This window comes from Mauremys mutica, chromosome 1, assembly GCF_020497125.1.
Source record: "Mauremys mutica isolate MM-2020 ecotype Southern chromosome 1, ASM2049712v1, whole genome shotgun sequence".
Taxonomy (NCBI): Eukaryota; Metazoa; Chordata; order Testudines; family Geoemydidae; genus Mauremys; species Mauremys mutica.
The window spans coordinates 249,832,672-249,966,996 of record NC_059072.1 but is presented as its reverse complement, the minus strand read 5'-3'; the positions used below and the strand labels follow the sequence as shown (position 1 = coordinate 249,966,996).

Genomic DNA, 134,325 nt, shown 5'->3' with positions numbered 1-134,325 from the left:
TTTAACATCAACTACAGTTTGAGATAGTTGGTCAATTTAGAATCCATATGGCCTTATATAAAAATGCTGACCATGTCCAAAACATTGTGCGATTTTATGGGTAAAACACAGCAATTGGAGAGAAAAACTGTGTCTGATCACCAACTACTGGAGATATTTGCTACTAGCAGTCACAGATGGGCCACATGCCACTGTACGCAGTCTCATCAGATCATACCTTCCATAAACTTATCAAGCTCAGTCTTGACGTCAGTTAGGCTGTTCCACAACTTTACTCCTCTAATGGTTAGAAACCGTCATCTAGTTTCAAGACTAAACTTTTTGATGGCCAGTTTATATCCATTTGTTCGTGTGTCAACATTGGTGCTTAACTTAAATAACTCCTCCCCCTCCCTGGTATTTATCCCTCTGATGTATTTATAGAGAACAATCATATCTCCCCTCAGCCTTCTTTTGGTTAGGTTAAACAAGCCAAGCTCTTTGAGTCTCCTCTCATAAGGTTACTTTTCCATTTCCCTGATCATCCTAGTAGCCCTTCCCTATCCCGGTTCAGTTTTAATTCATCTTTCTAAAACAGTAGTTCTCAAACTTTTGTACTGGGGATCCCTTTCACATAGCAAGCCTCTGTGTGCGACCCTCCCTTATAAATTCAAAACACTTGTTTATATATTTAACACTATTATAAATGCTAGATGCAAAGCAGGGTTTGGGGTGGAAGCTGACAGCTCCCCCCCATGTAATAACCTTGCAACCCCGAGGGATCCCAACCCCGTTTGAGAATCCCTGTTCTAAAACATGGGAAACCAGAATTGCACACAGTAGGAGCCTAGTTAACACTGAAAAATATAATTTGTCCTTCCCTCTCCCCTCTCCATTTTTTTTTTAAAATATAGTTCTCACAGCTAAACGCAACCTCACCCAGAGCTGGATACAGTGTAATAGTTACTTGGCTTGTTTTACATATTACTTTTTAAGTACATCCTAATTTAAATTTTTTTTTGTGTGACAATGTACCATTGCTGACACTGTTTCCATTATTTTTTGCCTTCAGCCCCTTAGAGCCCTGCACGGATATAAAATTTGTATCTGCATCCAATCTGCAAACATGGTCCACAACTATAAAGCGGATTTGCAGGGCTCTACAGCTCCTTCTGTTAGATCTGAGAAATGGGGCCTTGTCTGAGCCTGTGCACGCAGCACTGGATAATTCAATTCATAGCTCCATTTCCCCACCTGTAACACTGAGATAATATTTACATCCCTGAAGTTTATACAATGCTCTAAAGCTATTTTTATCATCTACCTCTCTTTTTTCTATGCCATATTTGTTAATTTGATTATTCCTCAGAGATTAACCTCTTTATGTCTTTGTATTCAATCTTATTTCAATGATATCAGCCAGTTTCTCCAAATTATCAAGCTTGTATTTTATTCAGTCAGACCTTCCAAAGTCTTCATCTTACCTACAAATATTTCAGTTCAGTTACTGTGCTTGCTCAGTACAAGACAACTTCTGAACAGGCCACTCACTATGCTACAAGTGGTATGAATTTGTAATGAACATTAGTGCTAGAGACTAAATTAACATCTCAAAATGTATTTGTGAATGGACTTTAACTGTTGACAGGTATATGAATTTTTTGGGGTGGTTTAGCCTCACCAGGGAAGGCATGACTTTAATCCAGCCACATGTCGTTTATTTTTAATTTACATAGTTCGTTCTAGGTCTAAACTCAAAATTTAGCAAACAATTTAAGAGCTCAAGAGAACCCACTAGAAATTTATTTGTACAGAAGTCACAAAGTAACATACCTGTCAGGATAAATGTTAATTTTAACTTTGCATAGCTACTGTTGCAACATGTGTATTCATGTCCAACACCTTTTGGTGTGGTACCATTTCTAGTTCAGATTTGCTACAGAGAAAATTGTGGGTGATAGAATGTGCTGGCAGTGGAATAATATCATGAAAAACAATCCACTGAAGGAGACTCCTGGCACAAACTTCAAGAATAATGGCCATGTCAGACAGTGAATACTCTCTTTATGCACTTTCCAGATGGAAGTAATTTGTATTCAGCAGGAGCTGGAGGTCAGTTAATTATACCTGACACATTTTCAGAATAGAAGAATTTCCCTGTCATAGTTACCGATGCAAATCAGCTTTCAGAATAAAGAGAAAAAAAGCAACTCTGGAAATCTTTGTACACAACATGGGTTACTTATTACCTGCAATGAAGCTCCTTTAAAAACTAAAAGTAGTATAGCAGTGCAGTTTGTGCAGGTAACTCTCACATATACAATTAGTTCACAGTTCTATTTGCACAATCACATTATTTAATGAAGATAATAAAAACCATCCAGTCCCAAACAATTTTGATTTTTTTCCATCACTGACTTTCTATGTGAGCAAAAATGTACTTAACATATACAATACTACCCACCTAGGTTCTTATACTGCATCTACCACCATGGTATCTGATCATGGTACTGGTTGCATTCAGGATGGCTCTCCAAGCAGCATGCCAGAAAAGTGATATTCTAGGCACTGTAAATAAATTATTCCAAAATATAGTAGCAGTTGTCCTTGAACTGTATGCCTGAATGTATGGAAACCTTAAACTCAGATGATATACTTTTTCTACATACTTTCAGAGTAGGTCACTTGGTTTCTGTATCCATGTTTGCATCCGAGACATCTGTTGACAAGATTGTTCCCATATACGACAGGGTACTATCGGCTAGGCCAGGGGTAGGCAACCTATGGCTTGGGTGCCAAAGGTGGCACGCGAGCTGATTTCCAGTGGCACTCACACTGCCCAGGTCCTGGCCACTGGTCCGGGGGGGGCTCTGCATTTTAATTTAATTTTAAATGAAGCTTCTTAAACATTTTAAAAACCTTATTTACTTTACATACAACAATAGTTTAGTTATATATTATAGAAAGAGACCTTCTAAAAACATTAACATGTATTACTGGCAGGTGAAACCTTAAATCAGAGTGAATAAATGAAGACTCAGCACACCACTTCTGAAAGGTTGCCGACCCTTGGGCTAGTCTAAACCTTCCAAATGTTTCCATGTTGTTGGTCACCAGAAAAGTTCATTTTTATTTTAAGAAGCAATGTCAAGTTCCTGGTTATACTGGGAATAAAGATTAGAAAATAATCCACTATGTTTCAAGTTATATGCTGAAAACCCCAATGAGCAGGTTGTAGACAGGCCAAATTAATCTCTTCACTGCTGGTCCACCGAAGTTCTATGGGATTCCTAAGATATCAAGCCAGTTTCAAAGGGTACATGGGGTAGAGGCCAAATTCCACTAACTTAGGCATGAAACAGACTTCCAGACTTGTCATCCACAGAGAACTAAAGTCAGATTCACTTACCATGGTTGTCATGTTTGTTTTTTAAATCCATCAGTTTTAGATTAGTATGCTGGTTGGCCCAACAATGAGAAGCAGTGTATTTAGAATTTAATTTATTGTCTGCTAAAGCACACAGGTGGCCTCAGGTGTAAAGGGAAGTACTGTTTTCTAGTATCCTAGGTCTGTTTTACCTTTACATCATTCAGTGCAAGGTCAGAAAATTAAATTTTGAAAAACTGTACAATACACTGAAAAGTTTGACAGGCCAATTTCATGCTCCAGAAGAATTCATGTGATGTCACCAGCAGTGCAAGCTGGGGCACAACAAAGACAGAGAAAAACATGCTTGTCAGTTGTATGTTGAAAACCTCTCTCACTCTTCAGCTATTACTCTGAAACCAATGGATTTTTTGAAGTCCTAACGTAGTCCCTTTTTATTCTACTGTAATTGTTGCGCATGTCATTTGTTATGCTCTTGGAAAACTATTTGGGCACCATGTGACCCTCAAATGAACTGTAATTATGTTCTTCTACCTTCCACACAAAAGTAATTCCTTCATTTAAAACAAACACAGAAACAGAACTCAAAAACTAAACGTGGAAGCAAAAAATAAAGTGTCATTTTCTTACAAAATACTGTTATGTTAGGTTGAATTCTAGTTAAAAGTTGAATCCCAGTGAATAAATCCCTCTTATACTTCTGAAAAAAAAAAAAAGCATTGTCAAACCACACAAAGGCTTTCTTCCTCAGGATATTCCAAGTTGGGAGCCTCCTGTAGCTTTTCTTTCCTGAATGCCTCCTGCTCAATTGGTTATTTCCATTTGCTGAGCTTCTGACTGCAGGAATTAGCCCTCTATGGGTACATCTATACTACCCGCTGGATTGGCGGGTAGTGTTCGATGTATCGGGGATCGATTTATCACGTCTCATCTGGACGCGATAATCGATTCGCTGATCGACGCCCATACTCCACCTCAGCAGGAGTAAGCGCAGTCAACGGGGGCGCCGCAGCAGTTGACTTGCCGCCATGAGGCCGGCCAGGTAAGTTTAACTAAGATACTTCAACTTCAGCTATGCAAATAGTGTAGCTGAAGTTGCGTATCTTAGTTCGAACATCCTTGCTAATGTAGCCCAGGCTAACTAGCAATCTCTCCAAGACATCTACCAGGTGGGTTTGGGGAGACAGGCCAAAATTTCAAATTTAACTTTAAAAAAAATATATATATTCATCATAATTGTGCACCAATAACCTTCACAATGTCAGCACAACTCTGGAAACAGTGTTTGTTAAAAAAATAGCCAGGAGAACATAAAACACCATTTTATATGTAATGTCCTGTCAATGTTTTTCTAATTTCATGCTAAGTTGGCAATGTATCTGGGATCAAACAATAGTTTTACAGAGGTCATGCTTGGGACCTGAATTTCTTTACAGTGTTCTTTAAAATAATAATAAAAAAAATAGGTGAGGACCTGAAAAACCGATAAGTACACCAGGTATCTGTGTTGTGCACAATACAGAATAACCCAGAAGTCACTGTCACAGTTACCCGGCTAACCATACCTTTGACCCCCTCCTAGTCACTTCAAGTGCATCCCCTTCTCTCAGGTCTTAAGCCACCATCTGTCTCTTTGGGTAGAATCACATGATTCTCTCACTCTCAGACCAGGCCTTGGGCTGTAGTTACTGGTGCTAACTGCAATTAGCTCAGCAGGTATGACAGAGGCTCAGTTTCCTGCATACCTGTTCCCTACAGGAGTAATAGCAGTGGCAACCAGTGACCAACAGCATTCTTAAAGCAAAGTTGTGTTTATTTAGAACAGCATTTCAGAGAAAAGCCATCTTAAAAAAACAATAAACCAGCCTATATGCATATCTGCCTTTCCCTAAGACTTACCATTTCCTGGATCTGGGGAAAGACCCACATCTTTTGGAGTCTTCTACAGAGCCTCTTTTTGTGTCAACCTGTCCCCCTGCAAACTGACCCCCCCAGAAAGGGCTTTAACTGTTGTGTTCTTTTGATCTCTGGGTTCCCACCCTGGCAAAACAAGGCTTGCATTTTGGCTGGAGACAATGTTTTCTCCCACCAGCTTGTAACTGCCCCTCAAGGTTGGTTTGGAGGTTGCTTGTCAGGGGCCCGCATTGCTTCCTTGCTTGTTTTCCCACACAGCTCCCTATTAAGCTAGAACAATGCATTCATACAGGAAAGTCTTATAACCCAATATACATGAACTTCATCTCACTGACCAGCTCTCACATTTTTCATAAAGGGTGGAATTACTGTCTCACTTCCAATAATAATTATTTTTGCAGTTACTAAACTTTGCAAATTAGGTGTGCATCAGAAGCTACTGCTGCAAAAAGCAATCAACATCTGGATGAAAAATTCTGAAGGTGAACCAAGATACAGCAGTGAAACTCATTTCTACAGCAGAAAGCTGGACCAGGCATAACCGGATCAAATGAAAACCTGGAATACATGTCTAAATCTCCCCTGCCCTGTACAGAAGGGAAGAGAGCAGTGACTTCTGCAGCCCCCTTTGTGAGTTAGGATATATAGGTGTAGGAGAGGGCAAGCCCTAAAGAACCCATTTTTAAAAGGGTGATGGATGAAGCCTCTGTGAACAGCCACGGACAGAAACTGCCTTAGCAATATAGTTTCAAGAAAGCAGATGGGAATGTTGGTGTCCCAAAACAAGTATGGAGGCACTACCCTACCCTTCTATGAATCCCCTTGACTTATCCCTCAAGGAGCCAAAACTGAAGCCAAGACAGAATGGAAAATTTTACAAGGGGAATCTTGAAGAATTTTTCTTCCCAAAACTCCCTTCTCCAGATTTTGACATCAGCAGTGAAAAAGCTAGATCTGGCCTAGAGTTTTTCCATTATCTTGTATAGTTAAAAACAAAACAAAGCCCCTGATGTTCTTTGATTTACTTTTTAAATGAGCAGCATACAGACATGTGGCCATTTATTTTGTGGGGGAATTATCAGAAAATTCATCTGCGTAAAATTAAGCATTGAAAAATGCTGTTCAGATTATTTAAACATGCAGTGATCTATACTTACTTCTGGATACACAACCGGGGTGGAGGTGTGGGGGGGTGTCAACTTAAAATCTAGCATCACCCACGGTACACAAAGCCAGAGCATAGTTGAGGAGGTCAAACCAGATATAATGGTCCCCACTGGCCTTAACAAAAAACAATCTTTATATAAATATGGCTTCTTATCACAGAACCATAGAGACTGCAAAGAAGGGAAACTTGAACAAATAGCTCCGGTTATCTGTCATTGGTATAGTTCTTCTATAGAACTGGGTATTTGGTTAAAGATATTTGTCGATCACTTTCATTCTTTAAGCTTATTTTAAATATTGCGGTGGTTTGTAAGATGTCCATATACCTGATAATAAAATTGTTTACAATTTTGAAAAATGACAAAAGTTATCGTTTGAACGGTCTTGCCAATTTACTCCTTTTAATGTAATATCTTGTTTGAAAATATATGTATCTCAAATATTTGGAAAACATCTGCCTTTCAAATAATTTTCTAAACTGCATAATCTTTCTTCCAAGAGCAATCAAAAATGCTCAATATGAACAAAAGTTATCGTTTTAACGGTCTTGCCAATTTACTCCTTTTAATGTAATATCTTGTTTGAAAATATATGTGTCTCAAATATTTGGAAAACATCTGCCTTTCAAATAATTTTCTAAACTGCATAATCTTTCTTCCAAGAGCAATCAATTTATATTCAAGGAGCTCTAATTAGGGAATAGCTAGAAAGCGTGTCTTACTTGGACAAACTCACCATTATAATCTTATATAAAAGGAGTCACGCAGGTATTGTATGCAAACGGGTAACATACTGGTCATTAATATTATTGTATGATGCATGGATGGGTGGTGTATAAAGACTTATAGGTATGTGCTGGAAATATATTCTTAAAATGTATTTTGCAAGCAGTGCATAAGCCCAGCCTGTCCGAGACAAAGGAATATTGTTTTCCCTGCTTGACTATGATGTGTCTCCAATGTAAACTGAGCAAAGCCAGGGCAAAAACAATAGAAGTACATTTACATATAAGATAAATAAAGCCATCAAAATAGCATGTGAGGGAGAGGACCATTTAACCATCTCAGCTGGGGATGGAGGGTGTACACCTCCAGGCTCTTAAAACAGACAATGGACCTTGTGAAATATAAGCAGAAACAGAAAGCCATTTTGGCATCCATCACACAAGAAGCCAGAGCTCTTGAAATTTGAGAAAAGTAGATCCCTTCAGCCAGGGGAGCTGATGTCTCTGGGAACTGGCTATATGTGGGAAACCTGCTTAGACAAAGACTAACTTTCTGAAGTTATCTTAGTCACTAGAAAGTGTGTTTTGTTTGTAGCCTACCTTTCATATCTCTAACTCTTGCTTGAAATCATTCAAACCTATGCTCTTTGTTAATAAACTTATTGTTTTGTTACAAACTCTCAGTGCTGTTATACTGAACTGAAGTGTAAGTCTTCAGCTATTGCAAGACTGATGTGTGCTCGGTCTCTTTGAAGGCAACAAACAACTTCTGTGAGTGTCCATTGAGAGGGACTGAACACTGCAGAAGAACATCTCCAGCGAACTTGGGTTCACTAACGGTTACCTTCAATGCAAGGTTTGGACTGCCAGAATCCTGAAGCATTTGTTGGCAAGGCAGGTGTGTCAAGCTGGTACGTCAGGGAGCTGAAACATAGCTCAGCAGCAGCAAAGCTCACTCTTCCTGAGGCAGAGTGGTAACATGGTGGCTCACAATTCTGGTTGTCCTGAGTAAGATATCAATTGTTGTGACAGGTGTTCTAAAATTAAATTAGGTTTATGGGATGATTTAGTATAAGAGGTGTAACATTTACCAAAATTACAACTGCAATATTGCAAACACTTATGCATATACTTAACTTTAGGAAGTAGTCTCAGTGACTTTGAGTACACTTCAACATCACTATTTCAATTGAACAGGTTTAATTACATTACAAAATAGATCCACATTACTGAAAAGATTACTTTTAATTCAGTTTATTTAAATAGGATAAAACTGCTTAAAAGACCACTCTTTACATACAAAATGTACATTAACATGTGAAACTTTTCTGTACTGAAGTGTAAAACCTGCACACAGGTTTTAGTGTTTAGTAAAAGGAGACGAACACACAGTATTTAAAAAACACACATCATTCTGACTATTTTACAGCATTCAGAAGTGCCTTTGATTCCACAATAATGAATGGGGAACTCCTGTCTCAGCCATATCCAACGTAGACTACTGTTCATATTTTCAATACATATACATTTTAAAAAATTCTAAGAAAGCTTTCAGATCACTGCTGACAGCATTTTCAACTGGGTCAAAGCCAGAAAAAGGATTTTCTTCATGTTTAAATTAAGTGGTGAAAGGCTTTCATATGGGAGGAACACAGATTTCATATTAGTTTTTGCATATAGAAGCTTTACTACTTACCATATACACCCAAAGTAGGTGCAGGATCAGGTCCATTTAACCACCAAAATCAATAGTTTTGCCATTGATTTTAATAGACATAGGACCAGATCCAGTGTGTTATACCACACAAGTAATGATTCAAATGAAATCCACTGGGGATTCAAAGAAAAGCCAACCATCTTATTTTAAAACTGTCACAGGTCGGAAAGAGGCTAGACATTGTTAAGAATATACTATTCTAACTCAGTGCAGTGATTGTTGCCTCTTTACATATTGATGAGAGGAGAGAGTTGGCCCACATTCTAGGATTTCCCACTTTATTTTAACAAGCATTATTATAACTGGGATAACAATAGAAACTTGTTGCACGCACGCATACAGATGTGTGTATATAAGAGCATTGCACTAATCCATTCATTATTTTTCCTTAGATTCATACTGAAAATAGGTTCTAATGTGCTTCCATGTAAATTTTTTTATCTCAAATGACTATAGAAGCTTCAATTTGAAGCAAGGATGTTATATAGTTCATCTGCTATTACTAACTTAACCTGTATTATAATACAAATACAAGTCTGTAGTTTTGTTCTGTATAACAAAAATATTTTTTTCTCTAGAATAAAATCTGTCAATGGGATGATTTTATACTATATTGTTTAACTATCTTCTGAAACCCAAACAGGGTTTGGATGCAAAATCTTTCATACAACCTGGAACTACAAGAATTGTGTTGGGTATTTAGCCAGGACATGACCTACTGAACTGAATTTAGCTGTATAGCATAAAATATGAACATTTTTAAGCCCACAAAGGTGTTTTGTAGAGACATGTAGGAGATGAACTACAGTATACTTGAAAATTCAAAAGCAGGTTTTTTTTAGTATCTCGTATGACCACCACCTTTGGAAGGGTCTCAATGCACTCTCAATGCAAGAAGGTAGACACTTTTAAGGTGATTGGTGAGACTATGATTCCAGCTTTATATTAGGGAGCTTTCAAATTTAAGAACACTTCACAACAATGTGAATCCCTGTATAGTTTAAAGAGAAAAGTACTTCAGCTGTTCTGAACTACAGGAATGATATATTTACATTTCCAGGACCCCCACTAATTCATGGCCATGTTACATGCTGGATTTTCTTCTTTGCTTCTGTAGGTTTTAGATCATTCTGGAACAGAAGAAAGTATACAACTAATATTAGATGTGCTGCACTAGACAATATTTAGTAATTATTGTACAATATCCAGAGGGGGTTAGCTGAGCATTTTAGCACTATATGCCTCATTATAGTAACTTCCTGATGCCATCTTCTGGAGGAAGTTAAAATGTCAGGCTTACCCAGAAAGTAAAAAGGAAGCAGGAGAACTATAAAGGCTGATAAATCTAACCGCTTGCAAACTCATCCATTTTTTGTTTTGGTGAGCAGGTTTACCAAAAGCATCCCTCTCACTAGGAAAACATGAGTAATTTAGAAATACATCCACATAAGAACTTTCAGCTAAAAGTCTGTTTTAAAGCAAGTACAGGAATATATTCTACTCTTAAAAATTAAATATAATTAAATCTAATTTTTAAAAATTAAAGAATCTTAAAAATGCTGCTGTTCTAAAAACAAAATTAAAAGATTACCTGCGTAAAACTGCTGAAAAATTACAACTAGAGAAAAAAGGTATTTCTTCACACTCCCACGTATAAAATGAGGAACCCATTGCTTAGGCCACTGTGTGCACTTACAAATTTAAAAAATAAGTTCATAAGAATTGGCAGTAAACAGACAACCTCCAAATCAATCTCCAACAGTCATCAAAAATAAGAAGGAACTACGCAACAGTCTCCAGTTGGTTAGACAGGCTCTGGCAGACCAAATAGGGGAGCAGGATCCAGACTCAAGTACAATTCAACACAGATGCTGACACCAAACTTTGAGAGTGCAAATCTGGGTATTGTGAGCAGCAATTGAGCTAATCTCAGACACTGGGAGGTTGCAAAGAGAGATGGTCTTTAAGGTAATCAGGACACAGACCAGATACTTTACAAATTAACACCAACATCATGAGTGGTTCTTAAAGGCAAGTAGCAGCGTGCCTGAAATGGCAAGCGCCAATATGCAAGAAGTCTGCTGGGTTTCGTACTAGTGGAACAACGTGCCACTTTAAGTCTCAACAAGGACCAATGTTAAAACTGTTTTGCTAGTTTAATGCTGCACAGTAACAGTCCCAACAGCAGTGTGTCTCGTATGATGAAGATTCTTTACCACCTTATTCTGTACATCGGGGTCGGCAACCTATGGAACGCATGCCAAAGATGGCACGCGAGCTGATTATTGATGGCACGCGGTGCGGGCTGAGCCGCTCAGCCCGCCACTGCTCTGGGGTTTCCACTGCCGGCTCCTGCCAGCCGAGGTCCCACCGTCAGTCCTACTCAGTGCCCACTGCTGGCCTGGGTGAAGGAACCCCAAGCCGGCAGCGGGCTAAGACCCCAGCTGGCAGGAGCCGGCGGCCAAAACCCCAGAGCAGGGGCGGGCTGAGCCCCTCAGCCCGCGGCTGCTCTGGGGCTCCCACTGCTGGCCCCTTGCCAGCCGGGGTCCCACCGCCGGTCCTACTCACCTTGCTTCTGGTTGGAGTTCCACCACAGGCCCCCGGCCAGATAGGGTCCAGGCCTCCGGCCCTGCTCAGCCCTGTCAGCTGCCAGCTCCACTCACCTCAGCTGCCAATCTGGGGTTCCAGGAGCTGACCGCCTGCCAACAGGGGTCTGGATCTCCAGCCTTGTTCAGCCTGCTTTCCAGCCTGGAGTCCCAGCAAGCCACCTTGGGCTCTGCTCCTGGCCTTGGATCACTGCTCTGCAGCCTCTCAGCTGTGGCCCACTGTCCCCAGCCTGGTACAATGAGGGTTGCACATGAGGCAAGAGGGGGTGCAGCTCAGCACCCCCATCTTAAAATTGCTTATCTCAAACCACACTGCGTTTGACCTTGTGCCTGCCTTCTATCGCCATTTTTTCCCCCTACTGAGAGCTGAAGGGAACATTTAACAAAATGGCAGCTCCTAAGAAAGCGAAGCTAGATATCTGATCATTTCAGCCTGCCTGGACAGACGCATTTGGATTTATTGAAAAAAGAAGGACCGTGCTATTTGTGCTTTCCGTTATGAAAGTGTTGTTTGTCGCACATCAAGTGTCAAACAACATTTTGAAACGAAGCACGAGAAAGCCTCTCTTGACGAAGCAGACAAGACTGAATCAAAAAGGCAGTAGCAGCCTATGAGAAGCCAAGCAGTGTTTTTAAAAGCTTAAGTATAAGTAAAAATCAAGCTATAGAAGGAAGTTACAAGATTGCACAGTGCATTGCAAAAAACAGAAAGCCGTTTACAGATGGGGAATATATAAAAAGTTTCTCAGCAGTTCGGAGATTTTGTTCAATGATTTGCCAAATAAAGATATTATCATATCTAGAATAAAAGAACTGCCCATCTCTGCCAGAACAGTTGAGACACGAATAAGTGAAATGGCAGAAAACATTAAGGAAAAGCAGACAATTACATTGAAAGACACAGCAGTGTTTAGTGTTGCAGTTGATGAGAGCGTGGATATAAACAACAATCCACATTTGGCAGTTGTTGCAAGTTATTGTGCTTCCGATGAAATCCAAGAGGAACTTTGTTACCTAAAACTCCTGCATGGCACAAAGGGGGAAGATATACTAGAAAGTTCTATAAACCATTTTGAAGAACGAAGAGTTGACAATCAGAAAAATATTTTGTGTGACAATAGATGGTACTCCTGCCATGGAGGGAAAACAGAAGGGATTTGTAAAGTTACTTGAAGATCAAATTGGCCGTCTGACAGTCAAATTTCACTGCATCATCCATCAAGAAAACCTGTGTGCTAAAATTTCTAATTCAGAGCTTAATAATGTGATGAATACAGTCATGCGAATTGTGAATTTCCTTGTTGCTCAATCTGCTTTGACTCACAGACAATAAGCATTGCCCATCTCTTCTAGCAGTGCTTGAAATGACATCCCACTTCACAGCAATATTCGGTTGATAAGTCGTGGCAAGGTTTTGATGCGCTTTGTAAACTATTTTGATGTAATCAAGGCCTTTTTGTCAGAAAAAGAACAAAACTACCCCAGACTGGATGCTAACAAATGGCTGTGTAAGCTCACGTTTCTAACTGATATCACCGCTCACCTAAACGAACTCAACTTCTGTCTCCAAGGTGCAAGGCAAACAGTTCTGGATCTTTATGAAGCCTGGAAAGCATTTGTTGTGAAACTAGCAGTTTTTTCCAGGGATATTCAAACTTCTACTTCCTGCTACTTCCAACTCATAAAAGAGCTATCGACATGTTGCACTGTCAATGCTGATGAGATTGGAAAGTACATGCAAGAACTGAAATCAGAATTTTCTGACATATTTCAAGATTTCCAGCGATTTGGCCCAATGCTTTCTTTTCTAATTAAACCTAAAAGTTCAATGAAAGCAACTTGGATTTGTCTGTTTTTCAGTGGATGGATGTTGAAGATTTTGAAATGCAGCTTGTTGAGTTAAAAAGCTCAGAATTGTGGACATCCAAGTTTGTGGATCTGCATAGTGCACTTGAAGCTACCAAGAGAGATCATGGGGCCTCTATTCTGACCTGCTAGATGTCCCTGTCAGTGAAATTTAACTGTTTGAAGAAAATTGCGTTTACAATGCTTTCAGCATTTGGATCCACGTACCTGTGTGAACAGGTATTTTCACACGTGAAATCTGTCCTCTGTCCCTCTCGGAGCCGGTTAACAACTGATCACTCAGAAGCCTGTGGGCAGCTTAAAGTATCCAAATACGTGCCAGACATTGGAAAAAACTCAGCAAGGAAAAAGCAAGGGCAAGGATCACACTAAACTGATAAGATCTGTATTTTAATTTAATTTTAAATAAAGCTTCTGAAACATTTTGAAAACCTTGTTTACACTACATATAACAGTAGCTTGGTTATATATTATAGACTTATAGAGACCTTCTAAAAACCATTAAAATGTATTACTGGCATGCGAAGCCTTAAATTAGAGTGTATAAATGAAGACTTGGCACATCACTTCTGAAAGGTTGCCGACACCTGCTGTACATGGTTTTCTTTAATTATGGTAAAAGTCTGCTCATGACCAACAACCTGTGCACCAAATTTCAGCAAAATAGGAAGTCACTTATTCTAACAGAAAATACACCCCTCTTAAAATTATCAATTAAGATATCTTCCATTTATATACAATCCTTCAAATATGCACACAGGAATCACTTCCCGTACAACCAACACTACAAAAGAGTTTAGGACAGGAAGTAAACAACAGTATTACCAAATTAAAATTGGAAGAGGAATTTGGGCTGTATAGACAGAATGTGGTCATTCAGGGACCAAGCAACATTAACTCCTATTTTATACTTTTCTTCTAGGAACTCTGAAGCCATTGACTAATTAATAGTAATGTTCATTAAACCATTTGCTCATTCATTACAGCCTGATTCAGTAAGATACTTAAACGTATATCTAACTTTAAGCATGAGTACTCACACTGATGTCTCATGTTTAAATTTAAGCACATGCTTAACTACCTTGCTAAACTGGGGCCTAAATTATTTTTGTTAACAGACTACAAAATAATCTAAGCTGCAGTAAAGATTTTGATTTCAAGAATGTCAACGGTAATCAACTCTGAACATGAAGGTATTTAAATTAGGGCTGCCAAGTGATTTTAAAAAAATCATGATTAGTCACACTGTTTAATAGAATACCATTTAAATATTTTTGGATGTTTTCTACATTTTCAAATATATTGATTTCAACTACAACACAGAACACAGTGCACAATGCTCACTTCATATGTATTTTTTATTACAGATATTTGTGCTATAAAAACAAAAGAAATATTTTTCAATTCACCTCATACAAGCACTGTAATAAAATGTCTATCATGAAAGTTGAACTTACAAATGTAGAATTTATGTACAAAAATAACTGCATTCAAAAATAAAACAATGGAAAACTTCAGAGCCTACAAGTTCACTCCATCCTACTTGTTCAGTCACTCAGATAAACAAGTTTGTAAACAAGAAGCGGGCAGCATTATCTCCTGCAAAGGTAAACAATGTCACCTGAAAGTGAGAACTGGTGTTCAGATGGCACTGTTGTAGCCAACACTGCAAGATATTTACGTGCCAGATGCACTAAAGATTCATATGTCCCTTCATGCTTCAACCATTCTAGAGGACATGCATCCATGCTAACGAGGGGTTCTGCTCAGTAATGATTGAAAGCAGAGCAGACCGACACATGCTCACTTTCATCATCTGAGTCAGATGCCACCAGAAGAAGGTTGATTTTCTTTTTTGGTGGTTCGTTTCCTGCAGTTTCCACATCAGTGTTTTGGTCTTTTAAGACTTCTGAAAGCATGCTCCACACCTCCTCCCGCTCAGATTTTGGAAGGCACTTCAGATTCTTAAGCCTTGGTTTGAGTACTGTAGCTATCTTTAGAAATCTCATATTGGTACCCTCTTTATGTTCTGTCAAATCTGCAGTGAAAGTGTGTGTTGGGTCATCATCCAAGACTGCTGTAACATGAAATATATGGTAGAATGCAGGTAAATCAGAGCAAGAGACATACTATTCTCCCCCAAGCAGCTCAGTCATACATTTAATTAATGCTTATTTTAAAAAAAAAAAAAAAAAAGTGCCATCAGCATGGAAGCATGTCCTCTGGAATGGTGGCCGAAGCATGAAGAGGCACTCGAATGTTTAGCATATCTTGCAAGGCTGGCTACAAAAGTGCCATGTGAATGCCTGTTCTCACTTTCAGGTGACATTGTACATAAGAAGCTGGCAGCATTCTCTCCCTTGTTTGTCTTCGTGATTGGCTGAACAAGAAGTAGGACCGAGTGGACTTGCAGGCTCTGAAATTTTGATTCTGAATGCAGTTATGTAACCAAAAATAAAAATCTACATTTGTAAGTTGCACTTCCATGATAAAGAGATTACATTACCATATTATATAAGGTGAACTGAAAAATACTATTTTTTTGTTTATCATTTTTACAGGGCAAATATTTGTAATAAAAATATTATAAAGTGAGCACTGTACACTTTGTATTCTGTGTTGTAATTGAAATAATACATTTGAAAATGTAGAAAAACATCCAAAAATATTTAATACATTTCAATTAGTATTCTATTGTTTAACAGTGCAATTAAAACGGCAATTAATTTATTTGAGTTAATCATGTGAGTTAGCGGCAATTAATGGAAAGCTCTATTAAATAGGTCAACAAAACCATTACCACACAGCACCTCTGTGCTGTGAACCAAACAAATTCCAAAACCATTTAAGTTTGGACATGGGCAGTATCTAAAAGATCTCTAAAGAACACTGCAGTAGTTTAGTGATGTTTTCAGTAGGTGGTACTCTTCCTGCTGGGTCAGTATTGATCTAGTGCTTCAGCCTGGCTTTGAAGTGTTGCTGGAAGAGCTGCCTTTGAGATTAAAAACATACAAATGAGCACCTGAGCACTCAGAAATTCCATGGCATTTTCATCAGAAATCAACTTCCCCATTGGTAAAATGGAGATACCCTATTCTATTTGGCCTCCCTTGAGAAAGATATTTTAGATAAGTGGATGAAAATTGCTATAAGGCTAGGTCTATGTCTGAGTTGGAGGTGAGATTCTCAGCACAAGGAGACAGTCACGCTAACTCTGAATGACTTAACACACTAAAAATACAATGTAGCCACAGCAGCGTCAGAGACTACAGGCACGTACTTGGGGCAACTAGCCCCTCTCACTCAGCTACATTCTGTTTTTAGCGTGCTGGCTCAATCAGAGCTAATGTATGTCTCCTCGAGCTGGGACTCGCACCCAGGCTGAAAAGTAAACACATATCCCTAAGAGATAAGCATTATTTAAGAGTAGAAAAGTGGATTCCTGAGAACATTTTAATTCAGTAATTACAGTCTGCCTACCTAAATTCCTTCTGCAGTTCTAATCTGAGATTTTTTTTTTCCATTCCTTCCCTGAACTCCCATGAAACATTGCCATTTCACCCAAATGTAGCCACATTACAGTGGTAAGTCTTTGCTGTCAGCCAATATCCCTGTATGTTGGCCCTTATCTCAAAGGATTTAAATTAGGTTCTTTTGGGATAAAAGTTACATAAGCTATACCTACCTCACAGTAATGCTCTAAGAAATAGATGTAAAGTACACTTTTCATTCTAGCTTCTGCCCTTTGTGCTCCACTGCACCAGTTCTAAAAGATTCTAATGATCTCTTTTCGGTCAATGGTTAGAACCAGCACTCCATCCTCCTCTACCTGTTGGCTACCTTCAGCACTGTTTCCTATGCTTATCTTCTCAAGATCTTGCCCTCCCTCAGTTCTTGGGACTCAATCTCTCTCCTTCAGTGTGTCATTTGGAGGATCCTCCTTATCCACCCTCAAATTTTCTGTGGGGGTTTCACAGGGTCCCATCCGTGGTCCCTTCCTCTTCTACCTTTATACCTTGTCCTTGGGTAATCTTATTTGTATACAAATTCAACTAGCATCTATCTCTATGCTTACAACTCTCAAATCTGCCCCCCACCAAACGGTCCAAATTTAAGTTCTTGGTCTTTTCCTTCTCAAACCCTCCTGCCATCCTCCTCCTCAATCACTGTGGACAATACCACCCTCTTCCCCTGTCACTCAACCCTTGTAACCTGGGTATTATCTTGAGCATTCCCTTCTCTAGGTCCTCACATCTTGCCAATTCTTACTGCATAACATCTCTAAAAATATAGCCTCTTTTCCCTCCACACAGCTATAACTTTCATCCAGATCCTCAACATATGTGTCTTGATTCCTGCAACATCCTTTTCTCCAGCCTTGAGTGGCCTTTTCTCTTGCCCCACTCCTAGCCACTCAAAATGCTGCTTCAAAGATCACTTCCTCAGCTTGTCACTTAAAACCTCTCTTTGTACCACTGCACTGGGTCCTACTTCTCCAGTGCACCAAACATGAAAGTGAAGACATGTAGTTCAAGATCCTTCACACCCTGTTCCCCAACCTACCTATCATCTCTCATACGCTATCGCAATGCTAACTCCTGCCTCTGCTCTGCCAATGACACCAGCCTTGATTGCCCACTTGTTAAGTTTTCAAGCACCTTCGTGCTTTCTCCCATGCTGCTCCTCATGCATGAGGAGCTCATGATCATCATCCATAAAACCACCTCATTGTACTCCTTCAAATCCCTTCTTCTTTACTGTGATGCTGTTACCCCGGAATTGAGGGGTATGTTACGCCAGAATTTGATCAAACTAATTGCAGCCATACTGTGTGCATTCAGTCACCATGAATTAATAAACTAGAACACCACATAGTTAAGGGTTAATTTGGACAAGGAAGGCTTTTGAGAGAAGGTCAAATACTAGCTGCAGGCTTGCAGTTTCTGCTAATCAGAATAGGAGGAGGGGAGAAAAGATTCAACAAATTATAAGACTGAAAGAAAATAAGTGAATGGAGACTTTGAGCTTGGGTGCCTTTGATATACAAGTTTATTATGGCTAAGATTGCTAGGAATGTTTTGATGATAACTAGTTGACTGAAATTAGAAGAAGTAATGACCCATTGGGGGCCGATATGAGCTATGTGTTCTGAATTTAGTTATAAAAAGACTAGATAATAGAGAGTACTTTGGAGCAGTTAGCTGAAGCTATCCTGAGAGATTTTTTTCTGACACCATACTCCCCTGCAGGGAAGTGACCAGCCATTGCTGACCTGCTGCTAAATTACTCAATACCATCTCAGATTGTAGGTAATTATTTTGGATATCCTAAACCTATTGCTCGTGTGTGTGCACACATATCTAATAAACAGTAGTTTTAGATAAAAGCACACTTCCTTGTATCAATCTTTCATCAGACCGATGTATTCCTGAGACCACCTGGAGTGAAACAGTTAATCCACAACTTTGGATTCTGAAAACCTTGGGTAACAGTGCCTACAAAAGCTACTTGATAACGGTTAGACAGCTGATGTGCTCAGAGACCTACCTGCTCCTTCATATGCTCAAGGAAAAGATTTGCAAAAAAAAAACTATACAGTGGTGTGAACATACATACCGCTGATTCAGATTCTTCTTTTGGAGCTGCTCTCTTTAATTTCACAACAGCAGCTCCTGCTACAGGGGTCAAAGGTGGCAACTTCAGATTAGCCAATACACTATTAGTCACCGGAACACTGTTCTGTTTAGCCTCATTCTTCCTAGTTTCCAGTTTAGCCTCCTGTGATAAACTGGAGGCTGAAATGTATGTTGAGGCGTTTGAAGGAACAGATGATCTCCTAAAAGTATCGGCAGTGATTCCAGCTGTAGGAGGTTTTAGGCGATCAGTAGCGCCGTTTTCTGTCTTTTTCACTTTTATACTTGTACTTGTTGAACTGCCATCAAATACAATTAGTGGCCGTTTCCGTAAGCCTTCCACAGTTGTAAGACTGAAAATACAAAGTTTTAAAGTTCTCAGAAATACAAACTAGATTATCAAGAGTTCCGTTAGTAACTCAAGATATAAGCAATGTAAACAGACAATTCAAAAAATTCATCTAGTCCAACCTGGCAATATTTGTTAATGTAGTTTTCCTTAAACTGTTTTACTCATTACAATTTAAATTAAAGCCACTGCTTCAAAAATATCAAGCTAGCCAATTTAAACCCGTTCCAAACAATACGACTGTCAAATTTAGCAGAGCCTTAATATTGTTGTTTACAGTTATTTTAGGATTCGACTGTATCAAAGCAGATACAATTTATTCCAGATATAAGGCAAATATTTGAGGAGCTGTGAATTGCCTTCTTCATCTAAGATTCACTGGCAATTTGAAATTTTATAAAAATCACTGCTCCTAACATCTGCATTTGTTCATGATTCTTATGGTGAGAAAGCCCAAATGGGGGCTAGATAGACTAGTAGTGAAAATATTTCCTCCCCCCACCCCCAAAATTTTGTTTTTAAAAAAATTCCTATTTCCAAAATAAGTTGTTCCTGAGACAAAATAATGGGTCTAATTTTTTTTTTGTTTTAATTTCTCATGCTTTTCAGTCTACTTGCAATCAGGTCAGGCTAATTAAATATTTTATTTATAAACAGAGGAACACTAAAATTGTGTAGGTCCAAAAGATAATTCAAAAGGCAAACAAACAGCTTAAGTGGCAAAAAAGTTAACATATAATTTTAATATAACTATCCTTTTACCCATACTGAAGTAAGGACTAAAAGAATTCTAAACCTCAGGGACATGGATAAGACACAATCACCAGGAAATCTGAATAGCTATAAATTAATGAATAGATTGCAATGTCAACCATTCAGTTTGCTGATTTTTCATTTGTGACAATACTTTAGATTTGTGATGTATTTCATAGAAGTTGTTCAAATAAAGTGTTACTTTATAACATAAGTACCACTGAGGTGGCTATACATATGAGTGGTTCAGATATACATGGTTATTTAAATGTCAATAAATCAATATACTTTACATATTTAAGACTATACATGTTTAATAACCAGGTCATGACACCTATCTGATTCAATTACAACATCATTAGAACAGCTACTAAACATGGAGTTGCTGATAGCCTTTAAATGCAAAAATAAAAGAAATTCCAGAGATCTGCTGGATGATAATACTTACCAACGTTTCTTTAAAAATGAAAGGAACAATAGTTGGAGAGCACATGTATCCATGCTCACAGGACAACATTAACTGACAGTGCATCAAAGCTGGCGATCAGGTTTGCCTTTTATTATACAGCAACTGTATTTAATGAATCCATTAATTTAACACTTAAATGAGCAAAATACTTAGAGCCTAATAAAAGCAACCTACACACACACAAATCAAGTGAGTTAATCTCTACCACTCACTTTGGATTTTTCCTTACAACTTTTATTCCCCACAACAGCACCCTAATCTTGAATGCACTCCATAATACTTATCTTCAATGTCCACGCCCAATAAACCACTATATAAAGCTATATTATCTGTTTCAGTCTCTTTCCTAAAGATGTAGCAGATATTCCTTAGTTAAGGATTGCTCTTTAAATACTCGATGTTGTGGATACTGACACTCAGGAACTACATATATGTTTAGGTAGGATATTTGGTATTTACTATTGTGGGGATCACTCATATTGTATTTTTAAGGAGTAACAGCACCTTTGTTATCACAAGTGACAGAGTGATCTCTTATAAATAAGATATTCCTAAGGAAGCCACCAAAGCAGGAATTTCTTCTGGGCAATCAGGGAACTCTCTGTTTCTGCAGAATTTCAGTTTTCATTCAAAAACAATTCAATTTGTAATCTTTAAAGTTGTGAAGATTACCTGCTGAATGTGAACAAAATGCAAACCGATGTAGTGTTGTCTTCCTGAGCCTAAAGACAGATATCCTGAAACAGAGAGGTATAAACTGTCTAAGACTCCGAGCCGCAGCACGCAGTCTAGACAGTTGTGCTGTGCTGTGGGGATTTCTTCAAGGTCTGGCAGGATGAGGCAAGAATCCTTCACTCCAAGCTCCACAGCAGGCAAGCTACTCTTTGGCAGCAACTCAGCTTTATCACTGAAGCAGCTTCCATACTGTGTTACGGGGCATAGCTGGTAGATTCATCCCTCACACTCACAAAACCCTTCTTCCCAGCAACACTCAGGCAGTCTGGTGGAGTTGAACTCTACAGCACACAGAGGATGGTTATGAGGCTCCCCAAATTCTGCTCCCTCTCATAACCATATTGGATCTACTAAAAGGTCATCAACAGCCATGGAGGAGAGGACAGTATACACTCCTAAAAGGTGTGCGAACTACTTTGATTCATCTCACTAGGGTGTTACAATAACTGAAGTTTCTCTATGTCCATTTTAGTTTTACTTACCAAAACTGCTCTAAGTCTAAAACTTTCAAAAGCCTTCAGCAGCCTGTCTCCTACCCTCTCCACACTGTGTACATCATGAATGCTGGCAGTAAAAAGATAACCCAATAAAATACTAGCCAGACAAAATTATTTTTTTAAGCGTTGAACATGAACAGGAGATTGATTACTGAAAAGTTGCCTAATAGTGGCTAATCCAGGGGTTGGCAAACTTTTTGGGCCGAGGGCCACATCTGGATGGGGAAATTGTATGCCGGGCCAGGAGGGTGGGGTGCATAAGGGAGTGCAGGGTGTGGGTGCAGTGTGCAGGAAGGGGCTCAGGGCAAGGGATTGGGGCAGAGGAGGGGTGCAGGGTTTACGAAGGGGCTCAAGGCAGGGGGTTGGGGTACAGGAGTGCAAGAGGGGGCTCAGAGCAGGGGTACAGGAGGGGTGCGGAGTGTGGGAGGGGACTCAGGGCAGGGGGTTGTGGTGTAGGGTGCAGCAGGGAGCTCAGAGCAGGGGTTGGGGTGCAGGAGGGGTATGAGGTGCAGGCAGGGCGCTTAGGGCAGGGAGTAGGAGGGCGGGGTGCAGGAGGAGTTCGGGCTCCGGCTCCAGCCTGGTGCCACTTACCTAAAGCGTCTCTAGGGTAGCTATGGTGCGCACCGGGGCCAGGGCAGGCTCCCTGAATGCCTGCCCTTTCCTCAGCCCCGTTCTAGGAAGCGCAGCAGCCCCTGGGGGAGGTGGGTGGAGGATTCCGCGTGCGCTGCCCTTACCGCACCTCCAGGTACCTCCCCTGAAGCTCCCATTGGTTCCCCGTTCCCGGCCCATGGGAGCTGCGGGTGGCAGTGCCTGGAGGCATGAAGCCCTCTTCCCCCTTGCCCAAGGGCCGCAGGGAAGTGGTGCCAGATGCTTCTGCAGAGCAGCGTGGGGCCCATGGCACCACAGGGGTCAATCCCGCGGGCCAGATCCAAAGCCCTCAGGGGCTGGATCCGGCCCGTGGGCCATAGTTTGCCCACCCCTGGACTAATCAGTAGGAAGCACTTAAATAGTAAGTGGCACTTTCAACATACAATATATTAAACACCAATAAAATAATCTTAACAATGTAACCCTTACAAAAAACACAGAGTGGCTGTTTAAAAGGGCCTATTTCTATTCTTTGGTCTCCATATATTCATTACTTTTTATTATAAAATGTGTTTAACTATAAACAAGTTTTATTTGTACCATCATAATTATTTCTAATGTGCAAACTCAAACTCTGCTCAAGTATGAGAGCTATATGTAGTGGTAAAATTGGGTACAGGAATTCTTAAGAAACGTAGGTTTCTTGGCGTGCTCATCTGCATGCCTGTACCAAAAACTCAATTCCTGTTCAGCTATTTAAAAACACTGCTGATATACGAGATCAGTTATTGCATGCTTATGTCTGCTCACTGGCTGAAGTACTATGGAGTCCATAAATACAGTCAGACAGCTAGATAGTTTCTTTATGAATACATCTAATGCACTCACATAAAGCTGTCAGAAACTGAGGCTCTGAACCTTTAATGTGAAGCAGAGGGAAACCTGATAAAAATCAGAGATTTGGAATGGATATAGAGATCTTCCCATGAACATCACATTACAGAATTAGGACCATAGTGTGGAACTGAAATATAAATAAAATAAAGTTTTCAGACCACTTTATTTTCTGATCAAAGTTAAGTTTAAGGCCTTATAATGAGAGAAGAGCCATTTAACTCAAAAAGTGGTCTTGAATTACCGGTAGGTACAACAAACACACTTTTGTTGCAGACTGGTGCCCAAGCCCCTTACTCAATTCCTAGCACACGAGCAAGCATAAATTACTATGGCCTGGTCTACTGTTTAAAAATTTGGTCAACACAGCTACATTAATCAGACGGTATGAAAAATCCACACCCCTGACTGGTGTAACTATGTTGAACTAACCCCCAATGTAGTTGAAGCTACATCAATGAAAGAATGCTTCTGTCAACATAACTACCATTGTTTAGGGAAGTGGTATTCCTATGCTGATGGAAAGACCCCTTCCATCAACGCTGCACCAACACTACAGGGTTATGCCAGCATAGCTACGGCAAGGTATCTACACGAATATAGTCTCTGTAAAGTAGACATAACTGACTGAGTGTGAATGATATAGGGTAACTATATTATGCCTTGATGTTGATTTGAGACATGTTAATAGTAACTAACTACAATTAGTAATAGTAATGTTACTTTTAACAATTACAAGTAATAATAGTAACAGTTGTTACTATTAACAATGACAAGTGCTAAGCTTTTCATCTCTTGTCTTTCTCCGTCTGTAAAATGAGGATAATGTTGTTTACGTCCTTTGCAAGGTGGTTTGAGATCTACTGATGAAAAGCACTGTATAAGAACTAGGTATTATTATCATCAGCGTTCTATTGCTACAATTGAACTTCTTCCCCTTCTGGGTCACCATTATGGTAATACATTCTGATATCTCACACAGCATCCCCTGCAAGTACTAGCAACATGTACAAAAACTGTAATTTACACATTTTATGAAGTGAGTAGAAAAAGATCAACCTAATTATGTTTTCCAAAATGTGCCAATGGCTATCCAGGAGTTACAAGCACAATTTAATTACCTTTTACGATCATTTTTTGTTTCATTTAGCTCCCTTTTCTTTTCCATCATTTTCCCCCATCTACTTTTGGGTAAGTCCCGCTGAGGCAATGGTATGGCATGTTGAACATAGAGATTAGTGAGGCCATCTTTGTCGATCTTTGCATTATTTTCAACTAGTATGTTCTTCTGTGGGAAAAGGAACATAGCCACTATTAACAGGAGAAACTTTCAGACGCAAATAACTTTAATGGCACTTCATTTTTTCAACAGTTAATTTAGCATAACTAACATTTTAAACAAGTAATAAAATGGGTGATTTACAGAACATTGCAGATCATCAATACATACATGCGTGAAACTCCACGCAGGTTTAAGGATGTACCTGCATAGACCCAACAGAAGGATCACAGCCCTTGTTAGTTCATCTGAAAAAATGGGTTTAAATAATTCTCAGAGCACATTCTAGTTCAACTCAATGCAAAACATTTTAAATTATGAGGATTTCTCAAAAGGTATCAAGTCAACCTTGTAATGGGTTTGCAACCTTATCTGCAGAGAAGCTACTACCTCTTCATAAAAATCTCACACAGGTGGTCTTTTGAGTCCCTAGATCTGGAGTCCTGATTCCCCAGCTCCCAAAACACAAGCTTCTACCATCTGAGCAGAAGGCAGATCTTCATTAGCTATCTATAGTCAAATGCTGATTTTCTAAGATGCAACCAATCAAGGGCAGGTCTTCACTACCCGCCGCATCAGTGAGTAGAGATCGATCTATCGGGGATCGATTTATCGCGTCTCATCTAGACGGGGATAAATCAATGCCCAAACGCGCTCCTCGTCTACTCCTGAACTCCAGCTCACGAGAGGCAGAAGCGGAGTCCACGAGGGAGCAGCAGTGGTCGAATCACCACCTCACAGCCAGGTAAGTCAACCTAAGATACGATGACTTCAGCTACGCTATTTGCGTATCTTAGGTCAACCCCGCTCCTTCCCCCAGTGTAGACCAGGGCCAAGAAAAGGAAATATACCCTCCCACGCATATGGGCCTTGAACCTGTAAACCTTTATGTCTGTAACTCTATACGTGAGAGCACATTAAAATTCAAGGTAACTACTCACACGGGTAAGATTTAACGAGTTAAGGATAACAGTACTAAATTCTATTTCCAGTTAAACTGATGATGAATAAACCACTATGTTCTCAACTAGAGCAGGAGGTGAACTCAAACTGTCAGCAACAATGTATAATAATAAATGTATTTAAAGTTCTTTCGGATCAGAGCATTTTAAGTAATGTAGGTTTACAATAACCCAACAGTTTGACGAATTCCCTTTCAACTTCGTGCAAATGTTCTTTTACTTTCTGGCAAATCGGCCAGCTTTCAAGGGGAACAAGTTTTCCAGCCGAAGCGACAAGGCGTTGCTAAAATAAAGCGTTATAATGGAAGCTGACTCTCTCCAGCGCGGAGGAGGCCAGCGCCTCTCCGGACCCTGCCTGCTATTTGCACGGGCCGTTTCACAGGGAAGCATCGACCCGCCTGAAACGGGCTCTAACCGTCACGGGTACAACCCGAGCTGGGTTACAGCAGCGACCTCCCCGGCTGGCGCGCGGCGCGACCCGGGCCGCGCGGGGAGGACTCGTTGCGGGGCCCGGAGCGAGACTCACTGCCCGGGCAGGGCTCTTCCAACCCCGCTCTCCCGGCCCAGGGAGCCCAGGCGGTGCCGGGCGCCCCGCGGGCTCGCTGGGGCTTGGTGAGGGGGGTCCCCCCCCCGCCCCGGCCGCACCTGCTCCAGGGTGAGCCGCAGGAACTCCTGCGACAGCAGCTCCGGGTGCAGCAACAGGTCCGAGTCCATCCGCCCGCCTCCCCCCTGCGCCGCCATCTTCCCGCGCCGATCCCTTCCCACAATGCAGCGAGGGGGCGCGTGAGCAGGAAGTGACGCAATACGGACAGCGGGGAGGAACGTCAAGCCCCGCCCAGGCCGGCGCCGGGAGGCGCGTGAGTGAGCGTCACACGTTCCAAAAAAAAGGCGGCTTCAGCCGAGGGCGGGGCTGCGCGCTCAGCTCGCCGCGCCTGCCTCTCGCGAGCGTTGCCCTAGCGCGCGAAGCGCCAGACCTGCCGCCCCTCCTCTGCGCGCGGGGGGCTGTTAGAGCCGCGCTCCACTGAGCTCGACCTGGGTCCCCCGCGAGGCATCGGAGCAGTCGTGGCTCTGCTGCCTTGTGGGGTTTGCTGGGGTGTTGTGCTGTGTGTAGCTGCTCACAGCAGTAATGCCTTGCAGCAGCACATCCCCCCGTGGGACAGGAGCCTGCAAGGCGCTACCTACTTTAATTGCTAGCTAGTAGAGTATTTAAGCACATTCTGAATTTTAAGCAGAGAATCACAGACTCATAGAAATGCAGCGCTGAAAGGGACTTAGTGATCACATTCAGCCCCCTGAGCAGAGTCGGGACAAAGTAAATCGAAGTTTCAGAGGGGTAGCCGTGTTAGTCTGTATCCACAAAAACAACGATGAGTCGGGTGGCACCTTAAAGACTAGCAGATTTATTTGAGCATAGGCTTTCGTGGGTAAAAAACCCACTTCTTCAGTAAGTGGGTCTGAAGAAGTGGGGTTTTTTACCTACGAAAGCTTATGCCCAAATAAATCTGTTAGTCTTTAAGGTGCCAGTGGACTCCTTGAAGTAAATCTAGACCATCGTTGACAGGTGTTTGTACAATCTGTTCTTAAAATTGTCCAATGAAGGGGATTCCGCAACCTCCCTTCGAAGCCTATTTCAATGCTCAACTATCATTACAATCAGGGCTGTCTTTACCCAAACACAAATTTCCTGGTGCCCTGTGCAGTTGCTTGCTGCTCCAGCCCCTGCCTTGCCCCTTCCCCAGGCCCCCCACCTCTTTGCGCCCCTGCACCGCCCCAGCCCCACCTCTTCCCACCCCTGAGGAGTGCAACAGGGTGGCGGAAAGTGCAGGGACCCAGCCCCAGCCAGACCCCCCGCTAGCCCTGCCCAATGTAGCCCATGAAACTTATGCTCAATCTAATATAGTGAGGGGTTACTGAAAACCTGATTCATCATATGTGAGGTTCACCAATCCCAAAGGATCGTGCACTTAGCCCCAGGCCAATATGAGTCTCAGTTCTTACCCAATAATTATGCTGATGCCAATACTTTAGTAACTAAAATTAAAGGTTTAATAATAAAAGGAAAGAACGAGAGTTGTAAATGGTTAAAAAATCAATATACATACCAATATGTGTCAAGTCCTCAGGACAGTTTCATAGCAAAGATGGAGAGGCTACTGATTTATAAAAGTATTTCTGGATTCAGGTCCGAATCCAAAGGCAGCTTAGATGCAATGTCTGTTAAAGATTTTCCATGCATTTTCCAGGATATTCCAAATAATTATTTGGAAGAGCTCCATCTTATGACTTATACTTTCCCTGCTCAAAGCTTTAAGCAGACTAGAGATGGCAGGATCAGGCCCTTTATAGCTCTCTAGCAAACTGAGAAGCCTCTTTTCAAAGCAGGATCTTCTCCCCAGGAGGAATAGGCAGTGCAGATTGCCTGTGGACCGTTGCTTTCAAGAGAATCTTCTATTTCCTATGCACACACAGGTAAACTAGTTGCATTCATTCACATAAGGCAATCAGTCAGTACTTCATTATAGCATAGATAGTTAAGCTGAAGACAACATAGATAATATTATTAGTTTCCTGTAGTATCTTACATATTCGATCTTAAGGTTAACATAACCATGTGCATGCATAATATAATAGTATTAATATAAGGCAATTAAGACATGAAAGGGAATTAGCATCTACAAGCTAATCTGGTTACATTGTTAAACTTCTAACAAGATATAGGTAAACAGACAAATACACTTAGGGTACATCTATACTACCCGCCAGATCGGCGGGTAGTGTTCGATGTATCAAGGATCAATTAATCACGTCTCGTCTGGACTCGATAAATCGATCTGCTAATCGACGCCCGTACTCCACTTCTACAGGAGGAGTAAGCGGAGTTGACGGGGGAGCTGCGGCAGTCGACTCGCCACCATGAGGACAGCCAGGTAAGTCGAAGATACCTCAACTTCAGCTACGCGAATAGTGTAGCTGAAGTTACGTATCTCAGTTTGAACCTCCCCCCACTAGTGTAGCCCAGCCCTTAGCATCTACCCTTGATTTCTATTACTACAAATAAATGAGTTGACGATTGCTAGTCTAGTATATCTCTTCGAAATTCACACAAGTTGATTACATTTCAATGCCTTTTGTTAAATTGTTATGGATCATCCCCAGGTTGGCTGGTTTGTCAGTACACTAACCTAAATCTCCCTTGCTGCACATCACATTAATTCCTTCTTGTCCTACTTTCAGTGGACATGGACAACAGTTGATCACCAAACCTTTTATAATAGCCTTTAGCATATCTGAAGATTGATATCACATCTTCTCTCGGTCTTCTTTTTTCAAAACTAAACATGCCCAGTTTTTTTATCACCACCTCATAGGTCAGGTTTTCTAAACCGTTGATCATTTTTGTTACTCTCCTCTATACTTTCCATTTTGGCCATATTTTTCTTAAAGTGTGGAACCCAGAACTGGACTCAGTACTCTAGCTGAGGCCTCACCAGTGCAGAGCAGAGCAGAGCAGGACAGTTACCTCACATGTCTTATACACACCCCAGAATTATCTTAGCCTTTTTGGCAACTGCATCACATTGTTGGCTCATATTCAATTTGTGATCCATTATAACTCCTTGATCCTTTTCAGAGTCATTCCATTGAAGTCAATGGCATTAGGCACATGCTTTACAGGATTAGGGCCAGACTGCTCAGCACCTTGTAAAATCAAGCTGAAAAGACATATTCTGAGACAGGATGGAGGGACACTGTGTGATAAATGCTAGCCTACCATTCACCTTGGGTAACTATTTAATTTGAATTTAAAGTCATATTACAAACTACATAGGTACCACAGCAATAGGTATTTCTCTAATTCATTAAATTAAATAAGTACAACTCACACCTTCCCTTTTACAAAAGCATTCTATAAATGTGAAAATTCTCTCTGAGACAATGTGGGTGAGGTAATATCTTTTGTTGGACCAGTCATAGCAGCCAGTAGGGAAGAGGAAAAGCTACATTCCTCACAGCACCCTGCCCCTGGGGTCAGGTGAGGCACGGGATATTGTGGGGATGGGGGGAAGAGCAGGGCACACAGGGCTACTGGGAGGTCACATAGACTGGGGTTCAGAAGGGCTAGTTCGGGGGACAGACTGGGCCAGAGGCTGAATGGGAGTGGGGGTGCAGGGCCATATGCAGATGTGGGGGTAAGGGGTGCAGGGCCATGGGGGCAGAAGTGGCTGAGTGGGGGTACAGGGTCATGTAGGGATGGGGAGAACCATGGGGGATGGCTGAATGGGGGCGCAGGAACTCATGGGGACAGGGCAGCTGAGTGGAGGTGTAGGGACACATGGGGACGGAGCCAGATGTGCCTGACTGAATGGGAGGGGTAGGGGTCAGCCAGGGTCTGTATGGGGGAGGCTCCTCAACTCTCTCAATATCCCTTCCCACCCCCAAACAAACCTGTTCCATACCCAACAACCCTCCAGGTTCACACCCAGGCTGCTTCCCAGCACTTACTTTCCCCTCCCTCAGTTCCTCTATTACTCCCAACTCCCCCAAGCCTTTGCACTACTTCTGAGGGATATGGGAAATACGTTACTGTACTGTAGTTTAAATTAATTATTACTCAGAATTCTGTATTCCTATGCCTAATAAGTAATCTATTTGTCAAAAAACATTTCCTGAATTTTTTTGTTTCCTGTATTGTTACAGACATACTGTATATGCTCGATCATAAGGCAGTTCATTTATAAGCCGACCCCCCCCAAGATGGATAAGTAAAAATGGAAATTTTTTATGACTCATTCATAAGCTGACCCTATAATTCAGGGGTCGGCAAACTTTGGCTCCTGGGCCATCAGAATAAGCTGCTGGCGGGCCAGGACAGTTTGTTTACTTCGAGCGTCGGCAGGCACGGAGGTAAACCTAAGTAAACAAAATGTCCTGGCCTGCCAGCCGCTTACCCTGACAGGCCGGGGCAGCAACTGGTGGGGAAATTTGGGGGGAGGGAGAGAAGCTGGGGGTCAGGGGAGTAACCCCTGTGACCAACCTGCACATGACCCCACCCCTAGCCCGGGACCCCCACACTCTCCCCATCTCATCCCTTCCCACCTTCGCTGGGGTGGGCCAGGTGATGATGTCTCTGTCCTGGCCAGAGCTGCTCCAGCAGGCTGGGCAGCGCGGCGGGCCAGACTGGGTGGCACGGCCACAGCTTGCTCCGGTGGGTGGGGCCAGGCGGCATGGCCACAGCGTACTCCGGCTGCAGCTGCTTTGGAGGCTGGGGGGAGAGCAGCAGAGAGATTCTGGCCTTGCCTCTTTCCTTCTGGCTCTGCTGGCTGTGCTGCCTCTCCTTGCCCCCTCTGTTGGGGGGAGGGGCTGTGTCCCACCTCTCCCTCTCTATACCCCTTCATAAGCCGACCCCCTTCTCTGATGCTTCCCTTTTTTACTTAAAAAAATTGGCTTATGAATGGGTATATACGGTACTTGCTGATAGGTATTTTGAAATAAATTATCAACATAATTGAAACTGGTGTGATTCTATTGTATTATTTGACAAATAAAATATTGTGCAAAGAATTTTTAATTTTTTAGTGCAGAATTCTCCCAGGAGTAAACTACACTGCATATAAGATACTCTGTCTCTGTTGTCATTTACAGTAGAACCTCAGAGTTATGAACAACAGAGTTTCGAACTGACCGGTCAACCACGTAGCTCACTTGCAACTAGAAGTACGCGAACTGCAGAGGCCAAAAAAAAAGCAAATACTGTGCTGAACAGTACTGAGTTAAATGTAAACTAGTAAAAACAAGTTTAAAAAAAGATTTAACAAAGTAAAGAAACTGTTTCTGTGCTTGCTTTGAGGTTCTGCTGTACAAACCATTGAACAGGTCTGACACACTGTATCCAGCAGAGGGCAGTGGTGTACATAACACAAGAAAAAGAGTAAAAGACCAATTCTCATGCTACAGTGCTAACATCTAGACAAGATAATAATTATCCCAGGGCCTAGTTTTACTGGTTACTGGTGTCTGACCATTATGGATTCATCCAGTCATTTCTAAAACTTTCTAGCAGCCTATGATACCACTGTAGCTGAATGGAAATCTTGTGTATGTCCCTTAGGTCAGGGGTCCCCAACCTTTTCAGGACCAGGGACCGGTCATGCCTGCGGAGGGAGCGCTCGTCCCGCGGCTCGGGTAGACCTGAGCTGCCGCAGGCATGACTGCGGACGGTTCACTGGTCGCGCAGCTCAGCTGGACCGCCCGCAGGCATGCCTGCGGGAGCGCCACTGGTGCCGGTGGACCCCCCGCTGGCGTGCCGGCGGGCGGTCCCGCTGAGCCGCGCGACCAGCAAACCGTCCGCAGTCATGCCTGCGGGAGGTCCACCGGAGCCCCGGGAGCAGCGGACCTCCCGCAGGCATGACTGCGGAGGGAGCGCTTGTCCCGCAGCTCGGGTAGACCTCCCGCAGGCACGCCTGCGGGAGGTCCACTGGGTCGGTTCGCGGCCCGGTTTGTAAGAGGCCGCGGACCGGTACCTGGCCGCGGACCGGGGGTTGGGGACCCCTGCCTTAGGTCAACGAATCCATCTTTATATTGTAAACACCATGCTCATCTTTGGTATTATATAAACAATAATAAATGAGATAGGCACTTCTCAAATATTAGAAGTAATTCCTTCTTTGCAGTTGCATCCATGTACCATTTTAAGATCCTAATTTTAACACTTATGCATGTGGTTAACTTTATTACTGTGAGTAGTCTCATTTAAATCAGTGGAATTATAGTAGCAAAATGAAGCATGTGCATAAATGTTTGCAGAATCAGGGTCTAAGAAATGACACATACCATTTACTTATTAAGTAGTTGTTACTTATAAACTACTCAGAAAAAAAAATCAAATATCTTTCACTGTATTTGTAACCATTTTAAATAAGTTTGCCGTGTTTTATCAAACCTTAAGATAGATACCATATTCTTTTAAGTCACTGTTTGTATTTCTCCTACCTACACACTAAGTGAAATCAAACCAATCTTTCCATGCATTTGTCAAAGTACCTTCAGTTCCTAGTGTAAAAAAGTTTAAACTTCAGAGTATTTTAATATATTAAAAAAAAAGAAAAGAATAGTGTAGACCCATTAGTTCCTTTCAATTTATATTACCATTTATATCAATACTTCTCTTGAATCACAAATTATATCTTTATGTGTTTGATATTGTTGCATATGCAAATGACAATAGTGCATTGCAGCAGGGCTTTTCAACATATCGATCTCAACCATAGGTGCCGACTTCTAATGGCGCCAGTGGGTGCTCAATCCGCCTGTGGCCCTGGTCCCGCCCCGACTCCATCCCTGCTCTGCCCCCTCCAGCCCCCATTCCAACCCCTTCCCCAAAGTTCCTGCCCCAACTCCGCCCCCTCCCGCCCCATTCAACTCCTTCCCCAAATTCCCGCCCTGACCCCACCACCTCCCCTGAGCGTGACATGTTCCCGCTCCTCCCCACTCCCTCCCGGAGCTTGCTACAGCTGTTTGGCAGTGGCAAGAGCTGGGAGGTAGGCAGAGGAGCTGGGATGCGGTGCACTCAGGGGAGGAGGTGCAGGAGGAGGTGAGGTCAGGTGGCAGGGGGCGGGGTGGGGAGCTTGGCTGCTGGTGCGTGCAGAGCACTCACTAATTTTTCCCCATGGGTGCTCCAGCCCCGGAGCACCCACGGAGTCAGCGCCTATGATCTCAACCCCCTTTCCCTTTCCAAATTGCTAAATGGGAGAGGAGTTTCCTGGCTAGATCTCAACTAGTTGGGGATGTGGGGATAGAGGTCCTGATATGAAAAATGGATATTCGGTTATGGAGAAAGTAAAGGCATGTTTCTGAAAAGGAACTTATCTTCTCTAGCTGTGGAAGAACTAGTATGTCACACAAACATGCTCCAAAAATGTACAGATAGGGGGTGAATACAGTTTTCTGTCTTCTAACATTTGGGAAATAAAGTGGACTCAAGCTGAACTCTCAGACCTAATATATGTAGTGAATGAACATCTTAAGCACAAAGGTACAATGCACAACGGGGAAGAACATATACAGGAATACTTCATCATAATGTATTAAGTAGTCCATAGAGAGCAATAATACAGCCACTGCTATGCCTACTTGCATAGCAAAACCTACAAAAATAATAACGGTGTGGTGAAGAGTTATTTTTCAGTTTATACAACAATGTTAAATATTGCTATTTAGTATAATTGTATTCTGGCCAGGCTGACAGTCAAAACAGTGAAATGTTCTGCCTATTTTAAGTTTAGTTCTGACAGGGGCTGTACCTCACGTCATTTTCAAGCAGTCTTTTCTGGTTAATCCAGAAGTGGAGTTGACACACTCAGTAGGCAGGTGTAATTAGCTTTTAGTGTGACTGTCAGGAAGGGTGGTCCCTACACCATATATATCAATATGGAAAATACTAAAAATGGGTATGTGATGGGTGCCACCTAGAACTGGGGTACCCCTGAGCCCGCCTAACCTACCAGCTTAGGTTCCCTTTACATTGTACTGTTGTGACCAGCCTACCAAGCCCTCTTCCAGACTCCAGTCTGCACCTTCACTAGCACACATACAGGCAGGGACAGAACCCAGCTGCAGAAACATACAGATGATGTGATCAGCTCTGCGTGGGAAGGCTTCAGCTAAGGAACTTCCCAGCCACCTAGGCATGCACCCTCCTCTGGAGTGTAAAGCCAAAATTATACCGTCTTGTGCTGCACAGGGAACTGTACAGCATAAGCTCATAAAATTGCCCCCATCCCGCAATCTGGAGAGGAAATATACAACAGCTTTTTACCCCAAGTTATAACTTCCATGCACTGGTTTGTGATAAAGCAAAAATGAATTGATTAACTACAAAAGATAGATCTTAAGTGATTATAAGGGATACCAAACAGATCAAAGCAGGTTACCTAACAAATAAACAAAAATACAAACGAAAATTAATTAGTAAAGAGACTGGATATGAGTAGCAAATTCTCACCCTAAATGATGATTTAAGCTGGCTGCAGGCTCTTAAAGGGCAAGCTGCACTTGCTTGCATCTTAAAACCCTAGAAAACCCTCTAACCTGGCCTAGAAATCCCTCTAGCCTGGGTCCAGCCCTTCCCCTCAGTTCAGTCCTTGTTCCTCAGGTGTTTCCGGGAGTCTCTTTGGGCGGGGAGTCAGTGAAGAACCACGATGATGTAACTCTCCTGCCTTAAATAGCTTTTGCATATGATGGGAACCCCTTTTCTCCAAGCTTGGTTCCCATGCCTCTCAGTGGAAAAACACTGGTATTCCAAGATGGAGTCTAGTACCAAGTGATCTGGTCACATGCCCCTGTAGTGTCATAGCAGTCATGACTCTGAGGCTGTTTGTAGCATCCTCAGGAAGGCTCCCAGGTTGGGAAATAAACTTCTAAGGCCTATTGTTTTCTCTAATGGCCCTTCCCAGCCAACTATCTAGACTGACTGCATTCTGCCTAGTGGGCATTCCCCAGGTGTAAATACATTTGTAATAGATGCATAGACAGTATTCCTAACTTCAGATACCAAAATGATATATGCATACAAATAGGATAATCATATTCAGTAAATAATAACCTTTTCAATGATATCTCTCATGACCTATTTTGCATAAAATACATTATAGTTATGCCATAATCATATTACAGTAATATCTCTATGAAGAATATGGAACATAGTGTCACAGGGTACAACCAACAAAAACTAATTATAGTAAAATAGTTTAGTCAGGCATCAATAAACAAAAAATTTATATAGCTACACACAGGAGGTTTGTTATTGAAGTAAACAGGATGAGGATTTGGCTGATAAAAATGATAGCTCTGACTATTAACATTTGATGATCTGCAATAACCAAAGAGGTTTGGCTACTGTAAAGTAAAATAATTGTGCATTGCTTTGAGTTAGTAATCTACTTATCCATTTAAAAACAAAATAGAGAATTAAAAATACACCTCTACCCCGATATGACACAACCCGATATAACACGAATTCGGATATAACGCAGTAAAGCAGCACTCGGTGGGGGGGAGAGCTGCGCGCTCCGGCAGATCAAAGCAAGTTTGATATAACGCAGTTTCACCTATAACACAGTAAGATTTTTTGGCTCCCGAGGACAGCGTTATATCGGGGTAGAGGTGTAATTACGTTTGTAAATTAACCATGATGCCATTACAATATATGATTATAATGCCACAAGTACTTAATGCATTTTACAAAATTAAGAAAAAGCAAAGGGAAATAAACTATGCATATATATATCAGTACTAAATACCCTAAAAAGAAATTGAACTTGGACTTTGAATGACTCAACACAAATTAATTGTGCACAATCTATGTAACCACACAATTTTATCACCCTTCCCCATTCCCCAATTGTCTGTTATATCCACTTGTCTTTCTTGTTGTTTCCTTGTGTTCCCTTTGTCCGTGTTCACCTGTTGTCTCTTGAGTTCTTTGGGGGAAGGAACTGTCTTTTTTATTGTGTTTGTACAGTGCCTAGCACACTGGAGTTCTTGTCCATGGCTGGGACTTTTGAAGTACAAATAAAATAATAAATACATAAATAAATAATAATAAATCAAATAATAATAATTAATTGTTATATCTTGTCTTAAATTAGGCCCTGATTCTGAAAGTGGACCTTTCCGCCTGTATTGAGCTCCCATAATGTCACTTGTATTTCACGCCATTGCATTGACTTAAATAAGAACATAAGAACAGCCATACTGTGTCAGACCAAAGGTCCAGCTAGCCTAGTATCCTGTATTCCGACAGTGGCCAATGCCAGGTGCTCCAGACGGAATGAACAGAACAGGTAATCATCAAGTGATCCACCCCATCGCTCATTCTCAGCTTCAGGCAAACAGAGGCTCATCCTGGCTAATAGTCATTGATGGACCTATCCTCCATGAATTTATCTAGTTCTTTTTTGAACCCTGTTACACTCTTGGCCTCCTTCAAAACATCCTCTGACAAAGAGTTTCACCGGTTGACTGTGCAGTGTGTGAAGAAATACCTCCTTCTGTTTGTTTTAAACCTGCTGCCCATTTCATTTGGTGACCCCTAGTTCTTGTGTTATGAGAAGGAATAAATAACATTTCCTTATTTACTTTTTCCACACCAGTCATGATTTTATAGACCTCAATCATATCCCCCCTTAGTCGTCTCTCTTCCAAGCTGAAAAGTCCCAGTCTGATTAATCACTCCACATATGGAAGCTGTTCCATACCCCTGATCATTTTTGTTGCCCTTTTCTGTACCATTTCCAATTCTAATATATCTTTTTTGAGATGGGGCGACCACATCTGCACACAGTATTCAAGATATGGGCGTACCATGGATTTATACAGAAGCAATATGATATTTTCTGTCTTATTATCTATCCTTTCCCTAATGATTCCTAACATTCTGTTCACCTTTTTGACTGCTGCTGCACATTGAGTGAATATTTTCAGAGAACTGTCCACTATGACTCCAAGATCTCTATCTTGAGTGGTGACAGCTAATTTAGATTTTATATGTAAAGGCAGCAAAGAGTCTTGTGGCACCTTATAGACTAACAGACGTATTGGAGCATGAGATTTTGTGGGTGATCTCTGGGGGACACCACTATTTACCTCTCTTCATTCTGAAAACTGGCCATTTATTCCTCCTACCCTTTGTTTCCTGTCTTTTAACCAGTTACTGATCCATGAGAGGACCTTACCACTTATCCCATGACAGTTTACTTTGCTTAAGACCTTTTGGTGAGGGATCTTGTCAAAGGCTTTCTGAAAATCTAAGTACACTCTATCCTCTGGATCACACGGATCCACATGCTTGTTGACCCCCCTCAGAGAATTCTAGTAGATTGGTGAGGCATGATTTCCCTTTACAAAAACCATGTTGACTCTTCCCCAAGAAATCATGTTCATCTATGTGTCTGATAATTCTGTTCTTTACTATAGTTTCAACCAATTTGCCCAGTACTGAAGTTAGACTTACTGGCCTGCAATTGCCAGGATCGCCTCTGGAGCCTTTAAAAAAAACATTGTCACATTAGCTATCCTCTAGTCATCCAGTACAGAAGCTGATTTAAATGATAGATTACATACCACAGTTAGTAGCTCTGCAATTTCACATTTGAGTTCCTTCAGAACTCTTGGGTGAATCCCATCTGGTTCTGGTGATTTATTACTGTTTAGTTTATTAATTTGTTCCAAAACCTCATCTAATGACACCTCAATCTGAGACAGTTCCTCAGATTTGTCACCTAAAGAGTGGCTCAGGTTTGGGAATCTCCTTCACATGCTCAGCCATGAGGACCAATGCAAAGAATTCCATATAGTTTCTCTTCAATGGCCTTATCACCCTTGAGTGCTCCTTTAGCATCTGGATTGTCCAGTGGCTCCATTGGTTGTTTAGCAGGCTTCCTGGTTCTGATGTACTTACACTTTTTTTTTGCTGTTACTTTTTTGGTCTTTGGCTAGCTGTTCTAATTCTTTTTTGGCCTTCCTAATGATCCTTTTACACTTCACTTGCCAGAATTTATGCTCCTTTCTATTTTCCTCAATTGGATTTAACTTCCACCTTTTAAAGGATGCCTTTTTGCCTTTAATTGCTTTTTTTACTTTGTTGGTTAGCCATGGTGGCACTTTTTTAGTCCTCTTACTATGTTTTTTAATTTGGGGGTATATACTTAAATTGAGCATCTCTTATAGTGTCTTTAAAAAGTTTTCAAGCAGCTTGCAGAGATTTAACTTTTGACACTGTACCCTTTAACTTCTGTTTAACTAACTTCCTAATTTTTGTGTAATTCCCCTTTCTGAAATTAAATGCTACAGTGGTGGGCTGCTTTGGTATTCTCGCTTCATTCCCCCTCCCTCTGTCGCTCGCTCTCCCGCACTCTCACTCAATTTCACTGGGCTGGGACAGGGGGTTAGGGTGTGGGTGTGGGGTGAGGGCTCTGCTTGGGGCTGTGGGCTCTGGAGTGGGACCAGGGATGAGGGATTTGGGATGTGGGAGAGGGCTCCAGGCTGGGGCAGGGGGTTCATGAGTGTGGGGGGTATGGGTTTTGGGCGGGGGAAGCGGGATCTTAGTGGGACCAGAAATGAGGGGTTCAGGGTGCAGGAGGGGGCTCTGGGCTGTGGTGGGGGTTGGGCTGTGGTGGGGTGAGGGCTCCAGCTGGGAGTATGGGCTCTGGGGTGGGGCTGGGGGTTTGGAATGAAGGGGGGGGGGGCTCAGGCCTGGGGCAAGGCATTGGAGTGTGTGGGAGTGTGTGGGGTACGGGTTCCAAGAGGGAGTTTGGCTGCGGAAGGGAACTCTGAGCTGGGGCAGGTATTGGGGAGTATGGGGTGCAGGGTCCTGGCAGCACTTACTGTGGCACCCAGGAAGTGGCTGCCTGGTCCCTGTGGACCTTTGGCAGATGAGTGGCCAGGGAAGCTCCACGTGCTGCCTTTGCAACCGCAGGCGCCACCCCTGCAACTCCCATTGGTTGTGGTTCCTGGCCAATGGGAGCTGTGGAGCCAGCCCTCAGGGCGGGAGCAGCGCATGGCACCTCCCTGGTTGCCCATGTCTTAGGGCCACAAGGACCTAGCAGCTGCTTCCAGGAGCCAGGATAAGCAGGGAGCCTGCCTTAGCCTCAGGCCCCTTCTGCGCCGCTGACCGGACTTTTAATGGCCTGGTCAGCAGTGCCGACTGGAGCCGCCAGGGTCCCTTTTCGACCAGGGGTTCCAGTTGAAAACTGAATGCCAGGCAACCCTAGGTGCAGTATGAAAGAAATGAATGTCCACATGAGGGCATAAATGGAGGGAATGGTGTGAGGGTTGTTGGTTGGCAAGAAGTGCACAGGGGAAGCAAGCAGCTGTGCGTAGGGCATGGGAGGCGTGAATTGCAAGAGACAGGTGAGTAGAGTGCCCAGATGTCCCTATTTTATAGAGACAGTCCTGATTTTTGGGTCTTTTTCTCATATAGGCTCCTATTACCCCCCCATCCCCAACCCAATTTTTCACATTTGCTGTCTGGTCACCCTACAGGTGAGTGCGTGGGCGGGGGCCCTGCAGGGGGAGTTGGGTGGGGGTGGCAGGGAGCGTTGGTGTGGGGTGGGGGAGGGCGTACGGGGAGCAGAGGGTGTTGGGGATGAGATGTAAGTACAGGGGGTGGGGGGGAGAGCAGGTTGACTGGGGCGGGGCTGCCCTCACTCAGGCCACGCCCCCATGGAAGTCAATGGGGCGGCGCGTTTTTCTCCCCCGGCCTCACGCCCCGCCCTTCCCCTGTCCATCACCGGGCTCCGGGCCGGCGCCTCCCATGTGACCGGAAGGACCGGGGGAGCCGCCCCCGGAGGAGGCTGGGAGCCGGGGCGGGCCGCAGGCGGAGACCCGCCGGCAGCAGCGCGGCGCCGGTAGCGAAGCCGCCCCGGAGCGGAGCCAGGGGTCCCGGCGCCGACAGCCCGGGTAAGCGCCGCCCCCCCGGCAGGGCCGCGTTCAACGCCCCGGGGCGGAGCTGAGCCGCCAACCGCCGCCGCCCGGCCTGAGCGCGGGGCCCGAGCGGGGAAGGGGCCCGGCCGGGCCCGGGCGTGGGCTGCGCTCCCGGCGCTGCGGGGACACTTACTGGAGCCATTTTGTCCGGGCGGAGCCGTTGGCGAGCTGGCGCCCGAGCCGGCGGGTGTAACTGGTGCCCGGGCGCCGCGGGGAGCGGCTCTGCCCTGGGCTGGGCGGGTTTGCGCGGCCGCCCCGGCAGGGTGGGCTGGGCGCTACGTGGTCATGGCCGGAGAGCCGAGGTGGCTGCAGCGAGACCTGCTGCAGGCCAACATCTGCTGGTGAGAGCGAGCGGAGCCTTTGAGGCACCCGGCATCTTCCCTGGGTCTGGGGCAGGTGCTCCCAGCGCCACAGCTGTGTAGCCCCTATTGCAGGGGGGTCTCAAACTGGGGGTCGGGACCCCTCGGGGGGGGGGTCACGAGCTGTCAGCCTCCACCCCAAGCCCCACTTTGCCTCCAGCGTTTATAATGCTGTTAGACATTAAAAACACTTTTGTATATATTTAAGGGGGGTTGTTCTCAGAGGCTTGCTATGCGAAAGGGGTCATCAGTACAAAAGTTTGAGAACCATTGCCCTATTGTAAGGGACCACTCAAGGCATAGTGACCCCTTAACATCTCTGCAGTCATAGGAGAAAAAGGGGGCGTTAGCGGGTTGTAGATTGTTGTAATAAGCCATAAATCCTGTGTGTCAATTCAGTCCATGATTTTTAGTGTCTAGCAGAATTATGATTTTAAACTCTCAGACTCATCTGTTGAAAGGGTTCTGCAGGTTTCCTTTGAGGATAAGGACTGCTAGGTCAGTTATAGAGTGATCGCCTTGTGAAAAGTGTTCACTCAGGGAATAGGGTGTTTTTGTTTTATCACCATACCTGCCTTGTGTGCGTAATATCTTAGGACAGACATGGCTGCAACTACACTGCATGCTATATTGTACTGACTAATCAATGTGGCAAAGCCTTAAGAGGCTATCCAATGATATCTCCAGAATGTTCTTAATTTATATTTAAAAGTCAGAATATTGTATTTTTTTATGTATGTTGAATGTCCAGGTAATGGAAAGAATACTAATTACAATGGTTGCTACTATGTATCTTATTTAGGGAGCATGCTATTGATGTTCAGTATTGAACAACTTCCCTTGGTATTTCTGTGAGAGATGTAATCTGGCACTTACAAGGAACAGCATGTTCCAGGGTACATATTCCAGTACTATGTGCTTACCACACAACATGCTGCAAAACATTTAATCAGCTATACATTTAAAAGATGTAGCATACAGATTGTACTTAAGCTGAAAAAACTTTCTCTACAACCTTACTCCTGTATAGCCCAGTCACTTATTTTCTCTAGGCACTAGATCTATATTGTCAGAGAGCATTTGCCCCTGGACTTGCATGATTTGATTGTAGCATCTTAGGCTACAGGAAGATTGTAGTTCTCTTGGTTACTTGTATATCTGTTTTTTATCCCCTTCATTCTGAAGTTTTAAAAAACAATTGTCTTGGTCAGGACCAGAATTATATAGCTCTCCCACTGGCAATCCGCATTTTTACCCTGGTCTACAGGAACTTTGAGTGACTGTTGACAGCTTCAGGTAAGAAGGCCAGTCTAAAGTCTCAAGGGGCTGGCTTTTCATTCTAGGCTACAGGCTATTCTTCAGATTTTTGTTTTGGCAGCCAACCTGGATGCAATTCTTTTACTGTATACATTGTGCTCCTGTGATAATATGGTGGGACAATGTGATTACATTGCCCTAGCGATTCACATTGTAATTTTTTACCCTGGGCTATTTCATTCTGAGGGTCTATTTTCATTGCTTAAAGTAAGGGCTGGTCTACACTGGCAAAGCTAAGGCATTGCTGCAGCAGCGCTTTAATGTGCCTTGTGTGATCGCTTTAAAGACAAGACAAAACACTGCATCAAGGGGCGTAACTCTCAGCGCTGGGGCACTGTTTACACTGGTGCTTTACAGCGCTGCAGCTTGATGCACTCAGGGGTGTTTTTTCACACCCCTGAATGAGAGAGTTGCAGCACTGTTAACTGCCAGTGTAGACAAGCCCAAAGAAACATAATTTAAGCCCTATGTGAAGAGGCAATTCTAAAATAGCACAGATAAAACTTTTCAGTTATAGGATTTTCCAGGAATTGCCAATTAAATCCCAGTGTGTAAGATCATGGTCATGTTCAGTTAACTTTTCAGCCTCTATAGAGGAAAATTTGGCCAGGTTTATCTCATGGTGAGATTCTTAACCAATATAGTTGCTATTTTGAAATAGGTGTTCCTCTTTCATTCAAGTACACATTTATTTTGATCAATTTTAAATGATCTAGAACAGGGGTCTCAAACTCAAATGACCCCGAGGGCCGCATGAGGACTAGTGCATTGGCCCGAGGGCCGCATCACTGACACGCCCCCTTGCTGCCCCTGGCCCCACCCCCAATCCACCCCTTCCATGAGGCCCCGCCCCTGCCCTGTCTCTTCTCCACCTCCTCCCCTAAGTGCGCGGCTCCCCGCTCCTCCCCCCTCCCTCCTGGAAAGTGCTAAGCGCCACCAACAGCTGTTTGGCGGCTTGGCGGCAGGAAGCGCCTGGAGGTAGGCAGAAAAAAAAGAAGAGTAATATAGTAGTATAGTATTAAAATATAGTATGCTATTAAAAGTCAATTTATTAACTTTTTTATTAACTTCTTTAACTGTAATGTGAAACGTCAGTGCTAATTTTGACGTTTTGTCAAATTTTGTACTAATTTTGGTTATGTCATTGTGACAGTGTTGGTTGACACTTTAATGTAGAATCTACAGTTTTAATAAATATATACACTCAGTAATGCACCTCACTCAAAGGACAAAACACGCACTTAGATTTACTGCCTAAGGCTCTGGGAGGGAGTTTGGGTGGGGGTGGGGGAGGGGGTCTGGAGTGCAGGCTCTGTGCTCGGTGCAGGCTCCAGGCTGCGGCAGGGGGTGGGGGTGCAGGCTTTGGGACGGAGTTTGGGGATAGGAGGGGGTGCAGGGGTGAGGGCTGTGGGGCTGAGGGTGAGGGGTTTGAGGCATTGGAGAGGCTCGGGGCATTGGAGAGTCTCAGGACTAGGGCAGAAGGGCAGGGGAAGGGCAGCCTGCCCTGGCCCTAGTGCAGGGGGGCGCTAGGACCCTGCGGCAGCAGGTGATGCCGGAAAGCCGGCATAGCGGAGGAGTGGAGTCAGCCTGAGCTCCCGGGCAGGCTCCCGGGCGGTGAGGGGGCAGCAAGTGGGGGCCGGGAGACACTGGGGGGAGGCGCGTGGGGGCAGCAGGTGGGGCCAGGGGAGAGACCCGGCCCCAAACATTGGGGAGCAACGTGCGGGGAGCTTAGGCACAGAAAATAACTCGGGGAGGGGGGCGGGGTGAGGGGAGTTTGGCGGCGACAGGCAGTAAGTGGGGGACAGGGCGGGCTCTAGGCACCAGCGGGCCAAGCACCCGCTTGGGGCGGCATCCTGGGGAGGGCGGCAGATGGCCCCGGTGGACCTCCCTCAGGCATGCCTGCGGGAGGTCCACCGGAGCCGCCGACCCGCAACCGCCAGAGCGCCGCCCCCCGCCCCACCAAATCCTAGCCGCGGCTGGGAGTTAAAAGGCTCTGGGCTCCCTGCCCCGGCGGGCAGCTCGGAGCCCCCTCTGATTCCCGGCCGCGGCTGGGATTTAAAAGGCTCTGGGCTCCCTGCCGCGGCGGGCAGCTCGGAGCCCCCTCTGATTCCCGGCCGCGGCTGGGATTTAAAAGGCTCTGGGCTCCCTGCCGCGGCGGGCAGCTCGGAGCCTTCTGATTCCCAGCCGCGGCTGGGAGTTAAAAGGCTCTGGGCTCCCTGCCGCGGCGGGGAGCCCGGAGCCCCCTCTGACTCCCAGCCGCGGCTGGGAGTTAAAAGGCTCTGGGCTCCCCGCCGCGGCGGGCAGCACGGAGCCCCCTCTGATTCCCAGCCGCAGCTGGGAGTTAAAAGGCTCTGGGCTCCCCGCCGCGGCGGGCAGCGCGGAGCCTTCTGATTCCCAGCCGCGGCGGGGAGTTAAAAGGCTCTGGGCTCCCCGCCGCGGCGGGCAGCTCGGAGCCTTCTGATTCCCAGCCGCGGCTGGGAGTTAAAAGGCTCTGGGCTCCCCACCGCGGCTGGGAGCCCGGAGCCCCCTCTGATTCCCAGCCGCGGCTGGGAGTTAAAAGGCTCTGGGCTCCCCGCCGCGGCGGGCTGCTCGGAGCCTTCTGATTCCCAGCCGCGGCTGGGAGTTAAAAGGCTCTGGGCTCCCCACCGCGGCTGGGAGCCCGGAGCCCCCTGTGATTCCCAGCCACGGCTGGGAGTTAAAAGGCTCTGGGCTCCCCGCCGCGGCGGGCAGCTCGGAGCCTTCTGATTCCCAGCCGCGGCTGGGAGTTAAAAGGCTCTGGGCTCCCCGCCGCCGCGGGCAGCTCGGAGCCTTCTGATTCCCAGCCGCGGCTGGGAGTTAAAAGGCTCTGGGCTCCCTGCCGCGGCGGGCAGCTCGGAGCCTTCTGATTCCCAGCCGCGGCTGGGAGTTAAAAGGCTCTGGGCTCCCTGCGGCGGCGGGCAGCTCGGAGCCCCCTCTGATTCCCAGCCGCGGCTGGGAGTTAAAAGGCTCTGGGCTCCCCGCCGCGGCGGGCAGCTCGGAGCCTTCTGATTCCCAGCCGCGGCTGGGAGTTAAAAGGCTCTGGGCTCCCCGCCGCGGCGGGCAGCTCGGAGCCTTCTGTTTCCCAGCCGCGGCGGGGAGTTAAAAGGCTCTGGGCTCCCCACCGCGGCTGGGAGCCCGGAGCCCCCTCTGATTCCCAGCCGCGGCTGGGAGTTAAAAGGCTCTGGGCTCCCCGCCGCGGCGGGCAGCTCGGAGCCTTCTGATTCCCAGCCGCGGCTGGGAGTTAAAAGGCTCTGGGCTCCCCACCGCGGCTGGGCGCCCGGAGCCCCCTGTGATTCCCAGCCGCGGCTGGGAGTTAAAAGGCTCTGGGCTCCCCGCCGCGGCGGGCAGCTCGGAGCCTTCTGATTCCCAGCCGCGGCTGGGAGTTAAAAGGCTCTGGGCTCCCCGCCGCGGCGGGCAGCTCGGAGCCTTCTGATTCCCAGCCGCGGCTGGGAGTTAAAAGGCTCTGGGCTCCCCACTCTAGAGCTGGCCCTGGTGGGGGAGCTCCGCGGGCCGCAGGGAAGAGCTCCGCGGGCCGCATGCGGCCCACGGGCCGCATGTTTGAGACCCCTGATCTAGAAAGTATTGATTGTGAAGGCAGAGCAGCAAACAGCATAGTCAAAAACAGCTTGGTAATGCTTCTACTTAACAACATTCTGTGTTTGACTGTCACTGTTAGCTGACAAGCCCACTGAGTTTTGAATCAGTTTGTCCTTTTTAAATGAGACTTATATGGGTCTAGGTCTCAGGGTACATCTGCAAAGCAATTAAACATCTGTGGCCATGATCAGCTGGCATGGGTTTGCAGGGTTTGGGCTGTGGAGCTGTAAATTGATAGTGGGGAGGGTTCCCAGCTCCTACAGCCTGAGTGCCAGCCTGAACCCTAAGGTCTCCACAGCAAGTTTTAGCCCTACAGTCTCCCCTCCCCAAGCCTGAGTTGGCCATGGGGACAGGGTGTATTGTTGCAGTGTAGACAGACCCCTAGGCCCAGATTTTAAAACGTGAGTACCTTTAATTATGCCCCTAAAGCTATTTTTAAGCATCTGCATAGAAGTGACCTGATTTTTCAAAGGTTCTTAGTACTTGCAACTCACTGAAGTTGCTGCTGTTTATCTCCTCTTAATCAGGCCACTTCTATACAGATGATTAAAAATGGATTTTTGAGTTTAATGATCCAGGTTTGAAAACATTGGTCCAAAATAGTTTCTGGTGGTATCTTTCTGAGAAGGCTTACATTTTTCTGTGATCTAGATGTTCGAAAGTAGACTGTTTTGGGAATATTTATGGAAACGTTCATATTTAATGCTTTGATATTTATTCACTTAATGGTGAATAGTTGTGTTTTGGTGGTACTGGTTGTCTTGTACTTGTGTAGGCAGATGTTTAGGACACATGCATTTTATTTCACTTTTTTTTGTTTACCTGTAAGTATTTGTGGACTAATAATAATTACTTGTGACTTCCCCCACAGGCCTCTAACTCTAAAATATTTCAGATGATGTTCAGAGTAGCATCAGTCTGTACACTGACTAAAGACCAGTCAGAATTTTCAGGTTTTAGGGACATATTAGAGGGAAATTGCTCAATTTAGGGTTTGTCTCCATTACCCGCTGGATCGATGGTCAGTGATCGATCCAGTGGGGGTCAATTTATCGCGTCTAGTCTAGACATGATAAACCATAAATAAATAAAAATAAATAAAATAAATCGACTGCCAAGTGTGCTCCCCTCGACTCCAGTACTCCACCAGGGCGAGAGGCACAGGTGGAGTCGACGGGCGAGCGTTAGCCATCGACTTACCGCCATGAAGACACCATGGTAAGTAGATTTAAGTACATCAACTTCAGCTACGTTATTCACGTAGCTGAAGTTGCGTAGCTTAGATCGATCTCCTTTTCCCCCCCCCTCCCCCGGTGTAGATTAGGCCTAAGTTTGTCACCCACTCTACTTCCTCACCAACTCTGTCAGGGAGGGTTGTGAGAGAGCTGCTTTCTGGTGGTTCACACTTCTTAAGGACAGGGGCCTCTTTGAGTAGGAAAAGCTAGTCAGTACTCAGATTTCATCGATGACACATGCTTGTTTGCCTAATATTTGGTATGTTAAATGGGAAATTAACTTTAGTATTCCAAATTTAATTTGGATATAATGAAACTATAATTGATACCAGTGTAGATCAGGTGTCAAACACACACACTGTGAGTTGGATCCATCCCCTTGTAATAGTTATCCATATGTAGGATCCTGTGTAAATCATGATTTCATGGAAATCATGAAAATACCTCCAGATCATGATCTTTCCATTTTTTTATAAAAAGGAAAATGTCTACAATGAAGTCTTAAGTAATTTTGTGCTGATCTTAAAGTGCTGTGTGAAAATATCAACTGACAACATTTAGTTGTAAAATTAATTCCATGCAAACTTTGTGAATTCAGTACTTTGCAATTTACACTATAGTGAATTTTCTAAAAACCTGAAATAAAAACCTCTGATTGCACAAGGCCTGATCCATGAGATTCACATTTTGCAGAATATATCTGTCATATAGGGAAAAGTGCTCATAGATAATGGATACAAAGAGAACCTTCTAAGTGAATCAGTGTAGTAGTGTGATAAATAGCTCTGAGAATAGGGAACAGTACCCATTAATTTTTGTGGTGTTGACTTTTAAACCTCATGAGAACACCTTGTGGGCCACATTTTCAAATAAATTGGGTGTGCAGTTATGTGGGTAAATCTAGTAATTGCAAATCTAGTAATATGCAGCTAGTCAAATAGTGCAGAAATAGTAGTGTTCTTAATTTTTCCTCATAGAATGAAACTGACAATTTCCAGTTACAACTTAGTTACTATGTGAGGGTACCATATGGCTCTTTATTTTTGTGCAAAGCTCCCATTATCTGGGAGATTTGCTATGGATTCTGTGTAGTGTATTACTCTAGCTTTAACTTGAGCCCTCAGGTGACAATTAAAAATATAATTCGGCCTTCTCAAAATGAGTTTTGAAAGATGTGATGTAGACTAAAAGTACCAAACTGTTTCAGTATATTGGAATATGTAAATTGCAGTTTTGGTTATTGTGAACTGCTGTTTTGCAGCACCAACATTTAAGTTATTTAATCTTTTCTTTCTTCTGCTTTGAAATGGATTCTCTGAGACCAAATAAACTAGATCTAGACTTTTTATCTTGCAAATCACCTTTTTTAAATTCAGAAAAAGCAATAATTGTCTGCAGCATTTTGTGCCCCCAAGTTTCTTGTCTAGATTTTTTTGATTTTTAGCATGCTGTGAAAAATTACTTCTACAGTGCCCCAAATATGCTAGTGTCTTTACATGTAGACACAGAATAAGGTGCTTACTTGCTGTTGTATTACACTAGTGACTACTTGGGAGCTCCATTGGTTGAAGGGTAAAACTAGAAAGGAACAATATAGCAATTGGAAGAGGCCTGTTTGTTTATGCATGCAAAGCAACCAGCTATATTCTCAAATAAGCTATGCTTTTAATTAACCAAAATGCTTCCATTTTCTCTGCACCCTTTACACATACTTCTTCAATTTATTCAGTCCCCTAAAGGTTTTCCTTTCTTCCTTTGTAAGGTGACTTCTTTTGAATCAGGAGTCTGTTTTGAATATACACACCACAATCTATATTGCTTGAGGGTTATATGTTGTATACTCTTTGTGCACTGCCTTTTAACAGTAGAAGATGTCATGTGCATATTGAGGGTGGAATATGTCAATGATTAGAAGCATAAGATTTCTGAATGGCTTTATAAAGGCATTCTAGATTGTCATTAACTTAAATTTGGTCAAAGAGGGCATGAAGTGCTATGTGAGATGTTAACTTATCAACCAAAAGGCTATCCTTCGCTAGAAGTTTATTGATGGTAGCCAAGCCTTTTACATGTTAAAGACAGGGTAATGATTTCAGAATTGACTAAGGCCGTTGAAAGTCAGTGGGACTTAAATGCTCTTATTATTTGTATTGTAATAGCACCTAGGAGCCCCAGTCATTGTCAGGGCCCTATTGAGTTGGATGCTCTTGACAATTTTTGTCCAGTTTCTAACAAATTGCTTTGGGGTTTGGTGTTAGTGGTTTGCATTTGTTTACAATGAAGTACTGCGGTTTGTTTTTTATGTCTTTCATACTCACAACTGGGCTAACTTAGCCGGCTGTATTGTACTCAAACTAATGGTTGCTACTTGATTCAAGTATATATTTCTGAAAGCACTGATAATCTGATGTTCTGTGTTGATTAGATGATAACTTTTTTGTGTGATGATGTTTGGCCTTACTTTTGTGCGGATGTGAATAAAATGCTGTTTCTTTCTCCCTTCCAAAGCAGATCATCCAGAAGACACCATGAGTTTGAAGGCCTTCAAGCTCGTTCCTGCTGTTGAGCGGGAGATGCTAATGGGAGACAAAACTCGAATCAATGTTGAATGCATTGAGTGTTGTGGGAAAAACCTCTATATTGGAACCAATGACTGCTTTGTCTATCACTTCCTACTGGAAGAGAAGATATCAGCTGGAAAAATAACTTTTGCTGCCACCAAACAACTGCATAAATACTTGGGCTTCAAGAAAGCAGTCAGTGAGCTGAAAGCAGCTTCAGCACTCAACAGGCTACTGGTGCTTTGTGACAACACAATAACATTAGTTAACATGATGAACCTGGAACCTATCCCCACTGGAGCTAGAATAAAGGGAGCTGTGACATTCACATTAAATGAAAACCCTATGAGTGGGGACCCTTTTTGTATAGAAGTTTGCATTATCTCAGTGAAACGGCGGACCATCCAGATGTTCATGGTGTATGAGGATAGAGTCCAGATAGTGAAGGAAGTTTCCACTCCGGAGCAACCCTGTGCCGTGGCTGTAGACGGTCATTACTTGTGCCTTGCTCTCACTACACAATATATCATACTGAATTATAATACTGGCATCTCCCAGGATCTGTTCCCGTATTGCAGTGATGAGAAACGACCAATTGTGAAAAGGATAGGCAGACAGGAGTTTCTACTGGCTGGACCTGGAGGGTTAGGTGAGACTAAAAATGTTTTAACTTCCAATTTAGTTTCCCTCCATTTCACGATCAGCTTCCTGGATTGAGGTAACTTTAGTAATTGATGCCATAATGTAGAATAAATGCTGCATTTCCTTACAGGATGTACTTGCAATATTTTAAAATTGAAGGCTAAGTAATTCAGTAAGTAAAACTAGTTCTGGGTAACACTTTAAAAATGGTAAACTTGAATTGATGTAGATAAATTTGATTCTGGGGTGTCTATAGTGAAATAGAAAAATTCAGGTGGAATAAATTCTACTGTCTCATCACCCAGGGCAAAACAAAAGTATGAACCAAATGAAATTTTAAAAGCTGCTGGCATCAGATTCTGGCTATAGAGACTGATTGAAACTGGGACTCAGGCAACCCAAATTTTCTTGTGCCAGACTTGCTGCATGACTGGGGACAATCTATTTAAAATCAGTGCCTCTGCTTCTTCATCACTGAAAGACAGTTATACTCCCCCATCTTCATAAAGCCGTGTGCAAGCTACTAATACATCCACTTCACTATAATACAAACGTTAAGTGTTGTTTGAGGATACTCAGAACTGGCATTCTGCCTTGGTTCCTTATAAATGTTGCAATATAGCAGCAGAAATTACTTTTTTGGTTGCCTTACTCACTTGCCTAAATTTTCCCGATAGTGCTGTTCAATTAGTGGACTAATGGACTTCAGGAATAATAATAATAATTACATTAGAGAAATTTAAAAGTGACACCTTGGGGGAATTCTGCCATTAACTATGAAAACAAAACTAGATTGCATGCAGAACATCAAAGTCCCCTCTTCCTGGGAGGTCTGATTTCTGTCCCACTTCCTCTGTAGCTTGCATAAATAGCTGTCTTAGAGCGTGCTCTGAACTTGAACTTCTCCGATCACAGGAGCTGAAAGTCCCTCAGAGGGAATGCTCTACCACCAGCCCTTCTCTCTGATTGAAGGGGAGCCACCTGAGTGCCTCTCCAATTATAAGTGTAGCATGTAGCAATATGACATAAGGAGATAGTCAGTCTGTCTCAAGTATCAAGTTCCCAACTCAGGGCTGTATGCAGCTTTTACAAAATACATGAAGGGATCCAGTTGTTATGGGCATTTACAAGACCACTGTTACTAATCAGGTTTGTTTCAATTATATTGAATTTACTGGATTTGTTGGTCATGTGTCTGAAGTGTTAAGTACAGTCCATTACAAACCTTGCCAGTCTAGATTCCAAATACAAGCCACTTTTCTTTGACCTTCCCGTCTCTTACATAAACACATAGCAACAAGTACACTTGTTTTGGGAGGGTGTGTTTTAATATAAGACACTCCGGTTCATCTGCTTCTTCCTCTGAAGAGAGGATGAGAGAACAAACATTTGACATGCATTAAGCAACAAGACTAGGTACTACTGGAAGACACTCAGATACAACGGTGATGAGCATGGTATAAAAACCTATGTAGACCAGAACAGGCCAGACCACCATTTGCCCTGAAAGGAGTGAAGTGATGCATCAGTATATCAATTGAGTTATCAGACATTGAGAATCAACGGTCATATCCTGCTGTTGTCACTTGCAGGATGAACCTTTTTACCCATGTTGGACAACTATGCTTAATATCTAGATTATCTTTGCATGAGTAACCTCAAATAGTATGGCAAAAAGTTATTGTGATTTATCACTCTAGCTCAGGAGTGGGCAAACTTTTTGGCCCGAGGGCAACATCTGGGTGGGGAAATTGTATGCAGGGCTATAAATATAGGCTGGGGAGGGGGTTTGGGGTGCAGGAGGGATTGCAGGGTGTGGTGTGTAGGAAGGGGCTCAGGGGCAAGGGGTGCTGGTACAGGGGGTTGGGGTGCAGGAGGGGTGCAGGCAGGGGGTTGTGGGCTCAGGGCAGGGGCTTGGGGTGCAGGAAGGGGGTTGTGGGCTCAGGGCAGGGGCTTGGGGTGCAGGAAGGGGGTTGTGGGCTCAGGGCAGGGGCTTGGAGTGCAGGAAGGGTGCAGTGGGGGCTCAAGGCAGGAGGTTAGGGGGCTAGGGCAGGAGGGGATGCGGAGTTCAGGAGGGGGCTCAGGGTGGGGGGTTGGGGTGCAGGAGGGATGTGGCAGGGGGTTGAGTGCAGGAGGGATTTGGGGTGTGGGCTCCAGCCCGGCACCGCTTACTTCAAGCAGCTCCAGGGTGGCAGTGGGGCTCAGGCAGGCTCCCTGCCTGCCCTGGCTTTGCGCTACTCCTGAAAATGGCCAGCATGTCCGACAGTGGCTCCTGTGGGGGGGAGGGGTAGGCTGCTCCACTGTGTGCTGCCCTCACCTGTGGGTATCACCCCTGAAGCTCCCATAGGCCGTGGTTCCTCATTCCTGGCCAATGGGAGCTGCAGAGGGTGGTGCAGGCGAGGGCAGCCCCTGGGGCTGCAGGGATGTGGTGCAGGCCACTTCTGGGAGCGGCACGGGGCCAGGGCAGGCAGGGAGCCTGCCTTAGTCCTGCTGTGTCACAGGGCTGGCAATCCCGCGGGTCGAATTGAAAACCTTGATGGGCCGAATTCTGCCTGCAGGCCGTAGTTTGCCCTCCCCTGCTCTAGCTCTAAATGTAGACTGGCACTTATAGATTTGATGTGCTGCAGTGAAAATCAAGATGGCATTCATATATTTTGTTTTATCGAATCAATCTGTTCTTTAACACCCACTTCTGAATGAGTCTCTCTAAAGAATTTCATTCTTACCTTCCCTTTTTTATTTTTCATTTTTTTTATTTACTTCACACCAAAGACTTCCTGTCATCCACTTCAACCACTTCTTCACTGGATCATTCTTTTTAATTTTCTTGCCTTTTCTTCCCTGCCTTCCTCAACTAGCTAAATACTGTTCTCTTTTTAGTTTCTGTTCCTACATGAAAGTTCTAGAGACAATGACAGATTAGGCCCTCTTCCTGTCTCACCTAGCATAATACCTAGGACTCAGGTCTAGACTAGGAAAATATGTTGTGTTTAAAGGCTATTTATTAGTCAGTATCTTTTTGTGTGTTCAGACACATATTAGTGTAAAATTATAATTAGGCAGGCCAAAAAAGATTTCAAAGAGCAACTAGCAAAAAACACAAACAGCATTTTTTTAAAAATATAGTGCAGACCCGTTTACATGCGGATGTCAGGAGTCAAGCCGTCATGACCATGTGTTAACGGACTGCGGGTTAAGAGGGCCATGCTGAAATATCTTAAGATATTTCATACTGTATATACATGTATAATTATCTAGGATTACATATATATTCACAGTGTCCCAAATACTGCGGGCCTATCTGTTAACGGTGCTTTGCAAGAACATAAATTCAAATGTGTAATGTAATAAAAACATTATTACTACACAGGAGTGAAAGTAACTCAGAACACTTATCGGTACGGGGCGGGGGGGCCTCTGGCCCCTGGAAGGGGCGGGTCCGTGGGTGAAGGGGCGGGGCTAGGGGGTCAGCATCCCCCAGCCAGCCCTTCCAGGCTACCTGGTCGTGCTGCCTGGGGTTTCCGTGGTGATTTAAAGGGCTCGGTGCTCTGGATGCTGCTGCTGTGGTAGCGGCATCCGGAGCCCCGGGCCCTTTTAAATTCCCGGCCCCAGGCAGCTGCTCCCTTTTGCGCGCCCCCCCTTGTCGGCAGCCGAGGGGGGGCAAAAGGGGCAGGGACCTTAAAGCGCTGCAGGGTCCTTTGCTGTGGCAGCGCTTTAATGTTGCTGCCCCGCCCCCCAGCGGCGGCTGCCGCGGCAGCGCTTTAATGTCCCTGCCCTTTTTGCCTCCCCCGTTGGCAGCCCTGTTGGTAGGGTCCCTACTGGCAGGGCAGCAATGTTAAGGCGCTGCCGTGGCAGCAATTTAAGGACAGTCCTTTGCTGCAGCAGTGCTTGAGGATCCTTACAGCGCTACCGCAGCAAAGGACTGTCCTTAAACTTTAAAGTTGCTGCCCCTTTTCCGCCCATCCTTCCCCGTCGGCAGTAAAGACGTACAACACATTTCCACTCCGCACCTCCTGTTGATTTCTGTGTCAGTGAGTTAGTGAGCAAATCTGTAGCGCTACATAGCAAGTTCCTGTACTGCGTGTTAATGAGTCTCGTGTGTTAAATAGGTAGCACTGGGAGGCATGGCGCTACTGCGCATTAAGTGGATTCATGCGTAAACGGGTCTGTGCTGTACATCAGAAGTAGGAAACCTGCCATACTGTCAGTGAGGTATCTGGACCATTTTGGTGCTAAAGTGCACTCAAAGAAGACAAGGCGGTTGCGGAAAAGCTAAATGAATTCTTTACATTGATCTTTACTGCAGAGGATGTGAGGAAGATTCCCACACCTAAGCCATTCTTTTTTTAGATGCCAAATCTGAGGAACTGTCCCAGATTGAGATGTCATTAGAGGAGGTTTTGGAACAAATTGATAAATTTAACAATAATAAATCATTAGGACCAGATGGTATCCACCCAAGAATTCTGAAGGAACTCAAATATGAAATTTAGGACTACTGACTGTGATATATAACCTATCACTTAATCAACCATTGTATGACTGGCAGATAGCAGCTAATGTGAGGTCGATTTTTAAAAAAAGGTTCCAGAGGTGATCCTGGCAATTACAGGCTAGTAAGCCTGTCTTCAGTATCTGGCATATTGGTTGAAACTATAGTAAGGAACAGAATTATCAGACAGAGAGATGTTGGGGAAGCATCAACAGGGCTTTTGTAAAAGGAATTAGAATTCTTTGAGTGTGTCAACAAATGTTGACAAGCGTAGTCCAGTGGATATAGTGAACTTGAACTTTCAGAAAGCCTTTGATGGCATGGTCCTTCACCAGAGGCTCTTAAGCAAATCATGAGATAAGAGGGAAGGTCCTCTCATGGTTCAATAACTGGTTATGATAGAAAACAAAGGATAGGAATAAATGGTCAGCTTTCAGAAAGGGGAGAGGTAAATAGTGGGCTCCTGAAATGATCTGTACTGGGCTCTGCAGCTTGCCCGGCCACCCAGAGCATTGCACCGGAGGTGCAGTGAGCTCAGGCTGCAGGGGAGGGGGAACAACAGGGGAGGGGCCAGGGGGCTAGCCTCCTGGGCCAGGCAGGAGGGTCCTGCAGGCCGGATGTGGCCCACGGGCCATAGTTTGCCAGCACTATTCCTGGTATGTTATATGTGGTTTTGCAACCGCTTTGTAACATAGTTAGGTTCTATATATCTTGGCTTTTAAGTGTTACCATTCTTCTAACAATAACCATTTCAAACATGGTTCTAACTAATACTTGAGCCTTATTGTAGACAGGACTAGAGCAAATGTTGATGAGGGTTGTTTTTCTTCACACTGGCTATCATTTCCACGTATACTTGCTGGATAGAGGAGTAGGAAGGTTGTGGTGCATTTCCTCACAGTTGATCACCCTATGTAGTCATCAGTTACCAATACAGTTGTTTTGTGGTAGGCAAAAGTTCTATTACTTTACCTAATAGGGCATATCCCATTTTGACAAACAAAGGCAAAAGCAGACGAGAAGAAAAGTGAGGCTTAGTTTGCCCGACTTGTTTATGTGCATGCTCAGCAGCATGCTTCAAAAGAAAAATGCTGGTGTCTGGATGGCTGAAGATTGATAATTGGAAAAATCTCTTCATTTCCAGTTTTGAAACTAGTGTAGTTCAGTATTGGCTAACATTTGTTACTATCACATAGTTACTCAGTTTCTTGTGTGAAATGAGTTGATTTCATTCTAGTTCCCAGTAGCCACATGTTCACATCACAAAAACTACCAAAACCACTGTTGGCAATAATTGGCAGTGTTATTGACCGTCTCAGATGAGGATGGAGACAGACATACAATCTTGATACTTAGGCCTTTCAGATTCAGGGTTGAGGTAAACAGGCAGAAATTGGCTTGAGAAAGTATTATATTGTTGCTGTCCAGGCTTTACCTGTTCTAGAGGACTTAAATGTCTAGGGTACCTGTAGATTATCATTAAAATCACTAAAACTAAAATGTACCAGTACGATATTCCATTCTGAACTTTGCATATTGAATTATATTATGAAGCCTAATTTAAGTGATTTTTATTATCTCTAGATATTGAGTATTCTGTATTTAAAAAAAACCCAAAAAACCAAAAAAACCGTGGCTTGATTTGCCATAAGGAATTTACTGTACAATTTTTGGAAGTGCTAATGGATTTTTCTCTCAGAACAGAAGTACTGCATAAATCTCTGAGGAAAAAGTGGGGAGGGAGATATAGATCCTTAAAGTCTATAGTATGATTAGTGGCAAATGATCCAAAAGAGAGAGATGAGTCAAAGTTATTGAATGGTTACTTGAAAAAATCCAAAATACATAGCGTCTAGCAGAGAAAATAACCACAAATTAAGTGGAAAAGAGCCTTACTAAAAATTCAGTAAGGCTTTGGAGACTGTATCTTCATTTTTAATGTGTTTTTATTAACTCTTCAGTGTATTTTTTTGCCTTGTGTGGCAATTTGCCTTGCAAGAGCCTCTACCTTTCTTTCTGGACTTTTTTTCAAATTTTTGTAGACACGTGTCTTGTAAGGAGAAAAACCCTCTCTTCTGAAAGAATTGGGGCCCTCACTCTGCTATAGCAATTGGCTCAGGAAATGTGGGTGAATTGAATTAACTTGGATACTGAAATGTCTGCTGGCATTTGAGATGTTAAAGGGAGCAGACAGGCCGAATTCCAAGAGGAAGAGTGCTCAGGCAACCTGTAGGAATATTTCTTTTTTTTTAACTAAGATAGGGACAGGCTCATGGAATGCTGGCTTGAGTTTGGTGGGTTAAAGGGCGTACACCTTGTTTTTAAAAGAAATAGTTCACTAAGTTTCTTGGACTTGAATTATTTACATCTAGGAGGAATAAGCATTGAAATGAAGCTTGCATTACTTTCCTGTACGCAAGAAAATATTTTTTTGTGTACTAATTTGAACATAAATCAACAAATGTCTAATTGCAACAGGATCCTTGGAGATTCAGTGTTTTGTAAAAAGTTTAACAGTAATGCCCTTCCATTGTAAAGTCCTTCATTGCTTACACTTGTAAATTACTCATAATCCTGGGTTCATGGCAAGCAAGGTTCCAGTGCTTGACTCCTGGAAAACTGCAGGCTTTGGCTTAAGCTTCAGACTTTCTTCCCTTTCTTTGCAGGTATGTTTGCAACTGTGGATGGCATTTCCCAGCGTGCTCCTGTGCACTGGTCAGAGAATGTGATTGGAGCAGCCTTGTGTTTTCCTTATGTAGTTGCTCTTGATGATGAGTTTATTACAGTGCATAGCATGCTGGATCAACAACTAAAACAGACCCTACCTTTTAAGGAAGGCCACATCCTACAAGATTTTGAAGGTATTAGCTAGTACACCTATCTCTTTGCATGAATTTCTTGGGACATAAAAAAAAAATCAAACTTATGCTGACATAGTACTAAGTGTTTTTAAAAAAAACAAAAAAACCTGACTCCTTTGAAGAACAAGCTACCTCTCCTGAAACACACAATAATAGAACATCCTTAAATGTATCCTGCTGTTAATAGTATTTTCGCTAAAGAATATTATGTCCTGTATTCCTGCAAAACGTTGAAAATGTAATTTCTTGTTCTTGTTTGAGTAATGGTCCTTATTGGATTCCACTATGGGTTATGCATACTCATCCTATGCCCAGAGCTGGAAAATTTGAAAGTGGTTTTTGTTGGTCTGCGCATGCCCCCTGACTCACCTCATGCCTCCAACTGTGGCGATAAAGCATGGGGCAGACCGACTTCCTCTCCAGTTCCTTCTCACTACCACATGATCCAGGTCAGAACCTCTGTCTGTAGCTTCACCTTGGTCCCTTATGATAAGATTTTGCTTTGTAAATAGTTTTTAGTATCTTGTACTGTTAATAGTTTTAGTGTTTTCATAAAAACAATGAGGAGTCCGGTGGCACCTTAAAGACTAACAGATTTATTTTTGCAAGAAGTGGGTTTTTTACCCACAAAAGCGTATGCCCAAATAAATCTTAGACTTTAAGGTGCCACTGGACTCCTCATTTGTTTGTTAGTCTGTATCCACAAAAACAAACACGGCTACCCCTCTAGCGTTTTCATAGTTTTTAATGCTAGATTAATCTTTGGGGGAACACTTCTCTCCCCCCCCCCCTCCTTGTACCTTGTATGGGTACTCGACTATGCCCACGACTCCGTGCTTCAAACTCTGTGCTTCTTGCCAGCGATGATAATTGATCAGCTACAACCACCAACACTACTTGTACTGCCTCAGGGAAGTTCACCATCACAGTGAGGTGCAATATCTGCTGCTTGTTCCCCAGCCATACTGGAGAAGAGGGGGAATTCTACTTTCAAAAACACCTCATGGAAAAGGCCATGAGGCCTCAATCAGAGCAGGCCAGGGAACTCTTTGTCCGTCCTTCCCCCCGCCGCTGCCGCCCTACAGTGGCCTTACTCAAAGGTTTGAGCCTTCTGCTGCCAAACACAACATTGGTGCCAGAAATCTACCCTCACAGACCTCCTGGTGGGATCTTCTTGGGAACCCAGGAAGTACTCTCAAATACATGAGACTGCCTTTCTTGAAATCCACTTTGAAGAAGTTGGATTCTAGTCTGAGCAAGACTAGCATCTCAACCCAGTCTGAGCAAGACTAGCATCTCAAGCCAAGTGGATTTAGAATGTACTAAGTCCCAGAGGCTTGACAAGAAAGCTCTTAAACATTGGGCTCTGTTGCTAATAGAACGTGATCTGTTGGTATTGTCATCCTTGGCACCTCCAAAACCTCTGGATCCATCACCACTGATAAAGATGTTCACTGCCTGTTCATAGCAGTCTTCCACAGCATCCTCTCTGGCTCCAATGGTCTGGGCAAAGACGACCCTGCTTGCACTGGGGAGAACTGGGTCCCATGCTGCTCAACAGGACATCTTCACATTGCTGGATCCAGAATCGCCTCCATCGGGTCTGTTCCTTTCCAGAAATGTTGTAACATCACCTGGGGAGTCAACAACTTGAAGTTTATTTCCCGCTCTTTCCTTGAGATACAGCTTCTCTCTAGTGGCACCAATGGTACTACCTCTGGAATAGGAATCAATTTTCTCCTCATCAGGAAACTGCAAACCAACCAAGGAGCCATCATCAGCCTACCTTCCCAGAAAACAAAATATGCTCCGACTCCTTCAGCTGACATTTTTCAGTTGACTACAAGTGGGACTTCACAACTTGGTGCTGCTCAATCTTTGATCTATGGGGAACCCTAATCAGAGATCTGTTTGCCTTCATAGCGAACAGAAAATACAACACACTGCTGCAGGGGAGCCCCAAGTCACCACTCCCAAGGTGAGAGATTACTTCTTCCTTGGTCACATCACCTGAACTATGCATGCCTTCTGCTACAACCAGTGTCATGAATTTTGTGCAAAAGCTGACAGGACATGAGTTATCCTGATTGCCCCCTACTGGCTTAAACAATTTTGGTTCCTAAATCTCCTGTGCATGTAATCTTGATTAGCGATCATCCTCCCAACATTCCTTGAGCTCCTGGCCTCGTGAAATGGCAAGATCAAGCACCCCAATCCGTATTCGTTTTACCTCAGGGGTTGCTTTTTGGATGGGCATCATCCTTAGAATGCTCATGTTCCACAGTCATATGAGACATACGCTCTAACATTGGGAAGGATTCCACTAGGCAATGTTACCTGGCTAAGTAGAGATGTTTTTCTTCTCAGACACATCAAAGGAACGTTCTTCCAGAAGATGTGAGTATCCCTCTCATTTTAGACTATATCCTTTCTCTAAAGGCATCAGGGCTATCCATCAGCTCTTTACAAGCCCACTTGGTACTGATTAGTGCCTCCCATCCTCCTTCTGAATATTATTCAGTCTTCACTCACCCACTGACCATTAGATTTTGGAAAGGCCTGATCAGAACCTTTCCACCTATTCATAAGTTTACCCCTCTGTTGGACTTGAACCTTGTTCTGTCAGCACTCACAATGCCACCCTTTAAACCCTTAGCTTCCTGCTCCATTTTCCTTCTCTCAACAAAAGTTGTATTCCTTGTAGCCATCCCCTCAGCCAGAAGGATTGGCAAGCTTGGAGCAATGATGGTGGATCCTCCTTGTGCTGTATTCCATGAAGATAAAGTTCCACTACGTTTATCCCAAATTCACCCCCCAAGGTCGTTTTGAAATTTCACTTGAGCCAGTTTAACCAATCAATCCATTTAGCTATGTTCTTTCTTAAACTGTACACTTCCTCAGAGCAACAGAGTCCACACCTTCGATGTCCAGCAGTCCTTGGTGATGGTCTTTGTAGGTAAAAGACCAATTGGGAAGTCCCAGAGACTATTCATCACTATAACAGACTTGGGGGACAAGTGATCTCTACTCAGAGGATCTCCAAATTAATTCTACACTATCAACTATCAAACCTTCCCTCCCAGCCCCCACCCTGGATAAGAGCTCATTCCACGGGAGCACAAGCAATGACTTAGGGCTTGGCTACACTTACAAATTTGCAGCGCTGCAGCAGGGTGTGAAAACACACCCTCTCCAGCACTGCAAATTGCGGCGCTGCAAAGCGCCAGTGTGGTCAAAGCCCCAGCGCTGGGAGAGGAGTACGGACAGCGCTGGGAGAGCTTTCTCCCAGCGCTGGTGCTTTGACTACACTTAGCGCTTCAAAGCGCTGCCGCGGCAGCGCTTTGAAGTGCTAAGTGTAGCCACAGCCTAAGGCAGCGCTTCAGAAGGTATCCCTTCATGATATCTGTAAAGCAGCCACACAGGGCTCCGTTCACACCTTTGCGAGACACTATACCCTAGTCCAGGACTCCTGCTGATGCCTCGTTTAGAAGGGCTGTCCTTTGCTTAGCCCTACCATTTACATCTTTGCACCCTCCTCCTACTTAAGTACTGCTCGTTAATCACCTTCAGTGGAATACAATAGGGACCATCACTGGAAGAAGAGGAGGTTACTTACATGAGGAGTGTAGTCCCTATCTGTATTCCACTACCTGCCGCCATCTCCTCTGATTCACGATGGAGAAGGAACTGGAGAGGCAGTCGGTCTGCTCTGCTTTTTATGCCCTCAGTCGGAGGCACGAGATGAGCCAGAGCACATGTACATGGACCAATGGACGCAACTTTCAAATTTTCCGGCTACTGGCTCATGGTACGCATGTGTAACCTCCAGTGCAATACAGATAGGGACCACACATCTCGAAGAACCTCCAGTTATGAGATTCTTTACGAGATTGGTTTTGAACTGAGTAAAGTAAAACACTTGCAAACTTTATGCACGAGTCATCTGACTGATACCATTGTGCACAAAGTGGAGCATATGTGTCTGCCACTGGAGCCCTTGCTTGTAATTTTACACAATTTTTTCCTTCAAAGGAACACTGTCAACTTAAAATTTTGTAAGTGAGTTGCGTAGTTTGTGGTAATACATCTGCAGATGACGCCTCCTCCTCCTGCCAAACCCTTTTGTAGGTGTGGAATCACACTTTTTATAACACTTTCTGTCTCTTTGGTTGCTGTGTAAGATGATCAGAAACCAGGTAAATAAGCTATTTGAAAAAGCTGACAAATGCAGATAATAAATTGAAAATCCGATGTTTTTTCTTTAGTAAACATAGGTGGTATGCATAAAAACAGTGCCAAAAAAACTTTAGAAGTGATTTCAAGTTAGCTTTCCTTTAGCTATGGATTTCAGTTTCATATCTACATTGAATATAATTTAGCTTTGTATATTATGGTAGAACCTTGCTAAGTTGCACTGGAACCTGTTTTCAAGCCTACAGTTCACTAAAGCATGAATCATTTAAGCAATATCAACATAGGTAATGTTGCTCTCCCTGTGAGCCAGTGGAAAGCAAAACACTCTGACCAACCCTCAGAACTCATAATACACCAACAATCAACTGTATGTTGCTCTAGGTCTGGTTTAAGAGCTTGGTCACAGAACAAGGTGGCACTTGTGTTGAGAGTATGTTGTTTTCTGGTTTTGTCTCTGGCAATCATAAATTGAAATGTTTCCAGTTTAGTGAGGGGTGTGTGAGAGAGAGTCCGTGTATCTGTGTAATTACAGGGTATCCCGGCCTTGTATTATGAATTTTTACTACTTCTGCACAATGTACTCACCCACCCTTCTGTGATGACTGTGAAAATGACCATGAAAAATACTCTTCCCTGACAAATATGCAAATACAGGTTTGCAGGCAGGGGTGCACCTTTTTTCCCCTGGTTTGTGATACACTAAGATGTACAGAAAACTTTCTGTACTAGAACACACATTTATGCCTGTGAAAATGAACAAAAATTACTAGTTTGAGTGGACTTAAAAATTTATTTCTGCAGTTTTTTAAGGACAAACTTAAAGGTACAGTACAGGGATCGGCAACCTTTGGCACATGGCCCGTCAGGGTAAGCCCCCTGGCAGGTTGGGCCTGTTTGTTAACTTGCCACGTCCACAGGTTCAACCGATCACAGCTCCCACTGGCCGGAGTTCGCCACTCCAGGCCAGTGGGTGCTGCGGGAAGTGGCACAGGCTGAGGGATGTGCTGGCCGCTGTTCCCGCAGCTCCCATTGGCCTGGAACGGTGAACCGCGGCCAGTGGGAGCCGCAATCAGCCGATCCTGCGGACACAGCAGGTAAACAAACTGGCCCAGCCTGCCAGGGGCTTACCCTGATGAGCCACTTGCCAAAGGTTGCCGATCCCTGGTATAGTATAAAATCTGTTAAATATATTAATTGCAAAGATGAGCTTCAGAACTTGAAAACAAAGACAACTACATTTTTATATCATTCTGTTGTTCTATAGCAATGGTAACGTTTAATGAAGTCTCTAGAAATCAATTTGTACTGTTCAAAATGCCAATTGCCAATTTTTTTTGTCTTCTCTACTCAGGAAAGGTAATTGTAGCTACCAGTAAAGGTGTGTACATCTTGGTGCCTTTACCTTTAGAAAGACAGATTCAGGATCTTCTAACCAGCCACAGAGTGGAAGAAGCCCTAGTCTTAGCGAAGGCAGCCCGAAGGAACATTCCAAAAGAGAAATTTCAGGTTTGTCCTACCTTGAACATATGTGAAAATATGTGGAAGCTGATCCAATGGTAAAGAAGTAACTGAAGAGTGAGAGCTCTCTAGAGAGAAATCCAATATCTCCTATTCGTTGGCTCTGAGGCGTTAGGTATTCTGCTGTGTTGACTCTGGGTTGGAGTGATAATGAGTCGGCAGTGTTAAGTACTGCTGCCTGGTTGTCTTCTCTCTCTACAGTTGTTTCTCAAAGGTGTTAATGGCATCATTAAAAGATGGTACATGTTCTATCATGCTGGTAGAGATCATGTGCTATAAAGGTGAGATGGTGAGAGAATGGATGAAAAAGTGAATGATGGGTTGTGCTTTTTACCTAGGTTCTCCTTGTGCAGGACAGGTTGCCTCCTCATGGTGAAATCATCCCACTTTTTCAGTGTTGTGATTTCAAAGAAATCATGTTCTATAGAACATATAATCAAAAAACCAAACAAACCCCAAACCTGAGAATAAGTGAAGAGCTACATGGGCAAACTTTTTTGTAAAGTATCTGTCCAACTATTTAACACATTAAGATTATAGAACAAGACATTTTGGTTTTAAGGAGAAAAAACAATCGTTTGTGTGGATCAGTTTCTTTTGCAATCTTTATTATTTAGTTTATGAAATCTTATCACTTGGGTAACACTTTCTAGATTTTTAAGGCAGCCAGAAGGGACCATTGTGATGATCTAGCCTGACTGCTACATAACACAGGCCATAGGATTTGCCTGGATTATGGTCTGCTTCAAGTCTAATAGTTGTGATTGGATTAGAACATAACTCCTTTAGAAGAACATCCTTTCTAGATTAAAAAAATAAATTCCAGTGACAGAGAATTCACCACAACCCTTGGTAAGTTCCATTGTTAACTACACTCACTATTCAAAATAAACAAAAATTGCACTTTTTTTCTAGTCTGAATTTGTCTAGTTCCAACTTTCCCTCTAAGGATCTCAATGCTTTATGAATACTAATGCCTCACAAACAAGGGCGGATGGAAAACTAAAGCAAAGGTGACCTAACCAAGTGAGGTGATGGCAGTCAGGAATAGAACCCATGGGACTTGATTCAGGCACCTGTTGTAACTCCTGACAAATAAAATCTTAGTTACACATGTATGTGTGTGGTTTAGTTGTATATGGATGTGTTTTTAAAAAGTGAAATTCAGAGCTGACTTAATAACATAATACTTAGTCCTGCTATGAATGCAGGGGACTGGGCTAGATGAGCTCTCGAGGTCCCTTCTAGTCCTATGATTCCATTATGACTGTTGGTTGTCATCACAAGCGTTCATGAGGCAGAATCTCTGTTGGAAACTACTTTTGTTGAGCCATTGAGATGAGTGTATTTGTTTCCTTCCTTCTACATGTGCATGGGCTTCTAAGAGCAGGTCTACACTTAAAATGCTGAGCTGCAGGCTTTGGTGAAGACACTACTATGCCAATGAGAGACCTTCTGTGGATGTAGTTAATCCACTTCCATTAAAGTCAGTAGCTGTTGGTGGGAGAAGCCTTCCTATTGATATAGTGCTATCTTCACTGGAGATTAGCTCAGTATAACTGCTCAGGGGGTGTGGATTTTTCACACCCCTGAGCAATGTAGTTCATAGTGTAGATCTGTCCTAGATGACAAAGTGGAGTAAATATAGTACTAAACACTTTTGTAGTGGAACCCCAAATATACAGAGAAGTAGCATGAAGTCACCACAAATGTGTTAAAAGAACATAGTTCTTACAAAATAAGCTTCAAGTGCTCAAGAAATTAAAACGTTATAAAACATTGACCCAATAAATGAATCTGATCGAAATAAGATTTATTTTTATCCAAGTAAATGATATTTTTAAACTTGTAAAAATATATTGTTGTTCCAAAGTATCATTAATTGTCTTTCTCTGACTTCCTTCTTTTTGAGGCCTTCTTTGGTCACTGTAATGACATTCAACAATGGGTTTTTCTCAGTAGTTTGGGAGCATCTGTAATTCAGTGGGCAAGTTAATGACAGAAAGGCAAGGGAGGTGTCTTTTTGTTTTTGTTTTTTTTGTTTTTGTTTAAAAAATGCAGAATTATAATTTTAATGGTGTCACCCTCTGCAGCAAGGCAGTGGGGGAATTACTGCCCTTCCAGGTCCTCCGCTTGGTGGAAACTGATAATACAATGTTGTTGGAAATGGGTTGAGTTTGGTAGCATTTTGAAAGCCCTTTCTCCCAGGAACGTAATGGTAACAAACATGGCAAATCTCAAACAATTATGTAAATATAGTCAAGAAAATGTTTAAAATCAACTTTTTTTTAGTGTACTTTAACACAGACATGTCAAATATGCAGCCCTTGCAAAGTTAAATTGTGGCTTTCAACTAACAGTACTGTTATCAGTTAATGCTCAGAATGTGATACCTGATTATTTTTTTTAAAGTTACAGATTGTTGTAAATGGAAGGAGTGCTTCAAGTTGATTTGTATTCACTGGCAAAAAAAGAAGCAATTCAGTGGTATCGATTATATATTTGGGAGGAATTTTGGAAAGGAAATTGGGTTTTTAAAAGGTTGCCTGTTCCCTTCTGTGCACTTGGTTTAGATGAAGCCCTAGAACATGAAAACAGTGGTGAAAGCTGTTGAGAGATTGGTGGGGTATGACACAGCATCCAAATGCTCTTTTTCCTCTCCCTCCCTCCCAGAACTCAACTGAATTATGAACAAAACTTTAAGCATAGCAGAAGTAACCATTCACCATTTAAACCAGTGGTGGGCAGCTCGCAGGCCACAGGTCGCTCACCACTGATAAATGCCGGGAAGGGTACTTACTCTTACTGGCAACCCATTCGCATATAACTGACTGGAGCTCATTAATGTCAAGATGGAAGGCATCTTCAGTGATGAGATAGCTACAAGTTGTCAGTTGAATGGCTACTTTATGTCATAACTTTGATGGAGCCTTGGTAATTCTTTGGGGTTTGAGGACTTCAAATATCTATAGGCTCCAGGTAAGAACAGACTAAAGCTCAAATGCAAAGATGAAAGTCAGAGTGAAGGTGGTCAGGACTGTTACAGAGCTAAATGCAGACAGATCACTGTTTTGCTCATGTCCTGGTTGCATCCTAATCTCAGTGTGGTGCTGATCTGTATGAGACTTTGGGGAAATACAAGTTCTTCATGGTACCACAATATATGTCCTAATGTGATGGAACAAGGTGTGACGCTGTATAAAAGAGAGGTGACCATGTTTCCACTAGTGTATCGTCATTGATATATCACCACTGTTGCACAGTGGTGATAAATCGGGTAAGGTATCATTGGAAAAGTTAGTCTGCTAAGAATGATTATCCTGCTTATATGCATGTCGTCATTGTATATGAAGTTATGAAACTTTGCTATGTATTTATCTCAAACCTGTTGTGTTTTTGGGTAACACCCCCAAAGCAGATTTTTATCAAGGCTATCCTGCCTGCTTGGCCCATTAAGAACAATCAGCTCTTCCAGGGGCTCCTCCTGACACTTCTTCAGGCAGCACATAGGCAATGCTTGCCTCATGTCTCAGCAAGGCACATGTGACCCAGGACTCCATTAACTTTTCATGTACCTGGACTAAGAGTATAAATTGCAGACTGTGACACTCATTTGTCTCTTTCGTGCTTCACATCTTTGGATTATGTTGTCTAACAAAGAAGAGCTTAGAGCAATGGACTGAGGACCCCAATGTTTGGGATGAACCAGAGAGACTTATTACAAACTGGCAGATTTAACATCACTGCTATTATCTTGATCGACAAACTCTGAAATCAACTGTAATGTATACGATTCATTTTAACCTCTGAATAACTCTCTTCCTTTTTCTTTAATATTAATAAATCTTTAGTTTTTAGTTACTAAAGGTTTGGCTGCCAGTATGGTTTTTAGGTAAGAACTGCCGTATATTCTGACCAGGGGTGTATGTGTGGTTTTTGGATCTGGAATAACCTAATGTATGTGATTTTGGGGTTTTAATAATTATTTATTGCATAAGTCAGGTTTGACTGGGTGGCGCATGAGGGGCTAGAGTGCCTGAAAGGGATTGTCTTCGTAATAACTAGTATAGTATTTTGATTTGGTGAAATCTTATGATAGAATATACCACCAGTTTGGGGTACATGCCCTACTTTCTGGCAGCCTGACCTAAGACTGGCACTCTTAGCTGTTTCACCTACCAGGCAGCATGATAATGGGCATATGTGCAAGACAAAAGGCAATCCAGTGCATGCTGTGCATGGTATTCCCAAGCCAGCATCTCCTGACAATGTGACCCAGTGCCTTATGCCAGCAGAGGCCTTTCAGCATAGAAATCGTAGTTGGTATGGCTGAGGGACAAGCTCTCAGCAAACGAGAAACTTGTAACACCTGCCTGAATTTGGTTGAACACTGAATTATGAGGCTACAGAGAAAATACTGGACCTATGTTGAAGTCCACCTCATGTTTGACATGTATGCAGAAGAATCAATTCAAAATCTTACCAAAAAGAAGACTCCATAGCATTGCACCTGTCTAATACAAAATCGTTGATTCCACAAACATCCCCAGTGTTGCAGTGAAGAAGCTACTGTCTCATACTTGCACAAAGGATTAATCAACCATACATCTTGCAGGAAAAATGCTCCAGCATGTAAAGAATTGTGTGAGGGTTTTTGTTGTCGCATAGCATAATGAAGCTGCTGCCTCATGCTGTTCAGTGGAGTTTCTTAGTTTCCTAGTTTCCATGAGGAGGCTGCCATTAGCATTCTCTTGCATGCCATCAATGTCACAAAGAGAAGTGCTACTAAACTCAAATTTTGCACAAGACACAGATGTTCTAGTGCTCTCTGTGGGATGCTACGGAAGACATTCACAAGATTGTTTTTGTGCCTACTACTGGTGAACAGAATCGATGTATATCCCTCAGATGTTTCTATCACTTGAACCATTAAAAGTCACTGCGCTACCATGTTTCCACACCCTTTCAGGATGTGACATTACTGTAACGTTAGCTGAAAAGATCAAATTATCTTACTGGAAGGCATTTAATTCAGCCTCGAAAGAGTCTCTCTCCTAGCTCTGAATGACTGAGACAGTCACTGGTGAGGTCATAAATGCACTGGAAGCATTCATGTGTGGAGTTTACCATTTGAAGACAAACATGACAGTGGTGGATACTTTCCAAGAAGCAGACAAATAGAGAACTTGTCACCAACGACGGGTGTATTTACCTGCTATTAAAAAGGTAAATTTTAAATCAGTGCAATGGCTCCAGGATAATTGAGCACATCCCAAACTACCCTCCCCTCAGGCCTGGATAGGTCTTGGAAGTTGGATTGATCACAGCAGTTGTGTGAATTACCAGGCACTCCCAAATCAATCCTTCTGATAATCAAATACTTGTGTGCAAAGACCAGAGCCTCACCACCTTTCAAATGTTTGGCCAGCAGCCTGCCTTGTATGGAGATATGCGAATGTGGCATCTACGAGGATTCGGGTGACAGCATGTCTAGCAGTGTTGCTCTGGAATGATAGCCTTGGCATGGTAGGACTGAAAACATTTATTCATCAAAGTTAACTTCCCTAGGACTACCAAAGATCATTCTTTTTTATGTAAGCAATACATCTATAATACAAATTATAGATTTGATGTTTGTAACAGTTATGTTTGTGGGAGAAAGGGCTTTCTAACGATACCCACTTGACCCATTTCTGACAACATGGTTTTGTCAGAATTTCCACCAACAGGAGGACTGGGAGCTGGTGGGCAGGAGAAGGCAGCGATTCTTCCCTCCTCCCGCCGCTATGTTGCAGAGGGTAAAACCACTGAAATTATGATTCTACTGATTTTTGTGAATCCAGTGACACCTTCCTTGCCTTTCTATTACTAACTTGCCTAGGGAATAAGATTGTAATACAGTAAGTTCCCAAACTACAACTTAAGTGCTATGTCAGTGTTAAGTTTTGAAGGTGACTTGTGAAATTTTTTTAAAAAATGAAAAGATCACAATCTCATTTTAATGATGCATGAGCAAATCCTGGATGGCTCTTCCCCCTCCCCCCCCCTTTTTATTTTTACTTTAAAACATTTAGGTATTTTCTAGAAAATTCTGTGGCATATGATGTAAGAACTAATGATGTAATAACTTTACAAGCAAATGAAGTTTGGCAAACTGAAAGGGAATTTTAATCATGGATTTATACTTGGCTTTGATAAGTCTAGTACCCAATGAATAGATGGGAGAAAGATGTCTTAGATTCAACAGTCTAACTCCTTTATGGTGTGATAGTTTGCAAATATTTGAGATGGCTGAGAAGTATTGCAGGGAAGATCAGACTTCTAATTCCCAATATATCGGAGGTACAAAATAGGCAGGAAGAAAAAATCAAGCTCTTCTTAGAACATAAGAACGGCCATACCGGGTCAGACCAAAGGTCCATCTAGCCCGGTATCTGTCTACCGACAGTGGCCAATGCCAGGTGCCCCAGAGGGAGTGAATCTAACAGGCATTATCAAGGGATCTCTCTCCTGCCATCCATCTCCATCCTCTGACAAACAGAGGCTAGGGACATCATTCCTTACCCATCCTGGCTAATAGCCATTTATGGACTTAACCACCATGAATTTATCCAGTTCTCTATTAAATGCTGTTATAGTCCTAGCCTTCACAACCTCCTCAGGTAATCATAAAGAAGCAAACCAAGATTGGTACCCCAAGGACAACGTCACATTATATTTAACTTTTCCATGCCATGAAGCTAGATAATTTCCCCTGTACTACTTTCATTTAAGTTGTATGGATGAAGTATGGGAAAGACCATACCACACTCTGTTCATGCCACATATTTAACTGCAATCCATTATTTAAAAATAAAGATGATTCAGGTCTTCTAGAGCTGAAAGTTTTTCCAAGTTGTACATTTTCAGTTTTTAGAATAAATCTTCTGTTCCTACGTACTTTATGTAAGATGACGACAATCTTCTCCAAGGTTTACCAAATTACTCCACGAAGGCATCTCAAACACTTCAGTACATGCAAGCAAATGTGACTTTCACAGTTGTCCAGACATCTGAAGAAAGTGTTGGGATTTATCCACTGCTTTGTCTAGTACAGTTCAGTTCAAATTTTTAAAATTGCCCCAAAATTGCCATGAAAGTACATTAAATATGGGTAAAATCAAACGCTCAATAAACATCTATTTCCCCTAATTGTTAGCATGGAGACAACCAATTACCTTAAAGTTGTTGCTTAAATCTCTATGTACACTACGTAGAATAACTGTTACCATAAGGTATTAACACTGTGCATGTATAACTGATATCCTTGCCCAGACTTGACCTGTATCCCTTTAGTTTTTTCAGGGTGAGAGGAACTTTTTTATAGTTAATTCTTTCTTCATATTCTGGACCCTGGGTTTTGGGCTTTTTTATTGCAACATTGCTCACATGTGTTGTACCCTTCCATTTTAACAGAATTGTCTTCCAAAAATTCCTTCAGACTCAGGCTAGCTCTCTCAGCCTTGGCTTCTGGCCATGGGTTATCTAAAGATCAGACTCCAGCTTTTTAAAGGGATCACAAACCTGTTTTCCCAAAACCATTTGAAAGATTAACATCACAAAGAAAATAAAGAAATTTATTTATCCTATGTTCACCAATGGGATTCCAATTCTACGGCTGAACTAGAATCCCCAAATAAATGGGTTAGTCATGTCATGTATAGCTGACATGTGGTGTTTAGTGTATAAAGAAGGCTGCATCCGTCCCCTCATTAAGAAATGCTTTCTTAATCTGTTGCATTTTCTTTCAGTTCTGAGTAAGGGCATCAGGTCAAGAAATAAAGATTTTGCTTCCTATACAGAATATTTTTTGTAACCGCTTTTAAAGACCTTGTCCTTTTTTACTATTTATATAATTTAAATGTTCATTAAAATGTTAGATGTTTCCATGATGACAGAACAATATCCTAATATAAAAGCTTAAGTATATTTACGTAAAATTGTCTCACGTCATTGTAGACAAGTTTTTATGAAAAGGGAAAAGGAAGCAAGCAAATGTATGAAAAATTGCAATTGCATTTTTTTCTAAATTGTTTAAAAATCTTAACATATAGTCTAATAGGAATTAGTGTCATTTTGCGATAGGGAATATTACCAATTGGAATAACTTTACTGAAGCCAAAAAGGAGAAATTATTCCAAATTTAGCCCACCAGATTTAGTAAGATAAGAGGTAAATCATCAGTAGATTTTTCCTTTGGGCGTTTGAGACATAATTTTTCCAAACAATCCCTTCCCTCAAAACAACCAACCACCTACCTTTTGGCTTCATCCTACTTACCGGTAGATAATACAGCTGTCAAATCACCCAATGCTGGGTTATTGTGTGATAGCTCCTGTATAAGACCTTAAAATAGAGAGAACACACAGCAGCTTGTTCTAACTTTGGAAACTTCTACTTGACTAAGGAGCCATGATGATGAATTTGGGTTGATGTGTATACTATGCTGGGAGGTTTCTCCTTAGATTTTATAAGGAATGTGTTTCTCATTTATTTTTTGTGGGGGGGAAAGTTGACTTGACAGTTGATGTGGACCCAGTCTCTGCATAGCAATGACCAGAACCAATATCCACTTCCATTCTGTAACAGCATATAGAATTTTGCCTCAAGAATGATTTCAAGAAAAGTAAATTTTTGCCTACTCACTAATCTGATTGTACTAATCAACCACTCCTTTAATCCACAAATTTAGATTTCTAGCTTTAGTGTTACTCCTAAATTCTAATTTCAAATGTTTTTTTTCCTTTATTTGAATGTTTCTCCAAACTTCATTTCATTTTTAGGCTCATTATCTTTATAGTTCTTAATCTTCTGAAAAGACTAAAAGGGCTTCTATGTTTAACAAGTCTGAAAACAAACTTGATACATTGTTTTAATGCTTTTAATATGAATAAAGCCAACTATCCACAAGGAAAAACTTCTCTCCAGAACGGATTCCTCAGGAAAATGTTCATGGTGAGATGGGGCTGGGATAACTGAAGTGGTGATTTCTATTTGCAAGGTTAATTAGCATCACAATTTTATTTAAAAAAATAGTATAAACAAGCAAAGTATGATGAGGAAATTTTAGAAGAAAGGGACTCTCTCAAATGGCCTCATTCTAAATAGATACAAGCATCCACTTTTCCCAGGAAGAACACATCCCAACAAAGTCTAAAGATGAATTTAAAAATTAGTTGAAAACACTGATAGGGAAACAGGAAGTCAGTCTGTAAAGTTTCTACCCTCCTCATTCAGTAACATCAAAATAAAGTTTAAATGGAAGGTAAGTCATCTTGGAGTAACTTGGTTCTACAGTGTAGCCTTCTGAAAATGTTATCAAAGAGCTGATGTTTGGAAGCAGCAGCAACCTTTCCAATCTTTGATTATCTGTCATTGCCACAGTCAAAGTACCTGTTTAGTTTTGCACAAGAGGCCCTGCTGGGAAAGAAATCTGTAGGAAAATCCAGTTTAAAAGGAGTATTTTCCTCATCTCTTTATAAAACTTTTTACTAGCAATATTACCAAATTTTGCACCAAGTGTATTTTCTCTTCTCCCTCTAGAATACCCAGCACTTGCTTTCTTGGCATGTTTGATTTTTTTTTCCCCCAGCATTTTGATCTTCCTTTCCATTGTTTGAACTTTAAGCATGCAAACTGCAAATTCTTTTTTCTTTCAAAAGTGTTTTTTCCAACTTCTTGTTTTAGCCTTGCTGTCCATTTCCACCTTGCTCTCTCAAGAAAGAGGCTAATTTAATGTTGGTCATTTTATGATGGCAGAGATCAAGGGAATCTGTTAGTAGCATCTCCTACCTGCCATTGTGGTTGGACAGAGAAGAGGCAGACAAGGTCACTTGTTTCAAGGCCTACACACTAGGAGCTGGCACCCTCTGTTTAAAATGCTTTTCCTCTTTGTGGTCATTTTTTTTCCTGTGTTGATTTATCAATGATGATAGCCATATTGCCCAAAGACCGTATCTAAGCAAGTCTTGGGACAAGAAGTGACTGTTTCTACCATTGCTGAGAACAGGCTCTGTCCCTTGACATAAATGTGTCACCCAGTTTAAAAAAAAAATCAAGCAAATTGCACTTTATACATGACTATGAATATGTTTTGCTGGACCACTCAGATGCAAGCTTTGTTTTGGGAATGTTTCTGGTGCACATTCCTTTGCCTGAATAATTCTTCATTCTTTGTACAATATAATTTTACCAAATATTAAAATCACCTGTAGACTTATAAATATGAAATGTAGCTTCAATGGTCATTTTCCTGGAAGTTAGTAATTTCTTTGAAAATATACGGACTTAGCAGAGGTTGGGAAACACATTCTACTCTGTAGTGGTTACAGTATTTTGATTCTGTAGGACAGGTGAATTGTTGTTCAAACAATTGCAAGTACAGCAGCTTGTTCTCTTACTATTCTGCGCTGTCCTCTGGCTATTTTGTTTGACCTATTTAAAGTATAGCAGTCTATTTTTAATATCCAGTTTTTCACCTCATTTTTATTTAGTCTTAGTAAATTTGTCCTTGTCAGTTGTAGTTGCAAAGAGCAAGAGTGTCTGTTCCTTTAGGTTCATATAAGGAAAAATAATGTGGAATATTCTTTTAAGGTCCTTACAAAATACATCCACAAAACAAAGAAGGTAGGGGAAAAGAAGCATGTGGGGTAACTTATTCTGTAGCAGGTTGTATTTTGATGCCTCTTTACAAAAATAAGATGTACTATAATATGCAGTTTTCAGCAGCTGGAAAAAGGCTTGACGATAGAGAGAGAGCTGCTGCTTGCTTTTTGTATTTTTCCAGAGATAAATGGAGAGCCAATAGTGTTAAAGTAGCTGGCTAAATAAATAAAATTGCTGTGAAATTAACATTTATATTACGATGGGTTCTTCGAGTGACATGAATACACTTTTTGTTGGTGTTGATCTTCACTGGTACCACTAGTCAGTTGATAACCTTCATTGTGCCTTGGTATTCCAAGATTTATATTCTGGTTCATACATGCCCTCAGTTCTAGGGATACCTGAAATAGAGCACTATGGGGAGGCTCAATGGCATGGTGGAAAAATGACTTCTGAAACTGAGTCTTCTTGCCTTTGTTAGTCACTGTTAATTACAAACCTTTGTGTTTGTTCTAAATGGTCTTCCAGAATGAATAAACCCTCCCCTTTACTGGGCTCACTGAGTACATGAGCCTTGGCAAGTCAGTCAAATATTCCATTATAACCAAAGTAGATAAAAATTGTTCTTAAAAGTTTAATATAAATTAAATAGATTTTTCTTAATAATAAACATGTTTAAAATTGAACTTGAAATTGTTAGCCTGTGTTAAGGCCTAAATTTACTATAAGCTATTAAAATAATTTAAATAAAAATATGCTGCATAAATGAGCCCTCAAATTTTAATGAATTAAAGGCTGCTACTCTTTTAGTTATACAGAATCTGTGGGGAAAATATCTTTAACTTCTTAGGTCAACTCAAGCTTTATATATGTCACAATGTCTTGTATTAAGTATATATTTGCTGTTTTGGCAATGGAGTGAATGCTGTCTTTTTGCGGATATAGGAACTTTCTGTTGTGCAGAAAAGCTTTTGACGTAAATTACTGTATATACTCGATCATAAGCCGGTTCATTTATAAGCCGACCCCCCCAAGATGGATAAGTAAAAATGGAAAATTTTTATAACCCATTCATAAGCCGACCCTATAATTTAGAGGTCAGCAAACTTTGGCTCCCATTAGGATAAGCTGCTGGCGGGCTGAGATGGTTTGTTTACTTCGAGCGTCTGCAGGCATGGAGGTAAACCTAAGTAAACAAAGTGTCCCAGCCCACCAGGTACTTACCCTGACGGGCCGGGACAGCAACTGGTGGGGAAATCTTTTGGGGGGGAGAAGCTGGGAGTCAGGGAAATAACCCCTGTGACCACCCTCCACATGATCCCAGCCCGGGACCCCCACTCTCTTCTCTTCCCATCCCATCCCACCTTATCTGGGGAGGGCATAGGGAGGATGTCTCTGACCTGGCTGGAGCAGCTCCGGCTGGCCAGACCAGGCGGCATGGCCACAGCCTACCAGCCCCAGAGCTGCAGCTGCTTCGGAGGCTGGGGGAGAGCAGCGTGGCCAGAAGCAGAGAGACTCTGGCCCCGCCTCTTCCCTTCTGGCTGTGCTGCCTCTCCTTGCTAACTCTGTTTGGGAGAGGGGCTGTGTCCCACCTCTCCCTCTCTATACCTGTTGATAAGCCAACCCCCTTCTCTGGTGCTTCCCTTTTTTACTAAAAAAATTTGTCTTATGAATGAGTATATACAGTACTTTTGGTTTAACTTTTTCTAGCAGGTGTATAGAGAAAAAAATTTCTTTTGAACTAGGTAGCTTGAAGTTGAGACACAGGTTGGAAGAAGAAAACAAGTTTTCTTGCTTTTTCAACTCCCAATCTAAGAATAAAAAACAGGTTGGGGAGAAAATGAGATCTGCTAGTTCTCAGAGGACATGGGGGCCAGATTTTCAAAGGGTTTAAGCATCTACAGATGCAGGCAGGTCTCCAGTGGGGTTTTCAAACCTCCTTAGCAGGATAGATGCTTAACTACCATTGATTTCGATGGCAGTTGGGCACCTTGCCCTGCTTGGGCACTTTTTGAGAATCCCATTAGGCTCCTGTCTGCATCTTTAGGCACTTGAATACCTTTGAAAATCATGCCCATGGTGACCAGAAACAAGCTATCAATTCACTATTTACAGCCTTTGCTTAATAAAGCAATGTTAAATTGAAATTTGATACTTTATGTATCTAGTACACCTAATTTTAAAATGTTTATATATTTTAACTGAATTCCAGTTTCCGTTCAAATATCGCTTGACACAAATTGAGAGTAAAAAAAAAATGACCTAATAAATAAGAAATGCATCATCCACCATTGTCTATCATAAAAAATGTCAAAATTAAGACTTTGAATACATGTGTTTTAAGGATATAACTGTTTAAATGTGTAGGGATAGTATACCCTCTCAGTTAGCAAAAAAATACCAAATTTGGTTGTAAATCAACTGTTAATGGTTATATCAACCAATGAGAATGAATCTTGCTTTAGGAAAATAACTGAAAAGTTGCATATTCAAAATACAATTTATATCAATGTAAATCAAAGTTTCTTGTTTGCTGATTTAAATCATGATTAAAGTTGGTTACTTAAAATCACTTTGTAAATCAGTCCACCCTGCCGCAGGCCTCCGATTCTTGTGCAGTATCTTTCTGCATGCAATAGATTGTTGAGGAATACTACAATTTTCCTAGGTACTTCAGTTGAAAATTGGAGCTGTTAGCACTGTGTGTGTTGACAGCTTTCATAACACTGTTTAGAGCTTTGAGTAGTGTGTAAAAATCAATTTATATCAATGAAGCTGGCAGATTATCATAAGTGTAGATGCTCCTGGAAACAAGAGGAACCAGCATCATGTGACCACCAGCAGGTGTGCTGCAGACTGCAATTTGAGAAGTGTATTTGTCTCTGTATTTTCAGTAATACGGATACTTCTGTTAATACAGGGAATACCTAAAACATTGCATATACATTTATCATTATCTAGTGACCACTAACTCAACATTTAGCTTAAAATATACTGGTCAGTTTCACCTCTGCTTTTATAGGTGGAAATGGGTTAATTTAAATAAATGCTATTTCTATGTTGAAAGTGTATGCCAAGTATGTAAAAATCTTGAAAATAAAACTTCAGAAGGAAAGTTATAATACAAAACTAAGCGTCTTCTAGTGTTTCTAACACTTTCTAGTTGTTATAAGGTCTGGCTCTTCCTACCTGTCTGCATGCACTCTTCCTTTTTTTTTCTTTCCCCTTTTAAGTAGGGCTGTCAATTAATCGCATGAGTTAACAGTGATTAATTTAATTAATCACAATCGCGCTGTTAATAGAATACTAACTGAAATTTATTAAATTTTTGGATGTTTTTCTACATTTTCAAATATATTGATTTCTATTACAACACAATACAAAGTGTACAGTGCTCACTTTGTATTTTTATTACAAATTTTCACTGTAAAAATGATAAAAGAAATATTTTTCAATTCACCTCATACAAGTATTGTGCAATTTCGTGACAGTGTAATTTACAAATATAGGTTTTTTATTGTTTACATAGCTGCACTCAAAAACAAAAGAATGTCAAATTTTAGAGCCTACAAGTCCACTCAGTCCTACTTCTTGTTCAGCCAATCCTAAATCAAACTAGTTTGTTTACATTTATGGGAGATAATGCTGCCTGCTTCTTATTTACAGTGTCACCTGAAAGTGAGAACAGGCGTTCGCATGGCACTTCTGTGGCCGGCACTGCAAGCTAGTAATGTGCCAGATATGCTAAACATTCATATGCCACTTCATGGTTTGACCACCATTTCAGAGGACATGCTTCCATGCTAATGATGCTTGTTTTAAAAAAAAAATGCATTAATTTTGTGACTGAACTCCTTGGGGGAGAATTGCATGTCTCCTGTTCTGTTTTACCCGCGTTCTGCCATATATTTCATGTTGTTGCATTTTCAGATGATGACCCAGCACGTGTTCGTTTTAAGAATGTTTTCACATCAAATTTAACAAAACAAAGAAGGTACCAATGTGAGATTTCTAGAAATAGATATAGCACTCAACCCAAGGTTTAAGAATCTGAAGTGCCATCCAAAATCTGAGAGGGACGAGGTGTGGCACATGCTTTCAGAAGTCTTAAAAGAGCAACACTACAGATGCGGAAACTATAGAACTCAAACCACCAAAAGGAAAATCAACCTGCTGGTGGCATTTGACTCAGATGATTAAAGTGAACATGGGTTGATCCTCTCTGCTTTGGGTCATTATCGAGCAGAACCAGTCATCGCTATGGACGCGTGTCCTTCGGAATGGTGGTTGAAGCATGAAGGGACATATGAATCTTTAGCGCATGTGGCACATAAATATCCTGCAGTGCTGACTACAGTAGTGTTAACACCTGTTCTCACTTTCTGATGACATTGTAAACAAGAAGCAGGCAGTATTATCTCCTGCAAATTGTAACCAGACTTGTTTGTCTGATCCATAGGCTGAAGTAGGACTGAGTGGACTTGTAGGCTGTAAAGTTTTACATTGATTTGTTTTTTAACGCAGTTATTTTTGTTCATAATTCTACATTTGTAAGTTCAACTTTCATAATAAAGAGATTGCACCACCTAATACAAGTACTGTAAATTGAAAAAATACTACTTATTTATTTTTACAGTGCAAATATTTGTAATAAAAAATAAAGTGAACACTACACTTTGTATTCTGTGTTGTAATTGAAATAAATATATTTGAAAATGTAGAAAATATACAAAAATATTTAAATGGTATATTGTTTAACACCATGATTAATCACAATTTAATTTTTTTAATCGCTTGACAGCCCTATTTTAAATTTTCAGGACAAGTCAGGGTATATATGATATCTTAAGAGTCTGATGTCAAATGGTGCAGTGAACAGTTAAATTTGTCAATCTAGATTTGTGTTCAGGAGTCTTGACTAAAATATTCAGAAATTTCATGTAGGGAGTATTTTCAAAATTACCTTTGTTATTGAGTAAACCTGATTTAAAATGCATAAGCTGAGGATTTTGTATCATGTGCAATAATTCAGAAGCACAGTTCTAAATCATGCATTGAATGCTTTGTGAAGTAGTTAACTATTGCTGTATGGAGTCATTTACACTAACAAACCTTTTTCCCCATCTTTCAGGTAATGTACAAACGAATCTTGCAGCAAGCAGGTTTTATACACTTTGCACAGCTTCAGTTCCTAGAAGCAAAAGAACTCTTCAGGTAATTCAGTGTGTTGACAAAATGAAACACTCATGTTAATCGTCTTTAAACAAGGTTACATACTTGAATTTAAAGGCATTTCATAGGAATATTTTATGATGCAAGTGTAATACTCTGTGGTAGAAATGGCTATAGTTGAAGAGGACCAAAATAATTTTGGAACAGCTTTATGATTGGATGAAGGGTGACCCATAATGTGTTAAGTTCATATTTTTGTACCATAACTATAATTGACATAAAGTACTAGGGCCCTGATCCTGTAATCTAATCTCCACTGTGCCCATGTGGAGACCCACTAATTTCATGCCCATGCAGATCAGCTTCCAAGATCAGGGTCTGATGTAGTGTTTGTTCTGCTTTCTTAAATCTATTAAAACTGCAAAATATGACACAGTGTCCACTTAAAATACTTAAATTGTTGGGCAGGAGGGAGTGGAAGGGGAGATGTATTAGTACTCTTCAGTTGAGTAATTAGGAAGCAGTAACATTTCTGCATTAAGGTAAAATCAGTTGCAAGTTATATACTGGTGATACATAACTGCACTGTCAAATTTTTCTATTAAGCTCTTTATATTCAGAATTGCCTTCTTAAACAGTGTTTGGTCTCTTCCACAAGATCTACTTGCCATTTTAAAAAATCTCTACAAATCTTCCTGACTTTACTGTGACTTTGAAACAAAATGGCTGCTGATAGTCTTGTTGCTCTGTTCTCATTCCATAAGTGTGGTTAAAAATGATGCTGCTCACCCTATTGGCTGTTTTTGTTTTTGTTTTTGTTTCTGCTGTCAGCGTCTCCTACACTTCTGTGACGCATAGGCTGTTCCCCTCTTTGTAATTCTGGAGACTGTTCACTGTTGCAATGAAGTCCTGGCTGTCCCCACCTCTTCATTGGCTTCGCACCAGAAATCATTCCAAAGCTGTATAGAAACTCCTGAAATAATACTTGTAAAACCTTAATGCCAACCAGTGAGTTATGTATAGAATGCTAACTGCCCTACAACTGTAGACAAAAAAAATTAAATGTTGTCCCTTGGCTAATGAACCCATGCCAAGGAGAATAGAATTGTGAGAAATGCTATTACAAAAAAGGAAATAAATGGGAAAGAAATTTCCCAACGTGCGGTCCAATGTTCGTAGAGTTTTGTGATGTATGGGGAGTAGTGAACATTTAGCAGGGAAGGATAAAGAAACAGAGTGAAAAAGAGAAATCTCCTGAGGAAAATAAATGCCTGAACAGATGGCTTACTTAGCTCCTGAATCAGAGCAGTGCTCTGTACATGAAGTGGCATTTATAGGCTCTGCAGAGTGCAGATTATATCCTGACTGTTCAATCACCCGATCTTCGCTGTGCTGGGCTCGGGGTTCAGACTTAGACCAGCATGTTGGGACACCCTTTCCCCAGCTATGCAGAAAAGCTCAACTAGGAGTTGCTGAGCACTTCAGGGAGAGAGTCTAAGGACAAGGAGGACTCCATCAGGCCAACTCGTATGGTAAGTCCCTGACCAGAAGAGATCCAGAGTACTCCCAATATGAAGAGTGTTGTCAGCTCCTTGCAAGGAAAGAAAGGCTGCTAAATAGTTCTTTTCTCCCGAAGATTAATTGAAGGCTTCTTGTGAGGAGACTCCCATAAACAGTGAGACTAGCACCCAGAAGGGGAGGACACTGGAAAAAGGCAAATAGTGTCCATATTTAAAAAAGGGAAGAAAGAGAACCTGGGGAACTACAGACCAGTCAGCCTCAGGTCAGTCCCTGGCAAAATCATGTAGCAGGTCCTCAAATAATCCATTTTTGAAGCACTTGGAGGAGAGGAAGGTGATCAGGAACAGTCAACATGGATTCACAAAAGGCAAATCATGCCTGATCAACCTGATTGCCTTCTATGATGAGATAAGGGGATATGGGGAAAGTGGTGGATGTGATAGAGCTTGACTTTAGCAAAGCTTTTGATACAGTCTCCCACAGTATTCTTGCCACAAGTTAAAGTAGTATGGATTGGATGAATGGAATATAAAGTGAATAGAAAGCTGGCTAGATTGTCGGGCTTAACGGGTAGTGATCAACGGCTTGATGTCTGATTGACAGCCGATATCAAGCTGAGTGTCCCAGGGGTCAGTCCTGGGGCCAGTTTTGTTTAACATCTTTATTAAATATCTGGATGATGGTATGAATTGTACCCTCAGGAAGTTCGCAGATGACACTAAGCTGGGGGGAGAGGTAGATACACTGGAGGGTAGGGATAGGATACAGAGTCTCCTAGACAAATAGGAGGATTAGGCCAAAAGAGATCTGATGAGGTTCAACAAGGACAAGTGCAGAGTCCTGCACTTAGGAAGGAAGAATCCCATGCACCACTACAGGCTGGGGACCAACTGGCTAAGCAGCAGTTCTGCAGAAAAGGACCTGGGGATTACAGTGGATGAGAATCTGGATATGAGTCAGCATTGTGCCCTTGTTGCCAAGAAGGCCAACAGCATATTAGGCTGTATTAATAGGAGCATTGCCAGCAAATCGAGGGAAGTGATTATTCCCCTCTATTTGGCACCAGTGAGGCCACACCTGGAATATTTTGTCCAGTTTTGGTCCCCCCACTACAGAAGGGATGTGGACAAATTGGAGAGAGTCCAGCAGAGGGCAACGAAAATGATTAGGGGATGAGGGCACATGACTTACAAGGAGAGGCTGAGGGAACTGGGGTTATTTAGTCTGCAGAAAAGAAGAGTGAGGGGGGATTTGATAGCAGCCTTCAACTACCTGAAGGGGGGTTCCAAAGAGGATGGACTTTGGCTGTTCTCAGTGGTGGCAGATGACAGAAAAAGAAGCAATGGTCTCAAGTTGCAGTGGGGGAGGTCTAGGTTGGATATTAGGAAACACTATTTCACTAGGAGAGTGGTGAAGCACTAGAATGTGTTACCTAGGGAAGTGGTGGAATCTCCATCCTTAGCAGTTTTTAAGGCCTGGCTTGACAAAGCCCTGGCTGGGATGATTTAGTTGGTTTTGGTCCTTCTTTGAGCAGGGGATTGTACTAAATGACCTCCTGAGGTCTCTTCCAAGCCTAATGGTCTATGATTCTATGTATCTAAAAGGCTCAACCTCTTATCAGGTGTCTTGATAAAAAGGGCTGCAGAGATACCTCACCTTGGTCACAGGCTTGGAGTTACTCCTGCAAAACGAGGGGCGGGGGGGAAGAGCCCCCCCCCTTCCCTCCAGGAAGTACAAAAGAGAATGAGGAGTTATAAAATATCTAAAAGTTTCCTATTCTTACTCAGACCCCATCTCCACTGCTCAGGAGGAGGGGAAGCTTTCTGATTTGATATCTCAGCAGGGCAAGAAGAGGAAAATGTTGTTCCCTGATAAATTTGATACTACAGGAAAATGGCATCTTCCATACAGAACTAACCCTATGAGGCAGTAGATGAGAAGACTAAGGCCTGGTCTACACTACGCGTTTAAACTGAATTTAGCAGCGTTAAACCGATTTAACCCTGCACCCGTCCACACAATGAGGCCCTTTATATCGATATAAAGGGCTCTTTAAACCGATTTCTGTACTCCTCCCCGACGAGAGGAGTAGCGCTGAAATCGGTATTGCCATGTCGGATTAGGGTTAGTGTGGCCTCAAATCGACAGTATTGGCCTCCAGGCGGTATCCCACAGTGCACCATTGTGACCGCTCTGGAAAGCAATCTGAACTCGGATGCACTGGCCAGGTAGGCAGGAAAAGCCCCGCGAACTTTTGAATTTCATTTCCTGTTTGCCCAGCGTAGAGCTCTGATCAGCACGGGTGGCGATGCAGTACCAAATCCAAAAAGAGCTCCAGCATGGACCGTACGAGAGATACTGGATCTGATCGCTGTATGGGGAGACGCATCTGTTCTATCAGAGCTCCGTTACAGAAATGACAAAGCATTTGAAAAAATCTCCAGGCTATGACAGACAGAGGCCACAGCAGGGACTCAGCACAGTGCTGCGTGAGAAACTTAACGGAAAGCCAAAGAATCAAATGGACGCTCATGGAGGGAGGGAGGGGGTACTGAGGACTCCAGCTATCCCACAGTCCCCGCAGTCTCCGAAAATCATTTTGCATTCTTGGCTGAGCTCCAAATGCCTGAAGGGTCAAAAACATTTTCCTGGGTTTTTCAGGGTGTATCTCGTCAATTTACACCCTTCCCCTCCCCCCGAAAGGAAAGGGGGAAAAAATTGTTTCTTGCCTTTTTTCATTGTCACCCTATGTCTACTGCATGCTGCTGGTAGATGGGGTGCTGCAGCGCTGAACACCAGCATCCCCTTCCCGGTGGCAGATGGTACAATATGACTGCTATCCATCGTCGTCATCAGCCCGTGAGTGCTCCTGGCTGGCCTCGGTGAGGTCGGCTGGGGACGTCTGGGTAAAAATAGGAATGACTCCCGGTCATTCCCGGCAGATGGTACAAAAGGATTGGTAACCGTCCTCATCATAGCAACTGGAGGCTGAGCTCCATCAGCCCCCCCCCGCCCCTTCATGTCTAAAGAAAAGATTCTGTACTGCCTGGACTATCATAGCAGCTGGAGGCTGCCTCCCCCTCATTTTATCTCACTAAAAGTCAGTGTTTATTCCTGCATTCTTTATTACTTCATCACACAAACGGGGGGACACTGCCACGGTAGCCCAGGAGGGTTGGGGGAGGAGGGAAGCAATGGGTGGGGTTGTTGCAGGGGCACCCCCTAGAATGGCATGCAGCTCATCATTTCTGCGGGATCTCTGGGGCTCTGACACGGAGCGGCTGTGCTCTCTGGTTCTCTAGTACACTTGCCCCATATTCTAGGCAGGACTGACTCTATTTTTAGACAAAACAGAAAGAAGGGAATGACCCAGGGAGTCGTTCCCATTTTTGTCCATGCGCCCCAGGCCGACCTCAGCGAGGCCAGCCAGGAGCACTCATGACAGCAGCAGACGGTACAAGAGGATTGATAACAGTCATCACCAATTTCCAAATGCAAACGGTGCAAAATGACTGATAACCATCATCTCATCGCCAATTTACAATGGCAGACGGTGCACAAGGGATGGTAACCGTCTCTGCTACCTTGCAACGGTAAACGAATGCTGCTGTGTAGCACTGCAGTACCGCCTCTGTCAGCAGCATCCAGTACACATACAGTGACAGTGACAAAAGGCAAAACAGGCTCCATGGTTGCCATGCTATGGCGTCTGCCAGGGCAATCCAGGTGAAAAAGGGCGCGAAATGATTGTCTGCCGTTGCTTTCACAGAGGAAGGATTGAGTGACGACATTTATCCAGAATCACCCGCGACACTGTTTTTGCCCCATCATGCATTGGGATCTCAACCCAGAATTCCAATGGGCGGGGTAGACTGTGGGAACTATGGGATAGCTACGGGATAGCTACCCACAGTGCAACGCTCTGGAAATCGACGCTAGCCTTGGTACATGGACGCACACCGCCGAATTAATGTGCTTAGTGTGGCCGCGTGCACTCGACTTTATACAATCTGTTTTAAAAAACCGGTTTCTGTAAAATCGGAATAATCCCGTAGTGTAGACATACCGTAAATTCAGATCCCATCCTGAGACAGGAATTCACTTCCCCCTTCTTTTGAAGACATAATCAAGGATGAATGGGAATGCCCAGACAAGGGCAAGCATATGAGCAGGCATGCACTTAAGTACCGTAAGGTGCAAGAGCCAAAAAAATGCCATTAAGAAATACCAAAAGTAGATGCTGTGGTGGTATCATAGCAAGGGATATGATGGTCACATTGAAAGGGGTTTCTCTCCCAAAGAGACAACTGGAAGATGGAGGTCACCTTTAGTAAGGACTTTGAGCCTTAGTTGGGTGCTCCGAGAATCCCTAGCCACTATCTGTGTTATGAGAGCTATGTTTTTGGCTATTCTCTACATTTTCAAATATATTAATTTCAGTTACTACACAGAATACAAGGATACAGTGCTCACTTTATATTTATTTTTATTACAAATATTTGCACTGCAAAAAAAAATAAATTATATTTTTAATTCACCTAATACAAGTAATTCAATTTACCACCGTTCCAGAGGATATGTGTCCATGCTGATGACTGGTTTTACTCAATAACGATCCAAAGCAGAGTGGACCGATGCATGTTCACTCATCATCTGAGTCAAATGCCACCAGCAGAAGGTTGATTTTCTTTTTTGGTGGTTCAGGTTCTGTAGTTTCTGCATCTGAGTGTTGCTCTTTTTTAAGACTTCTGAAAGCGTGCTCCACACCTTGTCTCTCTCAGATTTTGGACAGCATTTCAGATTCTTAAACCTTGGGTCAAGTGCTTTAGCTATTTTGAGAAATCTCACTTTAGTACCTTCTTTGCATTTTGTCAAATATGCTGTGAAAGTGTTCTTAAAACAAACGTGTGTTGGGTCATTATCTGGAATTGCTAGAACATGAAATATATGGCAGAATGCGGGTAAAACAGAGCCAGAGACATACAGTTCTCCCCCAATGAGTTCAATCACAAAATTAATGCATTAATTTTTAATGAGTGTCATCAGCATGGAATCATGTCCTCTGGAACGGTGGCTGAAACATGAAGGGGCATATAAATGTTTAGCATGTCTGGTATGTAAATATCTTGCAGTGCCAACTACAACAATGCCATGCAAACGCCTGTTCTCACTTTCAGGTGACGTTATAAATAAGCGGGCAGCATTCTCTCGTAAATGTAAATAAACTTGTTCGTTTTAGCGATTGGCTGAACAAGAAGTAGGACTGAGTGGACTTGTAGGCTCTAAAGTTTTACATTGTTTTGTTTGAGTGCAGTTTTGTAACCAAAAAAAAAATCTACATTTGTAAGTTGCACTTTCACAATAAAGAGATTGCACTACAGTACTTGTATGAGGTGAACTGAAAAATACTATTTCTTTTGTCATTTTACAGTGCAAATATTTGTAATAAATATAGTGAGCACTGTGCACTTTGTATTTTGTTGCAATTGAAATCAATATATTTGATAATATAGACATCCAAAAATATCTAATTTCAATAGCTATTCTATTTAACAGTGTGATTAAAATTGCAATTAATTTTTTTAATCATAATTAAATTTTGAGTTAATCATGTGGTTTAATGGTGATTAATAAACAGTCCTATTTTAAATGAATTATTACTCCTCAGAGTTCTGTGTTAATATGCCTAGTAAGGAATCTATTTGTTCAAAAAATATTTCTTGAATCTTTTTTGTTGTCTGCATTGTTACAGACATAGTTGCTGACAGGTGTTTTGAAATAAATCACCAAAATAATTGAAACTGGTGTGATTATATTGTATTATTTTGACAAAATATGTAGAATTTTGCAGAATTTTTAATTTTTTTGGTGCATAATTCCCCTGGAGTAAAAGGGGCCGAGTTGGGGATGAGGTTATGGCTGAGGTTTTCAGAAACTGTATCTGATCGCTGTACTTCAAACATCAATACACTTCTTCCATTGCTTCACAAGATAAAAGATGGGAGAAGTAATTTAGCATGAGACTTAGCAGCCCCTGTTCTTTCGGAGCATTTTTACTTCCATCTCTGAAGGTTTACAGTATTTCTGTTCTGTCCAGTAGAGTGTCTGCAAGTGTGGAAACCAAAACAAAAAAAAGTCCAGTCATCCCATGAGTAACGGTTGCAACTCTAATTTACTTCAGTTGGGTCCTCAAAACTTAGTGCAGTCTTCTGAGAGACTTTTCTACACTTTCTGGATCTGCTCTGTGAATATTAGCTTTGTTTAAACTTGTGTCCAAATCGGACTACTGTCCCAGGCATTGAAACCTTAACAATATAAGTCAGACAGATGTTTTAGACATCTTGAGGTGCTCTACAAATCTGAACATAGGCAGTAACTTCTTCTCCTAGCCAGACATTTTACTCTCGAAATGTCCTTCAGGAATATTTTCAGCCTTGGCTAAGGAGCATCTTGAAGGAAAACAAGGCTTCTGTTAGCATAGGCAACACTTTCAACATTGGTAATTCATTCATTGTAATGCAGGTGGGCTTTAACACTCTAGAGGTCTATACTTAGTCTGCGTACACAACAGATAGTTGTGTATTTATAAATAGCTATTCATTTAATCAGTCTTTTGTTTTCTTGACTCTTTTTACCATAAGTTGGCAACCATCCTCTCCATTCCACATACAAAATTTCTTTTAAAGCATAGAGGTCTCCCTGAGGTTCTCTGTCTTTTTAAAGAAGAGCAAATTTAGTTGCTGGTGAAAGGTGCCAGGTGGGCTGTCCATAGGACAAGTCACCTTTATCTACAGAACACATACTGTACTGGTAGGCCCTGTATGAGAGGATAGTTGAATGTGTCCAGAGACCAGCACAAATAATATAAAGTAGTAGTCCCCTAAGAGCTGGACTGGGGCCACCAACTAATTTCACATTGGCCACAGCTGTCGGATGTTAATTTGTCAGTACTTACCTGAGAGAGGTTCATACCAGTTACCAAGAAGTGAAAAGCTGATCGTCCCCTGACTAGTCCCCCTGAATCATGAAGTTCTCATGCCCTGGGACACCTATGTGGAATGATACGAGTTCTCCTGTAGAACTAGAAAAATCCCCAGACTTGTTCTGGGGGAAATGTCTCAGATAGTAAGATGAATAAAAATAACTTTCAAAAATTGACAGTTTAAACGGTGTCTTTGTACTGAAAAGCATGTGTGCAGACAACCTCAGTATGGCTTTTTTTGTGTGTGCCTATGTATACTTTTTCTTTCTTTTTTGCTTCATTTAGTTTGACACTGTAATTGCAGAAGCGGCCAGCTGGATGTCCGGGAGCTGATCTCTCTCTACCCCTTCCTGTTGCCTACTTCCTCTTCATTCATACGGTCTCATCCGCCTCTTCATGAGTATGCTGATTTAAACCAGCTGACCCAAGGGGACCAGGAGAAGATGACTAAGTGCAAACGATTCCTCATGAGTTATTTGAATGAAGTCCGCAGCACTGAAGTTGCTAATGGCTACAAGGAAGACATTGATACAGCTTTGCTCAAGCTGTATGCAGAGGCTAATCATGAAAGCCTTCTGGATCTACTGGTCTCAGAGAATTTCTGTCTTCTAACAGACAGTGCTGCCTGGCTGGAGAAACACACAAAGTGAGACATTTCATTAAATAGATCACCAACTCTGGGGTGGGAGTGGGAGAAATGTTTTATTTTTGGTCTGTACGTTTACCAGTCACCTAAGGATTTGAATCCATTTCTCTAGATGTCCCAGTCAGATGAGGCTTACTTTAGTTTGTGGTGTTGGTGTGTGCACAAATGGCAAAACAGCATATTTGACTATTTGTTTTAAGAGATGGACTGGAATGACTGGGTGGAGTTGAAGCTCAAACTTGAGGTGCATTGGCAGAGCTGTGTGTAGGGAGCTTGCAAGCCAGCAATTTTATGCTGGTTCAGGCAAGTACGATTTGAACTTCATTTTCAAACTTGTTAATTATGAAAAGAAAACTTTGGGGGGGAAAAATTCCCCTTGAGGTTAGGAAACTGTTTGATTGCCTGGTCCCTAGGTGTTTCTAGGCGTAAAGGACCTCAGCTGTCATTTGATACTTTGTAGTAGTAGTAGGGTTGCCAACTTTCTAATCACACAAAAGCGAACACCCCTTCCCCTTCTTCAAGGCCCTGCCCCCGCTCGCTCCATTCCTCCCTCCCTTCCATCGCTCACTCTTCCCCACCCTCAGTCACTTTCACCAGACTGGGGCAGGGGGTTGGGGTGCAGGAGTGGGCTCCAGGCTGGGCCAGGGGGTTAGGGTGCATGGGGAGGTGCGGGGTCCCGGCAGCGCTTACCGAGCTTCTCAGGAAGCGGACGCCAGATCTCTGCGGCCTCTAGGGACCTGGTGGCCGCTTCCGAGGGCCGCACGGAACTAGGGAGCTGGCCTTAGCCAGATCCCCACTGCGCCACCGACTGGACTTTTAATGGCCGGGTCAGCAGTGCCCCTTTTTGAACGGGCGTTCGTCGAAAACCGAACACCTGGCAACCCTAAGTAGTAGTTAAAACTAAATGACTAGTACAGTATTGAACAAAGGATAGGGTGACTGGAATGACCCCATGTGATCTGAGAGACAATGTGACAATTAAAAGTGGAACAATAAGAATAAAATGTTTCTTTGTTGTTGAGATGTCTTGTGCTGGGAGAAAAGCACATGAACAGAACTATTTAGTACATGAACAAAACTACTTTTAAGTTGAATTCTAATTAAGCCTATAGTTAAATTATTTAGTAGTTAACTTTAAAACTACTAGTTTATTCACTGGTCAGAAACTTAACGTTTGAATTCTGAAATCTGATATTGGTTTTCCTGCTGGTGCTTCTACTGAATTGAGAAAGGAACAGTTATGAGAGCCTCAAAGGGGTTTATTTTGGAATACCTTAGAAGGGGGGAGGATCCAGAAGAGAATAAAAAAGTAGAGAATCAAGTGCTTGACATTCAGCAATGTTCAGAAAACTGTATACATTAAATGTACACAGAAAAAGTGTGAAAACTAACTTTAAGCAATGTGTCTGCACCTTTCTCTATTTTTTTCCCCCTCAGACCTCCAAAAATATATTACACAATAGTATAACATAGGATAGGCTGGTTTGGGGTTTCAGTTGTGATTTTCATTGGATTTAAGAGTGTTTTACTGTTTGTTGTCCAACAAATCCACTTGATGACAAAGACTTTACATAACTAACTTTAGTTGGAATAAATATGAAAAGTAGAATTTTAAACCCATGGAAATAGAGAGGCATTATAATGGAAACAATGGGAAGCCATACTGTAATAGAACAAATTTTAGAACATGGGAGTCTCTTGTTCAGAACTGCGTATTGCTGTGTCTTGACACTAGTCTACATTGCAGTAAAGAATATCAGATTTTTTTTTAAAGAGGAGGTAGAGTTTTATAAATACTATCGTGTAAAAAAGAGATTTTGGTTGAAGGACAGCTGTTAATGAATTAGAATTGCTCCACTGATACTTAATATAGAACTTTGTGGATAGATGAATTCTAAAATGAAGGAAAGCATGAAATGTATGAAGACAGTAAACCACTGCTCTTTATCCTTTGCAATTTGTACCATATTTAAACTGATGAAGAGGATCTAAGAACTTAAATGTTCATACATTTTTTAAAATACAGGTATTTTGCACTTGGACTCCTGTATCACTACAATGGTCAAGATGCTGCAGCACTTCAGGTTAGAATGACAAATTAGTATTTAATCAAGATGGTATAATAAAACTTTTGTTAGTTCGTTCATAAACCACCCCGAAAATGTGTCTAGGTAACCTCTAATTTCAAAATTGGCATATATCCACAGCAGGATGATCTTTCTCTTAAAACCTAATTCCTCAGACTAGTTAAAACGTTAGAGAAATACAAAGCCACATAAATGATGATTTTAAAAAAGCTGTATTTTCAAGATAAACTTTTATACCTTAATAATTCTTAGCCAGAATTATGATGGGTTTTAATGGACATAAAAATCACAAGTGTGTGTATGTACCCTAGTTACTGTTGTGATCATATCTGTGCATCTTCAGCTAGAAGCATTAAAATGTTCTCAGTCTCTGACAGGAACCTCTCATACTGAAGAACTATCTTGGTAATTTCTTTAGAAGATAGTCCCTTCAGTAGCTTGTGTTTTTTTTCTGTTTTCTTGGGATATGGTTGTTTTCTAGATTTCAATAAACTTTGACTTACATATATTTGACTAAGTAAATGAGGCAGGTAGTCACCTGAGTGATCCTGGGCAGAAAAGCAGCCTCTGGATATGCTGTGGTGTTTAATTGTGCATCAACAAACTGTTCCAATATTTCACAGGCATATTTATTCATTTAAGAAGTTTTTTCCTATGTTCTAGTATTTCCTATAAGGGTTTAATCCCTCTTCAGAGTCTCAATCAATGCCCATAAAAGTTAATGGTAAGATTGGTCAGGTCCTTGGTGCAGAAATGAGGTGGTGTAGTGTGAGCAAAATCATTCAGCATATAACTTCTTAACCCAGTAATGCACCAGATAGGTGCTGGAACTGGAGGTGCTGCCACACCCATGGCTTGAAGTGATTGCCATTATACACATGGTTTCCAGTTTGGTTCAATGGCTCTTAGCACCCTCACTATAAAAATTATTCCAGCACCCCCGATTCCCTTGAAATAGTGTCTGCCAGCTACTTAGCCTGGTTCTGACAAACTTGTATGAACACCTGTAAATGTGGTAAGTTGATTGCAGCTGCTAGGCAAACTAATACAGTTCTGCATTTAGGAACAAAATGAGCATGAAAGAAAATAAAGTTGCTTTTTGCGAAATTGCTGTCTGATTAAGTTATTTTGAACCTGTGCTAGAATATTAAGAGCAGGATTCAAGTAGAAACCAGAAGCTGAATGTAACTTTAGAGCAAAGACAGCAAATTCCAAACTGATACTATGAAAAAATATTTCCTTGCATATAATTAGACTGTGCAAGTCACTGAGGCCAAGAACTTTAGCAACAATCAAAAAGGGATATCCAGAGTTAGTGCTAACACATTTTAAAGGGATATTAAACCTCCGTGCTTCAGGATTTAAGCTAATCTCTAACCATTAGGGACTAGGATAAGGGGGGGGAGAGAGAGTGTGTGCACATGTGCATGCACTGAACTCGATAGGAACCAACAACCAGGGAAAGATGTACAATTGTTGCTATAATTTTTTAATTGAGCAGTAGACTTAGTATAAGATGTTAAGTATATTAAAGGCAAACTCCTAAGAAGTTTAATTCTTACACACTTTTTCTGTTTCAGTTATGGGTGAAAATAGTTAATGGAGACGTTCACGATTCTACACGTTCGGACCTCTATGAGTATATAGTAGACTTCCTTACTTTCTGCTCAGACCAAAAACTAGTGTGGAAGTATGCTGAATGGGTTTTACAGAAAAGTGAGGAGGTTTGTGTTTGTATCCCTTCTAAAAACAGTTAGGAAAAAAAATTCTTGGTAAAATGTAATGATTCATCACTTCCCTTTCATGTTTCCTACCCCTCTAAATCTTTCAGTCTCAACTATCACCTATCTAATTTGTTTGATGAAAGTGCTTCATTTTAGAATTTGCAGATGTCTACTGTGAACAATAGGTTTTAAAACAATATTCAGCTGTCATCTTAAACAATTGAAGAAATGACATTTTGTATGCTAAAGGAGGTTTATATTGGAGTTTTGCTTCATGTTAAGGATTTTTTTTGTGTATGAAGATTAAAACACAAGCTGATGGCACATGTTAGTAGTTCAGTTCTGGTAGTATTCCATTGCTCTAAAGGGCTGCGGAAGTGGTGACGTGTGTGGGAAAGTGGGGTAAGCAACCTTTTTCTCTTGGCAACTCCTATGCTGCTTCAGGAGTTGGATGGCTTATGCTCTTTATCTACCAAAATCCAAGTGCATCATTTCGGTAATATCCACGAGTATTTAGTACTCCAGTCTAAGTGCTAACTGCATGCTTGTGCTAGAAAATGCACAAGTAGCAGCCTTTGTCCCATGGAATTTACAGTCTAAATAGGTTCTAGTTATTTCTGAATTAAGGCATTGTTTATTCCATTTACTATTTAGCATGTAGACTTAACTGATACTGAAACCAGCCTCATGGATCTGTACTGTCACAGTACGAGAAGCATGGTATTTAATGCCACAATTAGTAAATCTTGTTGATTTTAGCCATTATAAAAGCTTATTTATTAGGTTTCTTAAAGGAATCCAGAGATAAGGTTGAAAATCTGAGCTGACATTCTGACCTTTGACTTTCTTTTTTGCCTTGTTCTTTGTGGTATTTAATATTTTGTTATGCTTCTCTCACATTCATGTCCTAGAATGAAAAAATATTTGTTTGAAAAGGTCCCTACCACAAAAGGCTTACAAATTGGGCAATGTATCCATTTTGAATTGGTGCAGTAGGTATGTGATGCATCAAGAAGCAGTGACTGAGCAGCCCAGTTCAGTATGTTTTGTTAATCCATTATTTTTGCATAGTGTGTGTTCTGAATATTTTGTATTTGATTTCTTAATTTAATCATTAACAAAAAACTGAGTGCTTAAAACAAAAAATAAAGATGTCGTCTGATTTCCTCAATGCAACTAACTTGTTATAGGTTGGAGTACAGATTTTTACGAAAAGGCCTTTGGAAGACCAAGCCAGCTTTAATCCAGATAACGTCATGGACTGCCTTAACAAATACCCCAAGTCACTTGTTAAATATCTGGAGTACCTAGTCTTGGATAGAAAAATAGAGGTAAGCTCTTCAGAAATACCACAAAAAAGGTTGATTTAGTGTACAAATGGGGATACCTCAGATGGAGAGCCTGAAGTACAATTAGGCTTCATAAAAACTGGGCAAATTTGAATATTTTGTACAGTGGGTTTTAAGTTTACCCAGAAGGCAGAGAAAGAGAGGATGATCTTATGGCTAGAGTGTAACCATGGGAATAAGGAGATCTGGCTTCCCAGTTCTGCAACATTGTGCTTCTGTAATATTGTGCAAGTCACTTAACCTCTCTGACACTTTCTCCATCTCTGGACAAAGGTATGCTTTCCTGCCTCATCAGTGAGGCTTAAATCATTTATGGGAAGTACTTTGAAATCTTCAGATGGAAGAAGCTATGGAAGTGCCATCTATTACTAAGGCTAAGACTTTGTCATGGATATTTTTAGTAAAAGTCAGGGACGGATCATGGGCTTCCATGAATTTTCTTTGTCTGTGACCTGTCCCTGACTTTTACTAAAAATATGGAAGCCCCTGGGAACTCCGGGGCCCCCCAGCACCTGTGGGGACTCGGAGCTCCAGGGTCCCCCCTCTCCCCATGGCTCGGAGCTTCCTGCAGCTTCCAGCCGCATGTGGGCTGAGGTCACAGGGGTCTTTGTAACTCACAGATTCCATGACTTCTGCGACCTCTGTGACAAAGTCGTAGCCTCGTTTATTATTTATATGATGCTAGTCATGTGCATAGTGCAGTAGACATGAAGAATGGTGAATAAACAGATACGTTTCCTGTTACAAGGAGTTCATTACTTTAATAAGCAACGTACAGACCAGACTGAAGGGAAAGTTGTCTACTAAGATATATATTTTTTTAAACTCTTAATTCCAATTGGTACACCTGCACCAGTGGAAGCTGTATTGTGGACAGGTGTAAGTGCTTTTAGCACAAGAGTTAAACATCATGGTGCTATGCTGGCCTGAGCTTGTGTGTGCTTCCACCAGTAGACTTGCAACCAGAGGGAATTAAAGATCTAAAAAGTTCTACTGTAGGCAAGGTCATAAAAAAAAATGGTTGAGCAATAATTGCTAATCTTGTTACACTTGGATGGTGTTTCTTTTAACTTCACAATTTCAATATTTCAGAGGCAGGCATGTTCTTCAATCCCTATGTAAAGAGCTAGAGGAACACAACTTAAGTCATTTAGCCCACTTGTAAGATCACAGAGCACTTTAGAAATTGCATATACAGGAATTGTTTACCCAGCACTGACATCCAACAGCCCTCAGATTGGAACACAGTAGCCTTTTATCAGTACACAGCAGCACTATACAACAGATCTTAAAAGTGAAGCAAAACCTCCTGAGGCAGGTAAATGGTGTTACACTGAGACACAAAGGGAAAGTGATTTGATTTGACCCAGATAACAAAGCAAAGCAATGATGCGGGCGGGGGGAGGAGGGGGAGCCAGGACTTCTGGTGCCCAATTCTCCAACTTGAACTGTTAACAAAACTTCGCATTCTTGGGATAAGTGGGTGGTTTCATCTTCCCACCATTCACTAAAATCCTGCATTGGAAGCAGCCCTGACCATGCTAATGAGCATACTTGTTTCCATGAAGCACTGGCATTCAACTGATGTCCTGAATATTTCTAGGTAAACCACTGTCACCAGATTACTGACTCTGTTATTACATAGTTTGAGATAATGCACAGGTATGCATGTGAGAAGAAACCATTTGAACTACTTGTATACTCTGGGTTCTAAATGAGTTATTGCCACTCAGTCCTAAGAGTCATTGTGGACCATTTCAGTGAAAACCTTTCCTGAGTAATGGTTGTTCAAAAATTATCAGATTTAAGTTTTACTACGTAGGGTATAGTGAGTAATGCTGAAAACGTTATGCCATTATATAAACTTTGGCATACCCTCAGATTAAGTACTTTATCTGATTCTGGTGGCCTTACCTCCAAAAGTATATCATAGAAATAGAAAACGTCCAGTGAACAGACTTAAAAATTAAGAGAAACTAATTAGATTAAAACTATTCAATTACAGAGGAGGGAGATATAAAAGGATATGACAAAAGGATATGTTAAAACTATTATCAAGAAGGTCAGGTGCTCTTTTTCATACTCTCAAAGTACTAGACCAAGGGTTGCCCAACGAAATTGGAAGGCAGCAAATATAAAACTGATGAAGGGAATTTTTTTATACAAACAAATCACCTGTGGAGCTCATTGTTGCAAGAAACCATTGAGGCCAAGACCTCAATAGGAGTAAAATAAGGATTTGACATTTTATATAACTGGAATATCTGCTGTAATATTAGGATACATATAAGGGATATAGACTCTGGTCCATTAGAGTAGAAACTATCAACCATCAGATTGTATACAGGACTAGAAGAATCATTGATTGACGGGACAAAAGGCTTCAGAACTTACTAAAGTCTTCTGGAGAACAGTCTATAAGATTAAAAAATTGTTCAATTTATTGGGCAATATTTACTGCACACATCAGTGTACTTACACTAAATATCCTGTAAAGACTAATTGCTGTTTAATTTGGGGCGGGTGGATTGTCTTTGTCTTGTAACTGCATTTTTGTACGTTTTGAATTAATCTTGTCCTTTATGCCTGCAGAAGGAAAAGTATCATACCCACTTAGCTGTGTTGTATTTGGAGGCAGTGCTGCAACTAAAATCTGTGATCACAGACAATTGTGCGGAATTCACTGAAACACAGACTAAGCTACACAGTCTTCTTCAGAAATCTGACTTTTATAGAGTTCATTTTATTTTAGGTAAGATAAGTATTTTTACCCTGTTATAAATGAAAGACAGTATTCTCCTTTAACAGCTTCTGCTGAGACCTGGGTAGGTATGGAGATGGAACAGGTTTGAGGCCCACTGAAGGGAGGGAGACTTTTATTGCCTTTATCTGTGCTATACCTGTTACATGGAGAAAGGCATTGTGGTTTCCAGTGCCACCAAACTGAGTCTGCTCATAAACCTAAAACAAAAATAGAATATTTGAGCTCAGTCTGCTTACCAATACACTGAACTGGCTGTTACTGTTTTAATAGCAACTGAAATTACATATCCTAGTCCAGGGGTCGGCAACCTCTGGCACGCAGCTCACCAGGGTAAGCACCCTGGCGGGCCGGGCCAGTTTGTTTACCTGCCGTGTCGGCAGGTTTGGCCGATCACGGCTCCCACTGGCCGCAGTTCATCGTCCCAGGCCAATGGGGGTGGCGGGAAGCGGCGTGGGTGAGGGATGTTCTGGCCGCGGCTTACCGCCCCCATTGGCCTGGGACGGCGAACCACGGCCAGTGGGAAGTGCGATTGGCTGAACCTGCTGACACGGCAGGTAAACAAACTGGCCCGGCCCACCAGGGTGCTTGCCCTGGCGACCCGTGTGCCAGAGGTTGCCGACCCTTGCCCTAGTCACTCCTTATCAACCTGAGCGATCCCTTTTTATGTTGCACCACACGTGCACCTGGCATTTAGCAGACAAATATGACCGTGCCAGTCACTGAAGATGTTAATGTGTAGGTTAAAGCCTAACCAATGATAAAGGTAGTAATGTATAAATGATCCCCTTTAAAATCTTACATTTCAGAGCAAAGAGCTGCTAACTTTTGCAATACCTAAAATTGGAAACACTGAATTGCTGTTTTGGAATTTTACATGAACATGGAATAAATTGGTAGTGAACTAAAGTAGGCTTAACCACCTTTTGGCTTAATCATATTTGGTGGTTCAAAATGCACACTAGTGTTTTCCCAACTGAAAATAAAGCAGCATATTTTGGAAGGTAATTACTTGTTTCCATTAAATTTCTGCAGTTGTGCTGCACCTACTTACTGTAAAAACATTTGCCGAAAATTAAGATTTCCCTCCTTAAGAGGAGATTTATAGATGGATTAAATTATCCCCCTTCTCTGCCAGGTGTTAACACTTAATGTTTTGGCAGCTGGAACACAGGTCTGGGATTAGTATTTGTATGGTCTCTCTTTCAGAAAAGGGACATTTGCTCAACATACTGTTTTCTTTTTGGACTTGAAAGATTCCAGAATTTGAAGGGAGGCTGAGAAATGTACTGACTTGTTGTGCTTTTCACAGTTCACAATATGGACTGAGGTGCACTGAGCCCACAAGGTAGATTTATAGAAAATATACTTATTTTCAGATAAAGTGCGCAGAATGACGCTGCCTTTTTGTCACCTAGATAGCAGTATTTTGCTATTTGTTTTTTTCCCTTAAGTTTTGATTCCTTCTGGGGGATCAAATAATGCCCTTTATTGAACAGAGCACTGTCTTAAATTGATTTTCATTTGACAGATAAAATCAAGGGGACAGATCTTCATATGGAAAGAGCAATACTATATGGGAAATTGGAAGAACATGACAAAGCTTTGCATATCCTAGTCCACGAATTAAAGGACTTTTCTGCTGCTGAAGATTACTGCATATGGAGCTCTGAGAGTAAAGATCTACCATACCGGCAAAGGCTTTTCCATATGTTGCTCTTGGTTTATCTAAATCCAGACTCTTCGGACTGTGAACTGGTCATGGCTGCTGTAGATCTCTTGAATAATCATGCTGCTGAATTTGATGCAGCCCGTGTCTTACAGCTTGTGCCTGACAGCTGGTCAGTACAGCTCCTCTCCCCATTCCTGACAGGAGCAATGAGGGAAAGCATTCATACAAAAAGAATGACTCAAATTACACTTGGGTTAGCAAAAGCTGAAAACTTAATCTATAAACATGACAAGGTGGGTGTGTTGCTTTCTTTGTTATAATTCAAATACATGGATTTTTTAAATTTTTCTATAAATTAAGGTAGTTGATTCCTGAGGGAAGAAACCCTTCCCTTAGTTTTCTTCAGTTATCCAAAATTATTTTTTCCTCTGGTCATACCTCCAGTTCTCAGGACAGTTCTGATAACTGTCCAACTCTACCCAGGGTTAAATTTCAAAACATTGTGACAAAAACAATTTCATTTTCCCTTTAAAAGGGGATGGTGTTGGGCCTGAGTAGAGTAGTGGCTAGCTTAATGTACTTTGTTTAGGTTGCAAGTGAAAGAATTTGGTGTTCCCAGACTAATGCATGTGTTGTGCACATCTTACCACCTTTTGTGTTTAGTTTTTTTCATGATTAGCATGCTTGCTTTGAGAAACTCAGAACTCTAATCAGAATTGAGATGTATTGGATAGAATTGCGTGGTAACATTTGCACGGCACTCACCCCAACTCAAGCCTACTGGATCACTTCTGTAAGCACAACGTTCACTTGAGAAACCACCTTCCATCCCTGCTCAGAGTTATATTACTTAACGCTTCCAATTTGCTCTTATGTCCATTTAATTGAGAGAGTTAACAAATTGACCTACAGAATCTGATTTGAGACAAGAGTCCATGGGCTAATACACCTCCGGGGAAACTGAGTAACATACACGTGCAAAACTTGCTATACATTCCACATAGTTACTAGGGGAGCGTCAGGATTTGAAGCAAGTGCCTTTTTTTTGAAGTATTAATTAGGAGGAAACATGAAATAGTTACTACAAACTGCTGTTAATATGCAAAATTAGTCCAAGTTAATTTAAATAATCCATGTAATTGAGCTTTATAAATTCCAATCAAGTGACCCAGGTCTTTCCACTCAGTACTGTTCAGCTAATGTAGCTGTAATGTGAAAAGCTTTAATGGACACTGTTGTCTTATAAACAACCTGATTTGTTATGTTGTTTGTTTTAGTTCCCTTCCTGATTTGCAGTGATATTGGATTCATGTTTTTTTCTCCTATTTATAGGTTAAACTAAAAGGAAGCCCAATTATTCTTTCGGACAAAAAGCTCTGCCAGGTGTGCCAAAGTCCTTTCTGTGAGCCTGCATTCGTGAGATACCCAAATGGTGGTATGGTTCACACCCATTGCGCCGCAAAGAGACTCATGAATCCTAACATGACCCATCACAGTCAAACTTGAAATATGTTCCAGGTTGCACTAGTTTCCATGACTTACTCCTTGGAAAACGTGCTGGATAAAGAGCCAAGTGCAGCTACTTTAACAGTAAATCAAGATGAAGAGATTATCCTGAGACTAATGGGAAGATTTCAATAAATGTGAAATATGGCCACTCATCTGCTGATCTTTATGAATGTAGACAGCAAAAAAAATATTAACTATCAGAAGTAGACACGCAAGAGTAGGCTCTTCTGTGTATAGTAAAAAAAAATCTACCTTCTGAAAGAAAATAAGCCTTTTCTTCACAGAAAGGATGAATACGGGGCAGACTAATGTTTTTTAAGGAAACTTAAATTTGCACTGAATGTGTTGCTTATAAACATGGTGTGGCGGGGAGAGACCCTTTTATTCAGGAGTCGAATATTGTCTGTCTCTAGAATGCTTGATGAAGAGACTATACAGTGTTGTTGCCATGTAGAGAAGAGACTGGCATGATGCAGGTTATTCTCAAGAAAAAAATGCATATCGATTGTTAGCTGCAGCATGTCCTCATTTCTTCTGAAATCTGTTCCACAGGATCACATTATGAACTTGTTCTGTGCGCTACAAATTGTTGGCTTTTGATGCACTTTTTGTCTCCCCGGCCCATCCCGCCACCACGTTCTGCTGTATTGTTGTCATAAAACCAATTTAAGTACTGGCCTGTTGCTAGTTTCTATTGTTTTGCTGTGTCTAAAGTAATAAACTCAGTGGAAACTGATGGCCTCATACAGTCACACATCTGTATTTGAAAATCCCAGTCGTAATGAAGGTGTCTGATACAGTCTAGTTAGACCCTAGTCATATTTTTGTTGGGGAAAGAGGCTTTAATAATTTTTAATATGGACTTACATATTAATATGCAAATATGCTGTAAATACAGTTGAATAAATTGGTTTTATTATTGAATGTCCTTGGAGGATAAACATGTAAACAATGACGTCAAGAGTATGGGTTACATTATAAATGTCTGCTGTAATATAACTTTGACAGAGCAGAGACTTCAGTGGGACTCCTTGCAATAGTAAGGGTCAGTGTTTTGGGATCCCTGTGTGAGATCTAGGACCTAGATGGAAAGGGGAGGAGAGGTCGTGAAGAAGTCAGTAATGACACCCCCAGGTGCTAGTGAATTTGGATGATTTAGTAAATGCTCTATAAATTCTGAAGTGTTCTGTTTAAGAGACAAGATGGGAGAGGCAACATCTTTTATTGGACTAACTTCTGTGAGAGAGACGAGCGTTCAAGCTTCCACAGAGCTCTTCTTCAGGTAACGCTTTTTCTATAATTTAAAAAATAACATTTACTGATCCTGTGAACTCTTCAAGATACTGTTTAACCAAATTTTGTAAGGAGCCTGAGAGTTGAAAGAGGCAACTTCGCTCTACATAGGAGGATTATGTATAAACATATTTTTAAAACTTTAATTCTTTAAGCCAAAGAAGAAATCAAGCTGTAATAATAGATTCTTGAATGATACATGGTTGAAATAGTTGGTATGACTCCTCTACATTTTTCAGATTGAGTCAGTTGAGATTTTCAGCACAAAGTGTATCTGCACAATATCTAGGGCCCTACCAAATTCACGGCCATGAAATCTAGTCTCCTCCCGGAAAATTTGGTCTTCTGTGTGCTTTCACCCTATACTATACAGATTTCACGGAGGAGACGGTTGTTTCTCAAACTGGGGGTCCTGACCCAAAATGGAGTTGCAGAGGGGGTCACAAGGTTATTTTAAGGAGATTGCTGTATTGCCATGCTTACTTCTGTGCTGCCTTCAGAGCTAGGTGACTGGAGAGCAGTGGCTGTTGGCCGGGCGCCCAGCTCTGAAGGCAGCACCCCACCAGCAGCAGTGCAGACGTAAGGGAGGCAATACCATACCATGACACCCTCACTTCTGCACTGCTGCCTTCAGAGCTGGGTGACTGGAGAGCAGCGGCTGTTGGCCAGGCGCCCAGCTCTGAAGGCAGCACCCCACCAGCAGCAGCGCAGATGTAAGGGAGGCAATACCATACCATGACACCATCACTTCTGTGCTGCTTCCTTCAGAGCTGGGTGGCCGGAGAGTGGCGGATGCAGACTGAGGGTCCAGCTCTGCAGTCAGCAGCTTAGAAGTAATGGTGGCAGTACCATATCATGCTATCCTTACTCTGTGTTGGTACTGGCGGCGGCTCTGCCTTCAGAGCTGGGCTCCTGGCCAGCAGCTGCTGCTCTCCAGCTGCCCACCTCTGAAGGCAGTGCCGCCACCAGCAGCAGTGCAGAAGTAAGGGTAGCAGTACTGCCACCCAGACATAACTCCTTTTTGAATGGGATATCATAAATCAGTATGGTCTAAAACGCAGATAAATTCATAAAATAAGTTCAGAGGTTGGTAATGTCGACAAAATATTGTTGAAAAAAATAATAAAACCAAAATCATGTAACTCAAGGAGTACTGACGTGAGGAAATCACAAACAGTGTTATCTTCTATAAAGATTTGAATATAGACATTTTTTTGATGTGGACAATAGCATGGAGTTTGTAAGAAGTGCTTTATATGTCCTATTGGGAAACAGGCATTATATAAAAATATCCGCTGCAGTACACTAATTTTGTTTTCATAAAGATGTCTCACTAATAAAAGAAAGTATATTATTATTTTTTTAAAAGTAAGGTTACTGTCCAGACAGAATGTCAAATCCAGATGTTTCACACTCCGTTTCAAGAAGTGGTGCCCTGGGGACTTAAAATACCTGGCTAAGGGCAAATTCATGGAAGAAAACCTTAACTAAGTTTACATGTGAATAAGACCAAATATTAGTTTTTCTGTTAACATATTTAATGTTATCTAAACATAACCTGTAATTCTTCTAAAACAAATTCAAATCCAGCTATAGCACACATGCAAGGCAAATGTTAAAAGGTATACAAAAATGGATAGCGTAGAATAACATAATCTAACCTGAACTGGAAGGATAATGGGCAAAAAAGAGGCTTAAGTTTTTAACTCAAGTGTAATCTTGTGGGGGGAAGAGGGAAGAGAGACAATATATTGCCACTGGAATTTCAACTTCTATATCACTTACTGCTTTCAGTGTATTAACTACAGCTGTGCACGTTTTTAATACAATTCTAAAATTTAGAGAAACATCTTTATTTGACAGGAAGCCTGTTGGCAAAATTAAGCAGTATCAATTTGTCTCAAAACAACTCAGTTATGTGCAAAAAATAAATTAGCAGGTTTGTGGGACTACTGCTTCTGGCACAAAGACCATAATTAAACTTCTAACTCTAGAGCAATTTGCCAGGCATTTGTTTCAAAACCTCTTCAGTTACAGCATCATATTCTGTAACTTTTCCATATCTGCTATTGTCATCCACTTTGAGACTTTACCTCCAGTTAAATCCAAGGCAGAAACATTTGTAGAAATCAGTACATTAATGGAGCACCACTAAACTGTGTATAACCCATGTTTGGAAACTTGCTAAAATTTTCCAAATGAAAGTGATCCAAAGATAAATCCAGGTTTCACAGAGGACAGTGAAAGAACATGGCTGACTAAGATGTTTAGTGACTCTGCTTAAAGAGCGACTTTCCCTGAAAAAGTTTTGGAGTAATCTGGGAAGGTTGAAAACGCTTTATGATTGACTAATGTCTGCCTCGTTGGCCACCTTTTTTAAGATCTTTGAAGCAAAATGTCAGAAACTAGCAAGCTTGGTTTCAAAGCTGCGGAAAGATGCTGACCCACGTATGTGTGTGCCTCTCCATAACTAACCTTTCTCTCATTGTTTCTGCCTTTTACCTCTGTTTTTAACCCTCTCTAATATCAATAGCAGCAGCACTGATTTCAGCATGGAGTGCCTCCTGCTAATCATCTATATTCAGGGCGGGTTGGAACTTCTCTGTTTTAGCTAGTAACACTTTCTATCATAAAGAACATGTTGGGTCTTTGTTTACTGCCTCTGGGAGGGATTCATTAGAGATGGTTGGTGTCAGCAGCCCTGCTGACAAGTTAGATAAGAAATGACACCAGCTATGACTTGGAAGTCCCATTTTTCTGGTTTATTTTTGCCTTTGAGACACTATTCCCTCAGTGTGTGTGCTTTCACATCAGCTGTCTTGCAGTCTCTGCCGCTTGTTCTAGCAATTTATTCAATCATTGCTGGTTCTGGAGTCAATTCAAAACACTTCTGTCATCAAGAGCAAGCCTCGCTAGTATATTACATCTTTAGTAAGCTTCCCAATCAAAATTTCAGTATGGAATATAAAACACAGCATTGTAACAATGATACTGTTCAGCACTACTACAGGAGTTGAATCTTCTTTCCATCTTGTGTTGTCCCTACAATTTCAGATTCATATGATAGCTGTTATCAACATGAAACAAACTTCTCCGGTTGAGTTTCCTTTTTGCTTCAGCACCCAGCTCGGAGCTTTCTGTACTGCCTGCTACTAGCACATAATGAAATCTCACTGAGGGCTTGTCTCCACTACTGGTGGGAATGATGCTATGGCAATCGATCCACTGAGGGTTGATTTAGTGGGTCTAGTGAAGACCCACTAAATCGACCACTGATCATTCTCCCATTGACTCCGGTACTCCATCAGAAGGAGAAGAGTAAGGGGAGTCGATGAGGGAGTTTCTCTCATCAACCCAGTGTGGTGTGGCCCCCGCGGTAAGTAGACCTAAGCTATGTCGATGTGAGTTATGCTACTAACGTAACTCAAATTGCATAGCTTAGATTGACTTTTCCCTGTAGTGTAAACCTGCCCTGAGTGTTGGCCTAGAATTTCAGGTAACTCAGTTAGGGAGGCTCTCCTTTAGTCACCTACTTTGGCTAGTGTGTCCGCATTTGTCCTGGTTAGAAAGGATAAGAACTTTTCTCTGTCCCCCCCCCCCCCCCAAAAAAACTGACTGTGTTGTCTTGTCCTGATTTACTGTCTGCTTTCCTCCCTATCTGCAGCAAAAGGGAGGGGGGAAATAATTGATATAACAAAAACTGCACTTCAGAATCCAGTGTTCTGCTCAAATTAGAGGCTAGAAACAGCAGTGAACAGTCCAAATTATGCCTGTAAACGATTTCAATCCATTGTCCTCCTTAATCTGTCAATAAATTGTCATGCAATTTGACTTTACTACAAGAATATTCTTGATAAATTCCATACCCATGTGTTTGAGACAGTTACTTTTTATGTACTGTACATAACAAAGTTTGATATGAGATTTTTATGCTCATTGAAGTATCAGAGGTGTAGCTGTGTTAGTCTGGATCTGTAAAAGCAGCAGCGAGTCCAGTGGCACCTTACAGACTAACAGACATATTGGAGCATGAGCTTTCGTGGGTGAATACCCACTTCGTTGGATGCATGTTGTGGAAATTACCAGATTTCCGCTACATGCATCCGACAAAGTGGGTATTCACCCATGAAAGCTCATGCTCCAATATGTCTGTTAGTCTGTAAGGTGCCACAGGACTCTTTGATGCTCATTGAAGTGTCTCTCTCTCCAAAACTTTATTTTGTGTGTGTGGGGCGGGGGGATGTCATGTCACATTTCACTAAGGGCTTGTTCATACAGCAAGTTACTGCTCTGCAAGTCAGCCCTGGTCTACACCACAAACTTACATTGATATAACTGTATTGCTCAGGGGTGTGGAAATCCACAACCTTGAGCGACACAGTTATACCAACCGAACTCCTGGTGAAGACAGTGCTATGTCAACAGGAGGGCTTCTCCTGTCAATATAGCTACCACTTCTTGGGGAAGTGGAGTACATATATTGCCGGGAGAAGCTTTCCCATTGGCGTAGGTAGCATCTTCACTGAACACTGTTAGTGTAGACAAGGCCTCAAAATGTGACGCTACAGCCCATGCATTCACATCCCATGTGGTCACTGCTACAGCACACTGAAAGTTCTGGATTGTAGCCGTAAGAGCTTTAGATGCATCCTCAGCCATGTCTCTCTTGGGTTCATTAAAATATCAGTTTTCATTATGAATCATTATTATGAGACTGGTATCTTTGATCCTACCGGGGTGGGAATATGTGCATAAAAGCAGTTTAATGCCTTCATTATACATTCTTATATGAAAGCTTAACTCTGAACCAAGGCTCAGACTTTGCAACAAAATGTTTTATCAGTCTTTCTGTACATCTTACCATAAATAATTATTTAAAAAGCTGTCATTCTGATAGTTTTATTGTTTTCTACAATAATATCACTCATTCTTTCCCAGTTAGCTTTAGTCAGATCATTCTATATCAATCCGCATGATCTAAATTTTCAGTTACATCATAATTTTTTACATTAAAAGTACATTGGCAATAATGTGAAGGCTAGGACTATAACAATGTGAAGGTTGTGAAGGCTAGGACTATAACAATGTTTAAAAGGGGACTGGATAAATTCATGGTGGCTAAGTCCATAAATGGCTATTAGCCAGGATGGGTAAGAATGGTGTCCCTAGCCTCTGTTCGTCAGAGGATGGAGATGGATGGCAGGAGAGAGATCACTTGATCATTGCCTGTTAGGTTCACTCCCTCAGGGGCACCTGGCATTGGCCACTGTCGGTAGACAGATACTGGGCTAGATGGACCTTTGGTCTGACCTGGTACGGCCTTTCTTATGTTCTTAATAATGAATTAATTCATGTCACCTGTTCTATTACCTATGAATTACTAATGCTGACTGTTTCCTTGGTGTAGAACATTGTCTGAACTGTAAGCTAATAGCTTTGTCCTCTGAACACAGATTATGAAATGTGCTGCTACTTGCAAAGGGGCAGCAGATAGCTAGCCTAAGTTAATGGCTAGTTACACAACTGACAGTACCCCTGGATTAAGCTTGCTACTTGGGCAACCTTCACACTTACTCTTCTGCTCTCTTGACTTTTTGCTCGGTATGTCAGTGAACATATCCAGCAGTATGTGGAATGTATAAATGTAAACATGTTGATTTTAATAAATTATTTTAATTACTTTTTGTAACTTACTTTCTAGAGGGATATGTGCCATGGTATGCGACTGCTAAATGAAGGGAATAGATGCATGAGTGAAGTGTTGCCTTATTGGTAGCTCAGTTGTGCCTCTAAGGGAGGTGGTCAAATGAAATGTTCCAAATTTTTACTAAGTCCTGGATAAATTGGTTTCCTTGGGTTTTTTGGCTGGGGGAGGGGAGTTTGTCACTTACTATGCCTCCTCCCTTCCTATCCCCTGACTGAGTTTATCGGGATTCAGTAGAAGTAGTCATAGTTGAGCGTTCCATATTTGGCAATTCTAATGGCCGCCTTCTGGTGCTATATAACTGACTGGCCATATTATCCCTGGTTTGGCTAGTTAAATAGATCTACAATGGAAATGAGCTTGATGGAGCAACTTGAAATATGTTAGCCTAACAGTGCAGGCAAAAAGTGGGGGGGAAAGGTGTAGGTGGTGTTTTAAGAGGATCACTGAAGGTGACTGGGGACAATATTGTAAACTCTGCCACCATTTTCCACAGCTGAGGGTCGTTGAAGCTGATCTCTCACTCCTGAGCGTAAGCAAGCGTGCATCTCCTGCATGCATGCAGCTTCAGACCGGGTCCCTAGGCTGCTCGCCTGTGTGCCGCGTTGGTCCCTGCACACACGGGAAAACTTCCTACAATGAGGGAAGGATCAAAGCAGCTCTGCCAAGGAACCTTTGGCAGAGGATTGGCGAGTACCTCCAGTAAAGTTTCCTAGAGATCTCTTTTTGGAGAATTCCCGTGAAATCTCACTGTGCATTACCACATTGTTCCTCTGCACTGCTTAGCTACACAGGGGAATGTGAAGCACAGGCAAACACAGCTAGTCTTGTATGTTTCTATCCCTTCACCCACTTGTAGAATATACAAAGCAAAGGACAGCACTACCTCATAACTGAGCAGCACCAACTGGTGGGGCTGGCTAGACCTGTCCGGCGAGGAGAAGGGTTCCTGACTTGCTGCGCCACTGGACAACCCTGCTATGTGCTCCACATTGTCCTCCAACTTCACCTCTTTGTCCATGATTTTTGTCCTCGGAGTTAATTCCAATGTCCCCTGTCTCCAGTCCCACCAAAGTATCTGTGGGGCTCTTGGTGGTGGAGGTGGGGGCACCGCTGAGCATGGCATCCAGTTCCTTATAGAAGCGGCAGATCTTCGGTGGAGCACCAGGTGACGGTTTGATTCCCTTGCCTTCTGGTACGCCTGCCTCAGCTTTATCTTCACACGGCACTGATGTATGTCCCATTCATAGCCCTTATCCAGCCTGCCACGAGAAATCTGACCATAGGTATCAACATTCCTACAGCTGGAGTGGAGCTGGGAGTGCACAGATTCCTCTCCCCACAGTGCCAGCAGATCCAACAACTCTGGTGTGCTCCAAGCGCGACAGCTGAGAAGGTGCGAAGTGAGCTGGCAACACCAAGCAAACAGGAAGTGGAATTTCTGAGCCTTTAAAAGGGAAGGGGTGGATGCCTGTGTACCTTGGTTCAGGGCAGCAAAGTTTGAACAGCTGACCAGAGCAGTCAGGAGTAGCATTGTGGCACACTTTGTGCAGGCCATTTACAACAACACAACCAAGTATAGTGTCTACACTGACACGTAGTCGATATAACTACTGCAAAAAGTTCTATGCCTCTCATCCAGGTGGTTTTATTTTGTTGGCAAAGCAGGAGAGATTTGTCGGCAGGAGGAGGATTGTAGTGTGTACACTTCCATTGTTTTGTCAATGAAAGCTGATTTTTGCTGGCAAAACTCTAGTGTAGACCAGGCCTATCCTTTTAAAAGCAACTTCCTTCTGTAGACAAGGCTTTAAATACTCAACACAATCGTCATAAGTTGCAAATCCATGTTGAAGGTTTTTCTGTGGGCAAAGCAAGAAAAAGACAGAAGTACAGGAAAATTGACAGCTGCAGCTAAGTTGAATCATCACCAGTGAAATATATTTTGAGGCTACTTTAGACTCTTCTCATGAGACTGACCTCTGTTTATTGAAAAATGAAGAATACAAAACTTTGAAGGGTGAGAGCTAAATCAGGGGCGGCTTTTCCCTTTCTCAACAAAAGAACAAGGGCCCACTCCAGGCAACGAGTCTAAAACTAAGTTAGAAAAGGATTTTCTTTGTGTACTGAACATTTGAAATTCTCTGTCTCAAGGTATCTGTGAGAATCTTATTAGAATTCAGAAAGGATTGGACATCTGAATGGATAGGAACATCTAGGGTTACATCAGGATAAAAATTGGAAGGGGTGTGAGCTTGTACTTCAGAACTTAATCTACACTTCTAACATGCTCCGATCCAACATAGGTTAGTTTATGTACAGGTTATTCAGAATTATGTCCCATTTTATGGTTCCTTTACCTCTTCCTCTGCAGCTTCTGCTACTGGCTGCTGTCAGAGGCATGATACCAGACTAGATGGACCACTTGTCTGAGCTGGTATGGCAGTGCCTATGTTCATGATCATTGGTCTTTGCTTATGTTATCTTGAGAATGTTGGACTAGGGAGCCCAATAAGACTGACTATATATTTACTCATTGAAGGATTAGGACTTACTCCTTTAACTGTACCGTATGCTAGAATTCATTGCTTCACTATATGTATGCCGTCTGACACCTTAAACTTCTCATTGTAAATACAACCACGGATCATTTTATTCAAAGGGAAAACAACATAGAACATTACACTATATTAAGTAATATCCAAAGTACTATCCAGTTTTGTTTCCTTAATGCAAAAAGCTGAAATTGAAAAAGATACAGGAGTGCTCTTGACTAGGAGAACATTAAAGCGCAGTACATTGAGGAACAACTAAGTGTCTTTACATAACATGTTGCCACTAAATTAATAAACTGAAAATGTAAAAGGACTGGACAATCTTGACCATAGTAGTAGCATCTTGTGCTTCAAGGCCTAAAACTAATTGCATAAGGAGGAGAGTTCTCCCCGGTATTCATTGTACAGTTTGGTAGGTGTGTTTTAACCTCTTTCGGAAGCATTAGATATACTTACCCCTGCCACTCAAAAGGGGATATAGCAGTTTTTGGTGTAGCAAATCCTATCTTTATAAGAGGGAAAAGGCAGAGTCTGTAGTGTAGGAAGAAGAAAAATATAGGAAAGGTAGGAGTTACTTTTAACAAAAGAATCAGTCCTTCATGCAAATTACTTGCTTATTAACTTAATATCAAAAGTGGAGAGAGGAAAAAGAGGTAAGAAGGGGACAGGCTAAGAGAAATTGGGGCAAATTGCTGTGTCTGTCCCATTTTTTTCTCAGCAGTCGGTCTTTCAGAAATCTGCAGTTATTAATCAGAATATGCCTGGACACATTTTATGTTCTGTCAGAAATAAGCTGTTTCTTTTGTGTTTTTTGTTTTGTTTTCTTAAATGTGTAACTGTTCCTAATATTAGAATCAGGTCTGTTCACCTCCAAGAGTTTCTTTCCTTGACCTGGTCTCCTGCCATTACAGTATCCACACCATGATGCTAATTTTTCTATTCACCTCAAAGAAATTAAAGAAAGATATGATTTTCTCCACAGCCTGATGTAGGTATTTAACCATTTGGGGTGTGTGTGTGTGTATGTATGTATGTATATCCCCACAGTTCAGTTTTTAAAACAACTCTTATGGAAAGGGGCTTGTGCATTGAATTGAAATTTAAAAAATGCTGTTCCGGTTTGCTTTTTAACAACAAAGTAAAGGTGCTTTTGGAGTTTTAATCCTCTGTACTGCTCACTTTTGGTACATGGTTTGATTTTTCTACCTGCTCCCATGGTAATGTTTGCTGTGAGGGCTGTTAGTGGTGGCCACCCTGTTCTGTGCAGAGTGGAGATCTGAAATTAATACAGTTTTGTTGTGCAGAGTAATGAACATCTTCAATCCAGTGTGTTTCCCTGGGTTCCCTAAACCTAAAGCTCTCGGTGACTTTACTCTCTACAAGGCCCTATCAGGAAATAAACCAGGAGACATAACACTAAATGCAATAATCATAATAATTGATAGTCCATCCCAATAATTGGCAGGGGCTTGGACACGTGCCTGCTTGCTTACAATGCCCCTTGTCAGTACCCTTCTCAAAGGTCACCTTCTTTTCCTTAAAAAGAGGTCCTTCACGTAGCTGTGGTCATCCTCATAGAGAGTTCTGGTTGCACTATAGCTGTGATCCAACGAAAGTTCAGCACTCTCAGCTGACACCCAGCAAATGATCTTGTTGGCACTGCACCCTCAGCACTGAGTTTGGAGAACCTGGGCCCTTCAAAATGCAGAGCAAGATAACCTTCCATTCCTCTTCTGGTGGCACTAGCTGTAAGCGTGCCTTCCCTAGATTTTCCTGCCCAATGTCTGGAGGTGTAAGGTGGTATTTCAGTCTAAAGCAAATTGGTTTTTCCCCTGGTGCTGTCTGCTTTGTCTGTGTGTTCATTTATGGACTTATACCCCTTTTACAGATGGCAAAAGAACGTAAAAAAAAATTAGCATTTGTCACTCATCCATATTGGTGTTACATTTTTTCCCCCTTCCTGTAGCAGATGGACATTGCGGCATCTGGAGGAGGGTTGAGGAAGGAGTCACTTTTGTCCCAGGGACCTTTAAACACTTTCAGGTGGCAGTGGCAGCATTGCTCCAAACTTTTCTGGTCATCAAGGTTGACATTAATTTTCACTGTGTCATTTGCTTTGTCTACTGCTGTCATCCATGGGAAGTTTCCCTATCCCTCGAACACAAGTTCCAAATTGACACCACCAGAGGAGCAGGATCACAACATGCAGGCCAGCAAAAACAGCACACAGGAGTGCATAGTCTTGAAGGACTTCTAGCATTTACATGGTTACTAATCTAAAATGTAAATCAAAACAAACCTCTCTCCTCCCTGTATAGGGAGAGTATTGCTAGATAAACTTCTATTCAGACCGGTGTGGGTTTGAGTTCACCTCTTTCCTCCCCCATCTTTTTCCCCCCTGAGTGCTCTCGAACTTTTAACTGTTCTTTGAGCATCTAGTTGAGGCTCTGCAAATTCATCAACCTTGATTTGCTTAGGGCAGTGTTTCTCAAACTGGAATCGCTGCTTGTGTAGGGGAAGCCCCTGGTGGGGCAGGCCCCTTTGTTTACCTGCCCTGTCCGCAGGTCCGGCCACTCGCGGTTCCCACTGGCCGCGGTTTGCCGCTGCAGGCCAATGGTCCAGCCCATGGGAACTCTGGCAAAACACAATTTCTTCCCCATAATGTGAATGCAAACTTACAGTAGCTGTTCCCATGTAAAGGGAAAGCAACAACAAAAATTGGCTAAATCTAAAATGAAAAACCACTGGGCTGCCTCTTACAAGGGAGGCCATTACCTCCTAATATTGGACCATTATGGGAGTCACCTAGTTAAGGGGAGGGATAGCTCAGTGGTTTGAGCATTGGCCTGCTAACCCCAGGGTTGTGAGGTCAATCCTTGAGGGGGCCATTTAGGGAACTGAGGTACAAATCTGGGGATTGGTCCTGCTTTGAGCAGGGGGTTGGACTAGATGACCTCCTGAGGTCCCTTCCAACCCTATAATTCTATGACATGCCTTATTCTGGGTACTCATCAAGGAATAAGTGGCACCTGTATCTAACAACAAATTCTGTCTATACACCCCCCCCTTCAAACACACCATGACCCTCCCATTTTGGCCTCAAAATAAACAATAAACTTGAGCCTGATCCTCCTTTTGTTAATTTACTACTTCCCATGACCTTTAAAACAAAACACACACACAAAGAAGCAGCAGCAAAAGTGTGTGTGTGTGTGTATAGAAAAGCAGATTAGAAAAGCAGATGGTGGGGAGGGGGGATATAGAAAGAAGCATGGGGGGAGGGCAGAGAAGGGGTGTGTGTGTGTGAAGAATGACTTAGGAAGGAAAACCTAAGCCAAAAACTTAAAGTACAGACTGCAACAACAAATCTAACACTCTAAAGGAAAGTGGGGCTCCATGGGTCCAAGGATCTGGGAATCCGTACCCTGTCCCTATCGTAGCATTGAGAGGAGAGTGGGGGTTGTCACTTGCTCTTGCAAATTAATTTGCCTTTGGGCACCTTCTAGGGTTGCCAATCCTCCAGGCATACTAATTTGCAAGAGGAGGTGACAACCCCACTCTCCTCTCGATGCCAGGGATAGTATAAGAGAGCCATTCAAAATCCTCTGGGATCATGTATTCCCTGATCAAAGCCACCACCATCGCCAGATTGAGACCGGGGATGCCAGCTACCCTAGCCAGCCATCCCAAAGCTGTACTCCAGTTTAACAGGCCAACTGATTTCCCTGCTGCCCTTCCTTGGTTACTCCCTTGGGGACCAATTTTCCTTGTTATGGTGTTTATTATGGAGACTATGGGTGGGGGCTTCTGAAACTCCGCAAGTGTTTCACGCAAGGGACTATACAGGGACTACCCAGTAGAGCCCAAGGGAAAAGGAAGCTCATGGGACCATCCCTGTCATCATCATCATAAGAAGGATCTAAGTCGGGGTCTTCCTTTAACCCATTGACCCTTCCCAGACTACGACTTCCTCTAATTGCAGCCGCTGTTCCCTTCTGCTCTCCTCACATGGCTCTGAGAGCATAACTGTCTTTTACCTTCCCCATGATCTGCCTGGCTCTTATCCTGGGATTCTTCAGTAAAGCTTTAACCTCGCTACTATCAGTCTGCTTCTGCAACTCAAATACTTCCTGCTGCAACCCGTCACTCTCTCTCACTGTCACACGCTTGCTGCTGTGCTGTCTGAGGCAACGTGGTTGCTCTGAGGGGATCTGATTCGGCTTTCACCCTGGCTTTCACTTTTTCTAACTCTTGCACCCGCTCCTTACCGAAATTTTTCTTTGTCTAATACTGTCACTACCACCCACATTCCCACCCGGACCCAGCTTCCCCATTGCTTACAGAGCTCCAGGGCAGGTAAAGACTCTGAATATCCAAAAATAATTGCCATGTTCCTGTACAAAATCAGTCAAGCTGTTACCTAACACCATGCCAAGTGTCTCCATCTTTCCAGAAGTTCCCTTTTGTTTGGGCATAAGTTCTCACTCAACCAGGTCACCGACCTGAGCTCTGTCAATTGACATGCAAGCTACAACACAGGAAGTGTAGGGAGTGATCCTGTCCTGCTGTCCTCTAATTCCTACTGTAACAAAACAAACTGTTTATGTCAACCGTCTCCTTCCTCGCAGCTGTCCTCGCTGTGGCCTCCAGATCTGTAAGCCGGGGCTCTCTAAACCCAAAGTGCTCAGTAGCTTTACTCTCTGCAAGGCGGTTGCCTGAAATAAACCAAGGGAGATGCAGTACCTCCCTCTGCTATATGGCTGGCATAAATCACACAAAATCAAGTGCTTTTACTTAAAGCCTTCACTTTATTAGTCTCCAGCACTCTCACCAGAATGCCTTTACTCAAAGTCTCTGCTTTATTTAGTCTCAAGCACATACAAACACAAGGCTGTACATAAGGCTACATTTTAGTCACAGGGATTTTTAGTAAAAGTCATGGACAGGTCATGGGCACTAAACAAAAATTCACAGCCCGTGACCTGTCCAGGATTGTACTATATACTCCTGACAATCTTTGGGTGGGGAAGGCAGTCCAGGGGCACTGCAGGTCCTGAGGAGGGTGGCCCATGGGGCCTGGGGGGGATGGGTGGGTGGGTGGCAGTGTGCGCCCTGGGACCCCTGCTGGTGCTGGGGGGAGGGGGGTAGTTGGCGGGGTTTGCAGGCTCCCTACCTGGCTCCATGCCTCCCTGGAAGTGGCCACTTCCCTCAGCTTCTAGGCGGAGGTGTGACCAGGCAGCTCTGTGTGCTGCCTCCACCCCAAGCGCGGCTCGACAGCTCCCATTGGCTGGGAACCACAGCCAATGGGAGCTGTGAGGGCGGTGCCTGCAGGCGGAAGCAGCATGCAGAGCTGCCTGGCCATGCCTCTGTCTAGGTGCTGAGGGATGTAGCCACTTCCAAGGCGCCCCACCCATTGAGGTAAGCACCTTGCAAGAGACCTCACCCCCTCCCACGCCCCAACCCTGAGGCCCCCTCCCACACCCACACTCCTGCTGCTGCTGGCAAGGAGGGGGAGCCCAAGACTGCTCAGTGGGGCCAGCCGCACCATTCGCTGCAGAAGTCCCAGAAAGTCACAGAAGCTGTGACTTCTGTGACAAACTCGCAGCCTCAGTTATACAGCACCCCAAACACTAGATACCTACAGCTTGGAGGGGTCGTGAGTGGTCATACGACAAGGTCCAAGTGGCCAGCTATCTGCCTGTCACTGGGATTCCAAGAGATGTCCAGAAGGTCAAATCCAAATTCCTCAGCGCTGTCGACCCCGTTTTTGTTAGTAAACAACATGGCAATCAAAGAAAAACCATTAAGCAAGCACTTTTTAAGCCATTAGTTATATAGACGTGTTTTTGCAGTCTTCAGTCTCATGCCTCGCCCCCACCCCCCATACACACACACACAAGAAGACAAATATAGATAGCCTTCCTGTTTTTCAAGGGATGCTTACCCCAGCACATCAGAGAGGACATGGACTCAGCACATTCCATGTGATCGCTGTCTCCTCCCTCCCAGCTTTGCCTTAGTTAAGAGAAGTTCCTGCAAAGGCCTGCTCAATGAAATAAGCAGAATAATTGATAGTCCATCCCAATTATTGGCAGTGGCTTGGACACCTAGCTGGTTGCTAAAAATGCCCCTCATCACAATGCATCCCTTTAAAAAGGTTTAGTTTTTAGGCTGACATTAGCTGTAACATGTCCCTATCTCTATGCTCAGGAGAGAGCAGGCTCCTGCTAGTCACTGCTTTAGCTCAAATGATGGCAGTCTTTGCTTTGCTGTTGAAAGTCCTATGTCTATCACCCCACAGACCTAGGGAGGAGGGACTGTTACAGACACATGAAAGTGGCTTTCCTTCCTAACCATAGCATGTAACTTTTCAGGAAGATACTGCAACTGCAGTTGCATTATGTACGCACATGCCTTGGCATTTTCAAAACAGTCAGCCAAATGTCCTCAAAGTTGTGGATGTCACCTTTACTAGCTTGTCCTGTGAGCCAGAGTCATACATGCTACCAATCTACAGTTTGCTCAATCACATCATTATGCAGCAGCATTGCAGAGCAGTGTGCTGATAGGGTCAATGTGATTGTCATTTCACATCATTGTTTGCTACTTATATGATGTGCATTTGGAAAAGTCCACTGGTTCCAAAAGACCTTAGCATTAATCCTTAACTTGTTTTTGACAGCTGGAACTAGTCTGGCCATGCAAAATTTGGGTATTGCATTTGCATCAACTTTACAGTAGCTTTGGCTGTGCTATCTTGCAAAAAATGTGAGGTTTCCAGGCCATCAGCTATTATACCTTAACATTAACCCCTATGTTAGAATGATGTTCAGATAATGTGGAGTACCCTACTTTTCCCCAAACCTGTAGTTTTAATTGGGTATAGATTTTAAATGTATCCTCCACTCTAATGGGATGGTAATATGAAAAAAAAAATTTTTTTAAACTGTACAGCCTCACTGAAATTAGACAGTGCAGCCATTTTATTTTAACTATATAATTGTTTCTCAGTACTTATGCAACCTTCCCCAAGAGAGGGGATACTGGAAAGGACACCTCTGTACTAGAGCTGAGAGACCCTGAGGCTGGGCTGCCTCCAACGGATTTTAGTTAGTAGTAATTTTGTAGTCTTTCTATAACTAAGACTTTGTACCACAAGGTTTTCCATTCTTTGGTTTTTCCACTGAAGTTTGATCATTCATCAATAGTTTCCCTCAGTGTCAGATGTTTTCTTGAATTATTGTACCAAGGCTTAAATTTTTCTTTTTGGGGGGGGGGGGGGGGAGATGATGGCAGAACAACTCCCTCTGGGGAAAAATGGGATTTTTTAAAACTATCTGCCAATCCCAGTTATGTACCTAACATGAGGGGAGATGGCTTTAGGTTGTGAGAAACAGGAATACTAGGCAGCATTACAGATGGTTTGCTCTCTCAGCAGCTTTTGATCATGAGACGATGCTGGTCTGACTGCATGGACTGGCAGCACTAAGACTGCTTTAGAGCAGTTTAGTTTGTGTATTTGAATCTTTAACAAAACAGGTTACTGTAAACTAACTTGAGTGCACCAAGTCTGAGCAATTTAAAGGTCACTTCTGGCATGACAATCACGTATCTGCCCCAGCTGATATGCATAAACAGGGTCATGTGAACTAAATAAGGTTTCCCTTGCTGTTCCTCCTCCTACCACTAGGGAGTCCAGACTTTTCCCTTTTTCTCCCCCCTCACTGCTCTTCCTGCTCTCTCGATCCCCCAGAGCAGCATACTGCAGCAGGCAGCATGAAGGAAAAGCTAACCAGCACTGGCTGCTTCATATGGGTTCTCTTGTACATCCACCTCTTGGTACATGTGCCTCTTGGCCCTAAACAGCAACAGCACCACCACCACATTCCCTACCCCCGGGACAGGATCACGGGGAGATAATGGGCATGGCATGTGTGGAGGGACCAGTCTTGGGGTGAGATACAGGATCCAGTTGACAAACTGGGGAAGTAAGACAGGACCAGAGGGCGGTGACAGGGGAAATGGTGGGAAGGTAGAACTGGAAAACAAAGGCCTCTGCAGGGGAAGAAAGGATTAGGTCAAGCAAGAGTGATGAACACAAAAGGAAATGAGTGTGTGTAACTAAGGGTAGGTTTACACTTACCTTGCGGGTCGACGCGGTGAGTTCGACTTCTTGGAGTTTGAACTATCGCGTCTGATCTAGATGCGATAGTTCGAACTCCGGAAGCGCTGCGGTCGACTCCGGTACTCCACCACTGCAAACGGCAGTGGCGGAGTCGACGGGGGAGCCGCGGAGTTCGACCCTGCCGCGTCTGGATGGGTGAGTAGGTCGAACTAGGGTACTTCGAATTCAGCTACGCTATTCACGTAGCTGAATTTGAGTACCCTAGTTTGACCCCCCTTCTTAGTGTAGACCAGGCCTAAGAGAGGAGAGAATGCTGAAGAAGAAACAAAAGATGGACAGGCTACAGGTCAATGCATGAGACTGGAAGCCACGACTTCAGCACTATATTTCTGCTCTGCCATAGAGTGGCGGTGTGCCCTGAGGCCAGTCACCTCCTTTCTGTGCCTCAGTTTCTGTGAACACTTATGACAATCAAAGATGAACAGACTCAATCTGACATTGCAGTTACACCACTGTACAAAACAATTGTTTCATGTCTCATTGCACAGGAAGAGTCACAGGAAGATGAGGATTCAAATTCTGCAGTGATTTGGCAATGAACAGAATTAAAAACATTTGTTTTTGTTTTTTTTGTTCTAGAGCTTGGTACTCTAGACTTACGACTCTCCCACATTTTTATTCTTCTTGTATTTTTTTTCCACTTGAGCTGTGTGATGAAAACAATAGTTATATTTTTTTTTAAAGGAGGATATAGGCTTTCAGCTGTTACCAATGTATTGTTATTAGAAGGACTATATTTTTGGTCACAAGTGATATTTTTACATGGCACCAAGTATTGCAACATTATTGCACCAAGTGGTTTTAATTCAAGCAGTACTAATGAGTTATTTGTAAGCCTGGGGGAAGTTAGAAATACAATCTTAACACACGGAACAATGGAGCACAGCATCCTTTTAAAGATTTGTGACAACTGTAGAAAGTAAATAGTAGAAATGAACTATTGCCTACTTTAACCAATCCTTTCATAACTTTTCCCTCACTGGCACACAGCTTCTTCCTAAACAGCCGACTGGGTCTCACTACAGATGTATATTGTACTTGGCTGTATTCTCCTCTTTGTTCGTCCAGGCACTTTAGGGAGGACCTTGAATGTTTTAGGCATGAATTCCATGCAGGCTTCACGGAATTTCTTGATTCTCCAACAGTAGACGACAGGGTTAAACACTGACTTGAGGTAACTCAGCCACAGGATGTAGGTGCTGGTGATGTAGAAAGAAGGGCTGTAGTAGAACTGTCTGCTAAACACAGAGAGCAAGCTGAAGACGGTGTGTGGAAGCCAGCAGAGTGAAAAGCCAATGAACAGAATGAGAATTGTAGTGAAGGCTCTGGTTTTGAAGCTCATGTCCACATTCATCTGCTGAGGCTTCTGTAGTCCCATGAGGCCTAGTTTGCTCACCTGGCTCAAGCAAAGGCTCTCAGCATGGTTGTGGATCCTAAGGGCATTGCGCCGCACGGTATTTAGAATGCAAAGGTAAGAATACAGCATGACACTGAAAGGGATGAAGAAAATTGCCACAACTAGCATCACGACATATGCTCTGTCAGCAGGAAATTCAGTGTACCCCAGAACACATTGGGGAGCCCGGGCTGGTACTTCCACAAATGTCCATCCAATCACTGAAGGAAAGGAAATGCAGAAGGACAGTGCCCAGGACATGGCGATGATGACTTTGGCACGGTAAGGGTTCAGCTTGTCTTGCCGCTGAACGATAATTAAGAAACGGTCCACGCTAATGATCAAGAGTATAGAGACTCCTTCCAAGACAAATAACCAATAGAGCATAGCTGATATCCGACAGAAGTGAGCCCCGAAGTTCCAGTTCACTGTAATAATTGTAACTGCGGTAAAAGGCATGCAGAACAAAGACAGCATGATGTCAGAAAAGGCCAAAGTTGCTAGCAGCAGGTTGATGGCTGAACGCATGGCTGGCTTTTGGTAGACAATGAGGCAGACAATGGCATTACCAAAAAATCCAACAGCAATCATGAATACCATTATTATTACCAACAATATCCTGAGTGGGGCAGGCAGAGCTGTGTAACTGGAGCTTATGGATGGGGCACTCTCATTGAGAGCAACATTACTGTCTATGGGAGTGTCGTTGCATGCCATCACTGACAAACCTGAAGTAGGAGAAGGAAGAGCCAAAAAGTCTTCCTGTTAACTCTTTGATTGTTGCCATTATTTCATCTTGCCTGCAAGAAAAAGGCCATGGACAGATATTTGCAGATGGCTGTGGTAGATCAATGGTTAAAATAGAGGTCTGTCTTTGAGGAAATATTTTTCAGATATCAGGAGGGCTGAACAAAAGCTAATATTTAGCAAAGAGCAAGTAACTTCAGGGTTTATTGGAGTTGGAGTTGAATCCATCTTCAAGTACATTTGCTTGGTGAATCTCTGACCTAGAGAAAATAGGAAGGTGAATCACAAGTCATTCTCTGCATCTGTTCAATAACCCTGGGATACATACAATGATGATGATTAAATTCCTTTAATCTTTATATGTAAAGATAGTCGGATGTCCTAATAGCACATGCTTCCAGTGTTCAATAAAAGGTTTACATTTTCTATTAAGACCACCATTAGATACAAGATCAGTTTTATGTATTAGATATGCTTAGACCCTCACATTACCTGGACAGAGAAAACAAATGACTGAAGTTTCTGGATGTTCGAATGATTTTTCAGGTTTTCACTTGGCAGGTCTTATTTCAAAGTTTCTGTGGTCAGCTCCACTGTGTCTGTTTATTAAATAGACGGTCTAGTGTACGTCTTCAAATCCTTCCTGAAAGCACCGTGTGGGTTAATATTCAACTACTAAACTCCCCTGCCTACTCCAGTGTCTGAGGGTTGGTAGGATTAGAAATGCTAGAGAGGCCACATAGTCATTCTGTGGTACTAAGCATCATAATAAATGCTTAGGGAGAAAATAAATGAAAAATGGAAACAATTAAAATAAGCCCCTGAAATGTCCAGAAGACACCTGATTACAAAGGAGAGGAAAGTGCTCTCCGCTATATTTTCTTCTTATTCCCTATCTCATCCCACAATTATGCCTTCCCTGCCCTTCATAGCTGGGTGCCTTTTACCTGTTTATGTACTCATGTAAAACAGCACGCAACCCTATTCTGCTAATAGCAATGCTACACTGGGCTAGATTCACAAAAGGACTTAAGCCCCTAACTGGCTTCTGTTTACCAACGCATTATACATACACACATGCACCACATTAATAAGTGTTATACACAACTAATACTGTCTACATGATATTAAATATGAATGCTGTGTAGTTAGGCTACCTGACGTATATCACGTTCTTCCTGTAATTCTGTTCACCTATGCCAAGTATCCCACAACACTTTGCAAAGCTAATGCCAGCTTTGGCACTGGAAAACAGGAAACCTGTTAAAGGCAATATACAGTTGTCATTTGTCCTGGTACAAGTATGGCAGTACCTGCATGGAAAATTGGTTTGGAATACAGTACCCAAAACAGCAAAGGAAAGATACACCATGGTGCCAGAAGAACAAAACAAAAAGCTGGTTGGTTAAATTTAGTCTCTGGTGACACAGAATGCTCTCTAACTTGTAAAGAGGTTACTGTATCGATGTAGTCTCACATGCATGATATGGGAGCACCCCTGTGAAAAGTGAACTGCATGTCTTTAGACAATAAGTGACTGCTTGGTCTAAAGCTTGGTTATTTGGGCTCTTGAATGTTTTTAATATCGAACCACAAGTGCAGTCAAGATCACTTGGCTATATTTTGAGAAATACAAGTTACGAGCCTAAATCCCCAAATCAGGCCTGACTATGATTCAAAATCCCCCCGCTCAGCAGCCTCCAGACTTTGTAGATGCCTAAGCTCTCTTGGCACCTAAATGGTTGCACTAGAAGTTCCCTAGGCACCTCTGTTTCCACATCTGCACATGCTCACTGCAACGCCATGCTCAGTGTCCAGATGCCTGAGCCCTAGAGGGGTACATGAACTGGGGGGCGACAGGCGTTCCTCTACCAAGCTTGCTTGTGGGGCCCTGGCTGGTAAGTGTGCTCAAATTCACCTAGTGATTCAGGTTCCATAGGCGCTTACACAAAATGGTGCGGGGAGGGAGAAGGAGAGCCCACCCCTAACTTTTAGTCCAGTGGTTACTCACATTGGAAGAGACCTTGCTTCAGGTTCTGCCTACTTGTGAGGAGGAGAGAGGATTTAAACAGGGATTTGCCCTCTCTCAGCTGTGAGGCTCTTTCAGTCTCTCCTCTTGAAGTTGTTCCGCTGTGGATAAATAAGAGTCACTGGCTGAGTGCACACACAAGACTGGCTGTTGCCTAGTGAGCCCCTCTCTTCATGTGTCATGATATAATGCCTGCATCTGTAACTCTCACTCCATGCATCTGAAGAAGTGGGGTTTTTACCCACAAAAGTTTATGCCCAAATAAATCTGTTAGTCTTTAAGGTGCCACCGGACTCCTCGTTATTTTTGTGGATACAGACTAACACGGATACCCCAATACTTGTTGCCTAATGGTTACTGCACTCACCTGGCATGTGGAAGAGCCATGATTGAGTTCCCCTTCTGTGATAACACTTTATTTATACCCAGTAGAACAGCTTCAACAGGAGAAATTGAGGCCACCCACAACAGACTAGCCCACAGCTCACAGGGTAGGGCACTCAGCTGTGCTGTGGCAGATCCCAGTTCAAATTCCGAGAGAGGGGACTTGAACCAGGTGTATCTTTACCAGTAGAACTACAATCAGAGGTCCCCTGTCTCCTGGAGGTACTATTATTGACTGGACAATAGCAATGCAGGGAGTTAGGCTGGAAGCAATTAGGTTAGAGCTGTCTGGAGGGTTTAATAAAGTTCCACTTGTTCAAATAAACCTGCATTCAGCAGCTCTCTGTGAAGGAAACAGCAGCTGAGTACCCTGAGCATAGGACTAAAAGTTACACGGGAGGTCTTCCCTCTCCTCCTGCTGTGTGCAACAATTCACTTTAGGCACCCGTCTCAGCTGTAAAGCTTCGGACTTCGGCACCTATCTCTCTGACAGGGGTGGGGCTTAGCACACACCCCTCGCAGTGGCATGCTGCCTAGTGTGCTGGCTTTTGTGAATTGCCCCTTCACTATCTAGGGAGTGAGATGCCTAACTCAGACTTTGTGATGGCAAGGTGTTCCTGTGATTTTTATAGGCACCTAAGGACCTTTGTGACTCTAGGTTTAAGTGATTCCTGGGGATTTGGAAAGACTTTCAGTGGTAGCTTTACTTCTAACTGCGGTACCCATCTAATTATTCTGTTAATATTTATTCAGGGTCCTTCCCTCTGCTTTGGTGGCTGTGCTAGTTCATAAACAGGCTTTAAACATTAGATAAGCCTGTGTGTACCTTCCAAATGATGGACAAACTTTTGATGACTAAAAAAAATGAATTTCCAAACCCTTAGCTACAGTCTGGGAAGAGCATTTGCTCTCCATAAGTAAATGACTGAAATGGCTTCCCCGTTCAGGTCCATTATATTAAATGAATCCATTAACAGTGTTTCAAAGTATGGGAACACTCTGCACAGGCACACACATCACCATAGGCTCATTAATTCATCTTTTGTAAAACTAATATGACTAATTTCAATGCCACAGCCAGAATTTCCTGTATTTTACCTCATCTACATTGTTTCCAAGAACTCAACATTTCAGTCTTGAGTTACTAGTGCTTTATAAAGACAGAGAGCAAAAATGTCAGTCTGCTACCACTGCACTAATCACTTGAGTTATTGTTAGAAAAGCCACGAATAATCTGCTTGGTCTTCATATTTTAAATTGTCCTTTTTTAACATTCAATACTGTTAAGATCCCCTTTGTGAGGCCCCCAGGTCTGCAGGAGGGTGGATGCCTGAACCAGGCCCTCCTGTATCCATGGTTGGGAGCTGATAAAGCAAGGTGGAAGGTGAGAGCACCAAGTCAGTGCAGGAAATAAAGTACAAAAATTGAGTAAGGTGGAAGGAAGGAAAATGAAACTAATGAAGCGTGAAGGGGGGTAGTCTCACCCCACAGGAGAAGAAAGAATAAGGAAGGGGAGAGAGAAGCACAAGAAAGGAAAAAAAGGGAATAAAGAAAAGCCCAGATATGTGCGTGCCCTCACACAAACCTCCTACCAAGCACACGCAGACACACTGTAACAACATGAAACTATTTCTCCATATCAGCCTGTGTTCTCGGAATGTCTTTCCTGGCTACAGATAGTCTCTGAGCAATAAAAGAAAGTTGTCCATAATGGCCAAATGAAGTTATTTTTGATGAAAAATCATGGCTTTTTTGACAAAAATGGAAGTTTTTGCAAGAAAACAACTAGTTTTCATTGATATTTGGGTGGATTTAATCAGAAAACAACTTTTGATGTTCCACAACTGAAAATGGCTTGTTTTTGTGATGAAAATCCAGGGTGAGATTCCCCCCCCCCCCACACACACACTTTGGTCCCTTTATGTCACATAAAAGTGACAGAGCCACAAAAAGAGACCCTAAACGCCATTTTCCAGGGAGCAGTGCAAGGATTCCCCTGCACAGGCATCGTGGGAGACAGGTAGCCTTCTGTGTACCTCTTCCCAAGCCTGGGTGCAGGGAGTATGGTGGGGTTGTGATGGGGGTGGGGGCAAGGTGTATGATGGGCAGGGGACTGCAGCACTTCAGAGCTTCCAGCCAGCACGGTAGCCCATAGGACAGCCCAGGAAAGGCTAACTTTAGGATATGAGTGTCCTGGGGTGAGTGTCCTGCTCAGTTTTATTATGTTCATGAATCCTGCTTGTGGCATTTTCCCTAATTAATGTTGGGTGACTTCCCTCCTTTCATTAAAAGTGTCTTTTCTACATTCAGACTCTGTGCTTGTGCGTGGGGAAATATTGCCTCTCAGAGGCGCCAAGGGGTGGGGGTTCAAGCTGGTTCTGTGTTGTATTGATGGAAAGGAACTCCTAGATATCGAACCCGGCCCCGGTTGCTGCCGTCTCCACTTGGCAGAAGGGTTACATTAATAAGAAAAACTAAAATGTGAATCAAGACTCAGTGGGCTAGCGCAGTAGTCAAAATTCCTTTCGCTGAACAAATGTCACTGCAACAAGAGATAGTTTGCAGACTGATCATCAGAAATGCAGGCAAAACAACAGCTTATGTTGGAGTTTGGTGTAAATGTAGATTTCTTCTAGAAACAGTGAAGGTGGAGCCTCTTTTTTACAGCAAAACTGGCTCTCAGAAGACATGATTCAGACATTCTGTCCATGAATTTGCAAGTAATATGCAGTTAAAGGGGACCTTTTCTCCCAACTCTCTTTAAGGGTACATATTCAGCATAGATTAGTGGCTACTGGAAGTAGGTGTAAGTTACATCAGTTAATGTCCCTTCTAAACTTACTTACCTCTAAATGTGGCTCATTGCCATTAATTGTCATACTTACTTGACTTCAAATAACAGCCACAATAATATAAGTGAAAAACAGAAAACACCTATGTCATCTGTCAGTGCAGGAGTCTTACCCACAGCTGATTTTCTAGTTCTTTGTTCAGTCTAATTTTCTCTGTCTCAATGGTTGGAACTTTTTCTTCCCTGATAGATCTCACTGCCAAGAAATATTTTTTTGGTTATCCAGCCTAAGTTTCCTTTTCTTAATTTCATTCTGTTACTCTTAATTATGCATCACCTTTTCCATCCTCAAGGTCATTGACTGCTCAAATATTTGTAGATGCTTTTGTGCCCCTCTTTCTATATTTAATGGATTCATGTTGCAGTGGTCAGCAGGCCGGCCCCAGGCACCAGCGTAGCAAGCAGGTGCCTGGGGCAGCCAATGAAGACGGGGGCGGCACATCCAGCCGTTCGGTGGCAATTCGGCGGCGGGGCCGTCACTCCCTCTCAGAGTGAAGGACCTGCCGCCGATCATGACTTTTTTTTTTTTTTTGGTGCTTGGTGCGGCAAAAACGCTAGAGCTGGCCCTGGTGGTCAGTGAACAGTCCTCTTACAAATACTGGACCAAAATACATGTCTGTTTGACAGTGGTTAAGTACAGGAGAGTTGAAAAGAAAACATACTTTCACATATATTTTATAAAATGAAGTATTCATTGTAACAAGGTTTAACTACTAAACCAGTCTTCATGCACTAAATCAAGTAAATACATTACGTGTTCTGAATGTCAAGAGAGAACATAGTGAATGGTCTCTACTCACGCTGCATAATTAATTTCTATTACTGAGAGTTCCACACATGACCAGCACTGAAACATTACCCCAGAGTCTGGTTTCACTCCACTAAGGAGTAAGTACTCTATAGTAATTTTTACTTATGCCCATTGATTCCATTCCACAGTTCTAAATAGAAACAATAAAAAGAAACAAAAATAAGATTCCCCAGGAGAGTGCATGATGCATGTTTCCTCTGCAATGTGCTGCACCAGAAAATGGCAGCAGCTTTGCAGCTAGCCAGACTCCTAGAAATTTAAAGATGCACTAAAAGCAGTTGCAAGTGACATGCACCGCATATACCGTAGCACAGAGCAACGCAGCTGAGAGTTAATGTAGTCTGAGACTGCATTAACTCCTCTGTCGATCCTCAGCTCATTGCCGCAGGGACTGAACATAGCCTACCTGGTTCCCCGCCCTGGTCCATGCTGTCCCCACATGGGGATCTAGAGATCTTCAGAAAGCTCTTTTCAGGTCCAAAGATGGAGGAGATGGTGCTGCAGAGCAGCTGACACTTCCTTTTGCCCAGAAGAGGTCTACATGTGGAATAGACTGTTTTCCTGTAAATCCTAGGGGAATGATTACCCTCTCGCTCTCCTATATACATACATTCTCAAAATAGGTCTCTCGTTTGCTAAATCTAGGAATTAACTGGTATCTTCCTTGCTGTCATAGACAGAACTGGCTCCCTTAATGCAACTGCTGTTCTCAACCTTCATCTCAGTTGTTGCCAAGGAAACCAGATCAGTACATTCGCAAACAACTTCGTATAACCAGTTTTGCCCTGGGAATCTTGGAACTGTCTCCCCCCTCCCCTTGCTGAGGTTCATTTATCTGAGTTGACTATTAAACCACTTCTGCAAGCTCCCTTTATATGGGAACGGCTACAAGATGCAAGTAAATACATCAAAATGTACATTAAAATAAAGAGAGTGAGCACATGCGTGTGTATGTGCACCATCTACCTTTTTTTAACTCTGGTCAGATCTGGCTTTTTCAACCTCAGTGGAAGAGGGTGGTTTGGATTGAACTGGTTAATAAGCCATGATACTGGAGATACCTAATGCAAGAAATTTCTCAGTAGTACTAAAGCAGTAGAACACCAAAGATTCATCAACTTCAATCTAATCCACTGGAAAAAGAAAAAAAAAAGGGGGGGGGCTTATTTACAGCACCTAAAATATACCAGAGGGCAAAAACAAGCCCATTTAATGAACTTGAGACAGACTTAATGCCATCTAATTGCTGCACCTGTACCAACGGCAGAAGGAAAAACATAATTAAACTTCAGAATTAGAAGTAAACAATCTAATAATAACTAGATCTCCAACAAACAGAAAGGTTATAGACGATTCACCCAGAATCTTAGAGTCTAAATAAGTTTTTGTGAAAATGAAAACAAGGTTATAGAGAGAGAAAAAAGTAATCAAACAATTCAACACAAAGAATAAATGAATCATCCACATATGCTAAGTCACCGTGAGGCAGGTGGGAAGCTAAACAACAAAAAGATAGGTTTGATTTCAGGGGAGTGAAGGCAATGAAGTTGAAACTATCATAAGCAACCTCCAGGGACCAGCAAAAACAGTTGCCTAACCTGGATGGTTTAACTGAAAGCTGGAGAAGATGGTACTGGAAATCTTGGGGGTACTTTAAAGTAGTTGCTTAAAATACCTACGGAGATGGTTCCTTAGCGCAAGTTTCACTACGGTTACAGCAAGAATGAAAATGTCACCTAATTCAGAAGTGGATTACACTAGATGACTGTTAGTCTACCCATGAAGACTGAAAGGCATGCAAGACATTGAAAAAACTGTGTGGACAATGGGCTGCTTGCACAGCACAGCAGTTCTACTAAGCAATGAGCCTTCTTCAATTGCCTTCCTATAAAAAAACAAACCAACCCAGTGGTTTCATAGAGTCACAGTTTCCCTGCCCTCTATGAGAGAATAACACTCTTTATTCTTTGGAGTGGGCAATTTAAGAAACAAGCTTATTTAACTGGCATAGGGCTTGCTGAATTTATTTGGATCAGTTTGTCATTCCAGAACATACAGCTAACTAATGATTCAAGTATACGTAATTCTGCAGGAATATCTACCGGAGATATGGTAGATATCTAGTTTACACTGTAAATTGAGATGCCATTGCTGTGTACCTGTTCCTATTTGCTTTCCGAGCCCAACCAGAACATCACCTTGACTAGCTGAGAGAAATGACAATGCATCATATGCAAACTGCTTGGCTTTGGTAATACTTTATGGATATTGCCAAGAAACAATATACTGTATTTGCCTTAGAAGATGTAAGAAAAAAGCATATGTGCAGATGATAACATGGCATCTCAATTTACAGTGTAAACTAGATATCTACCATATCTCCGGTTTTGCTTTGCAGTATAATAGAATGCCATAAACAGCATGACATTGAGTGTTCACAGTACTGTCCCTTTCAACATCTTAGAATCTCAACACTTCACAATTAGCTGTAGGGGGAGGGTGGTGGTGGTGGTGGTGGTGGAGGAGAGGGTCAGGTTCTGAGATAGCCAAAACATTAACAATTCTCCAACCAATTTTGCACTTAGCATTTTCCACAATAAAACTAACTTCAGACACCAAAATCAAACCAATCCAAAACCTGCTTCATGCTTTGCTTTTCAATTGTCTGCATCCACATGGCATATGGAGTAATGATCACAGGAGGGGAGACTCACATATCATTGCCTGCACGCCAGGACAGCTGCTGCTCATGACATGTGCACTGTTGCACCTCTGAGGGATAACCTTCCGAGGAGATAGCACATACCGCCAGTGAGTCTTCATTACAAATTGCCTGGGCCTGGGCCTCTATCCAAGAAACTGCATGGCAGTGCACTGAAATGCATCACTGGATACAGCTCTTGTTCGTATATCCAAGAAGTATGCCTGGAGAGTTGGTTAATTTATTTCTGATGCCTTTGGTTTCAACAGAAGAGCAGTCCAAAGACAGCAGATTTTCTTTAACTTCTCACACACTGCAGTTACACATAGACTGCTTTATAAGTTCTCTACTTGATGTTAAACCACTGAGCAGAGAAGATGCATCAACAACTGTGCACTCTTCCACCACTCCTTCCTGTAGTCGGAGCTTGCAAAATCTCTATTAGATGCAGCTCTTTCCCTCTTGAGGCTGCTGTGTTTGCTTGCAGGAAATGCACACTCCTAACAAATACCATTTGTAAATTGTTCCCAGTTCATTTAGTTCCTGTTTCTGTACATGCTGTTTGATCTCAGTTTGTGCTCTACTCGTATTTTTCCAAGCCTAATCGTTGACTGCATTTCTGGTCTCAAGCGCTTTACCTAGTTGCCTGATCCTTAGTGAGATTCTGAAGCGGTTTGCTGAAAGATGCACTTTGGAGGTCCACTAAACTCAGACTGACCCAGCGCACAAAGTCAGATTCTGCTGATCAAACAGGCAGAAGTGACACATGAAGGGAAACAGAGAGGACAAGCTCCAATTGAGAGCAAGATTAGTTGGTATGATGCTGAAGTTAGATCTTATGTAATAAAATCTGAATACTTTATTCAACAAATGCCAGGATATTTCTCAAATATTTATATATCCTTCCCCTGCACAAACTCATAATATGGAGGTTCTGATCCCTGTCCAAGAACAGGATGCTGCAAGATGCTGAGCACTCTGATCCTGACCCAGCAAAGCACTTAAGCACATGCTTAATGTGAACATGCTTAAGTGGTTGGCTGGATATGGGCAAGTGTACTCAGGACCTAGCTGGATGCAGCCCATATACTAGTGACATTAACTAGGATATGGAGATAGTATTCCAAGGTATGTAAGTGTTTGAATTTCTAAAATGAGAGAGAGAGAGAGAGAAAAGGTCTTTGAAGCAGGAACAGTTGGTGTTTATTCCTGGAGCACAGAGTCCAGCTCAACTCATTCCAACAGTAGAAGACAAAGTGATGTTCTCCTCATGATGCTCTCTGGAAGATGTTCTTCTGATGAATTCTTTAAAGATTCAGGGCCCAGTTCTGCCTTTGTTTTTTGGCGTTACTCCCTTATCTGCAGTGGAGTCACTCCTGATTTACAGTGGTGAAAAAAAAATTAGACCTGTTTTTAAGGAAAGGATGGATTGGATACTCCTCCCCAACTTCTAAAATTATAGTGATGCACTCTGGAAAAAAGAAATAGGGATTTGTATTGTTAAACATTTATATTGCAATAGCACCCACAGGCACAGTGAGGTTGGGCCCTACTGTGCAAACATATAATAAACCACAGTCACTGTCTCAGAGAGCTTCAGGTTTGCATGTGGGTCAAAGTCGGAGGGGAAGGGGAAGCGAGATCCTCTCATCCTAATATAGATTCAGTTATGCTCGGACCGACTGAATTTGTCAAGCCTGACTTTTTAAGGTCAGGCTTGACAAAGCCCTGGCTGGGATGATTTAGTTGGGTTTGGTCCTGCTTTGAGCAGGGGGTTGGACTAGATGACCTCCTGAGGTCCCTTCCAACCCTGAGATTCTATGATTCTATGACTCCCATAGGCCACTTTATCAACACTTAAGAATCTAAACTGGTGTAAATAAGAAATTGAAAGAAATTAAAGAAGCCCCCTTTCTACCTTACCTATTAAACAAAAAGGTTTTATACTTAAACAGGAAAAAATACTTGAATTGATTAACATTTTAGGCTTAATTATAAGGCAAGTAAACCAATCCATACTTTGCTTACAGACAAATGCAGCCTTTTAAATAGAAACCCAACATCATCCAAAGAATTCGATTTGACCCCCTTTCTCCCCCCCCCAAACTTCCCATCGACCCTCACACCTCTACCTCTAAATCAAAGCCACATTTCTCTTGGAATTGCATCACTCTGATAAGTAACATCTGTTTTCCAGAGGTGTAAAGTTGCAAGGGGATCATCATTAGTCACTGGCATAAAGGATTTCACATGGAAAATACAATGGAAAAGTATCAGAACCCCATTTAAAAGATGAAAGGACATAATTAGGCTTGGTACTCAGTTAAACAATCAATACTGGTATTGCTAAAACACTGACAGATGGAACAAATCATTTACTATGCACGTCACTGGAGGGACAACCCCATTGGGGTTATTATGGAGGCTGTTACTGCTTTAGTATATAGAAACAAACAGACTATTATTGCAAGACTTGGAAGGCAAGTTCATGAAATAGCTCCCTATTTGGCAAAGCATCAAAACAAAACAGTACACAGTCAATATGTCTGGTGCATTTCCCCCCGCCCCCTCCCAATAAGCAGAACAGGAGAATATGGTAAACTGAATAATAAATAGTAATAATTTGTTTATAGCACCTTTATCCAAAGATCTCAAAGTTTAGAGGAAACCAAGAAACATTTTTTATAGTTAATTTGCCATTGTTGTGACCAAGGCTAAGAGGCAGTGGGTAAAAATAATGGCAGGTTATAAGAGTCACCTTACATCACATCATTTAATTGGCATTCAGCAGGTTGATTTACTCTCTGCCCCGCCCCCCAATGGCTTCTGAGTCAAGCTCTCTGTTGGGGTAAATGGCTGCAGAGAATCTGACCCTTTTCTATTTCCATTAGCTAGAGCTGCTGCTTTTGATGCACTCTGAATATCAGGAACACTTCCCCCCTAATCCCCTTAGAGCTTCTAAGAGCAAATGCTTCAGATCTAACCAATCAATAATTCCCATCGTAGGATGACCTATTACCAGGTTATGATTAGGCTGAATGAGGATCCGTGCTTATAACAGTCTACAGAGGAAGTGTTAAAAAAATGTCTACCTGCTGAATGCCAGTAAAATGATGTCATGGCAGCAGACTCCTGTAACTTACCGTTATTTTTATCCACTGCCTGTCAGACTTGGCCACAAGAGGGCAAATTTTTTTTTTTAAATTTACATGGCAAAGATATCATTCAATATTTAAATGAACCACTTAACCTTTTGGTACTAAAAGCTTCCTGTTATAAAGAAACATCAGTTAAATATTAGCTGAGAGTGCATTCACCTAAGGTACTTATATATATCCAGCGATAAGAGCCATCTGTGTTAAATACAGCCTCCAGGCCATTAAGTATTTTGAGTAGCCCCAAATTATAGTAAGCCTCTGATGTGAGCTAATATCCATGAACTAGATTTGGTTTTACCACAAAACCTAAGTAATGGGCAGTGCATAGTTACACTGCCCCGGGAGCAGCCCTGACCCACAAGGTAACTCAGATTATTCCTCCAGTCTTCCTGCTCCCCTCATCCACTGAGCAAGGAAAGAAAAAAGGACCAAATTGTATCTCAGGGCAGGTCTGCATTACAAATTTACATCAATGCAGCTGTACCGATGCAGCTGCTCCACTGTAGCGCATCTGGTGAAGACGCTCTAAGCTTAATAAGTCCGCCTCAACGAAAGGCGGTAGCTATGTCAATGGGAGAAGCTCTCCTGCTAACATAGAGCTATCTACATGGGGGTTGAGGCTGGTATACCTACATCGCTCATGGGTGTGGACTTTTCACACCCATGAGCAACTTAGTTATACTGAAGTAAGTATGTCATGTAGACTATGCTTTAGAGTCACACTGACTCAGGTCTCTTGCACCCACCTTCCTCTGGGGGTGAAGTAATCTCCACGGTAGAGATTACAGCCAGCCAGTATATCAGGGCTGAAGTGAATGCAAGAATGACTTTATTTCCTGTTCAGGCTCTTAACTGCTTGCTCTATGCCCTCTAGTGACCACTCTAAAGATTCACGACTAACACCACATCCTCCTTTCTGAAACGGGACGGTTGGTAAGACCTTTTCCAAACTTTACATTAAAGCATATAACAAGAATGAAATAGCAATACAAAACAAGAATAAAAAGCCATATGAAGAGCAGGGTAGGCTGCCTGAACCTTCAACCTTGCACCAGGGATTTATTCTGCCCTTTTATGACATTTGACTACTAGTTCTCTGACTTCCTTGAACCTTCAAGATTTTATATAATTCTCTAGGAATGCAGGAGGCAGTGTTTCTCTTACTGGATATCTCTTTGCAGGGAAAGGAGCTGGAGAAACGGCTGGCAGTTCTATGTGGACAGGCAGGATGTTGTTCATAGGTTCAGTCTTGGGGTAACAATCAGGGTGTTGCATCATCAGGTGAACCTCCAGAACAAGATGTCTCCTGTTCCAACAGATGATTTCCTCTGGCATCCTAACAAAGCATGAGCTCTGGCCCATCCCTACACTGTCCCCTTTTCCTAAGAAATTTTCACCCAAATGCAATCTCCTGGATTCAATACCCTCAAGGATTTGACTATGGCCCCTGTTCAAGTCCTTCTTCTGACAGTCTGTATATTGACCTTCCTTCTTCTGTAGTCTTGGGATGGTTGGGATAGTGGATCGCAACTTCTTCCCCATCAACAGTTCCACAGGGCTGAATCCATTTGCTAGGAGCATTGACCAGTATGCAATAGGACAAGATGAAGATCTGAGGAATTAGAAAAAAGTTGTTTTATTGTCTTTACTTCATATTCTGCTTCACCATTGATTTGAGGGACCTGTGGGCTGGATGCGACATGAGTGAAACCATAGGTATTTGCAAACCTCAAAGTTTTCAGAGGAAAACTGTGAACCACTGGTCAGAGATTACATACTCTGGAATCCCAAAATGGGAAAAGATGGGGTTTAATCTCCACAACTGCACTTGATGAGCAACCAGGCAAACTTCAAGGAATAAAGAGATAATCAATCAAAAGATAAGTTGTATTATCCAGACAGAAAAGATCAGTCCCAACTTGCTGCCATTGCCTGTCTTGTATAGCAGATGGTAGCAACCGTTCCAGTGGGATCGTTCTCATGGAATCACATCATCACATTTCTCAACTCTCTTTTGTAGTGGTTTGCTCAGCCCAGACTACCAAACAGACTGTTTAGCTATCTCCCAGCACTTTGTAATGCCTTGGTGTCCATCATGAAGTCTGTCAAGGATTTCCTATTGCATGGATGTAGGGATAACCCATCTGGACCCCGCCAACAACAGACTTTGGTTTATGGTAAGATCGCCAGAAACCACCAAATATGGTTTCACAGAGGTTTCTGACTGTGTCTTTTGGTCCATCCTTCTTTGCAGTTAATCATGACGTGGCTCAGTAATTCATCTGCCTCTTGTGTCTTTTTCAGTTCTTGCAGGCATCTTTCTGTGACTGGCAAAGTAGTAAGGACTGTATCTACAGAACCTTCTATGAACAACTCGTTCTGTTTACACTCTTGCTGTTGTGTGTCTGGGACCAGTGCCCTGGAAAGTATCAGCTATGACAAGATTCTTCTAAAGTATATGAGCAGTCTAGAACTGAAACCTCATGAGAATCATTTGAAAATTCTGCATCCCACATGGTAACTCATCTAGGTTGTTTGAACCTAGAAGAGTAACTAGTAACTCTTCTAGGGGGAGGGATAGGTCAGTGGTTTGAGCGTTGGCCTGCTAAACCCAGGGTTGTGACTTCAATCCTTGAGGGAGCCATTTAGGAATCTGGGGCAAAAATCTGTCAGGGACAGTACTTTGTTCTGCTAGTGAAGGCAAGGGACTGGACTTGATGACCTTTCAAGGTCCCTTCTAGTTCTATGAGATAAGTATAGTTTGTGGTCAATTTCCACATTCAATTTTATGCCCACTAGAATGTGTCTAAAATGTTAACAAGTCCGTGTAATGGCCAGGACTACTTTTGCTAGGTCTGCATAGTGCTGCTTTGTACTGGTGAGTGCTTGTGAGGAATATGCTATTGGATGCCATAGGGAAAGCGATTGTTCCTGAAGGAGGACTGCCACTATCCCATTGAATGAAGCATCAGCCAAAACTGTGGTGGTTGTATTTGGTTTATATAAAGGCCAAAACTGGTGGAGTGCTCAGATCTTGCTTTATTTCTCAATGTCAGACTCTGTTTAGTTCCCCAATACCAGGATTGTGTGGCCTCAGGAAATCTCATAATGGCTTTGACTTCTCTCCCAGGAGATGTAAGAATTTTACCAGATGTGTCACCATGCCCATGAATCGACATAATATACTGACACTCTGAGGCACCTTCATCTGGGTAATCACTTGCACTTTCTCTGGATCTGGCCTGACCCCTGCTCCACCAATGATCTGGTCTAGAAACTTGACTCTGTCTTTTGAGACTTTGCATTTGTCATTAAGTGCTTTCTCCGGTCTTTCCAGGACTACAAAGACACTGGTCATGTTGGGTTTGAGTTGATTCATAGATATCATCCATTTGTCAGAGAACCCCTCCAGGCAGACCCTCAAGGAGTTGTGATATTTTCCTCGGTGTTCAGGAGCAGATGATATGCCAAAATAGTAGCCTATTGAAACGAAACCTTTCAAAGGGTGTGATGATTCTGCAGCAACTGGTATCTGCCAGAAACCACACTGGGCATCCAATATGGAAAAGACTTTTGCTTTACTAAGTTGTTCACGGGCATTTTCAATGCATGAGAGTACAAGTCACTCTCAACAGACTCTCATTAAGTCTGG

At 42.4% G+C, this 134,325-nt stretch overlaps 3 protein-coding genes across 4 annotated transcripts; 1 reads left to right on the top strand and 2 right to left on the bottom strand.

The window, feature by feature from the left end:
* Window positions 1–8,410: 8,410 nt before the first annotated feature.
* Window positions 8,411–26,304, bottom strand: C1H2orf49 (chromosome 1 C2orf49 homolog). Its single transcript, XM_045006562.1, has 4 exons — window positions 26,166–26,304; window positions 24,401–24,567; window positions 18,978–19,347; window positions 8,411–10,019 (listed from the first exon to the last, which is right to left on the bottom strand). Exons 1-4 carry the CDS (start codon window positions 26,259–26,261, stop codon window positions 9,963–9,965), a joined length of 690 nt encoding a protein of 229 aa, XP_044862497.1. The 5' UTR covers window positions 26,262–26,304; the 3' UTR covers window positions 8,411–9,962.
* Window positions 26,305–39,800: 13,496 nt separating this feature from the next.
* On the top strand, window positions 39,801–100,579 carry TGFBRAP1 (transforming growth factor beta receptor associated protein 1). Of its 2 annotated transcripts, none has more exons than XM_045006548.1 (12): window positions 39,801–39,977; window positions 49,036–49,737; window positions 56,889–57,083; window positions 62,629–62,783; window positions 78,571–78,653; window positions 87,419–87,760; window positions 89,787–89,844; window positions 91,428–91,571; window positions 92,762–92,902; window positions 95,513–95,672; window positions 97,213–97,646; window positions 98,686–100,579. In XM_045006548.1, exons 2-12 carry the CDS (start codon window positions 49,056–49,058, stop codon window positions 98,857–98,859), a joined length of 2,568 nt encoding a protein of 855 aa, XP_044862483.1. In that variant the 5' UTR covers window positions 39,801–39,977; window positions 49,036–49,055; the 3' UTR covers window positions 98,860–100,579. The 2 variants fall into 2 exon arrangements, with proteins under 2 accessions (XP_044862483.1, XP_044862473.1); XM_045006538.1 differs by having other exon boundaries at window positions 39,846–39,977; window positions 49,039–49,737.
* A 17,014-nt stretch (window positions 100,580–117,593) lies between these two features.
* Window positions 117,594–118,933, bottom strand: GPR45 (G protein-coupled receptor 45). Its single transcript, XM_045002311.1, has one exon. The coding sequence runs from the start codon at window positions 118,707–118,709 to the stop codon at window positions 117,594–117,596; it is 1,116 nt and encodes a 371-aa protein (XP_044858246.1). The 5' UTR covers window positions 118,710–118,933.
* Window positions 118,934–134,325: the final 15,392 nt, after the last annotated feature.

Coding starts and splice junctions, on each gene's coding strand:
- C1H2orf49 (XM_045006562.1), bottom strand. CDS start 26,261: ATGGCGGCGCAGGGGGGAGGCGGGCGGATGGACTCGGACCTGTTGCTG. Junction 24,568..26,165: donor TGCGGCTCACCCTGGAGCAG/GTGCGGCCGGGG, acceptor CTTTTCCCACAG/AAGAACATACTAGTTGAAAA. Junction 10,020..18,977: donor AAGAAGAATCTGAATCAGCG/GTATGTATGTTC, acceptor CTTCTGTTCCAG/AATGATCTAAAACCTACAGA.
- TGFBRAP1 (XM_045006548.1), top strand. CDS start 49,056: ATGAGTTTGAAGGCCTTCAAGCTCGTTCCTGCTGTTGAGCGGGAGATG. Junction 62,784..78,570: donor TTCCAAAAGAGAAATTTCAG/GTTTGTCCTACC, acceptor CCCATCTTTCAG/GTAATGTACAAACGAATCTT. Junction 92,903..95,512: donor TCTTGGATAGAAAAATAGAG/GTAAGCTCTTCA, acceptor TTATGCCTGCAG/AAGGAAAAGTATCATACCCA.
- GPR45 (XM_045002311.1), bottom strand. CDS start 118,709: ATGGCATGCAACGACACTCCCATAGACAGTAATGTTGCTCTCAATGAG.